Source organism: Canis lupus, chromosome 5, assembly GCF_003254725.2.
Source record: "Canis lupus dingo isolate Sandy chromosome 5, ASM325472v2, whole genome shotgun sequence".
NCBI classification, from domain to species: domain Eukaryota; kingdom Metazoa; phylum Chordata; class Mammalia; order Carnivora; family Canidae; genus Canis; species Canis lupus.
Window position 1 is genome coordinate 56,250,930 of NC_064247.1, and position 120,819 is coordinate 56,371,748.

At 54.2% G+C, this 120,819-nt stretch overlaps 7 protein-coding genes, 1 long non-coding RNA gene and 1 pseudogene across 31 annotated transcripts; 4 read left to right on the plus strand and 5 right to left on the minus strand.

Annotated features, from left to right (window-relative positions):
• The first annotated feature begins 440 nt into the window (after positions 1–440).
• On the plus strand, positions 441–53,780 carry SAMD11 (sterile alpha motif domain containing 11). 11 transcript variants are annotated; one of them, XM_035715907.2, is made up of 19 exons: positions 441–983; positions 1,471–1,573; positions 1,743–1,913; positions 15,546–15,686; positions 28,559–28,733; positions 29,091–29,185; positions 35,170–35,261; positions 39,050–39,231; positions 40,538–40,588; positions 44,556–44,680; positions 47,883–47,972; positions 48,145–48,279; positions 50,163–50,325; positions 51,426–51,541; positions 51,758–51,836; positions 51,961–52,475; positions 52,693–52,817; positions 53,192–53,302; positions 53,409–53,780. In XM_035715907.2, the coding sequence occupies exons 6-19, from the start codon at positions 29,149–29,151 to the stop codon at positions 53,652–53,654; spliced, it is 2,067 nt and encodes a 688-aa protein (XP_035571800.2). In that variant the 5' UTR covers positions 441–983; positions 1,471–1,573; positions 1,743–1,913; positions 15,546–15,686; positions 28,559–28,733; positions 29,091–29,148; the 3' UTR covers positions 53,655–53,780. The 11 variants fall into 11 exon arrangements, with proteins under 11 accessions (XP_035571800.2, XP_035571799.2, XP_035571797.2 ...); XM_035715906.2 differs by having other exon boundaries at positions 1,482–1,573; XM_035715904.2 differs by lacking the exon at positions 1,471–1,573.
• LOC118354691 (uncharacterized) lies at positions 44,571–51,431 on the minus strand. The gene is made up of 4 exons (XR_004815616.2): positions 50,458–51,431; positions 48,718–48,835; positions 46,552–46,753; positions 44,571–44,688 (listed from the first exon to the last, which is right to left on the minus strand). It is a non-coding gene; the product is annotated as an uncharacterized LOC118354691 (long non-coding RNA).
• Positions 53,781–54,302: 522 nt separating the features above from the next.
• On the minus strand, positions 54,303–67,711 carry NOC2L (NOC2 like nucleolar associated transcriptional repressor). The gene is given in 20 exon segments (XM_049110446.1): positions 54,303–54,409; positions 54,715–54,778; positions 55,187–55,345; positions 56,221–56,334; positions 56,445–56,588; positions 57,846–57,947; positions 58,325–58,438; positions 60,066–60,076; positions 60,079–60,176; positions 61,026–61,165; positions 61,434–61,622; positions 62,342–62,455; positions 62,856–62,966; positions 63,095–63,173; positions 63,982–64,072; positions 64,159–64,279; positions 64,955–65,077; positions 65,167–65,341; positions 67,289–67,441; positions 67,592–67,711. Coding segments are annotated over 20 exon segments (2,235 nt in total). The 5' UTR covers positions 67,618–67,711.
• Positions 66,330–66,671, minus strand: LOC112647038 (40S ribosomal protein S29-like; annotated as a pseudogene).
• A 61-nt stretch (positions 67,712–67,772) lies between the features above and the next one.
• KLHL17 (kelch like family member 17) lies at positions 67,773–75,608 on the plus strand. Of its 4 annotated transcripts, none has more exons than XM_025427632.3 (12): positions 67,773–67,963; positions 70,536–70,795; positions 70,883–71,004; positions 71,137–71,358; positions 71,769–71,885; positions 72,310–72,523; positions 72,836–72,980; positions 73,065–73,232; positions 73,657–73,745; positions 73,854–73,927; positions 74,132–74,313; positions 74,691–75,608. In XM_025427632.3, exons 2-12 carry the CDS (start codon positions 70,585–70,587, stop codon positions 74,917–74,919), a joined length of 1,773 nt encoding a protein of 590 aa, XP_025283417.1. In that variant the 5' UTR covers positions 67,773–67,963; positions 70,536–70,584; the 3' UTR covers positions 74,920–75,608. The 4 variants fall into 4 exon arrangements, with proteins under 4 accessions (XP_025283417.1, XP_048966402.1, XP_025283418.1 ...); XM_025427631.3 differs by lacking the exon at positions 67,773–67,963 and adding an exon at positions 69,501–69,742; XM_049110445.1 differs by lacking the exon at positions 70,536–70,795 and having other exon boundaries at positions 67,775–67,963.
• A 145-nt stretch (positions 75,609–75,753) lies between these two features.
• PLEKHN1 (pleckstrin homology domain containing N1) lies at positions 75,754–84,273 on the plus strand. Of its 2 annotated transcripts, none has more exons than XR_003128039.3 (16): positions 75,754–76,614; positions 76,717–76,816; positions 79,543–79,689; positions 79,790–79,870; positions 79,995–80,067; positions 80,355–80,482; positions 80,565–80,696; positions 80,878–80,958; positions 81,636–81,711; positions 81,817–81,965; positions 82,077–82,226; positions 82,423–82,563; positions 82,722–82,862; positions 83,094–83,214; positions 83,495–83,543; positions 83,629–83,722. XR_003128039.3 is itself a non-coding variant. In XM_025427634.3 (16 exons), the coding sequence occupies exons 1-16, from the start codon at positions 76,532–76,534 to the stop codon at positions 83,742–83,744; spliced, it is 1,857 nt and encodes a 618-aa protein (XP_025283419.1). In that variant the 5' UTR covers positions 75,754–76,531; the 3' UTR covers positions 83,745–84,273. The 2 variants fall into 2 exon arrangements, 1 of the variants encoding a protein (XP_025283419.1); XM_025427634.3 differs by having other exon boundaries at positions 83,005–83,214; positions 83,629–84,273.
• PERM1 (PPARGC1 and ESRR induced regulator, muscle 1) lies at positions 84,251–89,590 on the minus strand. Of its 9 annotated transcripts, XM_049110444.1 has the most exons (6): positions 89,343–89,590; positions 88,713–88,882; positions 88,454–88,619; positions 86,229–88,377; positions 85,575–85,700; positions 84,251–85,315 (listed from the first exon to the last, which is right to left on the minus strand). In XM_049110444.1, the coding sequence occupies exons 4-6, from the start codon at positions 88,225–88,227 to the stop codon at positions 85,200–85,202; spliced, it is 2,241 nt and encodes a 746-aa protein (XP_048966401.1). In that variant the 5' UTR covers positions 88,228–88,377; positions 88,454–88,619; positions 88,713–88,882; positions 89,343–89,590; the 3' UTR covers positions 84,251–85,199. The 9 variants fall into 9 exon arrangements, with proteins under 9 accessions (XP_048966401.1, XP_048966400.1, XP_048966399.1 ...); XM_049110443.1 differs by lacking the exon at positions 88,454–88,619 and having other exon boundaries at positions 86,229–88,352; positions 88,713–88,856; XM_049110442.1 differs by lacking the exon at positions 88,454–88,619 and having other exon boundaries at positions 86,229–88,352.
• Positions 89,591–103,441: 13,851 nt separating this feature from the next.
• HES4 (hes family bHLH transcription factor 4) lies at positions 103,442–108,896 on the minus strand. The gene is made up of 5 exons (XM_049110447.1): positions 108,596–108,896; positions 108,414–108,509; positions 108,224–108,311; positions 107,339–108,122; positions 103,442–104,672 (listed from the first exon to the last, which is right to left on the minus strand). The coding sequence occupies exons 1-4, from the start codon at positions 108,701–108,703 to the stop codon at positions 107,737–107,739; spliced, it is 678 nt and encodes a 225-aa protein (XP_048966404.1). The 5' UTR covers positions 108,704–108,896; the 3' UTR covers positions 103,442–104,672; positions 107,339–107,736.
• Positions 108,897–109,295: 399 nt separating this feature from the next.
• Positions 109,296–119,200, plus strand: ISG15 (ISG15 ubiquitin like modifier). 2 transcript variants are annotated; one of them, XM_049110448.1, is made up of 4 exons: positions 109,296–109,594; positions 112,815–112,934; positions 118,011–118,203; positions 118,640–119,200. In XM_049110448.1, exons 3-4 carry the CDS (start codon positions 118,183–118,185, stop codon positions 119,141–119,143), a joined length of 525 nt encoding a protein of 174 aa, XP_048966405.1. In that variant the 5' UTR covers positions 109,296–109,594; positions 112,815–112,934; positions 118,011–118,182; the 3' UTR covers positions 119,144–119,200. The 2 variants fall into 2 exon arrangements, with proteins under 2 accessions (XP_048966405.1, XP_035571806.1); XM_035715913.2 differs by lacking the exon at positions 109,296–109,594 and adding an exon at positions 111,897–112,736.
• The last annotated feature ends 1,619 nt before the right edge of the window (positions 119,201–120,819 follow it).

Sequence of the window (120,819 nt, forward strand, 5' to 3'; positions counted from 1 at the left end):
AAACGACATTTCTGGGGGAGGTTGAAACTGCAATTATATTAGATATCCAGCCCCAGTTTGGTCTAAGTGACACCATTTGGGGCCTGTGGTTTTCTTTTTAACAGTTTCTTAATGGGTTCTCCTCTTCAGCCCTTCCCCCCATAGGCCATTTTAAATACAATAGCCAGAGTCTTCCAGTTAAAACTATATCGCATTTGGGACATATCCAGTTAAAGTGTTTGTTATCTGACTCCTGGGCTGTCTATGCAGCCTAGTAGGCAGCTGGTGAGCAAACGCCGTTGAACCATGAGTGAAATGGTGCACGCAGGCCCTCTGTGGGGTGGTGTCCACGTAGAGGCGGGTGACACGCCAGCCCGTAATTTAGGTGACGGGCACAGTAAATGCTCCCACACTTGGAGATGCACAGACCTAAGAAGGGCGTCTGGCCTACTCTGGGAGACAGGGAGTCCAAACACTTTCCCCCCAACTAGGCGAAGAAGGCAGAAGTCTCTTTCGCGAGTGGGTACATCGTTGGCAAAAGCCAAAAAGCCTTGGTTCCCCAAGGCTCCGCAAAAAAAAACAAAAAAACAAAAAAAAACCTGAGCGTCATGGACTACACCTCCCAGAATGCTCAGCGCCACCGCAGCAAGGACACGAACGACGCGTGAGGCGTGACGTATTCTGGGATTTGTAGTCCGGGGAACCTGCGGGTGTGAGCGACTCCTGGAACAAAGGAAGCGGGATTGTCCTCCTCGGGCGTCCCCTCAGCTTGCAGAGGGTCTCAGAGCCGGTCACCAGGATGGTAGGGGCCGCAGGTGGCGGGAGAAGCGTTCAATAAATACGGCGTTCCTGGCGTGGTCGGTCATAAAGAACAGAGGACAGCCCTGCCCTTCCGAAGCTCGCGCTGCACGGAGGCAGAGGGACAAACGCGAAAGAGAAAGGAAGGCGGGCAGAGGGCGGTCCTTCGGGGTGGGTGGCCCCGCGAGGACGCCCCGAGGGCAGAGGTGAGGCACCTGACGCCGGGGGCGGGGGCGGGGGCGGGGCTGAGGGGAGAGAGTAGTAGAGGGCACCCCGAGCTGACCTGTGGTCCCACCGAGTCCAGGACAGACAGCGGATCGGGCCAAAGCAGCGTGGGCGCGGGCGCGGGGGGCGGGGGGGGGGAGGGCGGAGACGCAGAGGGGGTCAGACTCGCGTAGAGCGGTGAGGGTGTGAGACAAAGGAGTTAGCCATAGGCCAAAAGTTTGCCCTGCGCAATGTAGGACATGAAGATGGAAAACAGATCATGTGTAGAAACCTAGGGTTGAGAATGGATTTTAGGCCGTACTTGCCTGCAAGCAGTGCATGAGGGCGGAGGATCCTAAGAAGGGGGTGGGCCTCTGGACTCGGTCCTTTCCGGGACCTCAGGGAGACCGTAGAACACGCCTCAGATTTGCACACTAGCATGGAGGGCTAGGAGCTTGTGCACTGACCCCCATCCATCTCTGTTGGGAGGCTGTTTCCAGGGCACGAATTCTCTGGCACTTTGGACACGCATATTCCTGTGACCAGAGTAACCCCTGAGTAGAGTGCAGGAGTTTGCAATAAAAAGCCGTAGGTGAGTGTGGAGAAGTGGGTGGGCTTTGACAGCATCTGCTCCCACATCCATGTGGAAGTATGAGCAGAGAGCTGGGCACACAGGTACAAGTCCCTGTGAGAAGGAGGGTGGGAGAGGTGTGCGTGGAGCCACAAGTACATGTATAACCAGATGAGATCATCACTGTCAGGGTGAACAGAGCAGAGATCCAGAGGAGAAAGAAAAGATCGGGAAAAGATACTGAGAAGCCACAACCAGGGAAATAGAAAAACCCAAAGCCTGTGGCATCCTGGAAACACAGTGTAAACCGGTGACTGAAGAAGGCATCAACTCTATGGCATGTTGCATTTACCAATGTGAGGTCAGTAATGACCTTACAGTAACAGCTCTGGGTGATTGGGATGGACAGCCTGACGAGAGGGGGCTCATTCTTTATTCTTTCAATAGCTGCTCTCATTAAAATCACACTAGCAATTTAAACATTGAAATTTGAATGTCAAGAATTGTTGACTAGGATTGCTGGGTAGTGAAAGGCTAAAAGCTCCTGCTGCCTTGGCCCCTCCAAATGCTCCTGCAGCCCAGATTTGTAGTCTCCATGGCCTGACCTCAACTGCCCTCTCTTCTGTGTCAAATGCCTTTTCAAATGACATCAGGTGAGCCTTTGTGACTTAGGCCTCAGAGGTCACATCTGGAAGTTAGTAAGGAGGATGGGGGCAATTCCTGGCCTCAGGTTCCTGAGCTGCCTGCCTAATTAAGTCAATGCCTGTGTGGCACACAGGGCAAACAAGGTCCCCAAGTCTCCTAGGCACAGCAGGAAGGGGCTAAGACCATTTTTCTATGAAAGAAATGCCCCCAGACCACCACAAACAACCATTTCCAGGCCTACAAAGAGCACTCTGTCCACCCTCCCAGACCTGGACTCTCTGGAAAGGGTCCCAGGGAAGAGCTGCCCTTGGAAAACCTGTCCCTTCCCTCTAAGTGTGTGGGGCAAGGAAGAGTCTATGTGAAAGGGGAATCTTCACAGGCAACCCAGGATGGGTCGGGTGAGGTGATGGGAGCATGGGCATGTTGGGGGGGGTAGCTGTATAGACTGTGTGCATAACCTCTGGGTGGGGCAGGGTCTATGTGGACCGAGTGTGGTGGGGCAAGAATGTCTGTGTGTGTGAAGGGATGCCATGTACGCACAGCCATGTATAAGAATGTATTTGTGTGTGCAAGGTCAGCGTGACTGACACTGGGCAGGGCAGTAGGCTATGCAGGTAATTTTATTTACTAAGAAATGACAGTGTGGAGGTGTCCTCGTGTGGCTGGGGGAAGAGTCTTTACATGCTACCCTGAATTGAGGGACTGCCCATGTGTGATGGTTAGGAAGCAGTCTGTGCTTTTCCATAAGAAGGGAGGAGTCTTGGGGTGGTACCAAGTTAACAGAAGCCCCAAGAAAGTGACTTAGTATCTGGGGTACCATGGAGATCAGATGGGAGGAACACTATGGAGCTCTCCTGGCCTGGGGTCCTAAGCTGTAACTGGGCAAAGCCCCTTTAGGGCTCCTGCAGACTGGTCTTCTGCTCACCTTCAGGGTTTCATCCTGCTCCTCAAGCTGTACTACACCGGGAACCATGCTCCTCTGCACGCCCTGTAAGGAGAAGAGAGTGGGCCTCCCAGCGGAGGGAGGAGTGGGTTAGTGGGAGCCAACAACCCCTTCTCGGGTGTCTGGCTGGCTCAGTGGTGGACCATGTGACTCTTGATCTTGGGGTTGTGAGTTCCAGCCCCACACTGGGCATAGATCTTGCAAAGAAGATCAATATGAAGGAAGTGACAAAAGAATAGGAATATTTGACAGATTCTTTTATTGAAGATTTTATTTATTTGAGAGGGAGCACAAGCAGGGGGAGGGTCAGAGGCAATGGGAGAAGTAGGCTCCTCACTGAGAAGGGACCCCGATGCAAGGGCTTGACCCCAGGACCCCGAGATCATGACCTGAGCCAAAAGCAGACCCGTAACTGACTGAGCCACCCAGGCACCCCTATTTGACAGATTCTTACAGTGAAAATAATGTAGGTACACTGATAAAAACAGCTCAATGTACTTGAAACAAAATCATGTTAATCAAGTTTTTAGCCGCTTGAAAGTGAAACATTTGAGGTATTCTCTATACATGAGGAAATATCAACAAAACAAAGATGATGACTAAGATTTATATTATTCAATAAAGTTTGGAAAGTTCTCATCAATGCAATAAAAAAGTTAAAGATTTGGAAAAAAAAAAAAAAAAAAGCAGCAACCCCTTCTCACCTGAGTATGGAAAGTCAGTCAGTTCACCCTTTGAAAGGCAAAGCTGGTTTGCAGGAAATGGTGCTGCATGTGGTTGACTCCAGATGTATATGGGCTGCTGAGTGTTTACTGTATTCATTTGCCAGGCTGCCATCACAAATATCATAGATTATGTGGCTTCAAAAACAAATTTATTTTCTTACAGTTCTAAAGGCTAAGAGTCCATTTCTATTATTCAAATCACCCAGTCTATGGTGTTTTGTTATGGCAGCCCAAGCCACTAAGACAGTGAACATGGGAAAATCAAGAAAGTCACATTTAACCTATGGGCCTCAGAAACACCTGGGTGACTCCATGGTTGAGTGTCTGCCTTAGGCTCAGGGCATGATCCTTTTTTTTTTTTTTTTTTTAAGACTTTTTATTTATTCTTGAGAGACACAAAGAGAGAGAGAGAGGCAGAGACACAGGCAGAGAGAGAAGCAGGCTCCATGCAGGGAGCCCGACTCCGGACTCAATCCCTGGTCTCCAGGATCACACCCTGGGCTGAAGGTGGCGCTAAACCACTGAGCCACCCAGGCTGCCCTCAGGGCTTGATCCTGGTCCAAGGCTTGAGTCCCTCATCAGGCTCCTTACCAGGAGCCTGCTTCTCCCTCTGTCTCTCTCTGTCTCTCTCTCTCTCTCTCTCTCTCTGTGTGTGTGTGTGTGTGTCTCATGACTAAAATAAATAAATAATCTTAAAAAAACAAAAAGGATCCAGCAAGGATGGTGTCTAGAAGGCAGTCCTGTCTGTAGGGAAGAAGAGGTGGGGAGAGAAGTGACCCCTGCAAGAGAGGCTATTTGAACACAGTTTGGGGGCAGCTTCATTTGGGACAGGCCAAGCCTGGGTGTCTCCAGCCTTCAGATGTGGGGCTGGAGATGCAGCCTCGGGAAGGTCAGTGGGGGAGGGATCAGTGTGAGGCCATGTGTGGGCTGTGCAGCACAGTGTCCTGAGGAGCATCCCTCCATGAGCTTGTCCCACAGAAGTCCTGCTGCACTTGCCGACAGGTCCACCTATGCATGTCAGGTCTTGGTGTCTGCCCAGTGTTTGCCAGAACGTCTTAGCTATCGGCACGCTAGACACTTGTTCAAAAGCAAGGAGCTATAACTTGGGAGGAAAGAAGGGAGCAAGGGACAAGACCCATGACAGGTGTGGACCCTCTGGCCACTGCCGCTAACCCCAGGAGAAGAATGGCCATGATTTTGTGAGGCTGTAGCTTCCAATCTCTGGAAAAGCAGACTGATGTCCTGCCAGCCCCAGCAGACGAGCAAGGATACCTCATCTGTTTTCAACAGAAGCCAGGCTGAAGCCCACCCCCTTCTAAAGTCCCTGAGTTCTGAGCCCCCAGTACCCCCTGGGTCGGAGCTCCTAAGGACCCCCTTTCATTCTCTTCCCAACAGCCCTCCCTGAGGTGAGTCATTGAGAGAAGGGGAAGGGAGGAGGGCTTGAAAATGGAAGGAGAGTGTAAACCCCACCCTCCAGGCTATGCTTTGGGCAAGAGGACAGCAGGGTGCTAACTGCTCAGACACTAGCAAATACCTGCACAGCTCAGGGAGCCTGAAGGACACACTGATAAAAAGTAGCAAGTAGGGAAAAGCCCAGGTGAGAAGGGTACCATGGGGGTGAGGGATGCTTAGGCTGGGACACCTGGGGCAGGTACACTGCAGACACCTCCCAAGGGCAGCCAGGCCTAAAGGGGACTGTCCTGCTGGTATTCTGGGGACATGGCTAACTTCAGACTTTCCTGACTCCACAGTGCTGTGCAGGAGCTGAAGACTCAGCCATGAGCATTGTCCTGTAGACTGGGTACCACAGTGACTTTGGGGGCAGGATTGGAGATGAGACAGTTCACCTATATAAGGAAGGGAATGTACTTTTTTTCCAAAGGAGGAAAGGTTAGTTTGGCAGCAGGGGAGCCTGGGGAGAGCAGAGAGGGGACATGGGCATGGAAACAATGGAAGAATGGCCTTGGCATCTACACAGCATGTGACAGTTTTGGAGGGTAAGAAACAGAGGAAGCGGCTTCGTCGAAGTTTTGAGAGCTTCTGGGCACAAGCAGGATGCATCAGTTCTAGGGAATGTAAGCGCCTCATGACTCTGACCTTGATCAGAAGAGCCAAGGCAGCCATCAGCAGTGGTGGCTTTGCCCTGTCACACTGTCAAGATACTGATGGGAATGTAAATTGGAGAGGAGCCCCAAGGGAACCTCCAGGTACACCTGAAGACTTGTAATGGGTGGGACTCAGTCAGTGAAGACTCCCTGCCAGCTAACTCTCCTCCACAAAGCCAGTCTGTTTGATCTCTACCTTCAAGCATTTCAATACAGGAGACTTCCGGTGGCTACTGTGTCCAGGATTGAGAGAGTCCAGTGCCTTTCCACAGCCTGCTTCATGCATCCCTATTCTGGAAGAGTGGCTTCCATTCCCTCACCTCTCCCATCTCTCAACATTGCAGTCAGGATCTTGTATGGTGATTAGCAGCCTCCATGTAGTTAATTCAGGACAATCGTCAGCCTCCTCCTCCCTGACTTCTGGGCAAGGGTCCTGACCTTTACTAACCACACAATCCTTGTGGGATACTCTTCCAAATGTCCCTCTGGTTTTCCTGCTCTGCCCAGGGCCCACTGTCCCCACAGGCAAAAGTTCCCTGGCTACCTTCAGAACTTTGTGTACACACACACATACACACCACTGGAGAATGCTCCCATGGTTTCAAACACTTGTGGCTTCAATTTGCTGATACTTGTCCCCCAAAATGCATCTACATAGCAGACTCCTGTTCAGACTCCAGACATACATATTCAAACTGCCCACTCAACACCTCTACTTGGATGTCCCACCGAGAAACAGAACAGCTTTTAGTGCACATCTTCTCCCCGTAATAAACTGTAACCATGAGCATAGCAGCGTCTCTCAACCTGAGTGCTTCCAGCAAATCATTGAACCTTGGGGTGTTCTTGGTGCCAGACTCTTCATATTACACCTTCCCTGCTCAGAGCCTTCCTCTCTCAACTGGTCCAGTGAAGTTCTCTCTGTGCCATCTCTCTCTCTTTTACTCTACACTCCTGTCACCTTCTCTGTCCTTGAAAAATATCAAGCTTGGTTTGACTCAGGGTCTCTTCCATCAAACCCCTTCCACTTTCCAATGGCTGACTCATTGCCATCTAAGCTTAGTTCGAACATCAATTCCTCACAAAGTCTTTATTGACCTTACAACCTAAATCACCCTACCTCCCAGGCCCTCTTTCCCTCAAGTTATTGGCCAGGATTATGGTCTCATTCTGGAAGCCTGACTTGAAGACTTTTCTTCCAAGCTCAGTCATGTGGTTGTGGTCAGGCCTGGTCCCTTGTCACATGGGATTCTTCATGGGCTTACCTCACAACATGGTAAAGAGCTTGCTCAGAGTGAGCATAGGACCAAGAAGGAAACTATAGTCTTTTTTTTTTAATTGAGGTATAATTGACATAAAATACTATATTAATTTCAGGCATACAGTGTAATGATTTGATATTTGTATGTGTTGTGAAATGATCACCACAACAAGTCTAATTAACACATCACCATACATAGTTAAAATTTTTTTCTTGTGATGAGAACTTTTAAAATCTACTCTCTTAAATCTACTCTCACAAATATGCAATACTGTATTAACTCTGGTCATCATGCATCATGCTGTACATTACATCCCCATGATATGCTTATTTTATAACTGGAAATTTGTACCTTTTTTAAAGATTTTATTTATTTATTCATGAGAGACACACAGAGAGAGAGAGAGAGAGAGAGAGAGAGAGGCAGAGACACAGGCAGAGGGAGGAGCAGGCCCCATGCAGGGAGCCTGATGTGGGACTTGATCCCGGGTCTCCAGGATCACACCCCAGGCTGAAGGCAGCGCTAAACTGCTGGGCCACCAGGGCTGCCCAAATTTGTACCTTTTAACATGCTTCACTCATTTCACCTCTCTCACCCTCTAACTCTGGCAACCACCAATTTGTTCTCTGTATCTATGAGCTCAGGGGTTTCCTGTCTTATTTTCTTTTTGTTTTTAGATTCCAAATATGTGAGATCATACAATATTTGTCTTTCTCTGACTTATTTCACTTAGCATAACTCCCTCAAAGTCCATCCATGTTGTTGCATATCCCTTCATATGGCTGAGTAATATCCCATTGTGTGTGTGTGTGTGTGTGTGTGTGTGTGTGTGTGTGTAATATTCCACATCTTTATCCATTTTTCTGTCTGAGGCTGTTTTCATGTCTTGGCTATTGTAAATAATGTTGCAATGAACATGGGGGTACATATATATTTTCAAATTACTGTTTTGTTTGAGATTAGGGAGTATAATGCCTCCAGCTTTGTTCTATCTCAAGATTGCTTTAGCTATCTAGGGTCTTTTGTGGTTCCATAAAAACTTTAGGGTTGTTTGCTCTATTTCTATGGGAAAATGTCACTAATTTTTTTAAAGATTTTATTTATTTATTCATGACAGACACAGAGAGAGAGAGGGAGAGAGGCAAAGATACAGGCAGAGGGAGAAGCAGGCCCCATGCAGGGAACCCAACATGGGACTCGATCCCAGGTCTGCAAGATCACATCCCAGGCTGAAGGCGGCACTAAACCATTTGGCCACCGGGGCTGCCCTATCACTGTAATTTTGATAGGAATTGTATGAATCTGTAGGTTGCTTTGGGTAATATAGATATTTTAACAATATTAATTATTGGGGCACCTGGGTGGTTCAGTCAGTTAAGTGTCTGCCTTTGGCTTGGGTCATGATCTCAGGGTCCTGGGAGTGAGCCCCATGTTGGAGTCCCTGCTCAGTGAGGAGTCTGCTTCTCTCTCTCCCTCTGTCCCTCCCCCCTCACTCATTCTTTCTTTCTCTCTCTCTCTCTCAAATAAATAAGTAAAATATTTTTAAACATATATTAATTCTTTCAGTTTATGAGCACAAAATATCTTTCCATTTATTTGCATCTTCTTCAATTTCTTTCATTACTGTCTTAGTTTTCACCTTCAAATCCAAAACAGGTTCCATGAGCATGAAATATCTTTCCATTTTTTTGTGGCATCCTCAATATCTTTCATCAGTGTTTTTATAGTTTCACAGTACATATCTTTCACCTCCTTGGTTAAATTTATTCCTAGATATTTTATTCTTTTTGATACAATTATAAATAGGATTGTTTTCTTAGTTTCTCTTTCTGATACTTCATTATTAGTGTACAGAACTGCAACAGATTTTTTGTATTGATTTTGTATACTTCAACTTAACTGAATTCATTATTAGTTATAACAGTTCTTTAGTGGGTTTTCTGTATATAATATGTCATCTGAAAATAGTGAGTTTTACTTCTTCCTTTCCAATCTAGATGCCTTTTACTTCTTTTTATTGCCTAATTGTTCTGGAAAGGACTTCCAATACTGTGTTGAATAAAGGTGAGAGTGGGCATCCTTGTCTTGTTCATGATCTTAGAGGAAAAGCTTTCAGCTTTTCATTGTTGAGTATGATGTTAGTTGTGGGCATGTTGTGTATGGCCTTTATTATGATGAGGTACATTCCCTCTATACCTACTTTGTTGAGAGTTTTTTATCTTAAATACATGTTAGAATTTGTTAGATTCTTTCTCTGCATCTATTGAGATGATCATATAATTTTTATCCTTCATTTTGTTAATATGGTATATCAGATTGATTTGTGGATATTGAACCATCTTTGCATTCCTGGGATAAATACTGCTTGATCATGGTGTATGATCCTTTTAATGTATTATTGAATTCAGTCTGCTAATATTTTGTCTGGGATTTTTGCATGTATTTTCATCAACATATTAGTCTGTAATTTCCTTTTTCTTGTGGCATATTTGTCTACTTGTAGTATCAGGGTAATGCTGGCCTTGTAAAATGAGTTTGGAAGTGTTCCCGCCTCTTCTATTTTTTTGGAAAAGTTTGAGAAGGATTGGTATTAATTCTCCTTTGAATGTTTGTAAGAATTCACCAGTGAAGCCATCTGGTCCTGGATTTTTGTTTGTTGGGAGGTTTTATATTACTGATTAAATCTCCTTACTACTAATTGGTCTGTTCAGATTTTCTATTTCTTCATGATTCAGTCTTTGTAGGTTGTAGGTTTCTAGGAATTTATCCATTTTTCTAGGTTGTCAAATTTGTCAGTTTATAATTGTTCACAGCAGTCTCTCATGATACATCTCTTTCATTTCTGATTTTATTTGAGCCTTCTCTCTTCTTTTTCTTGGTGAGTCTAACTAAGGATTTGTTAATTTTGTCTATCTTTTCAAAGAACCAGCTCTTTGTTACATTGATCTTTTCTGTTGTCTTCTTACTCTCTGTTTCATTTAGTTCCACTCTGATGTTTATCTCCTTCCTTCTAACCTTGGGCTTTGTTTGTTCTTTTTCTAGTTCCTTGAAGTGTAAATTTAGTTTTAGATTTTTCTTGTTTATTTATGTAGGCATTGACCTTCATGTAGTGCTATGGTCTTAGAACTGCTTTTGCTGCATCCCATATGTTTTGGTATGTTATGTTTCCATTTTCATTTGTCTCAAGGTATTTTTGGATATTTTTCTTTGATCCATTGGTTGTTCAGTAGAATGTTTTGTAATCTTCACATATGTGAATAATCGATTTCTAGTTTTGCACCATTGTGTTCCAAAAAGCTTATTACATCTATTAAGACTTGTTTTGAGCCTTATATTTCATCCTGGAGAATGTTTCATGTGCACTTGAGAAAAATGTTATTTTGGAATTGAATGTTTTGTATACACTTGACCCTTGAACAGTGCAGGGATTAGGAGTGCTAACCTACCACAAGTCAAAAATCCATGTATTAACTTTTGAGTCCCCCAGAATTTAACTACTAATAGCCTACTGTTGACCAGAAACTTACTGATAACATACACAGTTGATTAACATGTATTTTTTGTGTTATTTATATTATATACTTTATTCTTACAATAAAGTGAACCAGAGTAAAGAAAATATTATTATAAAAATCATAAGGAAGGGAAATACATTTCTAGTCCTGTATTGTATTTATTAAGAAAATCTACATAAAAGTGGACCCCTGAAGGTCAAACCTGTGTTGTTCAAGGATCAACTATATATCTATTAATTCTGTCTGGTCTTATATGTTAAGACCATTTTTCCTTATTGATTTTCTCCTGAATGATCTATCCATTGATGTAAGTGAGGTATTAAAATCCCCCAACTATTATTATATTGCTAGTTTTCCCTTTAGGTTTGTTAATATTTGCTTCATAAATCTAGATCCTCTTTTGTTGGGCACAGAAATATTTACAAATATTATATCCTTTTCTTGGGTTGATCCTTTTATTATTATGTAAAGTCCCTCATTGTTGCTTATTAGTCTTTGTCTTAAAGTGTGTTTTGGGGGTACCTGGGTGGATCAGTCGCTTAAGCATCAGACTCCTGATTTTGGCTCAGGTCATTATCTCAGAGTTGTGGGATTAAGCCCCATGTCAGGCTCTGTGCTCAGCACAGAGTCTGCTTGTCCCTGTCCCTTTGCTCCTCCCATGTTTTTTTTTTCCTCTTTCTCTCAAATAAATAAAATCTTTTTAATAAAAAAGTGTGTTTTGTCTGCTACAAGCATAGATATCCCAGCTTCCATTTGTGTTCCATTTGCATGGAGCACCTTTGTCCATCTCTTCACTTTCAGAGTATGTGTGCATGTCCTTACATCTAAAGTGAGTCTTGTAGGGGATGCCTGGGTGGCTCAGCGGTTGAGTGTCTGCCTTCAGCTCAAGGAGTGATCCTGGAATCCCCGGATCGAGTCCCACATCAGGCTCCCTGCATGGAGCCTGCTTCTCCCTCTGCCTGTGTCTCTGCCTCTCTCTCTCGCTCTCTGTGTGTCTCTCATAAATAAATAAAATATTTTTTAAAAATTAAAATAAAATAGAGTCTTGTGGACAGCATATAGATGGGTCTTATTTTTTTATATATTTAGTCACTCTATGTCTTTTGACTGGACAATTTAGTCCATTTATATGTTAAGTAATTATCTGATAGGTGTGTACTTATTTCCATTTTATTCTTTCTTTTGTGGCTGTTTTTGTAGTTTCTCTCTGTTCCTTTGTTCTCTTGCTCTCTTCTTTTGTAGTTTGGTGAATTTAATTAGTGCTATGCTTAGATTCATTTCTCTTTATCTTTCGTGTATCTACCATATGTTTTTGAGTTGTCATTACCATGAGGCCTACATATAATAATGTATATTTTAACAGTCTATCTGTTTTAAGTTTGAATGCATTCTAAACTTAAGTTTGAATGCATTCTAAACCTCTACATTTTTAGGGATGCCTGGGTGGCTCAGTCACTTAAGTGTCTAACTCTTGGTTTGGCTCAAGTCACCACCTCATGGGCCGTGAGATGGAGCCCCCAGTGGGATCCATGCTGAACAGGGAATCTGCTTGAAAGATTCTCTCCCTCTGGCCCTCCTCTCACTCTCTCTCTCTCTCTAAAATGCATAATTTTTTAAAAAATAAAGCTTTACATTTTTACTCTCCGACATACAGATTTTATGTTTTCAATGTCACATTTTACAACTTTTTATCCTGTCTGTCCCTTAACTAATTGTTGTAGTTATAGCTATTTTTACCATTTCAGTTTTTTAACCATTATACTAGCTTTATAAACTATCTTTACTCTATGTTACCAATGGCATTTATACTTTCATATGTTTTCTCATTCATACTTTTTTTTTCTCATTCATACTTAACACACTTTTTGTTTTGAGCTTTAAGAACTTCCTTTAACAATTCATGTGATATCAGTCTAGTGGTGATGAACTCCTTTAGATTTTGCTTGTCTGGGAAACTCTGTATCTCTCTTTCAATTCTGAATGATAACTTTGCTAGGTAGAGTATTCTGGGTTGGAAGTTTTTTCTTTCAGTACTTTTTTCAAGGAATTTTATTTTTAGTTTATTTGTTTATTATTTATTATTAATTAACTTATCTATTTGTCTATTTATTTATTTATTTTAGGTAAGCTCTATGCCCAATGTGGGGTTTGAAGTCACAAAACCAAGATCAAGAGTTGCATGCTCCACCAACTGAGCCATCCAGACACCCCTTCAATACTTTAAATATATATCATACTTTAAATATATATGATGCCACTCCCTTCAGGCCTGACAAGTTTCTGCTTAAAAAATCTACCAATATTCTTGTGGAGGTTTCTTTGCATATAACAAGTTGTTTTCTCTTGATGCTTTTACTATTCTCTCCTGTCATCAATTTTTAACAGTTTAATTATAACGTGTCTTGGTGTTGGTGTCTTTGACTTCATCTTATTTAGAATTCTGTTTGCTTCCAGGATCTAAATGTCTGTTTCCTTCCTCAGGTTAGGGAAGTTTTCAGCCATTACTTCAAATAAGCTTCCTGTCACTTTCTTCCTTTTCTTCTCCTTCTGAGAGCCCTCTAACATGTATGTTAGTGCACTTGATATTGTCTCAGAAGTCCCTCAAGCTATCTTTATTTTTGTTTTTCCACTCTTTTTTCTTTTTGCTCCTCTGTTCCAGTGAGTTCCACTGCCCTGTCTTTTTCTTTTCTTTTCTTTTCTTTTTCCGGAGAGAGAGGCGTAGGGGCAGAGGGAGAGGGAGAAAGTGAATCTTAAGCAGACTCCATGCCCAGTATGAAGCCCGATGCAGGGCTTGATCTCACAGCCCTGAAATCATGACCTGAGCCAAAATTAAGTGTCAGAAGCTTAACCAACTGAGCCACCCAGGTACCCCAGGTGCCCTGTCTTTAAAAGGTGTCACTGATCCTTTTTTGTGCTTCATCTAGTCTGCCATTGTACCTCTCTAGTGTATTTTTCAGTTATTATATTCTTCATTTCCATGACTTCTATTTGATAGTTTCGCTTTTTTTTTTTTTGAGGTTCTCACTGTGTCATCTTTTCTGCTTGCCATATTTTCATAACTTAATCTCAGAAGCTCAGAAGTGATGCTCCATCACTTCCTGCCATTACACAGATCATGGGCAACATGAGGGGATCACTGGAGGCAGTTTAGAGGCTTTCAGGGGCTCTCATCTTCCTTCAAGCTCTACTCTGTCTTGCCTCTAAGCCCCACCTCCTATACACACTGGGCACTTAGGAGCTGAAAATAAATGAACACCCCACATCTATGCACTTCTGCCAACATATGTTCATCTCCCCCCTCTAGACTGTTCCTCCCACTCCCACTCCCACATACAGCTCATCAATTCATATTCAAGACCCTCATCAGAGACCCTAGGGCCTGTCATTGGAAAGGAGTCCAGAGACACCAGGGTGGCTCAGGGGTTGGGTGCCTGCCTTTGGCCCAGAGCATGATCCTGGAGTCCCGGGATGTAGTCCTGCAACAGGCTCCCTGCATGGAGCCTGCTTCTCCCCTCTGCCTGTGTCTCTGCCTCTCTCTCTGTCTTTCTCATAAATAAAATCTTTTTAAAAAGAGAGAGAGAGAGAGAGAGAAAGAGGAGTCCACAGGCTGAGCTCAGCCTCCTCTCTAGGCCCTACAGGATTATGTTAATTTATGTAAAAAGACACTATTGTGGAGGATAACTTATAAAGGTGGGAACTTTAGGGATCCCTGGGTGGCGCAGTGGTTTGGCGCCTGCCTTTGGCCCAGGGCGCAATCCTGGAGACCCGGGATCGAATCCCACATCGGGCTCCCGGTGCATGGAGCCTGCTTCTCCCTCTGCCTGTGTCTTTGCCTCTCTCTCTCTCTGTCTTTCATGAATAAATAAATAAAATCTTTAAAAAAATAAAAATAAAAAAATAAAGGTGGGAACTTTAGCTAGAAAAACATTTCTAAAATGCCAAAAACAAGGTTGAATACAAGGCTTGTGCAGGGGGACATGGGAGAGAGTCCAGGCCAGAGAGATCGAAGGAGAGGGATATCGCAAGCCCTTTCCTCTGCTGATGAGGAAAGAACTGACACCAGCAAGCCACATATAGTATGAACAGTGACCAGGCCCAAGAAAGAACTTGGATCTGAGCAAAGGGGACCAGGAATTTAGCCCAAATGAGGGGTCTCTCAGCAGGACAGAGGTGGCTCTGGACTAAACTACTGCAGCCAGAGTTCCCTCTGTCACTGCAATGTTCTCCCAAGCAGTGAGAACGACTATGCAAAGCCACCAGGGTTCATGCACTGAGCACTGTGCCAGCCACACAGGATGGTGCAAGTCCCAGTGTCCCCAGATGCTGGTCTAACAGTTTTGTGATTTGAAGCAAGGCCTTCTAACCCTCAGAGCTTCACTTTCTGTGTCAGCAGGCTCTTCTTGGCAGCCCTGATGAAGTACCAGCAAAAGGGTGTAGGGCCGACACTAGGTCACTACTTCTCCAGAGCCAGAGCCTTGAACATATGAGTGTGGAGGTCCCTCCACACTCAGACCTGTGAGGTCCAAAGAGGCCCCTGCTCCTAGAGTTTGGTGAGGATCCAGGGCCACCTGATACCGCTTCCCATCACCCAAGAAACCAGGATCCCTGGGGCTTGGGGATGCGGGGCCCATGTGCCTGCTCACGCCTGCCTTTCCTCCTCCAGTAGCTGGATGACTGAGAGACTACCCACTCCCACCCTCCTCGCACCCGTGTCTTGTCCCTAGACACCATGGGCGCTTGCCTGCTGTCCCTGAGAGGGCACGGGGTCTCTCATCCATCCGTTGTCTTGATTTCCCAGGGTGGAACTGCTGTGGGTCCTCCGCGAAGGAACACAGCACGGCCACGAGAGGGCGCTGCTCCTCCTTGAAATGCCGCTCCAACCTTCTCTGAACATCCTGCACCCTGCTGAAGAGTTCCAAATAAACGTTTAGAAATGAAGGTGAGCAAAAAGGAAGCTGGGGGTGGGAGTGCATCATAGCAATTTTGGGCCAGGTTCCCAAAATTCTAGTCTTATTCTGGACCCGAAATTGACAAAAAGGGGCTCACATTCCGGAAAGTATCTGCGATAGAAATTTGGTTCTGACATCTAACCATATCCCCCACTTCTGGGTAAACACATGTGGGATTTTGTTGCCAGAGCTTGCAGACTTGGCCATTTGGGCTCACCTGGAGACCAGCCTAATACCTAACACTTACAAGGACAGCAGGGAATAGAGGAGAACCGGACTTTGGAATTCAGCAAGAATCTTCTGATAAGCTGAATGTCCCTGAGCAGGGGACCCAGTCTCTGAGAGACAATTTTGTCACAGAGATAATAGTGCCTCCCAGAAGGGTTGTTAGAACCATCAGAGGCAATGTGTACAGTTCTCCCCCCATCACCAGGCAGCCTGACCCTCTCCCCCACTCTACTGGTAAATCGCTGCCACCTGAAACTGCCATTCGGCTGAGAAAACAAACACATAAATAAACAAGGCACCACTCTACATCCACAGGAATAGATAAAATTAAAAAAAAAAAAAAGAGTACTGGTGAGAGTGTAAAATGATGCAGCCATTGAGGAAAACAATTTGATGGTTCCTCAAAAAGTAAAACACAGAATTGCCGTATGATCCAGCAATTCACTCTTAGGCCTATACTCCCAAAGAATCGAAAACTAGTATCCAAATACCTATACACGTATGTTCACTATTTGTAATGGCCAAAAAGTGGAAACAACCCAAATATCCATCAACTGATGAATACATGAACAAATTGTGGTAGATCCACACAACAGCAATAGGATGGAAGGTGCAGGAGGAGGGATAGAGGGGACACTAGTCCCGAAGCAGGAGACAGGATCCTGTCCAGTTTCCTCCACGGTGACTTTGGCCGCCGTCCTTAGCCTCTCTGGACCTCCGTCTCCTCATCCGCCACCTGGGCAACACGGCGAGGGCGATCGTTGGCTTTCTGATCTGAATGAACAGCACAGTGCCTACCCCGCTAGTAACACTAGTAAGAATAGTCGTCCTTGGTGTGTCGTTCCTGCTATCCCTGTGACGTGGGGAGGAAAGACAGAAGAGCAGATAGGGCTGCAGAGAACTGGGGGGTGGGGGCAGGGCGGAGTATGGGACCGAAGGACGGGAGGTGGCCTCCTCGGGACCGAGACCGAGACCGAGACCGAGACCGCGCTGACCCGCGACCGCCCCGACGCCGCTGGGCGGCTCCTGTACCTGCCGCGTGCCGTGCCGAGGCGCCCACCGGGATCTCTGGGCAGTGCGCCCAGGCCCCGGGGCCACCCCGGGCTCCCACCCCCACCCAGGCTGCATCACCCGGGGTTCCGGCGCGCAGTGCCCCGGCCCGCAGCCCGACCCGGAGGGGGACGGGAAGGGAAGGGTTAAGCTCTCGGCGCGCCGGCTGGGGGTGGGCAGGGGAGCTGCCGCCGCCGGCGAGCCGTCGCGATTGGCTCGGCCGCAGGACCCGGGGGCAGCTGCGGGCGGACGGCCGCCCAGACTTCCCGGACGCGCCTGGCGCCTCCGCTGCGCCGCCGGCGGCCTCCGGGGACGCGCTGCCCGGCTGCCTGGGGACAGCTCTGCTCCTGCGCCAGCCCCCCCCCTCCCCCAAGTCTCCCGCCCCGGGGGGGGGGGGGGGGCGGGGACTGTCTCTCTCGGTGCTCGTCAGCCCGGTGACAGCGAGGTTGTCCGCGCCCTCCGAGGCCGGCCCCTAGGAAGGGCTCCCACCGGCCAGCCCACGATCATGCCCCTCCCCGCGGGCTCCTGCGGGGCTGAGTCTGTCTGTCCCCATGCCTAGCCACGGGCAATCGGCCAGGTCCCATGAAGCTGGGGGTAAGAGCTGATCCTCCGGCTGTTCACACCTAGGAAAAAGCTGGATCTGGATGCTTTCATTCCCCCTCCCAGACCCCAGGAACTTCTCATACCGTACAAATGGGGGGGGTGGGGGGGACTTGTTCCCTGGGCAATCTGAGCCTGCCAGCACCCTCCTGTGGAGCCCTCAGCCACCCACTATGGCCGGAAACCTTGGTGGTGGTTGGGCAGCTCAGCACTCCCCAGCCGACCACCACTGGCAGCCATTCAAACTAGAATCCGAATTGGAGCCAGAAGAAGCTCCAGAAAATCCAAATCTATACGCTCTAAACGCATATGACAAGTGCTGATAGTCTTGGTTGTTATTTTGAACAGTGTAGGTGTGCTCAGCTGCTGAGATGGACACTGGTGAGAAAGGCATCAATTCAGAGAATCTCACTGCAAATAGAAGACAAGGTTCAGAGTAAGAAGAGGAAACGATTATGGAGGTTTTCAGAGAAAAGTTTTCTCTACTTTCTCTGTCTGGACACTGGAGCGACATACCTACCCTCCCCCCGAGTAGGACCCTGTGGGCCTCAGCCCTGAGCAAGATTTGGGGGGAAGACCTGTCCACTTCCTTACTTGGGCCCTGTCTCCTCTTCTTCATGGCGGGGCCTGGACCTTGGTCCTCTGCCTCCTCAACAACCCTCCCACCCCAGCACTGCCAGCCACCCTATCTCAGAGGCTCCTCCATCTTCATCCCCCTCCAAGGCTGCTCTCCCTTTATAAAAGGGCAAGAATCTCCTTCCAGCCTCCCTCTCCAAGGGGAGGGAGGCAGTGAGGCGATCACCTGTCCCACTCCCTCATCTATCACCCTGAACTGTGTTTCACGATAAAATTACTCATCCTCAGCCAGTGATAAATGAAATTGGTCTAGAGGCGACCACACAGAGCGGGGTGGGGGTGCTTCATTCAGGGTTTCTGGGCCTGGGTGAGGGAAACCCTGATGAATTGTCTCTGTGTTAGCACACAGACTGGTGAGGGCCAAGTTAGTAGGTCTGTGTGTCCTAATGTGTACTCTTGGTAAAAAGATCTGTGTGTGTGTTTCTGTGTTTGGGCATGCTGAGCCAGCCTGTTGGCCTTGCAGAGTGACAATAATCGGCGTAGAGGCTGGGGGCTGAGCCTTGAAGCAGCGGGGATTCAGAGTCCAGGCAAGGTCACAGAGAGGAGAGGCTCTATCCCCCAGAGGAAGGGGCTGGAGAAATCAGAAAACTGTGGAGCACAAGAATGGGGTGCTGGGGCAGACAGGAGGAGGGGCTGGGTGTCTATGAGCTTTGTGTGGTGCTGAAAGAAGGAAGCAGGCCGATCCTGAGCGAAAGGCCAGGATGGCCAGTGACCATGCAGCTGCAGGTAAGCATGACAAAGCAGCTTCTAGCAGCTTCAGAAGTCAGATGAGCCCTTGCCCATATTAACTGGAGCCTCTGGACACTAAGGTATCTAGAGGTCAGGCTCTCAGTACCAGCCTTCTTCCCCCCTCCTCCTCGTCTGCCCCGAGCACCCCATTTCGTGGCTCACCACAGTTTTTTTTTAAACAGACTTTATTTTATTTTATTTTTTTTAAGATTTAATTCTAGGGCAGCCCGGGTGGCTCAGCGGTTTAGCGCCGCCTTCAGCCCAGGGCCTGATCCTGGAGACCCAGGATCGAGTCCCACGTCAGGCTCCCTGCATGGGGCCTGCTTCTCCCTCTGCCTGTGTCTCTGCCTCTCTCTCTCTCTGTGTGTCTGTCTCTCATGAATAAATAAATAAATAAAATCTTAAAAAAAAAGATTTAATTCTATTTATTTATTCATGAGAGACAGACACACACAGAGAGAGAGAGGCAGAGACACAAGCAGAGGGAGAAGCAGGCTCCATGCAGGGTCTCCAGGATCACACCCCAGGCTAAAGGCAGCGCTAAACCGCTGAGCCACCGGGGCTGCCTCTCACCGCAGTTTTCTGATCCCTCCAGTCCCTTCCACCAGGTAGCAGAATGATATCCAATGGCTCCTCTGGATTTCTCTGGATCCCTTGCTTTCTTTTGCTTGCAGCCTTGGAATCCATGAGAACTCCTTAGCCGATAACTAAAGGGTTAATTAATAATCAAAATGATGAGCTCGAGGGCAGTCCTTGGGCCAGAGCAGCTGTGGGCTCCTTTGCTAGAGTACAGAAATCCAGAGGACCAGACCTCAATGTTACTCCACCACCTGCCAGCTGTCATGGGTAAAAGGAAGTGGAAAGAGCACCTACCACACAGGTTGCTCTAAGGGCACTTGAGATTATGCTTGTGAAATGCTGAGTCATTGCGACACTTATTTCCAAGGTCTTCAGAGGGCTGGCTGGCCCCCCCAGAGTAGAGAAGAGACCCCTCTTTAGGCTCACAGATCAAGCAGAAATATCGGATTCCTGTGCAAGCCAGAGCCAGAGTCAGAGTTCTGGAAAAGCAGGGAAGTATGCTCAAAAGTTCAAGGGACAATGGACTCATTCGGACCAGAGAGATCCAGGAAGCTTCAAAGGGGAAGCAGCATTTGAAATTGGCATGGAAGGATGAGTAAAATTGGACAGAGGGGACTGGTGCCAAAGTGCTGTTCTGGAATGCGGGTGGTCCAGCCCGTTTCAGGTGGAGGGTTAGAGCTTCCTTTTCTGATTCCCACGCCCAGAAGAGAGGGCCATGTGAACCAGTCACTTTTGTCCATAGTGGGCATGACGCTGTGCCTGACACAGAGGCAGGCTTAGTGCTGACTGAACAAATCAGAGAGAAATAATAAATGTGTGTTCACCTTGCAGGCAGTGGAGCCATGGAGTTAATGAGTCGAGAAATGACAGGTCGAACATTCTGGACAGTATGAGAGAGGCCAGTGGGGAAAGAGTGGGACCCTAGGAGGTCTGCCCACAAGGCCCGGCTCAGGGAAGGCCTAAGATGCTAAAGGGGAGCAAGTGTGGGATAAGAAGGGGGGCTCATCAGACAGCTCAGGGCTTGAAAGGAGAATGCTAGGGCAGAGGGCCTGTGGTGTCCGTGCTATTTGGGCACTGAGCTTTGAAAATCAGTCACTACCTTTGAAGATAGTACCTCATGGGGACAGAGGTCACCTCCCAAGAGTGACACGGACCTCTAAGCTCCCCTGGGGTAGCTGGGGACAGCATCCTCCTGCCATGTAAGCCTCTGACGTGGGATTCCCAGATGTTCTCACTTGATGCTGGCTATGCTGAAGGGGGACATTTTGAATTGAAACCAGGTTCTCTCTCTGAGAAAGAGGTTTACCTGCCACTTAAAGAATGCCTGGCTCATTGGAGCCTTTGGGTCCAACCTGTCCCCCAAATAGAAGAAATAGAGCCCAGTTTAAGAGCAAGACTGGTGGATGGTGCCCTCACTCCCTTTCATTCTGTCCCTCCACCCTGCTCTGGAATATGCCATTCCTGATACTGTTTGCCCATCTATCCACAGTGCTAGGAGCCTAGATCCTGGTTTGCCTGCAGGTCAGATATCCGCCTCCTCCAGGTACCATATCCCAAGGCTGCTTCTTTGGCCAGAGGGCCAGCCCTAAGAGTCCTTCCCTCCAAGCTCCCCATGTCAGAAACACCCTGTCCTTGGAGTCCCTACGCAATGACAGGCCAAGATCTGAACACAACTCTGTTTCAGACGATGTCTACTCCTGCCTGCGTCTTGTGTGTACACATATTAGCAAATGCATGCCCTTGTGTGGCACATGTGTGTGTTTATTATCAAAGCTGCTGTTCCTTCTGTCTACAGAATACACTTCCAGGCAATAAAACAAACCTAGCATCTCTAAAGTTTCTTTCCATTCCCAGGGAATTTTCAAGATTGAATTTCCTCCCCCAGTGGCAGCATCCTAGGGCACTGGTGATGAAGCCCTCCCAGCTAAGAGATGGACCCCCTGGTCCAGGTGGAGTACATTTAGGTCTTGCTACTGTAAAATGGACAAAATTAGCCCCAGGCCAAACACTGCTCTGGTCCTCCCAGCAAAGCTTAAAAGCAAGACCTGAGGGGACCAAACTTTGTCCAAATGACTTCCTGATGTCCAGAGTAAAGTATAAGAATATTTTTGAAAATATTCAGCACCCATCAAAGTACACAATCCTAGTCATCCAATTTAAAATCACCAGGCATGCAAGGAAACAGGAAAAGGTGACCCATGAGAAGGAAAACCAGTCACTTGATGCTGACCCAGAAATTATGGGGATGGCAAGGGAAGAGCACAGGGCACGAAAGGGCCCACTACAACTGTCTCTGGGTGCTCAAGAAGCCAGAGGACAGGCTGAACAAGTTAAGTTAAGTGGGGACCTTCTGGGGCTGCTAAGATGAGGTCAGTTCTGGGAAGGAGGCGGACTGCATAGATGCGGAGAGTAGGATCTCTGCCAGGGGGACTTGGGCTTGGACCCAGACCTGCAGGCGGTTTCCCAGCATGCACAGCTGCTGGGATGAGCCATTTCTATCCCACCCTATGCAGGCTTGGGATGCCTGGCAAACAGCAGGTGCTCGATACATATTAATTGTCTTGTTTAATTCTCATTCCCATTATACAAATTGAGACTCGGAGAGGTTAAAGGTCTTGGCAGCCAAGAACTGGGCATGTAGCCTCAGACACTCTGGGCAGCACACCACCAAACACCAGATCTGTACCAATCTGATGAGTTTGAGGTAGGCTTAGGGTATAACCCCAGTCCCCTAGGAAGTAAGCCAAGACAGGAGGGTTCAGGTCCAATCCCATTAGCTGCCAGGAGGCAGATGTCAGTGCCCAAACCCTGACTCCTTCCACATCCTCCATCGAGGCTATCTGGAGTCTGGAGCCCACCACCCCAATTTCCCAAACTTGCCTTGGCCTCCCCAGTTTGTGGGTGGAGACAGGGAACCACAGCGGACAGGCTGGGAACCCTGCCTGAGGGTGTTCATTTCCGTAATTACCATAATTGCCTTAATCACCACTTGGGCTGGAACACTCTTCTGCAGCCTTTGCATTCAACCCCCACCTCTGCACACCTCAGCAGGTCCACCTGGGGGTACAGATGCACAGCCCAGGGGCACAACATGCTCACCCAGCCACCCCAGCAAGCCCTTCCCTGCTGCAGCTTGGGCACCACCTGCCTCCAACAGCACCCTTGTCTAGACTGTTTGCCCTATGCCTGCGCACCAGACCAAGAGCCCAGTGCTGGACACAGGAAAACAAAATGAGCCAGGAAGTGAATGCCACGCCTGCAGGTGTGCACACTCAGGTCCTGGTGCTTGCTCTGAGTCCCACCCAGGAAGGCACAGACTCACTCCGAGGAGTTGACACAAACCCAGACACAGACCTCTCCTTTCTCCTGACTGGGGATGGGCTAGGTCAGGGAGGGGGGCAGTTTGTGGGCCTCTGTTGTACTGCTCATAATGACCACTGCCCTTTCTGCGCAAGTGCCATGGGCCAGGAGTATGCGGTAGCTTTACCAACCTCCAGTGGTTTGGCTTCACTTACACAAAGGGAGGATCTGAGGCTCCGAGCAGCACAAGAGCAAAAACCCCCAAGCTCCCCCTCACTCCAGAACTGGCCTCAGTGCTAGCTGCAGCCCATAAGCTTGCACTGAGGATCCACGTCCTGCCAGTGAGATTCTGGGGGCGGCGGAGGGGATGACAATGAGGGTCTTCACCCAGAGTCTCCACAACAAACAGCAGCTGAGAATCAGGCCAAGGCAGGCGGTGGGACTGCCGCTGGCTCCTGCCAGGCCCCTGGCAGCATGAGCGATGGCAGGCTGAGCGATAAGAAACTAATAATTTATGTTTCCAGCTCCCGAGGCCCCGGCGCCAAGGGAAGGCTGGGCCACAGCCTCCTCCTCACACTGAGCGGCCGCAATCCTTTATTGCACAAATTATTAACGACCAAAGAATGAATGACTCTGTAATCAGATCAGGGCTGCCAGCACTTTTCATTTCGTTTATTTGTATAAATTCTGAAGTCAGGGTCTAGCCTGAGCCTAGAAAGCCAGTCTCACACTAGACGGGTGCTCAGGCCCCCACCTGGACCGAGCACACCCCTCCCTCACCCTCATCCAGTGCTTCAAGGGGTGCTGAAGACAGAGGGTGTCGAGGAGGGGGTCAGGGAGGTAGGCCCGAACTGGAGGAGTTCATGTGTGCACACTTCAACCTCATTAGGCAACGGGCCCCTGGGCCAGGGTCAGAACTCTGTCCTTCAACCTGCCTCAGGGCCATCTCCTACCTATTTTCAGGGCCAGAGGCTAGCCCAGGGCTTGGTGGAGAGAGAAAGCTCCCTGGTCCCTGCAGGAAAACCTCTGCTCCCTCCCTTTCTTCATCCTTCTCCCCCAGTGCCTGCCCCATCACACTGAACGGCCAAGCCAGCAGCAGCCCCAGCCCGTGGCCCTCTCTGTCTGCTTCTCCTGCCTGCCTCCCACCTCCTTTCCTCTTCTCAGGCTGATCTCTCCCCTGCCCTCCCTTTTCCTGTCCTGCTCCTGGGCTGGGCTGTCTTCCCTTGGGTACAGGGCCACGAGGTTCTTGTGGCAGCGCTGAGGACTGAGCCGCCTGTGGTCCTCTCACAAGCCCACTTTTAATCCCATTGACCTCTCGTTATACTACAGCGCATAAATTCAGATTTGGAGAGCTTATGTTCCATCATAAATTGGGCTGGCAGACTTCCGATCAACAAGATAAAGCTGTCTCCTGTGAGGTGGGTGTTTTATTAGTCTTGGCCTCGATGCTGCAGGCACTGAGATTGGGGGGAGGAGGGGTGAGTCCTCTGTTCTGGAATCCTCCTGTGCTGTTCAGAGCAGCCTGATGGTACCCAGAGATCCAACTGCTTCCTGTCATCACGGGCAGGCACCAGGAACCTAGGCATCCCCTGGACCTGGGCTGTAAATGCCCTAGACCCCCATCCCCCCAGCACCAGACCGAGGGCCCACTCCTCAGTCCTCAGGCTGGACACTCGAGGGTCACAACAGAGGCTCAATGTGCACCTAAGCATGTGTATGTCTGTGCCCTTCCCTCCCTGGTGGACCTTTGAGAGCCTGGCCAGAGGCAGAGTAGGGTTCAGGGATCACGGGCACCTGGATCTGCCTGGAACCCTGGGGGCCAAATGGCTGGAAGTGGGGACCCAGAAGAGGGAAGTCAAGTCCCCAGCTCCAGAGATGTGGTGACCACATCTAGCTCTACTTGCAGGTACAGACACAACCCATCCAGGGACCCCACAGGCAGACATGGGGAGGTCTTGGCAGCTGTGGGCCGCTCTGGGCCTAGGCTCTTGCCACTCACTCAGAATTGGGAGTGATGTCTGCTGGCCTCACCTGCACCCCCCCCCCCCCAGGGGTCAGGTCTGTCTTCAGAATCTCAGTCAACACCACCTCCCTCTGCCCCTGACAGTTCCAGCTTCTGTACCAGCTTGCCAGCATCACTTCTCAGTGAAATCACCCAAATCAGCATTCCCAGGCTCCGCCTGACACCTTTGGGCACCCTTGTCTGCCCAGGGCCTCAGCACCACTCACTGTAGGAAATCTATGGGTCCAAGATATGTGCTGGTGTTCTGGGGGTACAGAGGACCCTGACAGGAAAGGAAGATAATCCAGGGAGGCTTCTTGGAGGAGGGGGTGCTGCTGTGAGTCTTGAAGATAAGTAGGTGGTACCAGGGCCAACATGACCACCATGCGCAGGGAGCATAGAACCTGGACCCTAGTACATTTAGAGACCACAAAAACATTTTACTTTTAATTTCCCTTAAAACCAGAAGGGAAAAAATAATAATGAATATTGAATAATGAATCTATCATGGAATATATTTGTCTTTTTATCAAGAGTTATAAAATATAATTTAAAATTTTTCATGGGATGCCTGGGTGGCTCAGTGGTTGAGCATCTGCGGGGGATCAAGTCTCATACTGGGCTCCCTACGAGGAGCTTGCTTCTCCCTATGTCTATGTCTCTGCCTCTCTGTGTGTATGTGTGTCTCTCATGAATAAATAAATAAAATCTTTAAAAAAATTTTTTTTAATGGAGGAAAGGACTCCCAAATGCAACAGTTGCTACACAACTGTTAATTGGGACCATGGAATTGTGATATGAGGAGTGGTGCTCCTGAGCAGAGGTGACAGCTCAGTGGTGCTCAAACACTGAAGAAACACAGGGAAATAGGAAGCTGAACCCTGGGGCAGAGGTGAGGCCTGCAGGCCAAGGGTTCTGGACTGTTCCCAAAGAAGACCCTGGAGAACCAGTTGGCTAGATGTGCCCATCAGGCCCTAGGTGAATGGGGACAGAGTCTGGGAGTGTCACAGAAATTTCCAAGGTGAGAGGGGCTAAATTAGGTGTTTGGAGAATAGGGATCCGGAAGAGAGCACAGATGGCATTTGCTGCTTGGCCAACAGGAAATATAATGCCTGCTCTGAGTGACTGAGCGAGATGGGGATGTCAGCATGGTGGTGGGAAAGGGACTCAAGGGGCTGTGGGGTGGATGCACCAGGCTACAGACTCTTGAGTGTCTGGATTGAAGCTGGAGATGCAGGGTCATAGTCTGTAACAGAAACCACAGAAGTACTTATGAAAGAGAAGAATGCATAATGTAGAACCCACCCACTTTCACCCATCATCCACTCATTCACCCATCAATCCTTCCCCCATCCATCTACCCTTCAACTCCGCCTATGTATGAGGGGTGGCCTCCAATATGTTGAGGCCAAAACAAGGTATCAAGCAAAAGCTGACAAGTTTGCTGAGGGCCATGTTCCTGGCTGGAAGATGGAATGACCCAGCCCGAGTCCTGGCTCTGTCCCTCTTCAGTCATGAATCATCCTGCCATGTGTCTGAGGTCCCAGGAGCTCAGGAGCCCACGCACACCTGCTGGACCTCAGATACACAGTTACTCCACTGCCAGCATGTGGCAGACTCAGATTTTGGCAAGGCGACCCAGTCTAGAAGAATGGTCGTATGTTCTTGTGGAGGGGGTCTATAGCATGCCAACGTCTGTTAACATCTACATGTGCAAGGAACATTCAGGCTCCTCTGTCCTGAGCAGGGCATGAGGACTCCACATTTGGAAATGGCCACAGTGCTCCATGCAAAGGTAAAACCCCCTCAGACCAGCCCCAGCCTTGCCAGCTGCCTCTCCTGCTCCACTTCCCATGGGCCTCCACATAGCCTGGCCAGTCTGCAGGTAGGAAGCCCCAGAGGGCCAACCTGGGACTTGGTTAAATGTCCTAGAGAAAGTGCCAGGTTGTGCCCTTGGACAGAGCCCTGGAAACTGCCAGGTTGTTGCCCTTCCCCCGCCTGAGGTAGGCGCAGGTCTGGCCTCTGCAGATGGGCTCTGTTTGGGGTCTCAGCCCATACCAAGCTGTGCTCTTCCACCTTCCCACTTCCGACACTGCACCTGGGGCACTGTGCATAACTTCAACAGGTTGGACATCACAGAGTTCCTGCTCTCATGGCACCATGTGCAAGTGAGACCACAGACACCAGTGCAGATGAGACGACCCCATGGAGGACTCAGTTGGCTGCAGTAATAAAGGAACCCTCACAAGGTGCCTGGGTGGGGGCTCAGTCCGACTCTTGGTTTCGGTTCGGGTCATGATCTCAGGGTCATGAGATGGAGTCCAGAGTCTTAGGAAGCTTCTGGGGGTAGGAGGGTATTCAGAGTCCTGCCTAGGCAGAAGCCCAGTGGGCAGGTGCTGGGAGAAGAGGTGAGCAGGCCAAGGAGAACAAGCTGGGCTGAGTGGGCCACACCAGGATGGATCCCTATAAGCAGCCCTCAAATGCTGACATGCTCAAAAACAGTCCTGCTGCTCAAAGGGAGCTCACATTTGGCGGGAAGTCCAACATATAAATTGTCACTTCCAGGGCCAGTCTGGAGTCCCTGTGTAGCCTGGGAGTCTCTCAGAGGTGGGCCTGGGGAGAGCAGCTTGTAGCCAGCCACCCTCCTAGCCTTCCACCAACTGACCCCTCATCTCCAGCTTTCCTCTGCCTCTAGGCTTGCTGTGCTGATGCCCCCACCCGAATGTCTCCTCTTCTCCTTCAACTTCCACCTAGCAGTCCTGGCATAGAGCCCACTGAGCCCACTCCTTCCAGTCATGCTCATCATGCTCAACTCCAAGGCCCCTCCCATATCCAAGCCCATTCCTCCCCCAGCACCCACTCCCCCGGGGAGTTTGCTGCCTATGAGTCTGAGATGACACTATCAGGACTGTGATAGGCTCTAAACACTCACAGGTCTTCCCGGGCCAAGACATGTGACCAGTCCAGTTGGGATTGACCCTCCAGGGCCTACACCCCTACAATGAGGAGCATGGGTCCCTGAGGCCTTTATGTGGGGTCTATGCTCAGTGTGAGCTGACATGCACAGCAGGACTGTGGTCACTGCACAAATAAGCATACAGCATGGACACACATGAGCACATAGGTATCCCTACAATCCTAGGTAAGGATCTCTTCATCCTTCACACTCAGTCCCTGCTGGCACATTCCTGGGACATAGGGGTGTAAGGGGACTGGAGCTGAGTCTGCATGCTGCACCTTAGCTCTGCTACTCCACTCTGGTCATCTCCCTGACTTGACATCTGAAAAAGAGGGTGACTGGTGCTGCAGAGGCTTGTGCCATGAGGGATGAGGACCACGTGGACCACTTTGGCACCCACATCCTCCCAGCAGGGCAACAGCTGCATCCAGGGGTCCTCCCAACCCCATTTCCATCCCAAGCCATGTCCAGGCAGCAGGCCAACAATGTCCGCAGGGAGAGAAAGGGGTGAAACCCGTCCTCATGCCTATTCACTGGGAAGACTTTCTTGTCCCTGGGGGCCCTGGAAGACTCTATTCCTGCCCTTTGCTTGGCCCTACCATGGGGTGAAACCCCTAGCTCCTGCATCCTGGTTCCATTTATGGAGAAAGCATCTAGAGCACGCCAGGCCTACCTCACCGTGCCAACCAGGGCACCTGTAGCCACATCTCACCCTGACTGCTCTCCCCTGTTCCCCCAAAAGGGAACCCACAGATTTTGAGCCCTGATCTCATTTTCAGATGGAGAAACTAAGGTCTGAAGAAGGGCAAAGAAGACTGGGTCATCCAGTGGTTGGCCAGGAGGACCCAAATCTCAGGCTACCGCAGAGTCTGCCCTGCTTACCACCTGTGTCAGCCTAGCACAGCATAACCCAGGCCCAGGAGGGTCCACAGCACCCAGCAGGGCTGCCCTGAAGTAAGTGCTGCTGTCTCTCCCCAGTGATGCCAGCGAGTGGGTGTGTTCATTTCTCCTCCAGAGGGGTCAGGCATGCAGAGCCAGTGGTGGCCAGACTCCCATCCATGTTGCCAGACCAACAACTTCCTCTGTACGGCATCAGAGTGTACCCAGTGCACCCTGTGGTGTATTGAGTTCACTTGTGTCACTGTGCTTTTGCCTGAGGTCATTGTGTGTGTGTGTGTGTGAGGTGTGTGTGTGCCAGCTTATGTGTCACACACCAGGTGTTGCCAATGCTCTGACAGTGTGTGCCCTGTGGGTGCCCCAAGTCTGCACACCCATTGACCATAGGTCCTATCTCTTTGCTCCTTTTAATAGCAAAAATTACAGTCAGTGAACAGACTGGCCCAGAAGCATCTCTACTCCTGAGACAGAGATGGCATGGCCTGCATCCAGCTCATGGCGAGCCAAAGGTAAAACATGTCCTAGCAGGGCAGCCCCTCTGTGTCTGACCTGCAGCTGAGAACAGACACACATTCCTGGAAGCTCTGACCACTCTAGTAGGGAGTCTGAGGGAGGCCCAGCTGATCCCTCGCTCACCTCTGACCTCCCAAGTTAACCCTTCCTAAACCAGACCCTTGCCCAGCCATGCTTTCTTAGCTATGACAGCTCTACCCATCCAGGGCTCATGCTGCAGGCCTGCGTGTCTCTGGATGTTTTCCCACAGGTCTTGGTGGTGTCTTTAATCTTGGCTTATGATGTAAGTCAATACAAATATGGTCTGTGCATGTTTGTGGTCCAGATGTCAGCATCTGTGCATGCCCCTGTCCTGTGTGTGCAGCTTTTTTTTTTTTTTTTTTTTTTCTCCTGTGTGTGCAGCTTGAGGAGCCGCTGTGTGTGAGTACGGAAGTGTATGGACAGTGTGTGCTTTAGAGAATGTACGCCTCTGTTAGTGGCTTTGGGTGCTTGTTTGAACACATGGATATGTACACATGGGTGTGCTTCCTCACAGCTGTGTCGGCTGTGCCCACACCTGTGTGATCTGGGTCTGGCATGTCTGGGCCTGCTCCCCCACCCTGACAGTCACCCTGGATGAGTTCAGGAAGACCAAGGCTGAGAAGGCAGCCCCAACTATGCACCTGTGATCTCAGAGACAGACTGCCCTCCTCTCCATTTCTGTCCTTCCAATCTCACCTCTGGATCTCTCTTCCTGGGGTTCTACATCTGGTGCTCAATAAATGATTGATTGGTGAAGGAATGGATGAAAAGGGGCTCTAAGGGGCACAGTCTGGAGACGGGGGCAGGCAGGCACTCCAGAATGGGAGGGAGGCTTCTGGCAGGAGCGCCAGCTGTGGATGGGGTCGGATAGCTCCAGAGGAGGCGGTCAAGGCTGGCCGAGCCTGGGTTGGGGGCAGCAGGGTCTGCGGGCCGCCCCCGCGCTCCCCGGGGACGTCTCGGGTCAGCGTCTGCACCGCCCGGGCCGCGCCGCCCCGCGGGTTATTTATGACCCCCTCCCCCTCCCTGGCGGCGGCGGCGGCGGCTGCGGCGGCTCCGGCCTCGGCCCAGCGGCGGAGGGCCCCCAGCGGGGGGACCGCGAGCAGCGACGGCGCCGCCGGGGCCTCGGGGGAGGGCGGGGGCGGGGCCTCTGAGGGCCGGAGGAGGGGCTTTGCCGCGGATCCCGCCTGTGTTCCCCAGGGTGCCACCAGACCAGAATGCCAGGCCTGGGGTGACTCTAGAGCCAAAATTCTGTCCCTCTGACCTCCGGCTTCAGTCAGAAATGCAGAGGAGCGCAGGGGCCCCCAGATGCCAAACCGGGACACAGGTGGACAGGAGGGAGGAAGTGAGCAGATCCCTGTGGAAGGCTATAATGTCCAGGAGTAAGGATGCCCAATCCCTGCGGGAAAGTGGCTCTGACCCCGTGGGCAGAGACGTGTGTTCCCCATGAAGAGGGGAAATCAGGTAGGGGTGAACAAATCAGCCAAAGCCCTGGAAAGTCACTGGAAGGGGGCCTTCTGAGAGTCAAGGAGTGGCCCTTGGAGGAGAAGGGGATCCTGCAGGGAACTTTGAACCCAAGCATGGTCTTTTCAGGAAGGCACCTTGGTCCTGCAGAGAGAGGAGCCAGAGAGAGTAGCATGGAGGTTAGGCTGGCTTAGTTTAGCCTCCATACCTTGCCAGCTGAATCCCACTTCCAAAAGCCCATGCTGGGGCCTTCTATGCCCCTCCTTCACCACTGTGGACCTGTGCAGGATGAAAGAGGTCAGGGGTGAGTGAGAGGTGTTCCTGCAGAAGGGAAGGGAGGCCCCCTCCCCCAGGCTACATGGTACCTTCTCAGATCTAAAGATAAACTTCCCTCCCCAAACCTCCTTTAAAGGTCAGGGGTTAGGAGGCCTAAGGGTCTGTGAACAGGTGCAGGCAAGTATGAGAAGAACTGAATGGTGGGGACCATCTTTTGAAAGCAGTGTCAGAGCTGTAGCCAGACAGTTGGCCTCCAGCTGAGCCCAACCAATACCTCTCCACACTGTGCCACAACCACAGATTATTAGCATGATGGCTCCTCTGTGGGCCTTGGCTCTTGGGCAGGAACAGCCTCCTGCATCCATTAACATAGAGGCATCACACCTGAGAGCAAGACATGGGCCACAAAACATGAGTGTGTACCTAGGGTCAGGCATGTGCAAGCATCCAGGCTGCACCTCGGGCAATCAGGCTGAGGGTGGCAAACTAAATAGGATCATTCACATTCACACCCACATTCATACCTGGCCTGTTAAATCCCAACAGGCAGATGTACAAGGAGAAGAGCAGAAGAGGGATGCAGAGGTTTGGGTGCACAGATTCCCAGACACGTTCCTGATCTGAGCCTAGGCCTTGCTCCCCTAAGTCAGTCTTGGGGCTGGCTGGTTCCTCAGCTGTGGATGATTTTGGCAACGTGCATCAGCAAGGGAAAGCAGAGCAGCAGCCAATGGTCAGCCTCATGTCCCAGCTGGTGCTGGTGTCTGGTAGGAGGTGGATAATGATGCTGTGTTCCCTCAGTGCCAGTCCATCTCTTGTGGGCATGCAAGCATGCCTGTGATCCAGCTCAGCCCCCCAGAGCCTGTCAGAGAGATACCCACACGAATGCCCTGCCAAGTGCATCTCAGAGGGGCAGGGGTAGGGGTTTAGGTGCTGAGATGGGATCTGAGGCTACTTTTTAACTTGTGGAGAATAACACATCAGAGAAAGACACACCTGTCTCATCAGTTATTAGTAGGTTTCTCTTCCTAATGCTCCTACAGCAAGGCTGACATGCTGGCCTGCAGGGAGATGGGGGTTGGTTGATCACCAAGGAACAAGCCACCCTCGTTCCAGGCCTGGGCCAAGGCTGACCTGTTTCCTCAGGGCACCAAAGTTGACATGGACTCAGAGGGTTCCTCCTCCCCAGACTGGCTCATAGTAAGGAACGGAAGTATGCAATTTCACATTCATTAGCCCCTTTTCCTCCCCACATCCTCCATTCCTTACCCAGATTGGGTCTAGCCCACCTTCCTGCCCCACACACCACGGCTCAGGTATTGTTTGTCCCGGGGCCAGAGGGCCCAGGATTTAAAATAGCTGTATGACATCAGGGGAGTTACTTGACCTCTCTGTGTCTCACCTTCCTCATCTATAAAATGAGAATAAGGAAAACTCATATTGAGATGATCAAGTGAACTAAAGCAGGTACAGGGCAGAGTAGGGCGGCTAGGGCGGCAATAATTGACAGAATTGTTGTCGTTATTCACAGAACATGAAACCTCCCCAACACATTTGCCAAGGCCACACACCACAAACCCACAACCTCACACCCTGCAGACGCAGAGGAGACCACCCACGCCCGCCGCTGTGCCCACCGCACCCCGCCGCTGCGAAAGCGCTCCTACCCCAGCCGCCGGCTCGCGGGCCGCCCCTAATCACAGACCTCTCCTCCGCAGGGAGCCCCCTGCCCCGCCGGGCCCGCCCCTCCCCACGTGTCCCGCGCTCGCCCCGCGACTCCCTCAACAATGGTGCGTCCGCGCGCGCCGCTTCTCGCTAGCATACGCCCCCCCCCCCACGCCCGGGTCTCCCTTTCTCCTACCCTCGCCCACCCCGGAGTAGGGTAGCGGTGCAGCCCCGTCCCGCCGCCCCCGCCGCCAGCCGTGTGAGCCCAGTCGGCCGTCACGCACCCCCTGCCGGAGCCCGCGCCCGCCCGCCCGCCGCGCCGGGGCCGTTTAAATGGGCCAAGTTGTGGCGGCGGCGGCGGCGGAGGCGGCGGCGGCGGGAGTCTCCCAAGTCCCTGCCCGGCGGGCGCGCGCCAGTGTACGCGGGTGCGCGGCCGGGGCGGCGGGGCGGCGAGGCGGGGCGGGGGCCTGGGACCCCCGGGCGGGGCGGGGCGCGGCGCAGGGCCGGAGACTTCTCGACTCCACTGCCCGGCTGGGCCTGGCCGGCGGACCAGCGAGCGGGGCGCGGGGCCGCCCAGGGGGCGCGGGCGCAGGTGGCCCGGCGCCCAGCGGAGCCCTGGGGCCCCGGAGCTGCGGCGCTCGGCAGGTCGCTAGGGGATCGATAGCAGCTCCCGCAGCACCATGTCTCGGGCAGCCGAGGCCCCGCCAGCCGGCCGGGAAGCGGTCGGAGGTGGCCCGGCGGGCGGCGCGGCAGCAGGTGCCGGGGCGCAGTAGCGGGTAGGGCGGGCGCGCGGCCAGGTGACTCCTGGGCCCCCAACCCTCGAGACCCAACTCCAGCCCAGGCCCGAACAAGTTGCACCGGCGGCGGAGAGCCGGGCTACAGGGCCACTGGCCCGCCATGCCGGCGGTCAAGAAGGAGCTCCCAGGCCGCGAGGACCTGGCCCTGGCTCTGGCCACCTTCCATCCGACCCTGGCCGCACTACCACTGCCGCCGCTCCCGGGCTACCTGACACCACTGCCAGCTGCGGCCGCCCTGCCCCCGGCCGCCTCGCTGCCCGCCGCGACCGCCGGCTACGAGGCGCTGCTGGCTCCACCACTCCGCTCCCCGCGCGCCTACCTGAGCCTGCACGAGGCTGCCCCGCACCTCCACCTGCCCCGGGACCCTCTGGCCCTCGAGCGCTTCTCGGCGACCGCGGCCGCGGCACCGGATTTCCAGCCGCTGCTGGACAACGGCGAGCCGTGCATCGAGGTGGAGTGCGGCGCCAACCGCGCGCTGCTCTACGTGCGCAAACTCTGCCAAGGCAGCAAGGGTCCGTCCATCCGCCACCGCGGGGAGTGGCTCACACCCAACGAGTTCCAGTTCGTCAGCGGCCGAGAGACGGCCAAGGACTGGAAGCGAAGCATCCGCCACAAAGGTGCGGCCGCGGTGGGGGCGCAGGCCGCTACCGTCCCTCCCCTCGGCTCCCCGAGGACCCCTGGGTCCGGACCCCCTCTTCTGCCACCTGGGAGACTCCATCTCCGCCTAGAGAGGGCGCTGCGACTCTGGGGCTGCCGCAGGGACACCCCCCATCCCCCCCGCCCCCAGCACCGTCGCGCTGGTGGACCCCGCAGAGCGCCCTCGGCCTCCACCGTCACCCCCGCTTGAGCCGCGTGCTCTGGGCCCCCGGCTGCACACGAGCCGGCCCCTCCTCCCACTCGGAAGGTCTTTGCGGGATTCCTGGGCTTTGTGGCTCAGGGGAAGTTTACGGGAACTCGGGAGCCTGCGGGAGGCCAGCTGGGCAGGACACACTTCCCTCCTGGGCGGGGGAGCCACCGGGTGCTAGCGGGAGTAGAGCGGCACAGGAGCGGCCAGGGTGCGGGTGCGAGTTGGTGGAGGGAAGGGAAAGGTGCAAGGGGTGTCGCAGGCAGGTGGGGGCCGCGGGGGCGCGCGCGGGGGCGGGGGCGCGCGCGGAGCTGGAGCTGCGGCGGGGCCGGGAGCCGCCTGCTTGGAGCACTCAGGGGTCCTGCTCCGAGGGCGTGAAGTGCGGGCGCCGGAGCAGGCAAGCGGGGGAAGCGCAGTGGGCGCCGGGGGCGTGGGTGGGGGTCGTCAGAAAGTTAGGGACCCAGTCGCGCTGCGCTTTGGGATTCGCTGCTCTGCGGCGGCCTCCTTCCCGCTGCGGGCTCAGGCACAGTCCCGGGTCCCGGCAGCGCCGCTCACCTGCACGCAGGCTGGACCGTCCTGGGCCCTGTTCCCGGTTCCCCGGGACCCGCTTGGAGAGGGTAGAGCGCGGGAGGAAGGACGCAAGGGGCGGGGAGGAGGCTGCCCCTGGTCAGGGGAGGGCGCTTGCCCCCATCCTGAGTTTCGGAGCTCTACAGATCCCCGAGGCGTCCTCCAGGGTGGGGTGGCCGGCAGGGCCAGGTAGCGGGTTCCGAAGTTGAACGGAGGTGGATGTTCGTGCACGTGCCGGGAGGGGGAACCGGCCTTGCCGCTTACTGAGCCCCGAAAGCGTGCCCGCCTGCGCCGGCTCCATCTGTGCCCCAGCCCTGCCCTCTCACCGGTCCTGCCTCGGTTCTCCTCACAGGAAAAAGTCTGAAGACGCTTATGTCCAAGGGGATTCTGCAGGTGCACCCTCCGATCTGCGACTGTCCGGGCTGTCGAATATCCTCCCCGGTGGTGAGATGTGGGAGAAAAGTTGGGGTTTGGGGGGGTTTTCCTTCTCTCCTGTGGAGCTTGTGCCTGTTTTCTAGGGTCCAGAGTCCTAATCTCAACACTGCCAGTAAGCAGGAGTGAGTTCCCCAAGGGCAAATAGGGGAGACTTTGCTCTGGGTGGGAATCCTGGGGAGCCCTCTCCTCTTTGGATGCAGGGCCTGATTATTACCTATCTGGGAGCCTCGAGACTGCATCACCTGAAGTCTTGGGGACAGTCTAGGCTGTGAAGGTCTCCTCCCTGGACAGTGTCATCCAACTGTGGCCTGGGGACCTTGCCCTGTCACAAGTCTGGGGGGGAGGGGCCATTTGTGTCAGCCGGCTCAGCTTGGAAGAGGGGCTGGTCCTAGGGTAAGACTTGTTCTGGGATGTGACACTACTGGATGGCCTGGATGTGCATTCTGGGGTGGTCACAGCTTGGATGTGCGTAACATGTGTCTCTGGGATGCCAAGAATTAGAACGCTGCTGGGCAAGGCCCTGGAGTCCAGGAGAGTCTGAGGATACAATTCAGTCAGGGCCAGAATCTGAGCAGTATGGGCCTTTGGTGTCAAGAACTGGAGATGAAGACTGATGTGGGGCCCCCGACCCGGTGTAGACGTATGTTGACCTCCTCGTTGGCCTAGGGAAGCAGCAGAGATTGGGGTGCCATGCCTGCCCCTGAAGCACTGTCTTCCACATCATATGTCCTCCAGGCAGTAATAGTTGGAGGATTGATCTGAGGAGGAAATTGCATCTTGAGAGGAACCAATTTTGAGCTGCTAGGAGAAAGCCAATTAGGGCCCTGGCTCCTGGTGTTGGTTGGGATTGTGATGCTACTCCTGGCGCCACCAGCAGCACCCTCTCACAGGAAGGGGTGAGACAGGACCCAAGACAGCCACCTTCAGCTTCTTTACTTTGGACTGGAAGGAGGAAGTAGGAAGGGATCTTTTGATTTTCTCGTGGACCCTGGAGGCGGGTAACCTGGGCAGGCTGGGAAGCCAGAGCCACATCTATGAAGACAGACACTAGATCAGACACACAAGTTGGACAGGGGAAGGGGGATGCAGCCATGCCTCACCTGTGTACCTACTCCACCCGCCTGTCTGCCATGGGCTCGTCACTGGAGTATGTGTGCACAGGCAGCCCACCTCCTGCCCACTCCCATGGTACCTGCCTGGGGCAAGAAGATGAGTTCCTTCTCCACTTACCCACCTTTTCAAGCAGCTAGTACTAGAGAAGAGTCTTCTGGGCATCCTCAAGGCTAGTCTGGGCTTCTGTTTGGGTCAGAGGGGCCCAGCCTATTTCAACCCAACCTTTTAGAGGTCTCTCACAGGAGTGTGGGTTACAGATGGCCTGAGCCCAGTATCAATTTTCCAAGGACATGGCTTGGATTGGGGAGGGTGGAGGTCAGACAGGGATGAGGCCACAGTCTAGGACTGCCTTCCTGTCTGCATGAGGGATGCCTCAGACCTGGGCCTGCCTCTCCTGAACCTGGTCCCTCCTAGGCCTATCCCTGTACACTCCCTTAGGAATAAGCTCCACAGACCCCCTTGTCTTTCCAGCCCTCACTTTTGCCATACAGAGATTGTCTTCCTCTATCCCTCATAGCCAAGCCCAAAGGTATGTACACACTTCACAGTCAGATAACCCAGGGCACAGTGTGGATGTGCATAGGGTGCAGGGATCATGCAGCCATGCAAACTGGCTTTCATGTACCCAGCCTTGCACTCTGAGGAGCCAGGGCTTGATGAAGGGCAGGAGCTTGGCACCCAGCTTTCACATCTGTGTGCTGCTGAGAAGGGTGAGCGGTTGAGGTCTTGAGTGTGCATGGGAGGAAAGTATGCTCCCTGTCCTTGGTCAGGATCAGGGCTGCCCATCCTGGTCCATCTTCCTCAGCTCCTCTCCCACAGGAGCACCTCCAGGAGCCACCCCAGGCCAGCATAGCTGCTCTGGCCTCATCTCAAGTGGCAGTCTTACTGCTTTCATTTTCCTCTCCTCCTTCTGGTCCTACAGATGAAAAGCAGAGGGAAATGCATTTCCTTTCCTTCTTAAGATAATGGTTTAACAGGAGAAGAGGCCCTGGTGCTTGGGCCACAGGCTAGAGAAGGGCAGAACTGAGTGGGGTTTCCCAGCAGGGCACATGTCAGACAGGCCAGGGATTGTTGAAGACACTCCCCCTGGAGCCCACTGGCTGGCATAGAGACCAGAGGGACTGTCATACCTGCAGCCTCACCCACTCTCTGATACTGCTTTTAGACCACAGGGCCAAGGCCAGGGTCTCAGAAGGGGCAACAGAGCAGGCCCTTCAGGCCTGCCCTCAGATTCCATTGCCCCCAGACTCCTACCCCACCTGGTCCCAGTGCTGTCCAGTGTATCTCATGGAGGGTGTTCCAAATGGATTCATAAGGGCAAGTATGGAGGAGACTGTGGCTCCTAGCATCTGTGGGGATCTGGGGATGGGGGTAATTGTGGCCCCCAGACCCAACAAGGGGAGAAGACTAAGGCTCCCTGGCCCTGTTGTGGTCACTGCCCAAATCCAGAGCTGCAGTGGGCTCAGAGAAGGACCCTTACTCTGGAGGTCAGGACTGTGGTGGCTGCATAGCTGTCCTTACACTGGTCCAGGGTGAGGTGAGACCCTCCTTCACACTTTCTTCCTCAAGCTCACAGGTGGCATGGTCCTAGGAAGAGGAAAGAGGGTGTCCAAGGGGCCCCTGGTGACTGAAAAGACAAGAGAGAATTAGATAATGTAAAGGTCCCTGGCCACCTTCCTGAAACAGCACCCCCTTATTAAATAAGAAAAAGAGTCCTGCCCACCTGAAAATACTTAAACACCTTTTCTTCTTCCACTGGGGCAGCAGGACCTAAGGACACTGGAGGGAGCCATGGTGTAGAGTGAGCTTGTCTGTCACTCGAGTGAGGGGCGTGTACCGTCTGGTGTGTTCCTGTACTGAACATGGACAAGCTCAGTGTGGAGTGCCCTCCATGTCTGTGCACAGGACATACCTTCCTGCTCTGCTCTCCCAGCACACAGCACACAACATGGGTGCAGGGACGGGAGAAGTAGCTATTGTGGGAGAAACTGAATCTCTGTTTCTGCTCTAGAGGGTGGGCTCACTTGGGGCCCATAGGACAAAGGGTCTAGGCTGGTAAGGACTCCTCACCTGTTGACGTGGGAACCCCAGACCTGCAGTTTGCCACGGGGTCAGCAGGACCAGGCCCCAGGGTCAGGCTTTAGACCACCCTGAACTGGCCCCTGGATGGCACTAGCAGAACAGAAAAAGGACTTGGCCCAGGAGCTATGTGGGGTTGTCCAGCAGACACATATACACAGCCGTAACTGCGTGTTGGATCAGGGGCAGAGAGCAGATGTGCTGTGTTGTGGGGGCACACATGGCCCCGTGGGGCTCCCTGGAGCTGGGAAAGCTGGGGTCTGCTGACAGCGTGGGGTGGGAGCTAGGCTGGAGTGTGCAGTCTGGACAAGGTCTATAGCCCTTCACTCCACCGCCCTCCAGGGTGGCAGTCCCAGGCCTCATGTCTCTGCTCTTGTCTTCACCTCCAGCCATTGGAACTTATGTAAGCCTTGGGCCTTGGGCCTGTCCTGCAGGCTGAAAGCCCGTTAGCAGGGCCAGTGATGGTGCCCGTTTGGTCATAGAGGCTGCTCTGAGGGTTTCTCTCACCTGGGCCCTTGCCTGAGGGTTGGGCCTGGGGTGCAAGCCTCCCAGGAGCCTGAGGGTCCTGGCTCAGCCTAACCTTCCTCTCTTCCCTCCCTGCCCAGAACCGGGGGCGACTGGCAGACAAGAGGACAGTTGCCCTCCCCACTGCGAGGGTCCTAAAGAAGGAGCTGACCCCCAGCTTCTCAGCCAGTGATGGTGACAGCGATGGGAGTGGTCCAGCCTGTGGGCGGCGCCCAGGCTTGAAACAGGAGGACACCCCACATGTCCGTATCATGAAGAGAAGGTACTTTTACTGGGGACCTGGATGGGGAGGGCACACAGGCTCCGGCCGGCACCTCAAGGCTGGTGTCTCCAGGCAGCTGAAGGCCAGGCCAGGCTAGTGTGAGGGCCGTCTGTCCTGGAGACAGGCCCAAGTTTAGCTTGTCGCGTCTGAACCCCTCCATGCCACAAGACTGTAGGGAGAACCTGCCCTGCCCCCCCTCGGAGGGAGGGGGCCGACATGATTCCATGTTGTGAAGGAGGGATGTTGGGCCAGGGGCTCTGGGAGGAGGGCAGTCAGGGAGACCCAGGAGGAGAGGGCCTGACACCACCACAGCCAAGTAGAGAGACAGGAGCTGAGCAGACCCCCCGGGAGCAGCCCTTAAAACACTCGTGCTCATTCTCCTTGGCATGCAGCAGCAGTCCTGACTCCCCACTGTCCCTCCCAGGCTTGGGGCCTGCTTTTTCTGTTTTCCCTCCATCTTTTCTTCTGGCAGAGACACCTCCCTCTGTCCACTCTCCTCTTCATCCCTTCATCCGTCTGTCCATCTAGCACATGTTACTTACCGCCCCCCACCCCGAGTTTCTAGGCCTTTTTCTCTTCTCACCTAGTTTTTCAATATGTTCCAGTTTCTCCTACGCTAAAATAACCCTCCCAAACCCCCAACATCCCCACTTCCTAGCCCTCATACCCACACTTGCTGAGATGACACACCGCAGGCTTCCACCTGCCGTCCGTCAGCCTGAGGGTCTTTCTGGGTGAGGGGACAGAGATAGCGCAGAGCCTCTCGTTCTGGCATCCCTCCTACCTACAGCGTGTGGTGGTCATTTTCAGGAGGCAGACTGCTAGCAGCTTGGGCCTAGAGAGCTCCACACACCTGGGTGGACACTGGACCATTGGTGTCAGCAACAGCCGTGGTGCTTGCTCCCTGACATGGTTCCAGCCTGGCTGAGCGGTTCTAACACCAAGGGGTTTGGTTCAGTAGCTTGGCTGATGGGCAGAAGAGGCTGCAGCTCCCACCCTTAGCACAATGGGGCAGCTCTTCTGGGTTTCTTGCAACTGGAAGGACGGTTATGGCAGCCTGATTCTGTCTATCTCAAGTCCTTTGTCTGGTGAGACCAGGAGCTGACTCCTGCCCCATGGTTCTATCCTGGTGGCAGCCACTGGCTGGTTGAGCTGGTACCAGATAGCACTGGAGACAAATGTGAGCCGGCCCTGCTCCCTTGGGGCCAGCATTCCAGGGCAGATGAGGGCTATGCCATACACCCACCCCGTTGTTTGGGTACTAGGTCCTGGAGGCCACTTTGACCCTCTGCTTCTCTCCCTGCAGAGTCCACACCCACTGGGATGTGAACATCTCCTTCCGAGAGACGTCCTGCAGGTAGGGTCTGGGCCTGGGCTGGGCTTATCCCCGCACGCTGTGCATGGGCAGGCTGGAGCCTTGTTGCCCCTCTGCTTCTCAGTCTCCCCAGCCTCCCTCCCTTCCTCCCCGCCCTATTCTGTAGTCTTTCAGTTTGTGCTTAGGCCTTCACAGCAGCATGGGTGTGGGTTCTGAGCAGCCCAACCCTAGAGCTAGAGTGCACTCTGCCTCCCACATGGGACTAGCCATTTGAGTCAAACTGCCCAAAGATGAGCCATGACTTCTCCCTCCCACCCACTCACCCACCCACCCATCTACCTACCAGGAGGTAAAAATGGTCTCATAGGGACAGAGGAGGTCTGCAAAGATGTGGAAGAACAAGGGAAGGGGATGTCGGTGGGGGGAGGGATGAGGGAGGGCCAGCAGATCTGGCCTCATCGAATGCTAAAGGACTTTGGGTGCTGAGCCTGTAGGACAGGGTCCTCCAGGCAGTGAGGAGCCACCAAAAATTCCTGAGCAGAGGGGTGACAGAGTGTGTTTCAGTGGGGTCTTTCTGGAGGCCCTGCCCAGGAGGTTTGAGGTTTACTCGGTCTATGGTGGTTTAGCTGCAGGAGCACTGATGGAGAGCAGGGGGGACCTGATGAGGAGGTGGGTGGTGCACTGGAAAGACCCAGGTTCTGGATTCCAGGAGAGCAGAGGATGGTCAGTCTGTGGCTGGAGCCCAGGCTGTGGTTTCAAGGGAGGGAACAGGAAGGGCCCAGCCCAGGAGGCAGTGGGCACCGAGCATAGGCCCAGCTGCTTCTGTCAAAGCTGAGATGGCAGCCCTGGAGGGTGGGAGCTTGTCCTCCCCACTTCCAGCCTGGCTCTGTGCTGTGTATATTATTATTTATGCTTCTGAAAATACCTGGATCCTAGAGCTAAATTACAATGAAAACATCTTTAAACTTATTTCCACCTCATTTTGAAGTTGCCCACTCAACTGATCATTTTTATGAACCGTTATGAACATTGATGACATTTTATGAGCCTTTTACTTGGGAAGCTACAGGCTGAATTTGTCAGCAAAGCTTATAGCGAACCCAAGGGAGGCTCCTCCATTCCTAGAACGACTCCTCCTGCCTCCTGTGGCATCCCCTCCTCACCTACCCCTCGCCTTGTACAGTGAGAGAAGATCCCAGGTGTCCAGATGGAGGGTGCCCGTGGTATGGGGCCAAATCCATGTGCATGTGGGCTCTTTTGGTCCTGCACAGACACTAGGGGTGGCTGGATGATTTTCTGGAATTTTACCAGAGGGGAGACTGCAGTGGGCTGTGGGGCAGGGGTGTAGCATGGCCAAGAGGACTTACAGCCTATCTGCCCCCCACCTGCTGATGTGGCACCTCAGCATCCGGCCCAGGAGGGCTGCCTCATGCTGCCCCCCACCCCATGTCTATCTTGTCTCTTCCTGGCTCCTCTTGGCCCTGTCCATCTGTCTTTCATCTGTAATGTCCTGTCGTTCTTTAGGCTCTGTGTGTTTATCTCTCTGCCATTCCCATCCTTTCTGTCTCTGTCTGCATCCATCCATTCAGTAATGCCTATTTGTTCACCTGTCATCGTCTCTCACTGTCCATTCATCCCTCTCCCTCTATCCATTGGTCTTCATCCATCTGTCCATCCATCCATCCATCTGTCCATGAGTTCCATCTACTGGCCCACCTGCCTGCTTGGAGCTCCTGCTTCAGCACCCGTGGCACCCCACGCTGCTGGCAGGAGATGTGGTCCCTGCCCTCTGGAGGCCCCTGAGCTGGCCAGGAGATGGGCAAACACTGCCAGTATGACAGTTGGCTGCGGAAGCCTGGAGAAGCCCAAGGAGCCCCTCAGGCAGAGTTGGGGTGCAAGGGGCCAGATCCTTCTCCCTCAGCCTCCCAGCACACGCCCTCCTCCGTGTAGCTCCTTCTGCCACTCAAGTTCTTGCCTCTCACCTCCTGATACACAGTCACACCCCCACAGTGGAACAGAGAGCCTCCCAAACCCCTTATGCACAGCAGGATGCAGAGAGTGTTTTCATGGCTGCGGGGACCTCATACTTGGGGTGCCAAATGCAGAGTTTATATGCTTTCAGCCTGGTGTTTCTTTGTAGTTCTTTATACAAAAGCTTCCATAATTTGTTCAGTGAGTGACAAAAACAGGTTTTCCAGAATCAGGCCAGGCTGCCTGTGGAGTGAACCCCCAAGGCAGAGAGCAGGGGTATAGTGGGCAGTGGTGTCCAGATGCCCCCCTGGGCCTCACCTCCATGGTGCCACAACACCACCTGAGTGCCTGAATGACCCAAGAGTGAAAGGGCTGATGGCCACAGTGGTAGTGGTGAGGTAAGGGGTATGGTCCCCAGGTCCCAGTGTGGGCATGGGACCATGGCTTCATGGGTAACAAATTAAGGTGGCTTTTCCTTGCCGACTCAGTCTCTGGGGAGTTGATCTACTTCCTGTAGGGGTCCTGGGGATCAGGACCCCTACAGCATTGGATCCCCACAGGGGAGAACTCCCTGGAGGACTCTAGCCACCCCCCATCCCCTCCTTCATGCTGAGGACAGCACTTCTGTCCTAAACATCCTCGCATTGATGAGGATGATAGAGGGATGAGAGTTGCTGCCAATTAATCTCATAAAGTACTTAGTCCCACCTGCCCTCCTCTTTGTGTGTGTTTGGGGGGGGGAGGTGCCTTCTCTCCTTCTGGGAGGGGGGTGGGTGTGGGGAGAGATCTGGCATCTGGGTCTCCCAGAAGGCTCTAGAGCCCAGCCCTGGAGTCTTTGGGGCTGAAACTGATCTGCTTAGGGGCCAGCCTGGATTAGCCTGCTCCAGCCACCCAGGCCAGGGGGGCTGGGGGCTATTTAATGAGGTTTAGGGTCGGTTCCCAGGTCATTCCGTGGAGGCCTCCTTGCAGCGGCCCAGCTGGGAGGCTGCTCTATTACAGGTGGGCCAGGGAGCAAGGGTATTGGGGAGGGTGGGGTGCCCAGGCCCTCGCTGCTCCTCTTCTGTACTGTCTTGACCTCCTGTTGCTCCAGGCTGCATCTGAACGGTGGCAGGTGACCCTTCTCTATGCTAAGAACACAAGGAACAATGGGGTTGGGGGTTGTTCACACACAATCACACTAACGTTTCCTCTGGGACCCTGTGCTGTAGGATTGAGTTGATTTACCAAAAAGAGAAATGAGGGAATAAAGGGAATAGAAGAGTTAAATACTTGTTTATTCCTGGTGGCTGAGATTCTTAGCAGGGGGCCTTGGGGAGACCGGTGTCATGGGCACATGGCGGGGGAGGAGGGAGGGTTATGTGTATGTGCAAATGTAGGTGCATGCTCTTGCCCTTGCATGAGCCTGCACGTGCCCGTGTGTACGTCCCTATTGTGCACACATCTCATTGCCTGCAGGACTTTGGTCTGAATTTCAGTTTCCTTTCCTTATTTGAAGAAATTGAGGGTCTGTGGGTAGTTGCAGGTTTTAGTTGGAAGAGTAAATGCAACTTTCTTAATGAAGCAGCTGGCGCAGGAGTAGGTGCATGTGTGACAGTGCGTGTCCTCTCTGGTCACTGTTCCTCATGAGCAGACACCCCCTTGCCTGGTGTTTGCTCTGGTCACTATGGGGAGAGCATGGCAAGACTGAGCTGGGCTCCCATGCTCTGCATACACCTCCCTGGGAGCTGCGGTGGGGCCAGAGCGTAAGGGCCCCAGGCCTGACAGAGGCCTGGCAGACACCTGGTAGGTCCTAATGGGCCTGGGTGAGACCTGGGTAGGTCACACCCACCAGAGGTTTCCCTTGGGACCTGCTCTGGGGATGCCCACATGTGTGCTGTCACAGACTCACACAGAGGTATGCAGGAGGCATTGCACATTTACAGACTGTCCTCTGGCACTATGCATGCCCACACTCGAGCTTTTTCAGGCACTTGCTGTGCCCAGGGCTGGGTGCACTGGCCTTTTGGGATCTCACCTTCATTGTATTGCTTCGCTGCAGCCAGGACAGCGACTTGCCTACCCTTATATCCAGTGTCCACCGCAGCCGCCACCTCGTTATGCCCGAGCATCAGAGCCGCTGTGAATTCCAGAGAGGTGGTGTGGAGATAGGCCTGGGAGCTGCAGGTGAGGAGCTGGGGGGGGAGAACAGGGCTGCCAGGGCCACTGCAGCTCAGCCTGAGGACAATCTGCCCTGCCACCCTTCCAGTGTCTCTGCTTAGCGGCTCTGGATGCCGCCACCCCTAGCAGCCTTGGCTGGCAGCCAGGGAGGCCAGTGGAGGCGGGAGGTGGCAAGGCTGGCTGTCCCCTGGGGCTCCGTGTGATGGTAATTGTGTTAATCCCGGCCAGCCGGGCAGACAGGAGGCAGGGGCTGTGGCTCCACCATGGCTGCTCCTGGGGTGGGCTCGGAGTGGTCAAGGCCATTGCCACCCCCTTCTCATAGGGGCAGAAGCAGGGAGGACAGTCAGGGATGTGCAGGCCTCAGAGAGGCCCAGAAATGCACATCCTGAATGCCTCCTTTGAGGGCAGGGACATGCTCTGCATGCATGAGAGTGCCCACCAACCCCATGGGCAAAGGCTCCTAGAGGAAAGAGGTTCATTGCCTAAGAGATGGGGGGGCTGGAGCCTGAACCTCTGCAGGGGTGGGAAGGGAGAGTGCTGGCCCAAGAGCTCCTGAGGTCATCTCAGAGGGACAGCTCCTGGAGGCAGCAGGAGCTCAGGAGGAGGGGGCAGTTGGGGGACCTAGGCCCTCCTCAGAGGAACAGGCCAGAGGGGACTTGGCCATGAGGCTCTGCTGCAGAGAATGGGTGGTGGCTGAGCTTTCACTGAAAGAGGGGAGGTCAAAGTTGCTGGCAGGGGGCCCTTGCTGCCCTCTGGGCCCTGGGCAGGGAAGTTTCCAGCAGTGGTTAACAGCTCTGAGAATGGCTGGGTAGGAGGTAGTCATCCCCCTCGTGCTCCCAGGCATGCCTGTGCCTGGGAAGGCCTTTGCGGGCTGGGTGTGAGGGGGCCGCTTCTGCAGCCTTGTTGGAGGTGGCTGAGCAGGCAGCTGATAAAATCTAATTGCCCCATCGATCGGCAGAGCCATGGGAGCCCCCGGTGATTGAGATATTCTGAACCGGCAGGCCCTCCCCCGGCTGCCTGCACACACGGAGACCTCACAGTCCACGGGCACCGATGTGCATGTGTGGCCTGCTCTCCGATAGGGCTGTGTGCTTGGGGCCCTGGTATGGCCCAGACACCCCAGCTCACGGTCTGTGTGTGGGTATCACCATGCCACACACCTGCGTCCTCGCTCTCACTTTATGCTGAGGTGCAGGCAAGCACTCCAGGGCTCAGGTGCTCTGCGTAAAGTGTCACATCTGTGCTGTGTCCAGGTCTTGTGAGAATTTGCCCTCTTCTTGGGGCTCTAGTCTCCTATTGGCTTCCACTTGTTCCTGTTGGCCCTTGGCTGGGGACATTTGCGTGTCCTTGCCTCTTGCTTCCCCAGGAGCACATGTCAGCTCTATTCCTACAGCCCCGGCCCTGGTCCCTCCCTGGACCCTGGATAGGAAGGGCCGTGGGTGAGGGGCTCAGCTGCCATCTTACGACTGTTGCCCTCATCAGGGACTCATGAACCCTCAGATCTCCATGGCAGGACATTACTGCAGCCATGGGCCTGGGTCTCCCCATGGGTCCTTCTTCTACCTTCAGCAGCTCCTCCCCCAGATAGAGAGGAGCCCGATCCCCCAACAGGAAGGGGAGGGGGAAGTTTCCACTGTGGGAAATGGGAGAAGAACTCAGGGAAGTGAGAGGGCTGGGTTATTCCCTAAACCCAAGAGGAAAAGGTATATGTGTAGGATGGGGCCTGAGCAGCAGGTGTGGACCAAGCCCAGGCCCGCCTCCAGGCCTGGCACAGCTGGATATTATGGCCCTCCTGCCAGCTGGGCCCTGATGCCCCAAGGCTGTTGGGGGCCAGCTTTGGCCTCCTCAAGGTGCCCTCAGGCTGGTTGTGCTCCTACCTGTCCTGACAGATCCCTGAGGTAGGGACCCTTCAGTCAAGCGGTGAAGGACCTCGTCCCTCTCTGGGTAGGGCCTGGGGTTGGGCTGCTGAGCCCAGACCGGTGGCAGTGAGGTGGCTGAGATCAATAAGTTATTAGCACCATTCTGTCAGCTGTAAAGTGGAGATTGATCGGCCTCTCACTGCTGCCGCACTTCCCCAGCCTGATAAAAATGACAGATTAAGGGAATAAGAGAAAGGAATTAGGCTCTGGGAATTAGGCTCTGGGAAGCCTGCCTTGCTGAGGTGTCACGGCAAGTCTGGTTCACAGAGCAGATAGCCCTCACCCCACCCACCCAGGCAGCCTTGTCAGGTTGGAGAGGGGGCAAGAGCAAGGGCCCTGGCCCACAGGCCAGCACTGGGGTGGGCCCGGGAGACCAGGACATCTGCCTAGCCATTCATCAAAGATGCTATCCCAGGCCCTGAGCCCAGGAAGGAAGGACCAGGGGCTGGGATGGAGAGGGACGAACTTGGAAAGACAGAGGAGTATGGTTTGGATGTAGGACCTGAGAGGGCTTTGGGAGATGGGTGGGGCTGGGTCCCCCTGCTACTATGGCCAGACTATGTACAGCAGGTGTGACTGTTCAGGGGTGCCCTCAAGAGCTCAGAGCCCAGCTGAGCAGGTGAGCGTGTATGTGACAGGCAAGGCCAGGGTGCTGGCTCAGGCCTTCTGAGGGCAGCAAAGGGTGTGGCCTCGGTGGAGGTGCCCAGAGTGGATGTGGCAGGTGTGCCTGACCTTTGGGGCCTGTTGCCTAGTGACTTCCCTGAGCCATAGAGGCTAGGCTCCTCAACCGAGGGGAGATGGCTTCCAATCTAAACCAAAGCCTTCAGTTCTTCAGCAGAATGACCCGGAGGAAAAAAAAAAAAAAAAAAAAAAAAAAAAAACAAAAAAAGAATGACCCGGAGGGCCCGTTAATTTACACAGGAGTACTAGTCTGGCTGGGTAGGGGCACCAGGGCACCTGTGCAGTCCTGAGCTGCCACCTGAGTCTGCTACCACCAATTTCCCATCACATACACACATACTCTAAAATCCAGGATCAGAACTGTCCCTTGACCTGCCCAGACCTTGGCAAGATGTCCTCTGGCTGAAGGCCTGGGACCTTGGACTGGAAAAGTCTTTGATGTGGCCAGGACCCAAAGGCACCTGAGCAGTGTTGGATTTGGTTCTGGGCTGAGATGGAGCTGGTAGGGGCCGAGGCCTGGGCTGGATCCCTCCCTACCCCGGCCCTCCCAGACTCTGTCCCCTCCAAGCCCAGAGACACATGATGGGGCTCACTCTGCCCTCCCCTAGGTGACCTGTTGGGCAAGAGGCTAGGCCGCTCCCCCCACATCAGCAGTGACTGCCCACTGGAGAAGAAGGCACGAAGCAAGTCACCCCAAGGTGGGAGCTCAACTAGGAGGTGGAGGGACAGGTCACAAGGAGGGAGGGGGATAACTTTGATCCTGCACAGGGCAGAATTAGCCCAGCAGCCGGTTCTAAGAGGGAGAGGTCCTGCCCTTCTCCTGGGGCAGTATCTGAAGGAAGATACCCTCACCATTGCTCCCCTCAACAGAGACTCTGTTGCTGCCAGAATTTGGGCCCAGCATGGCCCCTGAGGATCACTACCGCCGGCTTGTGTCTGCCCTGAGTGAGGCCAGCACCTTTGAGGACCCCCAGCGCCTGTACCACCTGGGCCTCCCCAGCCACGGTATGTGCTCCCATCCCGTGACACCATCCCTCACCAAGTGTCTACCTGTGTGTGCTGGGTTTCCATTGTCCCTGCAGGCCTCTGCTTACCCTGGAAAGAAGCCCTGGGATCTTTGGCTGCTGACACCAAGGCTGGGTTTGGATGCAGATCTGTAGGCCCCTCACCCCCCTTTTAGGTGGGCATTGCTGTGACTCTCCTCCCTCTGCCCAGGCAGCCACTTGTTTGGGTAGTTCTGGGAGATCCCCCACCTGCATATCCGTACAGTCCACCCCTACCATCATCTCCCATAGACTCTCCAGCAGGGCCACCCCTTACCTGTGGCATGCAAGCACTGTCATTCACAGGTGAGGAAACTGAGTCTGGGATGAGCCGCAGTGAGAGTGGGAGGTGGGGACAGAACCAGAGACAGAACCTGCCCCTCTCCAGTAGTACACACACCTTATCGTTGCCTGATCTGTATGCTGCAGTCCTTCTTACTGTAGCGCCATCAGGGCAGTGTGGGAGATTGTGCTGAACACCTTGCCTGGGGTCTGCCTGGGTCTCTACATGGAAGGGGCTGGGAGGAGGGGAGCAGTCAGGTTAGGACATCCAGAAGGCAGATCGGGTGGCAGTTAGGATATGGCCACCAGGACCTACTTCCCTGGTGCTCAGGAGAAGCGCTCAGCAGCACAGTCCCTGCCCCACCAGGCTCCCCACCCTGTGCTCGTCCATCTGTCCTTCCTGCCTCTTATGGACACCCCTCACTCACCCACCATCTGGCACCCTGACCAGCTGCACCGTAGCCCAGCAGACCCCAGCTCAAGGGCGCTGCCCCTAGCTTGGCTTCTCTGGCTGGAGGTGGGTGAGGGGTGCTGGGAAGAGGGCAGGATTTCTTCTCCTTACACAAGGCACTGTCCCCCAGGGCAGTCAGGCACCGAGAGCCTGAATAATTCACCAAATGTTAATAATTTAAAAATCTTCCTTTTTAATTGCTTTCCCTGCCCTGCCTGGGGCCCGCTCCGCTGGCCTGCGCGGGGGAGGGGGCGCCGGCCACCGGGGAGCAGCGCTGGGAGCCGGGCTGTCAATCATGGCCCTGCGCCGCCGCCCCCGCCGCGGAGCCGACTGTAAATAACCGAGGCCGCCGGGCGGGCGCGGGGGCGAGGGGCCCCGCTGGGATCGATGCAGGCGGCCGCGCCGGCTGGGCTCTGCGGGCTGGCACCCGGCCCGGGCAGGACCCACCTCCGCTTTTCGGGTAATTAATTTATAAACAGGCGGCGGCGGCGATGTCGGCGGAGCCTGCACACATGGGGGGTTGCGGGGGGTACTCAGAGGCCCGGCCCTGAGCAGGATGGAGGAACCTGGATGGGGAGCAGAGTGCTAGGCGCCCTGGGGGGCGCTGCATTGTTATCTAGAAGGGGGCACCTGGGCAGCGTTAGTCTGGGGTTGGAAGCCCATTCCCATCCTCCAGGAGCAGGCCTGCGCCCTCACTTTTGGGTCTTTGCACAACCCATCTCCAGAACCTCTGAACTCCTGTCCGTATCAGCATGCCCGCACTACAGAATCCCATCTGCCGGCTCTTTCCCTCCCTCCCACTGCATTTTGGTTTCTGACCTCCCCATATCCATTTCAAATGCTTACCAGCTCCCCTCCCAATACAAGTGGGTGCCTCCCAACCCCCATTCCTGGCACCATGAAGCTAGTTGCACTGTAATGATTTGGGTCTCCTCTGTCCTGTGGCCTTCTGTTTGTCTTTCTCTGTGACCAACCAGCAAGGTTATTTTAAGGATGTACTCTGACCAGCTTTTGATCTCCTTGGTGTCATTCACTCACCAGGGTTGAGGTAGCGAGAGTCCTGGGCAGAGCCTGGCCTCTAGGTCACCACTGACCACTTTCCCCACTCCCAGATCTCCTAAGGGTCCGGCAGGAGGTGGCAGCAGCAGCTGTGAGGAGTCCCAGTGCCCTGGAAGTCCACCTGCCCTCATCCACTGCAGGTCAACGTCGAAAGCAGGGCCTGGCTCAGCACCGAGAGGGCACCGTGTCAGCTGGCACCCCATCCTTCTCAGAGAGGTACTGGGTGCTCACACAGGAGAGGTCCCCATTTTCTCTTGGCTTATTTCTTGGATACAAAGCTGGGGTGGGCCTATCAGAAACCTAGTACCTGGTTTCTGCAGGTCACGTCCACAGCCTGCATCTCCTTACCTTGTCACCTGCCTTCAATCGAGTACCTCCCCCATCACAGCCACACGAGGCCGTGTTGGGACGGAGTGTGCCAGGCATTGTGCTGGCCCTAGGTTCATGGTCTGCAGAAGGGTCCTGACACCCGCTGAGCTGGTCAGAGGCCCAGAACACTCTGGAGTAGAATGCGTGGGGGTGACCACCCCTCTGGGCAGGGTGTTAAGGGTGACTGCCGTTTCTGTTGAGCAACTGTTGGGACTCGCTGAATCCAGGTGCCCCAGAGACAGCTGAGGGCTTTGTCCCCCCAACAGGTAGGTGAAGGGCTGGAGGCAGACTGGGGAAGTCCGTGGAGAGAGGGGTGTGGAGGGAGGGCAGAGGGCAGAACGGGGCGGGGGGAGGGGGGAGCAGCGCGAAGTCTGGAAGCCTTGAAGTCGGAGAGCTGGAGCGGGGGGCACCCCCACCTCCGCGCGCCGGGCTGGTCCACCTGCAGAGGCCAAGGGGTGAGCGAGCTAGGGGGCGTTAAGCGGCTGGGCAGCTCTCCGCGGTCTCCCGCCGGGCGCCAGGGTACGCCCCCCAGCAACGCCGCGCCCCCCGCCCTCCTACCGCGAGCGCTATTTGCAGCTGCCTCCCCCACCTCCTGGATTGCAGCTAATTGCGCCCCCCACCCGCCCAGCCGCCCAGGGTCCACTGCTGGCGGAGAGGCGGGGGCCCGGCGCTCCCCGCGCGGTAATTACCGCTGCAGTCGCCGCCGCCCGCCGGGTCAGCGCCTCCGCGCCGCCGCCGAGATTAATTGGCGCCGCCAGGCGGGGGCGGGGGCGGGGGCGGCGCGCGACCCGGAGCCATAACGAGCAGCGCATCGACCGCCCGCGGGGCCGGCAATTAGTAGAGGCGGCGGCCGGAGGGGCGGGCGGCGCGAGGCAGTTACAGGAATGGAGGGGGCGCGCGGGGCGAGGGCCTGCGGCTCGCCCCGTTTACCGCCCTGTCGTCCACAGGGAGCTGTCGCAGCCGCCTCCCTTGCTGTCGCCCCAGAATGCCCCCCACATCGCCCTGGGCCCCCACCTCAGGCCTCCCTTTTTGGGGGTGCCCTCGGCCCTGTGCCAGACCCCAGGTGAGGAGTGGGCGGGTGTGCGAGCTCTTGGTGTCTGAAGGGGCTGGTGAGTGGGCGCCACGAGGCTGTCCGTGCGGGTGCATCCGGGTTTGCTGGTGCCCGGCCGCGTTCGGAGCACCCCGCCCCTCCCCGTTGAAGCCAAGGACAGACAGGTGGGCATGGGTGGCCCTAGATCACTCGGCCACCTGGCCTCGTGGTCTGTCCCCTTCCCACCAGGTTACGGGTTCCTGCCCCCTGCCCAGGCGGAGATGCTTGCCCGGCAGCAGGAGCTCCTGCGGAAGCAAAACCTGGCCCGGTAAGCGCCTAAGCGCCGTGGCGGCGAGGTAGGGGGTGGAAGAAGGGGGAGAGGGGGAGGTGGCGGCCGCGGCGTCACTGCCCAACTACCTGACCCCCGCTACTGTCTGCTCTTCCTGGTCCAGGCTGGAGATGTCGGCAGAGCTGCTGCGTCAGAAGGAGCTGGAGAGCGCGCACCGCCCGCAGCTGCTGGCGCCCGAAGCCGCCCTGCGCCCGTCCGATGGCGCCGAGGAGTTGCAGCGGCGCGGGGCCATGCTGGTGCTGAGACACAGCTCTGCGCCGCTGCTGGCCCTGCCCCCCCAGGGACCCCCAGGCCCCGGCCCCCCGACCCCTCCCCGGGAGCCTGTCCGCCGAGCCCCTCGGAAGGGGGGCCCCAGCCCTGCCTCAGCCCACTCCAGTGAGTCCAAGGAGACCACGGGGGCTGGGCTCTGGGCACAAGATGGCTCTGAGGATGAGCCCCCCAAGGATTCAGAAGGAGAGGACTCTGAGATGGTGGCTGCTGGGGGCCAGGGCCCCAACCTGGGCCAAGCCCCAACTGGAAGGGCCAGCCCTGAAGGGAAGGGGCTTCTCTCAGGGTCCATGCTGCCCCCTCCACTGCCCCTGGGCTTACCCTACGCCGTCAGCCCCTACTTCCACACAGGTGGGCATACCCCCCTCCATGCTTTAGATCTCCATGGGGTGGAAGGAAACCCAGTCCCACCACCGCCTGGGGTCTTAGGGAGGGTGTCCATGGGGAGAAAAAAAAAACCCTTTTATCAGTTCATCTCTGAACAATTTGGGCAAAAGGCCAACCAACAGGGGTGGGTGCGTAGGAAAGAGCTGGCCATAGCCCTAGTAATACCAACCCCCCAAACCAGGCACCATGGGGGGACTCTTCATGGATGGGGAGGAGGCCACAGCCCCTGAAGACCTCAGCAAGTGGACAGTGGACGATGTCTGCAGCTTTGTGGGGGGCCTGTCTGGCTGCGGAGAATATGCACCGGTGAGGGAGCAGGAGTGGACACACCTTTTTTGAGATGGCTCTGAGTTCTCCATTCCCCAATGCCTCTTCCCACCCAAAATCTCCCTTCCTCAAAAGCAGTGTGTAGGGAGGGAGAAGGATGCTTTGCATGTTCTCCCTGCACTCCATGTCAATGCTTCTGCCTCCAACAATGGTATGTGCCCAAGACAAAGGTCTTCCTTTCATTTACAAGTTTTTCTAGCAAACTAGCTTCTCTTGGCCCTGTTCTCTCTGGAAAACCTTGGGCCAACCCCAGGCATTTAGCCCTTGGTGGGCTGGAGGGACCCAGCATGGTGGGCAGGCGCTGGTCCCAGCACTCAGGCCCTGATATTCCCCCCCCCCCCCCCGTCCCTCAGGTCTTCAGAGAACAAGGAATTGATGGGGAGACCTTGCCCCTGCTGACAGAGGAGCACCTCCTGACCACCATGGGGCTGAAGCTAGGGCCTGCTCTCAAGATCCGGGCCCAGGTGAGTCTCATCTGGGACCAGTTGTTTCCAGACAATGGTGGGTCAGCACAAAGGCTCTTTATGGCTGCAAGCCAACAGGCCCCCACCCAGGCCCATCTCTCCACAGGTGGCCAAGCGCCTAGGCCGAGTCTTCTACATGGCCAGCTTCCCTGTGGCTTTGCCGCTGCAGCCACCAACACTGCGGGCCCCAGAGCGGGAGCTCACCTCTGGGGAGCAGTCCCTGTCCCCAACGATGGCCCCCTCCCCCTATGCAGGTGGCCACCCCCCTGCTGGCCGAGCCTCACCTAAGCAAGAGAATGGAACTGTGGCTCTGCTCCCAGGGCCTGCAGACCCTCCCCAGCCTCTGTGCTGAACTGGTGGGTGAGCCACCTTGATCCTGAAGCCCTTCAGTGCCAGCAGCTCTGATGCAAAACACCCACCCTACTGCATAATTTTGTTTTGGCTTTGGATGCAAAAACACAAGTTTTTAAACGGAAAATGTGACTTAAGAGGAAAAATTTCTAGAACTTTCTAGGGGTGGCAGTAGAGCCAGGTACAGAGAGCCCGGGGACTCTGCATCCTGGGTACCTGCAGACAAAAACCAAAGAATGACAAAGGAAGGAGAGGAGGCATGTCAGGCCACCCTGGCCTTGGCCTTGCCTATTAGCTCTGTCTGGGACTGGGACTGCTCTTCTCCAGGGTTTCAGCAGCCTGCCATTGGGTGAGAGGTTAGGGCAGGGTCCCACTCCAGCTTCTCTCAACTGTGGGGTGCAGTGGTAGACAGATTCTACAGTGCTGGTTTCTATCCCCATAGCCACCCCTCCAGGGATCTGCACAGGGTTCAGTACTTTCTGGTCTTTCATGTTGTAAAAACAGCCCCATCCACCATCTACTGCCCTTACCCCATGGCACGCGTCCTGCCTGACCTCTGGGCCAGCCAAGAAGCCACATTCCCCCCCGACTGCCTGATGAGGTAGGAACACTGCACAGCAGTTCCCACAGGTCCCCAGGCTGGCACCCCTCAGTCCTCCTCAGACAGCTGGAGATCCTGCAACTCATCCTCTGGTCCCTGGGCCAGCCGCCACAGCTCCTGGTCATCCAGGCCCACCTCTGTGTCTGGGCTTCCATCTGCAGGAAAAGACCGAGGCTACATAAATTCTGCTTTATCGGGAAGAAGCCAGCCTTAGAGATTACTCATCACTAATTAATCACAGTCCTAATTAATTTATTGGTGCTGCTGTTACTGGCTGCCAGAGCCAGTGGGAACAGAGCAGCTGGCCTGGCATCCCCAAGGAGGGGTGTGGGCCCAGCCTAGAGCCATACTCCCACCCAATGGCCCTGCCTATCCACTCACCTAAGCCCATGACAGCCTTGGGCTCCTGGAAAGATTCAAAGGGCCACAGCACCACTCCTCACCTCCAGGAAACACTCACCTTTTGAACTGCTGACTTCTTGGCTGCTACAGCTGCCATCTTCTTCATCTTCCTCATCTTCTTCCTCTTCTCCTCCTCCTCCTCCTTTACCCTCTGCCAAGCTCCTGGGGACCCAGGCTTCCCTGGGGACCAAGGAAAAAGAGCCCATGGGAGTAGACCCACCAGCTAATGCATACTAGGTGCAGCTAATGCGGGAGGGTGGGGCAAGCTCACAACCCCACACCCACCCATCTTCTCCTCAGGCCACCTTTGGGCAGGTGGAGAGGATTCACAAGTTCCCAGCAAGGAGTGGGAGCAAGGGAACAAGGTCTGGGGACACATGTCCTAATTCCAGGAGGCCCTCACCCCAAGACAAGCAGAATTGGTGGTAGGAGGGGCATAGCAAAAGTGAGCAGTGAGGTGGGAGCCAGCGCCCGCTCTCCTGGTTCCAGGAGGTGTGCAAGGAAGCCTTCTAAGTCCGCCTTCCCCTTACCCAGAAAGAGCTCAGGACCCTACCTCTCTCTGAGAAGTCCACAGTACTATCTTCCTCATCACTGTGCAGATCAAAGAGGTCTTTAAATTCCACTCTGTCTTCATTCTTACGGTCTCCCACCTTCCGCCGCTTTATCACTGGCAAGTTCAAATCTTCCAGCTGGAAGGATCCAGAACCAGAGCAGGAGATGAGGGTGGTCAAGGTGGCTCTGAGAGCCTACGCTAGCCCAGTCCCCAACTTGTCCTGTCTTAGCCCTAGGCCTGACCTCCATCTTAAGGCTTAGCCCACAACCACAGCAAGAACCCTGACCACAACTACGGTCTTCCTCTCCCTCACATTCCCAAAGACCAACTCTATCCAAACCCACCGTCCCATTCCCTTGTTCCCTTTAAGCCTTGCCTCCCAACCGGTCCTCCACTTTTTATAGCCAACTCTTGGTCGGCATCACCAGGTAGGACTCCTGGACAGCTGTCCTGCTAGGCAGGTGAGGAGGCTCCAGCCACACACTGGCTGAAGACCAGCTGCAATCCCTCCCTTTTCTAGCTCCCAGAAATAGCAAACATCAGCACAAGGACACAGTCACAGGCATGCCACTCAGCATGAAGCTGTTCCCTCAAGTCACACTGTCCCACACAGGCCAGGCCCAGACTTATAGAGGCATAGCCCCTCCTACACCTCCTTTCCCACCCTCCTGTTGTCCACGGGCTGGCCTGGGTAACAGGGTCAGTCCAGCCACTCCCACCCCCCAAGTCCCTAGCCAGTCCAGCCTCCAGTGACCTCCTGCTGAAGGCCCTAAGAGAAGCCCCCCGATTACTCTGCTCGGCACAACATCTGTCCCTTCAGAGCAGCCACAGGACAGGCTGCAGCTGGGAACAGGCCCCAACCATCAGCTGACCTCATCCCTGGCACTGTCCCTTCCCACAAGCCGCCTTCCCCAGTCTGGTCTTAAAGATACAGCCAGAGAGCTAGATCTTTATCTTCAAACAAACCAGTGGTGATGCCCACCCCCCAGCAAACATTCCCTGCAGACATACCCGCTCTTTGCCACTGATCTCCAGCTGGATCTCTCGCTCCCTCAGCTTCCGCCACTGGTTGTAGTATTTGGTGAGAGGGGTTCCCTCCTCTCGGGTCTGCTTCTCCCAGGTATCCTGTGGGGAGAGGATCAGGATCATGTCCCATTCTGCACAAACCTCCAAAGCCCAGCTCTGTGCTGACTGGTGCCCTCAGGCAATGCCGCCTTCCCCAGCTCCCAACTCACCACTGCATGCAGGTCAGCCACACTGAAGGAGGCCCCCTGGCGGCGGCTGCAGATGTACTCCGCATTTTCCTGCACCTTCTCCAGCAGCTGGCGCAGCTGCCTGCAGTAGTTGGCCACCTTGCACTCACGGAGGAAGGATTTCAGCTGCAGAAGGGAGGGAGGGCTCAGTCAAGGTCCAGATGCAGGGATGCTCTGCACCACACCATCTGCCAGGGTCACACAGGACCCCAAGGAGATAATGGAGAAGCAGGAAACATGGGTTCGTGTGTCTCACGGCCCTAGTGCACATGTCCTGGCACCCTAGCCAGGAGTGCTAGTGCACACACCTGGGGAGTGAGGCCCAAGTGCACACACCAGAATGTGAGAGGCAGGGGCCACATGAGCTCTGTTGCCTGGGCCTGTGATAGCTGGAGAGCAGATGGCCCATCCCACAGGCCATGCAGAGGCATGGGTGGCAGCAGTGGGGCAGCATGGGTCTACACTCCAGGTCAAATCCCACCTTTGGCCTGTCTCTGTAAATAAAGTTGTATTTGTACATGTCCATACTCATTTACTTACGTGTTTCTGTGGGGGTTTTGTATATCAACGGGGAGACCTGAGCAGTTACGAGAAATCAAGTGACTGTAAAGTCTTGAATACTTATCATTTGACTCTACCAAAACAGTTTGCTGAGCCTTGTTCCAGACTATGATCCCTGGACCTAGAGTCCAGAAATAAAGCCTTGCACTCAGCCACACCCATGTCTGGATGGGGCTCTGAGCCAGGTGAGCAGCCCCACCCCTACTCACTAAGCAGACCTACAATTGTGGGGGCTGGTTCTGCCCACCAGGGTCAGACAGGGACAGGCTGTGCCACCTGACCCGTCCTATGACAGGCACCTGCCCTTTAAGATGGGAAACATCTGGTCTAAAAGCAAATGGACACTCCCAGAGAGGCCCAGAAGGGACTTCTGAGAGAAGGGACGCCTACTCCACTCTTGTATCACCTGAAGGAAAGTTGAGACAGGGTCTGTGATGGGGCTGACTGGGCTTCCACCCAGGGCCACCTGGGAAAGCCTAGAGTCAGGAAACCAGTCTGACTCGGCCCACTCCAGCCCAACTACCCCTAGGGTAGACCTCTTAGCCAGTCTGGTCCCTGGACTATGGCAGACCTGGGGTGGAGCTGGCAAGTCCTAGGGCCCCTGCTGACTTACCTGGGCCAGCCCCACCCCTAAAGATCCACACCCCTATGTTCGTACTTCCCATGTTGAGGCAGTGCCAACATGGAGGCCTCAGGTTAGACTCTGCTCCTGGCCCCTTACGTAAATGGGGAGCCGAGCCCACTAAGACAGTCTAGCCTGCTAACAAAGCAGGCCATCTAGTGATCTGGGCAGGGAAGGGGGAACCAGACAGTGGTACACACCTGCAGCACGGCAGGCAGTGCTAGTTCAGGGAATGCAATGCTGTGGGCCTGGCTGTGCAGGTACTCCAGGATGAGGTCATACAGCTGCTCCACCAGGCCATCCTGAGACAGCAGGGAAGAAAGGGGAATGTCAGGGGAGACGGAAGCTCAGTGACCTTCCAAAGCAGGCCAGTATGTCAGCTCACTCTCCAGGGTGGAAATCAGAGGATGTGACTCCACAGCCTCCCCACAAGCCACACTCACACTGAGTGTGTGAGCCACTGAGTGTGGCTGAGGCCAGGGAACACTGCTTTCTCCACCCCAAGACACCCATGAAGATCCACACAAATTCTGGAGGGCAGTGAGCTCCCTCGTGTCCACACACCTCTAACTGCTGTCACCCCATACACAGACCCTAATGCCCTATGACATCTACCTGTGACCTCTACCCAAGGCATTTCTCCAAGCCCCTCCACAGAAGGCCTGGAGGCTGGCCTCACCCGGTATGCCTTCTCCTGCAGGTTGACTTTGGACAGCTTCAGGATCACCATGAAGTTGATGGGCTTGGAGCTCATGCGCCCTGGCCTCCTGTTGAAGTCGACCTGCTGGAAAACCTGTCCCAAGGCCACATCAGCTTGGCCTGCTGTAGCTCATGCCCCACTATACCGCACACTCCACCCATACACTGGTTCCTTAGGGACCCATTTTGGAACCAGGGACAAGCAGCCATATGCAGCGCCAGTCCTGTGGCCCCACAGACTCCCTGCCTTCCAGAGCTCTGGCCTCCAAGGGAATCACTTCATTCCACAGTGGAGTTCTCTGGAATGAAGTGGGACCGATGGGGGCAGGAATAGGAGCACACACACCCTGACTCTCTCCTAAAACTAAACCAAGAAACTTTAAGCATCAGTGTCAGGAGATCATTCCTGTACACACAGCCACTGTCACTACAACATCCTCATCCATGACTGCATCCCTGAGGTCTGGTGCCAACCCCAGGGCTGCATCCCTGGGAGTAACACACCAACGGACAGGGGGTCTCCGATAAAGCCCTAAAGAGCTTCCACTCCCTCACCCTCAAGAGACCACAAGCTGCATTCACCGACCTCCGCCCTTGGAGAAGCCCACCCTCAGGTCCAAAGGCTGAAGGCTGCCCTGTGGCAGCAGAGTGGGAGCCATACCTGGCCCCTCCTCACCACCCTCTCACAGGGGTGATCCAGGATGTTGTTCTGAGGGGGAACAGGTAGCTGATGCTGAAGATACCAGAGCCGGGATGAGGTTTCCCAGCTGGGCTCAGCACAACCCCGGACAGAAAGCACTGTAACTGTTGTAACAACAAAGTGTTTTCCTAGGGGGGGCACTGCCCTTTCTCTATTTCTCTAGCCTGACTGCTCTCAACCCCCTTTCCACCCACCCAGGAAGGGAAAGGCAGAAATTCCCTGGAGGCAGAGAGCTTTGCTTCAGCCTCTGTAACTTGTTTTCTCTGGAAAGGAGAGGCCTACATGCCTGGGGGTCAAAAGGACATGCCAAGTAGGGCTGAGGCACACAGAGGCCGGGATCAGTACAAAAGCCAAGTAAAATTAAAAGAAGAAATCAGAATAGGAACCCTCTGGAGACTGCTTTCTCTCCCCTACCTGGTAAGGAGACACAAAGAACAGCCCTGGCTACACTGAGCCCACCCCTATCCAGCCCATGTGGTGAACAGGGACACTAACACCTCTCTAGGTCTAGAGTGGGCTGGGGCCTAACCCCTAGTGGATTTCTGGGCTTTAGTCCACAACCTTTCCCTACCTGAGCTATATGCACGTGTGGGCATACAAGGACACACTCACATGTGTGTACACGCAGATCAACGCATACACACAGATGCACACAGGAGTGTGCAGGAAAAGAAATACAGCTTTGGAATCATTTCTAGGCTTCTGGCCGAGCTCTCCTGCTCACTGTTACAGACCAGAAAGACCCAAGCAGTGTTAAAACCAGCACCCTCAGGCCAGCCCTGCAGAGCAGCCTGTTCTCCCTGCCACTCTGGCCTACCAACACACAGCACCAGCTTGGGCAGGTAGCAAGGCACTGCACTCAACAATGTCCTGACAAAACCTGCTCTACAAATGCAAAAAGCAGCACTCTGGAAGGTTACATGCATCTCAGAACAGATGGTCTCCATACAGCAAGAAGTGCCTCCAAGAACAGCACAGAGGCATTGTACCACCCCACCCCAGGTGACAGGCACCCTCTCACCTCCAGTATGAAGGCAGCACTGGGATGAAGGTGCCAGTGCTCTCCGAGAGCAACGTCAGAGCGCGTACACAGTGCATGCGCAGGGGATAGAAGCGGGCAGTGGGGACCAGCCTGGGGGCACGTGGGAAAGCAGAGGTGAGCAGAGGCCTGGGCCTCAGAGACCCCACAAATCAGCCTCACCCTCCTGACCTGGCTGCCCATGACTCATTCCAACCCTTGGGGTTCTAATCTTAGGAAGGGGCCCTCTTGTCAATTTCTCTCAGAGTCAGAGGGACACCTGCCCTTTCTGATTCCTCTAGACACAACAAAGCAGAACAAAAGGCCCTGACTGAAATTCTAGTCTTAAGGCCCTGCCTCCTCACTATTTCACCGGGATGAGGAAACACCCCAACTGACTTTTCACTTCATTTTAATACAGGATGGTGGCAAAGGGAGATGGTTCGTTCATTCAAGGCTTGCTTTCTTCCCTGCCCCTACTTTCAAAGTCCCCCCTTCAGGAGCTCAGGGGCAATCCCTCCCAGCCAACAAAGGCAGCCACCCAACCACAGGCAGCTCCTCCAATCTCTGTCCCCACTGACCACAGCTTAGTAGTCACAACTGAAATGTGGCACATCATACCAGATATGCTCTGTCCAAGAACCCCATGGTAATAAACCCAAGTTCCTTTCAAATTGCACAGTCTTTCCTACCCAGCATCACCCAGAATGCATGAGTCTGGGGCATTCTCCCATGCAGGGCACTGGGCCACAGACACCACCACCCCCTGTCCTTCCTCAGGCACTGTCAAATAGCAGATCCCAGGGCCCAGGGATTGGCCAGACACTCCTGGGGACTTAGCTCTGCCTGGCCCTCCAGAATGCCTCCCTGCATAGCCCTGACTCTGACCCCCACAACTGCCCGGGTAGCCCTGGCCCTGGCCTCCTCTGGCCCTCAGTGCAGCCCTGCCCACCCCTGACTCACTTGATGCAGCCAATTACCACTTGGGAGAGGGGATAGATCAAGGGCTGGAGAGCTTCACTCGGGCAGACAGTGCTGAGAGCGCGGCACCAGAGGTAGAGGCAGTGCACGAATTGCCAGTTGTACACGGACTGGTAGGTCTCCTGGGCACAGAGGGAAGTCCATCTCCAAATCAGCTCAGGGGTCCTGGAGAGGCCCAGCCCTTCCTCACCCACCCTGTGCACAGGGTCCCAGGTAGCAGCAACACTGTGCCCACCTACCCAAACTCCCCACCCCCCACCCTCAGAGACGTCCCCACCTTCCATCTGTTGCCAAAGCCCCCACCAGCAAGGGCCCTGACCCCACCAGGGTGCTGGGTTGTCTCTCCTAAGAGATGGGAGGCTTCCTCCCCCAACAAGCCCAATCACACACCTTCTTGCGTGTGGTCATGGCATTACGCAGATGGATGGCAAGCTGGCGGATATAGAGGAAGGCGTGCTGATAGGCAATGCCAGTGTCCAGGGCAAGCAGCTCGATCAGGGTCCGCTGCATGAAGTTGATGAAGGGCAGGGTGCTGGGGGAGGTGAATTTGCAGTTCCTCACGTATGTGATGTACATTTGCTGCCAGAAAAGTTGCAGTCAGAGCCACCAGAGCTCCCAGGGCCATATGTACCCACCACTCAGCTCAAAGCCACCACCAGATACTTGGGCCTTTCCCTCAGAGCTACTGCAGGAACCACAGTCTGGCCATGGCCATGTCTGCTGAGACCCCCTCCTCCTATAGCACCTGTTCCTAGGGCCCCCTGCTGCTGCTACTCAGCCTCCACAGGTGTCCACTCACCAATCTCATGTACTAAGTCTGCAGTCCTATAGGGAAGGTGGAGTGTCAAGGAAGCTGCAGCATGAATAACTGCAGGAAGAGGCCAGGACACCACAGAGGGACTGGGGATGAGGGTGGTAAAAAAAGCTCTAGCTATGTGCCAGGCCTATCTGGGAATTTCTAGAGGGACTCCATGTGGGACAGGCCACCCCAGGCTTGCAGGCAGGCAGCAAGGTCCCCATCCCTCTACACACCTGATGTCCTCAGCCACTGAGGAGAGAGCTACGCAGAGCAGTCCATGTGCAGCTCCTGGGGGCCAAGAGTTCCCATCCCTGTCACTGTTCCCAACTTCTCAGGGAGGAAACTATGATGATGGTGTGGGTCATCCCAGGGCCGTGGTGCCAACAAGGGGCGCTGACCACAAAAGCAGCTCCCCAGCCCTCAGGCCAAGACTTTCCACCAGACCCTGATGGACACAGACTCGGAGGCACTGGAGGCAAGAGCCTTGGGCCTGCGTTACCTTGAGGATGGGACTCAGGAAGACTTCCTTCTTGTGCCGGCAGACCCTGACGAGGACCAGGAAGGCCAGTACACGCAATGTCTCTTCACCTGTACTCCACAGGACCACCATCCTCTGCAAAAGGTGTGACATCACTGCCTGCCCCAGCCTCCCCAAGGCTGTCAGAGGCCCCGGTGGTCAAGGCTAGGAGACAGCCCTTCCCAAAGCACCTCAGTAGAGAACCAGTCAGAGCTCAAATAGGGAGTAACAAAAATGTAGAACAGAGCACACTCTTTCCCCACAGCAGTACCACAAAAACATGTTACACACAGATCCAGGAACATACGTTATAAAGAAGAGCATGTCTCACTGCAGTTCTCAGCAGAAACATCAGAAAGCTGCCACCTTACGTGACTGGTCTTGCAACCCCAAGAATAGAGAGCTGATAGAGGCGGAGGCCAAGCAAGGGGCAAGGTGGGGATGGGCGCCGATGCCACCTCCACCCTAACACCAACACGGGAAGGGAACTGCACACCTTGAGCAGCATGCGGCACTGCTTCGGAAAGGTCAAGTAGTACAGCACAGAGCTGCTGATGTGCTGGAGCACAGCTGCCGCTACCGTCGTCTCCGTTATGCAGGCCACCAGCTGGGGAAGCAGAAGAGGTCTATGAGGCCCAACACCCAGTCACATCTGGGCAACAAGGAAGGACCGGACCACCAGATGTGGCCAGGCCTTGTGGGACCCAGCAGGCCCTCTCCCCATTGTAACTGCACCTGTATAACTGAGCTCAGGTAAACCCTGATGTCCAGCCGGAGCTTCCCCCACAGTAGGCTGCTGGACGGCTGCAGCACCCTGCAGAGAGACCAAACCCACCCCATCTGAGTGAACCCTGTTCTCCCAGTGCAACGGTCCCCTTCACACAAAAGCCCATGCCTGGCCAATGCCAGCACCACCTTCCCAAGGTCTGTCAGTTTCCCTGCCCCTTTCAAACAGGGCTACCTCCACCAAGCCATACCCTCCTGATCACTAGTCCAACTCTGGCAGCTTCCACCAAACACAGATCCTCGTGTCCCCAGTTGTGCCACTGCCTCCTGCCTCCCTTACAGGTGGTAACAGCAGGACCCTTCCCTGGTGTCTAGCGCAATCTGACCTTTTGTGCCCTTACTACCTCCTAGTCATGTGGCTCTATGACCCTCCCAGGCAAATATCCCTCCCATTTTACCCATCTGCTGCTCTTCTCTCCCCTCTGAAGACTTTCCATAGCCTCTTCTCAAATTCACCTACTTACAAGCACACACAATGCCCAGAGCAAACAGAAGGAAGTGAACAAAACATTCATTTAAAGAGAGAAAAATAGCAAAGAAAACAGCATCCTGATCTATAAAAGTAGTGGTGCAAAGTCAAGCACACACTCTGGGCCCCAGAAGAATTATGGGTAAGGAATTTACCTTCTCACAAAGAAAAGGAAAAAAAAGACAAAACCACCCAATTGGCCATGAGTGCCCACCCTCTCCCAGGAACTCTGCAAAGGGCCTGGCTCCATCTTCAACATCCTTCCATCCTGGCTGGGTCTAGAGAGGGCCACTATATCACAAAGCCTCTGCCTTCCCTAATGTGGGGGGCCTGACCATGCCCCTCTACCTCCCCTCTTCCCTCTCACCTACTACTGTCCTTGGTGGCTTTTCCAAACAGCAACTTCTGGAGATAGCCAAAGAGATCTCTGATGCAGAAGGTGACCAGGGCGTTGAACACTGCAACAAGGAAACTACAGATGCTATTCACAGGACAAAAGGTAGAACAAAAAGCCACTATCCCACATCCCCTTGCCCCAACTCACCAGCACTGTCCGTGACCTGGAATCTGCTGGCTTCAGCACCTTCCTGGTCTCCTTGGGTGGTGACCACAGCAGCTCGGAATGCCTGCACAACTTCGTGGAACAGCTTTGGAGTGAGGTGCTGCTAAAGGGGTTAAGAGGACCCAGAATGTTGGGGGAGCAACCAGCTGTGTCAGACAGAGTGAGAGGCAACCAGAGTTCCAGAAACCTGCTCTATGAGAGAAAAGCATCCCTTGCCCACATTCTGAGACATAGAGCAGAGGTGGAGGCAGTGTTACGGAGCCACAAGCAAGGAAGAGAAAAAGGAGTCCAGAATCTTCTTGGAAGGGCAGGGAGCCTGGCTCAGGGCCACAGGGGAAAGGCTAAGGGTTCCAGATCTTCATGGTGGCCTGTGACAAGTAGTACCTAGGATTCTCCCTTCCGTCCTTTCCTTTTCTTGCAAAACCAATGCAGAACCCTTCAAAGAAGGGCTCTGGCTCCACTAAGACACAGAAACTATGTTCTGCCCACGATGGCACTCAGGTAACAGGGAGCCTGAGAGAGAAACCGAGAGAGAGAGAGAGCAAGAGCCCCTAGGATCTCTAAACAAAGGAGAGCATGTAATCCTGGAGCCTCTCAGCATAAAGAAAGAACTATGTGAGATTCCCTGGTGCTCAATAGGAGTCCAGCGCCCGTGCTCAGAGACGGGCTCCTCCCACCTACCTCCTCGCAACTGCACAGATCCAAGCGTCTGAAATGAGCCCAGGGCAGATTCCTAAAGTGGGGGGAGTCCAGCTGCCCACCCCATGCCACTTCTCACCTTTGCTGCCTGCTTCCACCTCTCAACCATTGCAAGGGTCACGGGAACAGAATCCCTTTTCTTCCCCTTCAGCCCTCCAGGGACTCCATCCTCATCTGCATCTTCCTCCTCCACACTTGCTTCCTGCACCAGATACAGAGGGCTGGGCTGAAGCAGGATGAAAAGGCCCTAAGTGTGCCCTTGCCCCCACCCAACTCTGCCTAGGCCCTCACTTCCAGCGTGTCTGGCAGAGAGTGGAGCTGTTCTTCTTCATCCTCAGTGGTGTCTGAATCACTAAAGTTCAGCAGGCTCTGGTCGTTCTCCTGCAGGAACTTGTAGAACTCAGGGTCTTTGTCCTTCAGCCGTGAGAGCTGGTCCTTATGCTCAGATGCTTGACCTTTCCGCCGGCTGAGAAAGTGAGTGTCGTCAAAGTACAACAGACAGGCACAGCTCACAGAGATGGGGGAAGTGGGGTGAGGCTTCCTGTCCTCCACACTTAAGCCTCCCAGGCTCCACAGAGAAGCTACGGGGCTTGATCTGCTTGCTCCACAACAACTATCAACAACCAAGGCAGGGGGATTTCCAGGGATAAGTTTTCAGCAGATCCCCCACTCCCCTAAACTCCAGACTTATATACTCAACAGTCTCTCTATATACATTTCAACACCTGTGTTTTTTATTTATTTATTTTATTTATTTATTTATTTACGATAGTCACACACACACACAGAGAGGCAGAGACATAGGCAGAAGGAGAAGCAGGCTCCATGCACCGGGAGCCTGACGTGGGATTCGATCCTGGGTCTCCAGGATCGCGCCCTGGGCCAAAGGCAGGCGCTAAACCGCTGCGCCACCCAGGGATCCCAACACCTGTGTTTCAACCCCATCACATCCAACACCAAACTTGTGGTTCTCCCAAACTTGCTCTGCCAGCACCCTGCTCCATCTCAGGTGCTGGTAATCTTGCCTTTCCAGGGACTCAAGGGAAGACAAGCTCTATCTTTCATACCCAGCATGCAAAGTGCCACGATATCTCATCAGTAAAAAAAAAAAATCCTTCAAATTCCCTCATGTTTCCTCCTAAACCAGCACCATCTCTCAAGTGTCCCAATTACCATAGTTTCTGTCTCCCTATCTCGGTACTGACCATCTCCAACCTATTCTCAAAACACCCCTTTGTGTTGTGTCCTGTGACATCACTTCACAGGTTTAAACCCTGAGATAACTTCCCATTTTACCTGCACGTCTTACAGATGACCTGCGAGATCTGACTCGATCACCATCTCTCCAGGTTCCTCTTCTACTACTCTTCCTCCCACTTCTCAGACACACACTTCTGTGCAGACCTACCCCCACCTTAGGAGCTTGGCTGTTCCTTTTTTTTTTTTTTTTTTTGCATAATTGGAGTGTTTTTATTTTATGTACAATGAGTCGGCATCAAAGTAGGTATCTTGGACATCTGCAGTTAAGGTAGGTATCTTGGATGACCCATTCAAGGAAGTTCACTTAATCCAACTTAATGAAGCCTATATCCTTGGCATACTGACGGAAACACTGGCGGCACATGTTGAGGCTGTATTTCCGGATCAGACCGTGCCAGTCCGAACAGACGGCAAGAACGAGAGCCCTGGCCTAACTTCCTCGGGTGGCTCCAGTAGAGCTGCTGGTGACCCATCTTGCTCTTTCGGATGCAACGAGGCAAAAGCAGCTTGGCCGTTCCTGATCCGTGAAACACCAAAGCATTCTTCCCCTGTGTGGCTTCCAAAACCCCTCAGGATTCTGTTCAGTGAGCATCTCCTCCAAGGGCCGCCTCCACCAAACACAACAGGCGCCCCCAACGTGCTCCCTACTCACCTAACCCCTCGTGTTATTCTTCGCTGTTTGCCACACTTATCTCTTCTAACCTACGATACCTATGATTCACCCGAATCATAGGTGAATGCCTGAGCTCTTCCAAACATTGCTATTCACTAACACATGCCCACCACCTAAAATAAGGTTTGCCGGGCGCCCGGGGAGGCTCAGTTAAGTCTCCGACTCTTGCCTTCGACTCGGATGGTGCTCTCAGGGTAGATAGAGGGCTCGGCGCTCTCAAGCAGGGAGTCGACCTGAGAGTCTCTCTTCCTCTCCCTCCGCGCCGCCTCCCGCCCCCCCCCCCCGCGCTCTCTCAATTTTTTAAAAAAGTAACAAAAAACGCTCGTCCGCGAACAAGACCTCAGCAAACGCTGGATGAGGGAATGAATAAGCCCAAGGGTCTGGGCTGGGGGAGGGGGTCGGAGGTCAACATTCATGCGATGGGGTGGGCCAGGAGAAGGGCTTGCTTTACGGACGTGCCACCGGAGCCGCTCCCCTCACCTGGACCAGGGGCTCCCGCCCAGCCCATCCAGGCTCCGGTCGGCTCCACACGCGGCCCGCGTCTCTACTTCTGGGGCTCCTTCGGGCTCCGACTCAGACTCAGAATCAAAGCCCGAAGCCAAGAACTCGTCCACCGTCAGTTCTGCCAGGCGCCTGCAGGTTACAACGCCGGTGTCAGGACTCCCCGCCATCCCGGTTTGCCCCAGCCTTGCTGCCCCAGGAACACGGAGACGCTCAATCAGAGCCTCTTTGGATATAAGCACCCACCGGAAGGCCGAATTGGTCCTCAGACCCCCAGCTTACCGCTTTCTACCCCGCGCCGCCGCCATTACTGCAAGCCCGCAGCGTGGGCCCCACTTCCGGCCCCAGAATGCTGTGCGTTAGCCGCACTTCCTCCGGGCCGGCCCCGCCCCCGGCCCCGCCCCACCGCGCCCCACTGGTGGCTCTAAGTTTCTCCAATCGTGACTCGGGCGGCATCCAGGCGGGAGGGCGCATTCACAACCCTATGCCGTGGGCTCCCAGAATGGCAGGCCGGATGCGGGCTAACTGCGCAGGCCTAGTGCAGTTACGGCTCCCGCACACATCGCTGAGTGCCGAGCTGTAGATCTCGAATATCGGGCAAGACTGCATAGGATGGAATCCTGACCTGGTGCTCACAAATCTGTGTCCTTCCCGGTAAGAGACGGGAAGATGAGGCCCAGGACCTGGGCACCCTCTCCTTGCCCACAGCCTCCCCAGAGCTCCAAAGCACGTGCCTGTGAGGGGGTCAGTGCATTGACAACCGACAAGGTGCATCCAGGTGAAAACATTTGACAGGACTTCTATGCAAAGAGCTCTTACAAATCAATAAGAAAGAGCCAATAAGGGGAGCCCCCGTGGTCCAGCGGTTTAGCACTGCCTTCGGCCCGGGGTGTGATCCTGGAGACCCGGGATGGGTTCCCACGTCCGGCTCCCTGCATGGAGTCTGCTTCTCCCTCTGCCTGTGTCTCTGCCTCTGTGTGTGTGTGTGTGTGTGTGTGTGTGTCTGTCATGAATAAATAAAATCTTAGGAAAGGAAAGGAAAGGAAAGGAAAGGAAAGGAAAGGAAAGGAAAGGAAAGGAAAGGAAAGGAAGAAAGAAAAAGAAAGAAAAGAGCCAACAACCCAGCAGGAAAAGCAGTCTAGTAGAATAGGCAATGCCATAGGTGGGCAGTGTGACAAAAAAAGAGAGAGAGAGAGAGAGAGAGAGACTCTGATGGCCAGGCCGGTCTCATGTGAATGGAATGAAGAGAGTCATTTCTACTTCACTGGACAGTCCACACCAAGGAGTGGGGGTGGGGGGGCAGTGAACAGATCACAGAGCTGTTATTTATTGTTTTGGGGTTTTTTTGAAGATTTTATTTGTTTATTCATGAGAGACACAGTGAGGGAGAAGCAGAGACGCAGGCAGAGGGAGAAGCAGGCTCCATGCAGGAAGCCCGACGTGGGACTGGATCCCGGGTCTCCAGGATCAGGCCCTGGGCCACCCGGGCTGTCCCCAGAGCTGTTATTGAAGCCCGTTTGGCCAAACCTTCCTGAAAGTACTGCTCCTGATACTTGAGTCCATGGAGTCCTCTGCTGGCAATTTGCCCAAGCCCACAGCGTGGGGCTGGGCAGGAAAGGCTACTTTTCTTTTGCCCAGTCTGTGGGAAGGGCGGGTTCCAAGGCCCAGAAGCTGGAAGGTTGTGTTGCTAGGAGAAAGGAGGCAGGAAAGCCACTGATGCACTCCTTCCCTGCCCCCACCACCTAAGGGCAAGGGTTGGTGGGTCTGGACCCCCTGACCCCACAGCCGCCCTGGGAGCAGGCGTGGCTCCTGGCAGTTCCCCCAGGCTACCTCCACCCACGCCACTCTGTCCCCCGCAGACGGTGTCCAGTTCAAGGCCTGGTACTTGCAGGGGTTCGTGGAGCGAACCAGTAAAGGCCAGATGGGCCGAGCGGTCCGCCTGGGGTCACAAAAGGCAAGCAGGATGTGGGCCAGGGCTGCCTCGGGTCCCCGGGGCAGCAGGGCCTTCCAAGCTGCGGGCCCAGGGTGCTTACGGGGGCAGGGCTTCTTCTTAAATGAATTGGCGGGGATGGACGGTCCCGGGGTCTTCCTGGAGGAGACGGCCGGGGTGCCCGGTCATTACTGACTGGGGGAGGTTCAGTCCTCGAAGACTCGCGGAGCGCGGGCGGCGGGGCGGGCGGCGCCGAGAAACAGCGGCTGCGGGCAGGCGGCGGGAGCGAGGGACGCGGAGAGGGCCGCCACCGCCTAGCAGCCCTCCAGCACTCCGGGCGTCCGTTCGCCAGTGCGTTCTCCGCGGGTCGCGGCGGGTCCGGCAGCCGAGCCCATGCAGCCGCGCAGCGAGCGCCCGGCGGGCAGGACGCAAAGCCCGGAGCACGGCAGCCCGGGGCCCGGGCCGGAGGCGCCGCCGCCACCGCCGCCGCCGCAGCCGCCAGCGTGAGTGGGCCGAGGGGCTGGGGGCCCGGAAGCCAGAGCAGGGGCCGAGTGGGTCCGGGAAGGACACCGGGAGGGGGTGCACCGAGCCTGGCTGGCTGCCCGGAGGAGGCAGCCTCGGCCGCCCCGCGGAGGGTACGACTACCCCTGTGTATCGCGCACACGGTGGCGTGGGACAGGGCGTCCAGAGGTGGCCGCTTCCCGGAGCCTCTGTCCTCTCCCGCCGCCCTTGAATTCCGGCCGCGCCGCTCAGACTTAGACAGCTCGCCTGCAGGATGGGGGCAAGCCGCTCCAGAGGGTCAAGCGAGGTCAGGCCTGCTGGGGGGCACAGGGGTCTCAGAGCTGTCCTACACCTGGCACGCGTCCTTCGCGCCCAGCCCGTGCTAAGGACACTGACTCTGTTGGGTAGTGGGAAGGGTGGCCAGTGACAGATGGAGAAGAGTCACAGGCACAGAAGTCCCGTTCTTATGGGGGCACCTGGGCAGAGGGGTGTGTGGTGCCAGGAGAGGTCCTGGCAGAGGAAGCTGGATATGTTCAGCCTTGGCATCAGGTGTGTGACTGGACCCCATGCAAGGAGCAGGGGTGGAGCAGTTTTGCTGGACTCCAAGGAAGGCTCCCTTGTATGAGGGACAAGAGTTAGGGGGAGGGGATAGCGGTTGGTCCTTGATGGAACCCAGGTATGGGCTGCCGGAGAGAGGGGTGGCCTTCCGAGGTGCTCCAGCCCTGCCTTAGGTGTTAGGGGTGGGCGAGCAGCTCCCTGCAGAGCGCACCCTGACCTGGCACTGCCCGTCCGCAGCCCGGAGGCAGAGCGTGCACGTCCTCGGCAGGCCCGGCCCACAGCCCCAATGGAGGGTGCAATGCAGCTGCTGAGCCGTGAGGGCCACACTGTGTCCCACAATTCCAAACGGCACTACCATGATGCCTTCGTGGCCATGAGCCGCATGCGGCAGCGTGGCCTCCTGTGTGACATCGTCCTGCACGTGGCAGCCAAGGAGATCCGAGCACACAAGGTGGTGCTGGCTTCTTGCAGCCCCTACTTCCACGCCATGTTCACAAGCAAGTACCGCCACATCCAGTCTGGGCACACGGGGGGCTCCGCCGATCTCCTAGGGCAGGGACCGGCCTGACCTGCTGTCCCCACAGATGAGATGAGTGAAAGCCGCCAGACGCATGTGACTCTGCACGACATCGACCCTCAGGCCTTGGACCAGCTGGTGCAGTTTGCGTACACTGCTGAGATTGTGGTGGGCGAAGGAAACGTGCAGGTGAGGCTGCCTCATTGCACATCGCACACCTTTGCCCAGCCCAGCACCTCAGCTCCCAGTGTCCCCTCGATTCTTCACATCCCGTTTCCCTGTCCCTGCTCCTGTGGCGCTCTCTCTCCTCTCACCCCACAGACTCTGCTCCCAGCGGCCAGTCTCCTGCAGCTGAATGGCGTCCGTGACGCCTGCTGCAAGTTCCTGCTGAGTCAGCTCGACCCCTCCAACTGTCTGGGCATCCGGGGCTTTGCTGACACGCACTCATGCAGCGACCTGCTCAAGGCAGCACACAGGTATGTGCTGCAGCACTTCGTGGATGTGGCCAAGACTGAGGAGTTCATGCTGTTGCCACTAAAGCAGGTAACATGACAGCTGGGGCATGGCCTTGACCCTGGACCCCAGACCCAGCCCTTGAACTCCTTTCATTTTAACTCTAAAGACCTGACCATTTGCCCCCCAACCGTTATTTCCAGCCTCATTACACATCCCCTGCCCTCCCCAACCCCCACACCCCTGCCTCATCCCCTTTTCCTGACTTACCTAAGCCCTCAGCTTTTGACTTTGATCCTATCCTGACCACATCCCTGCCTACAATCTCCAGTCCCTGGTTCTACATCCCCAAGAACCGAATCTGTAGCTCCTGACCCCACTTGGCCCCTTCTCATAGGAACACTGGGCTCCCATTGGACTCTCCCTCCTGGGCACCTTCAGGGCTCCATGGGCCCCCAAGAGCCTCCCCAGATCTCAGATCTGAGGATCCCCACCCCCAGGTGCTGGAACTGGTCTCTAGCGACAGCCTGAACGTGCCTTCAGAGGAAGATGTCTACCGTGCCGTCCTGAGCTGGGTCAAACATGACGTGGATGCTCGGAGGCAGCATGTCCCGAGGGTGAGGCTAGTACCTAGGGAGGCCTGCTGTGCTTAGGAGGGGATACACAGTAGCTGAGGGCCTGGGTGCACCTGGGCTCAGTCCAGAGACCCCCTCACAGGAGTGATGCAGACACGTGTTTCAAGAAGGGTCCAGGGTGAGGGATCCCTGGGTGGCGCAGCGGTTTGGCGCCTGCCTTTGACCCAGGGCGCGATCCTGGAGACCCGGGATCGAATCCCACATCGGGCTCCTGGTGCGTGGAGCCTGCTTCTCCCTCTGCCTATGTCTCTGCCTCTCTCTCTCTCTCTCTCTCTCTCTCTCTCTGTGTGTGTGTGACTATCATAAATTAAAAAAAAAAAAAAAAAAAAAAAGAAGGGTCCAGGGTGTCTGAGGGGGATCTCCTCACTGGAGCCTGCCGCCTGACCATGGCACCCCTGCACCCCAGCTGATGAAGTGTGTGCGCCTGCCCCTGCTGAGCCGGGACTTCCTGCTGGGCCACGTGGATGCGGAGAGCCTGGTGAGGCACCATCCTGACTGCAAGGACCTGCTTATTGAGGCCCTCAAGTTCCACCTGCTACCAGAGCAGAGGGGCGTTCTGGGCACCAGCCGTACACGGCCCCGGCGCTGTGAGGGAGCTGGCCCGGTACTCTTTGCTGTGGGTATGTTCACCTGTTATGTTGTCTCTTGTCTCATGTCTGGGCCCCCCAACATACCCTACCTCTCCCCTCCCATCCCTGGCCTGAGCCCCACCTGAGGCTACATCACACTTTGCTGGTCATACTCTGTACCCACTCCACACCTGTTCCTCTGTTGGCCCATGGAGGACCCCGTGTGGTGTGACCCACTAACCAGTCCCCATTTCTGCCCACCCTTGGAGCCCATAATCACTCTTGACCTTAAGCTATGCTAGAGACCCACAGCCATTGCCTCCCTGGGTCCTTTGTCCTGCCCCGTCACCTCCCTGTTCCTAGGTGGTGGGAGCCTATTCGCCATCCATGGGGACTGTGAAGCCTACGACACACGCACTGACCGCTGGCACGTGGTGGCCTCCATGTCCACGCGCCGGGCCCGAGTGGGTGTGGCAGCAGTTGGGAACCGGCTGTATGCTGTGGGTGGGTAAGTGTGGAGGCTGGTTTTGGGTCAGGGGCTTAGCATGTGCCCACTGGACCAGTCCTGACCGGCAGCGGACCCCTCCCCTAGTTACGATGGGACTTCAGACCTGGCCACCGTAGAGTCGTACGACCCTGTGACCAACACCTGGCAGCCTGAGGTGTCCATGGGCACGAGGCGCAGCTGCCTGGGTGTGGCTGCCCTGCACGGGCTCCTGTATGCAGCTGGTGGCTACGATGGGGCCTCCTGCCTCAACAGGTAGTGGCCGGGGTCAGGGCCGGGTGGCCTCTTGGGGTTGGTTTGGCTGCAGGTGTGCCTGCATCAGGACTGCAGAGATCATGCCTGAGGGGAGTGAAGAGGGATCCCACCTGACTCAAGTCACCAGGGTGCCCTGCTTCTTTGTGTGCATCAGCCCAGCTGCCCCTTCTTTAACTCTCAAGGTCTTTCCACCAGCCCAGGGGCTGGGGACCATGTGGACGCTTGCCCAGGATCATGCAGGGAGCCAGCTAGTGGCCTGTGTCTCCACCCAGAGGGTCTGCTTCTTGCTCCAGTGGGATTCTGGGGTCAGTCTCTGTGACTGCCCAGCTTGGGATTTTAATATTCCATGGGGGAGGGCAGGTCCTGGGACCAGGGCAGCCTTTCTGCCACTGCTCAAGGTCAGCAGCAGGCCTGGTATCCACAGTGCTGAGCGCTACGACCCTCTGACGGGAACATGGACATCCATCGCTGCCATGAGCACCCGGAGGCGATATGTACGTGTGGCCATGCTTGGTAGGTGACAGGCCTGCTTTGTGTAATGTCTACCCTACTCCCACCTGCCCCCACCCTGGGGGACCCCGCATGTAGCAGGCATACCACGGGCATGTTGACTCTCCACAGATGGGAACCTATATGCTGTGGGTGGTTATGACAGCTCATCACACCTGGCAACTGTGGAGAAGTATGAGCCCCAGGTATGAAACACCCCAATCATGTGAATTTCCCTTCCTAAGCGCTGCTTGAGGTCATCACCCTAGTCACCCACACCACCCAGAGGATCAGCCCTGTACGTCCCACCTCTGTCCCACAGATAGCCTATTCTGGAGTAGGGATCTCCCCCGCGGAGGAGGAGGGAGGCTGCTGATGGGTCTGCCCCCAGCTGGTCCCCTTCACTGCAGGTAAACGCATGGACCCCCGTGGCCTCCATGTTGAGCCGACGAAGTTCAGCAGGGGTGGCGGTGCTGGAGGGGGCCCTCTACGTGGCCGGCGGCAATGATGGCACCAGCTGCCTCAATTCTGTGGAAAGATACAGCCCCAAGGCCGGTGCCTGGGAGAGCGTGGCACCCATGAACATCCGAAGGTGCGCCCCTGTCACTACCACCCACCAGGGACTGAAATAGAGGTCTTAAGGCCTCAGGCCTGGCTTGCGTGGTATGCCCTTGCTTCGCATCCGCACCGCCCGCAGCAGGTCTCCACCCGGCCCCTGAAGCTCTTCTTGCAGTCTCCGCCCCCAGAGCTCACTCCCCCGCCCCGCCCTCCCCAGGAGGCTCCGCCCAAGGCCCCCCATGGCTCGCCCCCACCCCGGAGGCTCTTCTTAGAGTCCCGCCCCCACCGCTCACCCCGCCTCGCCCCGGGAGGCTCCTCCCACGGCACCACCCCTACGGCTCACTCCCCCCTCCTGCCCCAGGAGGCTCCTCCCGCGGCCCTGCCCCCACGGCTCACCTCCTCCACCCCCAGGAGTACACACGACTTGGTGGCCATGGACGGCTGGCTGTATGCCGTGGGAGGCAACGACGGCAGCTCTAGCCTCAACTCCATCGAGAAGTACAACCCAAGGACCAACAAGTGGGTGGCCGCGTCCTGCATGTTCACGCGGCGCAGCAGCGTGGGCGTGGCCGTGCTCGAGCTGCTCAACTTCCCACCGCCCTCCTCGCCCACGCTGTCCGTGTCGTCCACCAGCCTCTGACCCGCGGCGCGGACTGCACTGAGGCCCGGCCCCCCGGCCTCCCACATGCCTTAAGCCCCACAGGGCGGGCCCCAGCGCCTTGTGTGTCGGGGGCAGGATGCTCGGCCCCCCCACCAGGAAAGTCTTGCCCTGTCTGTCCTTGTCTCTCTGCGTCGAGGCTGTCCATGTCTGTGTTCGTTTTTCAGTGTTTGTTTACGTGTGTGCCATTTATTTACTTACTGGTTTATTTATTTATTATTTATTGGTCGATGAGCCCGTGCAGCACCTACTAGTTTACATGTTTCCCCTTGAAGTGTCCTGTGTCTCTGGGACCAAGCTGCCTTTCCAGGTGTCCTCCTGTCCCCCTGGGGGCATCAAGAAGCAATGGGTGTGGACACTTGAATCTCGCATGGGTCAGGGGTGAACTCCAACTCTGTAGACCTGGAGGGACTGAGGGGACAGGTGCAGAGCAGCAGGCCAGGGTTAGTGGGGTGGAGGTTTTCTGAGCAGGTGCAGACCCTTCTAGCCTGGGCTTAGCATAGCACCCCTACCTTGCCCAGCCAGGCACGCTCCCAAGAAGGGCATGAAGCAAGCTTCCTTCTTGTGGGCATGGTGTCTCTTCTGGATCCTGCACTGAGCTGAGCACAAGCGTGCCACAGATCCCACACAGCAATATGAGCCAACTTGAACAATAAACATGTTTCTTGGGCTCTGTGGGCTTGAGGCTGAGTGTACATCTCCACCCTTTGGGGTCTTGTCTGCGGTGACCAGGAGGGCCTGGAGACAAGTGTGCAGCTGGGCTGAGGCTCTGCTTTGGCATCTGGGGGCTTTGAGGCAGCATCATCATGTCCGGGTGGGTCAGGGCTGTGATGTTGTGGACGAGCACCCAGCCAGGAATGTGATTTGCTGTTACCCTGGTCCTGAGAGGCCCTCGTGGTCCCATCTCATTCCGGGCTCTGGAGAGCAGGGTATGTGCACAGTACTATCCCTGCTTCACCATGATGGTTCTGAGTGCACCCGGGACATTTGTGGCCTCCTTGGACTTTGGCCTGGGGTGAGGTTTGGGCTGAAGCTGGATAGGTTGGGGGAGGTCCTGGCTTCCCCTTCCCCAAAGTTGCAAACTTCTATTTCAGCAGCTGAGAGCAAGCACACATCTCCTTACAGTCAGTGGTGACTCAGCCTGTGGCATTTAGGTGGAAACAGGATGTGTGTTCTCCGTGGGGAGGGGTGGTATTAGGGGGAGGGATCCCTGGACTCATGGAGCTCCAGCCCCAGGCAATTCCAGCCTGAGTACAGGCAGGCCAACTACTTCCAAACCTGGACTTTGAGGCTCCTCCCACACAGATTGGAGACTGAGATGGGTGCTCTTGGCTGGACCAGGGGAGAAGATTTCCCCCTAACGCCGCACCCTGACTCCAGCCTGGCCTGCATGTGTGCAGGACCCAGGTCTGAACTGAAAGGCTTGGGCCCAGGTAAGGGCCAGGTCCCTCCCAGGAAGGCTCCACCCCCGTCCAACCCTTAGGGAAAGGGCAGGACTTCTAGAGCTCCGCCTGGGAGGCAGGACCAGAGGCTCAGTACAGAGGGACCCAGACCCGGCGACCTGCTCCACTTGGGCCCGCTGCCACCGCCACCCATGGGAAACAGCCACTGCGTCCCTCAGGCCCCTAGGAGGCTCCGGGCTTCCTTCTCCAGAAAGCCTTCGCTGAAGGGAAATAGGTGAGGGGAGGGCGGGGCGCAGCCTCCGTCACTAGGTCACGGGACGTCCTTCAGTCTGCCTTGGGGGCCAGGCTGTGAGCCCCCCCCTTCCCTTGTCCCCAGAGAGGATGGCACAAGGAAGCTGGCTGGCCTGTTTGGCATCGAGGCCGGTCCTGACCAGGACGCCACTGCTGACAAGATCTTCTACTACATCCCTGGGACGGTGAGCAGGCGGGTGGGCGTGTCCCAGCTCACAGGGGTGCGGTGGCGGTGGTCTCTGTGTGATTGTGTGTACCTGTCCTATCTTCACCCAGCCTGGCTGGGGGGAATCCGATCCAGAATGAAGTGAGGAAGTAGACACTGCCCCGCCCTGGGGAGCTCATCTGGCCGAAAGTCTGAGCAGAGAGCGAAACTGAGACACACTGAGTCAGTGGGGTGAGGAGCACCCAGCAGGGGCGGGCCACAGGCGGGGCCTGCAGGAGCCCTGTGCTACGCTGGAGGGGGCACCATGGCCAGGCTTTCCACTCATAGCCGTATCCGGGTGTCTGCCTGCATGTCCAGGCACATTTGAGATGGACCAAGCACTTATATCCGTGTTGCTGTGTGGGGATGGCTGTTGTGTTGATAGTGTGGCTGTGAACCTCTACCTGCTGCCATCACTCAGTAAAGGGTTTCAGGTGAACAGTGAGCCAGACTCTCACCCACTCCAGGCCTTGGTTTGTCCCCCCGGGGTGTCTGGGCCTCCACCACTGCCTCATTCCACTGTAAGGAGCCCACTGTCTCCCCCTCCCCCTGCCCTCTACAAAAGCCACACAGCAAGGACATGGCTCCCACATGCTAGGCCACCTCTGAGCTGAATGCTGCTTCCTCTCACCCTGCCCAGCTCCTGAGAGGCTGAGGGTCAGCTAAAAGGAGAGGGACACCCATCCCTTTTCCCTAACCTGGAGAGCATTGGGTTGGGGTGAGGTTCTGCTATGTGCAGAAGCCCTAGAATGTGAGGGAAATGATATACCAATATCTAACCTCAAGCCAGAGAAGGAGGAACATTTGTCACTCTGGGCCAGGGCTCCCACCCTGCACTCTCATCCTCACACTGTTTCTTTGAGGCCAAGCAGCCTGCAGAGCCCACCTTTCCAACTTGTTTCCATCAGGCTGGGAAGCCCAGGCTTGACTCCTTTCCTGCCCGCTGAGGTCCCAGGGCTCCCTGCAGGCAAGGGCTGGCATGAGGAAGTATGCTGCCTCAGAGAAGTAGACAGGGCACTTCTGTCCAGGGTCTGGCTGGGCTGCAGTGGGATCCCTCCATGTGACTGCATCTCAGACCCCAACTCTCTCTGTCCAAGCCCAGGACATATCGTGTAAACCGGGTGGAATCACATGAGATGTTGTGGCCCTGGTGGTCCTCTCTGGCACAAACATAGTACCAGAAGAGGGGACCAGGCACATTGGAAGCTGGGAGGTGGGGCTGGGGGAGAAGCCACTTCTTAGGCCCTGCCCTGTGGTGCGTTCTGCGTATACAAATGAACTAGCATTGCCAAGGCTCCTAGCTGCCTCCTCCCTGGGCCCTAAGGCTGAGCCTGGGCCACAGGGACAGCCTCATGGCCCTTCCTGCTCCATGGCCTATTTTTCGTGGGTCTCATCCCTGACTTGTTTGCCACACTGGGTGTGGGTACAGGAGGCCCCACCCAGAGACAGGAAGGTCTCACATTCCTGGGCTTGCCCAAGGGGCAGCTTAGCTTGGCCAGGGCTCAACAGCCCTCAAAGCAGCCCCTGCCAGCACCCAAATGGAGCATGGCCCCTCCCCAACTCACCCCTGAGCCCCTAGACCTCAGCTCTTCCAGCTAGGGTGTCAGGTCATCACCCATCCCCGTCTGACTTCCCGTCTGATGATCGAGTCCCTGATTAGAGAGGATCTTTTGAGTGCCAGGATTGGCTACATGTTTGTAGGCACCAATAGTCCCTCCCCTCAGCAGGCAAGCATTGAACCCCCAGCGCATCCCAGACCCAGCCTACCTCTGGGGGTACGCCAGTGGGCAAGATAGACAAAGGCCCTGTTCTCTTGGTGTTCCCATCTCCATGACAGAACCAGGTGATAAGTAAAAGATATGAGAAGCCAGATGTGGTGAGTCTTGAGAAAGATAAAGGAGGAAAGGTATGCAGAGGGGTCAGGAAGGCTGGAATGTTAGGTTACTCAGACAGGTCCTCATGGAGAAGGTGGGTTGTGAGCAGTGTCCTGATGGGTGAGAAGAGAGTTAGGCTGAGTGGTCTGGTCAGAGGGAATAGCCAGTACAAAGGTCCCAAGGCACCTATGGCTGATATGAGAAAATGAGTAGGGAAGGGGCAGATCCGAGAGGACCCCTTGGGCCATTGCTGGGACTTTGGCCTTCTCCATGGGTAAGATGAGGGGCCTGCTGCCGTGTGCTAATGCAGTCAGCACGGGTGCTCGAGAGCTGATAGCTGGTCCTGGTAGCTTTAAATGGGTCCTGGTGGGAGTGTTTACATGGAAATTGCCCCCCACCCCCAGAGACCCAGGTGTTAAACACTTATAGCCAACCTGAGAGGCATGGGAGAGTTTGGAGCATTGTCTCCCTCAGACACCCCTCAGACACCCCTCAGACATCCTCTGACCCACAAGTCTTGGGAGGCTGAGTAATCAAAAAGAAGGTATTACAAGTTAGGAAATATCAAAAATAAGAGTTGAATGTCCGTTGAGTTCAGGCTTCACCATCTCTGCTCTAGACTGTGCAGTTTTATGACTAACAGACAGTGAGCTCACGCGTATAGGCTGCCACTATCTCCACATTAGAGGCTGGGAGCGTGTATGAGGCTGCCGTAGCTACGAATGATGCTGTGTGTATGTTCCTAACCTTTGGGTCATAGAACTGTGGCTATATGTATGGGTGGGCAGCCGGCCCAGCTCAGGCCCCCTCCCCTGAGCTCTGCTCCCCACAGGACATCCGGGGCCTGGAGAGCCCGCGAGAAAACCTGGAACAGCCATTCCTGAGTGTGTTCAAGAAGGGGCGGCGGAGGGTACCTGTGAGGAATCTGGGCAAGGTTATACACTACGCCAAGGTCCAGCTACGATTCCAACATAGCCAGGTGGGGCCAGGCTGGGCCAAGTGGGGGGTGCTCGGGTACCAGCCTGGGGCTTGCCCCCCGCCCCCCAGCCCCTCAGACCGGCAGCCCTACTCTCCCCCAGGACGTCAGCGACTGCTACCTGGAGTTGTTCCCCTCCTACCTCCACTTCCAGGCCCATGGTTCCAAAGGACTCACCTTCCAGGTGAGGGGAAATAGGCAAAAGGAGGAGGCTAGGGGTAGAGGGAGAGAGCAGCCTCCTGGGAGGTGGGTATCCAAGTCCCACTAGGGGTCCCCCAGCCCTCCCCTCCCCGCATGTGCTCTGGCAGGGGCTGTTACCACTGATGGAGCTGAGTGTCTGCCCGCTTGAGGGGTCCAGAGAGCATGCCTTCCAGATCACAGGTGTGTGGGGGGCGTGAGGGCTGCTCAGTGACTTTGGACTCTGGCTGGGCTTCAGAACACTGGAGGGACCCTGCATGCACTGAGGGATCCAGGCTTTTCCTCCAGTGGGTGCATGAGCATTTACCAAGCTGGGTGGGGTGCAGGGCAGCGGGCAGGAGACCTCCAGAGCTGTGAATGTGGCCCTGTTAGTGGCTGTTGGTCCTGGCCCCGGGGTGCGCACAGAGCCCTTGGGTGGGGCCTTTCCTGTGGGCTGCTGGCCCCAGCCCACTCCACCCCTCTACCCCCAGGCCCGCTGCCTGCTCCCCTTCATGTGCTCTGCCCCAGCCAGACTGAGCTAGGCCGCTGGCTGTTCCACCTGGAAAAGCAGATAGCCCTCGTGGGAGGGTTGCAGCGCTGCCACTTGGCACCCCCTCAGGTCAGTGCTGGGAACCCCCATGCCCTTTTCCTATCTCCCCTGTGCCAACACCCTCTGCCTGCCCCTGATCCCCCTTCTCCAGGGTGCCCCTGAGGATGAGCTGCCCTGGACTCTGCAGCACAGTCTGACCCAGCTACGGATGGAATCAGGGCATCAAATGGTGGGCAGTGCCATCTGTGCCTCGAGGGTCAAGCTGCAGCATCTGCCCTCACAGGTGCGTGGCCAGGTGGGAGTGGGGCAGTACCCAGGGGTGGGAGGAGATGGGGGCACAGGGTAGGTGGGAAGACATGGGGGAGGGCACAGAAAATGGGGAGGAGTTTAGGAGGCAAGTGGGGTCAGGCCCTCACACACACTGGTTGGTTGAGGCCCCATTCTGCCCTTTGACCCCTTCACAGGAGCAATGGGACCGGCTCCTGGTCCTGTACCCAACATCTCTGGCTATCTTTTCCGAAGAAGCAGATGGCCTTTGCTTTAAGGTGGGTCCCTCCCCACTGTGGACCCACCCCAGGGAGACGCCCTGTGTGTGGGGGTGGGAGAGGGCAGCGGCTTAGGAGGAACCTGTATTTCGGGGCCTGTTGGGACAGAGTTTGCTGGCCCCACCCCCACCCCCAGCCTGCTGTCCTGGTCAGTCTGGTCTCAGCTGTGATGTGGCCAAGGAAGGGTCTGTGCTTCAGCACCCATTATCATCCTAAAGGGTCCACCACCACCAGCAGGACTATCACGTGGGGAGGTGGCATGGGGGCAGAACCACTCCTGGGAGGTACTCTTGTGCTGGGCCCCAGTATCCCTGAGAGGGGCCTATACTTTTGAGTGGACATTTTCCTGGTGCCTGAGGGGTGTGTGCATGCACGGGCGTGTGTGTGTGTGTGTGTGTGTGTGTGTGTGTGTATGCATGTATGTTTATGAGAGTCCTTCTGGGGCTGGAGTGAAGCCTCCACTTGTGCCTGCCATTGGCTGATGAAGGCCCCACCCAGAGTCCAGGGGTAAAGGGATCCCTCAGGACAGACAGGGAGCCCTGGCCTCCCTCGGGGATGTCAGCCTTAGCCCTGCCTTGCCCTCTGCCTGCCATCTGAGGGCCCAGCCCAGCTCTGGAGGGTGAGACAGAAGTATGGGCCCAGGCTAAGGCTCCATCTTTCATCACTGCCTGGCACAGGCGGAACTCCCACTCAGCGCCATCCACATCAACCTGGAAGAGAAGGAGAAGCAGATCCGCTCTTTCCTGATTGAAGGTGGGCAGAGGCCCAGCCTGGGAGGGAGGGCATGAGCCAGCTCTTCAGTGAGGCCGTGCAGGGAGCTTTCTGCTTGCCAGGCCCCTCACAGTGTCTGTGTCCTAGGCCGCTTCATCAACACTATCCGAGTGGTGTGCGCCAGCTACGAGGACTACAGCCACTGGCTGCTCTGCCTGCAGACTGTCTCCCACAGGGATGGAGTCCCCCTACTGCTGGGCCCTGAGCGCTTCCCGGGGCTGCGGGTGTCTACACAGGTGAGGCATCAACAGGGGGAGAGGCTGCCCCCCTATCTCACATCCTGGGCAGAAGGGTAGGCCCCGCTCTCTGATGTCTCACCTCCCTGCTCCCTGCCCCCTGCTGTCCAGGCCATGGGTGGCGGCCGGGGCTCACTCTCCTCAGATGGACGAACCAGCTGGGACTCGGGGTGCCCAGCACCCCCCTCCACCCACACCAGCCACTCTCTCCCTGAGTCCTCAGTGACATCCACAGCAGGCTGCCCTGCCCAGCTTATACCTGTGAGTACCTGGGGGTGGGGAGGAATCAGCAGAAGGAAAGGGTAGGGGGTCATGAGGACAGTTTGTGTTAGGGAAACTGGGTCCCATGGCACTCTATCGCAAGCAGAACCCGGAGGGAACTTTGTGCAGCCTCAGAGTATTGAGTGGGCCAGGGCCCTAGGGAAGCTTCTAGAAGGAAGGTTTTTGGTCCCCACAGGACCAGGCCAACCCTGGCTGCACCGGCATCAGCAGGCAGAGGGCAGAGCTGAGACGGAGCAGCAGCAGCCGGTCACCCAGGAGCAAGGCCCGGGGTGAGGGACGCAGCCTGGCCACTTCATTGTACTTGGACCTGACCAAGGTGGGCCCAGCACACTGACCCAGTTCTCCCTCCAGCCCCCACCCGGGCCTCCATCTCTCAGGTCCTGGAGCCACCTAGGGGCCTTCTTCCATAGAGAAGGGAGGACTCAGGCCACCTCCAGCTCCAGGAAACTTGTCTCTTGTGTCTCTTGCCTGCAGCTGAGCAAGCAGAGCCTAGAGGACCACCCTGAGGCCCCAGACGACCCTATGAGGACCCCACACTCCCCACTCTATGCTGATCCCTACACACCACCTGCTAACTCCCAGCACAAGATCACAGACGTCCAGGGCCTGGATGAGGTCAGTTCCCTGTGGGTGACAGAAAGGGCTGGATGTGTCCACAGCCTGAAGTCTGCTCAGGTCAGGATTCTGGGGGCAAGGGTCCTTCAGCTCCATGGAGGTTCCAGTTCAGGACCTCAGGTCAGCACCCATTTCCTGGCAGTTCCTCAGCGCAGTGCAGAGCTCACTAGGACCTGAGTCCTCGAGCCCATTCCCCTCCATCTCTGTGTCCGTGCCCGTCTCCGACTCCAGCTCCGGACCCTCCGGTCCCCACTTGCTCTCCAAGAAGGGAGCCCCACAGCCTAGAGCCTCCCAGAGGCACCGAGGCTCCGTCAAGGGCCGGAGGCCACCACACCTGGGCTCCCCTCAGCATGTGAGTAGCCGCCTCTGCCCCTGCCAGGCAAGAGGTTCTGTGGGTGGGTGGGAAATAGTGTTGGGCCTCAGTGACCCTGGGGGAGCAGGAGAGATGCAAACAGGAAGACAAGGCCAGCTGAGACCAAGGACAGGAGGCAGTGCAGGGGGGGATGGAGGCAGGAATGGACAATGTACAACCAGGAGGAAAATGTAGGGCTGGGATCTGCCAGATTCATGGGCTGGTCTTCAAGTCTCCTCCCCCAGGGCTCAGCTCTCAGACTCGTGGTTGGGGTTCTCAGGTCTCCCCTCAGAGGGACGTCTCACCCGACCCCCCGCTGCCTCCCTCAGGTGAGTGAGGGCCCTTGCCTCTTTCTGAGGGGAGCTCTGGGTGCTGCTTCCTTGAAGACACATGCATCTCTGTCCTCCCCACCAGGTGGCCATCCCCCCACAAGCTATGACAACATCTTGGACAAAGCTTCATCTCTCTCCCACCAGCGGTGGCCCCGAGGAGAACCTGAGGCTGGAGGGGGGCTCATCCAGTGGATCTGATGGCCTCTGGGCAGCTGGTTCTCAGAACCACCTGCCAGCATGGATCCTGGAGTGGGGGTCTACAGCAGAGCACAGAGCCTGGCTCTTTCTTTGTAGGGCCACAGGCTGGCCGGCATCCAATACGACTGCCATTCAATGCTGAGTCAGTGTCTGATCCCAGCAGGGTGAAGGGGTCTCCAGAACTATGAGTTTTCCTGGGCTCTGGAGAGGCCAGGGGACAGCCTCATACTGAAGATGGCCTGGCGACAGGGCTGTACCCACATCAGACCAGACTTCCACCTTTCCTCCAGGAAAGGACTGAATGAGGCCACTAGATGCTGGCTTTACCTTGCCGGGGGAGAACGGTGCAGGTGTGAAGGTCAGAGGGCTGAACAGTCAAGTTAGTGAGGGTCAGAGAGCACAAGGGCAGGTGGTCAGCAAAGCCTGAGACATGACCGAGACAGAAGGGTATTCAGGGTGAGTGTCGGTGGGCTGAGTCTGGTTGGAGAAACTGACAAGAGACCGAACAAGAAAGAAAGAGAAGATTTTATTTGTGCTGTGTGTCCATGCATTTTCCTCTCAGCAGTCAGGCGTCCCCCATCCTGGGGGCCCTGTACACATGCTCACCCGGCACCCAGCCTGGTGGCCTCCACTGCTCTGCTACCACCATCCTCCCACCCACCTTCTTGCCCCATCTCCTCAAAGCCCTGGGACAATCCCAAATGTCCAATCCCTTTATCTGATACCACCATATTTCTGTTGCTGCACCTCATCTGGGGTTCCCCAGAGGAGGGGCTCCAGCTTCTGCCCTATAGACCCCCACCCTGCAGGGGCCACTGGGGCCACCCTACCTGTTCACTGTCTTAGGCAGGAGCCAAGGAGGCCTTAGAGGCTTTCACTACCCCAGCCCATTTGTCAACAGGGCAGAGTCCCTGGGACACCCCCCTCCAAGCCCGAAGGCCATTCAGTCTCCTCACTCTTGTCCCCTGCCCAGATTTCCAGCTGGCCTTGCTGCTTCTCTGATACCTTCTAGTTCCAACGCCCTATCCTGCCTCTGCCCCCTAACTAAATGACCCAATAAAATTTAGGGCACCCAGTTAAGTTTGATTTCAGATAAACCACACATAATTTAGTACAAATACATCTCAAATACTGCATGTTTGAAATTCTAGTTTCATTGGCACCCTATGTTTTTATTAGCTAATCTGGACACTTTACTGACCAGCTCCTTGCTTAGCACCTACCCACCCAGCCTTTGGGAATCTCCTTCCTTCCACATGTGGAGCATAGCCTTCACCTTAGCTTCTGGCTAGAACTTTGGGTGGAATCCAAGGGAGCAGGACCAAGGACACTGGCTCCTTCCTAGATGCCATAGAACACAGGGGTCAAAGGGCAAGACCTGAGGGCAGCATCTCGTCCTCAGCACCTGTGGCCATTTCTTTGTCCTGTGTTTTCCTGGACGGAGCCTACTATGTTCTAAGAGCTGGGGCTGGGGCTGCGGCTGCGGCTGCGGCTGCGGCTGCGGCGAACCTGCCCCACCTGCCGGCGGAAGTAGTGGATAGCAGAGATGGTACCGATGTTGGCCAACAAGACTGCAAGAGAAACACAAAGCTTTGTAAGTGCCTAGCTCCATTCTGGCCTGGTCACCACCCTTCCTGCATATGGCCTGGCCCTCAAAGGGTGAGAGCAGGCCAGCCAGGTGAAGAGTGGGTCAGCAATGAGAGGAGCAGGGTCAGAGGGACATCTGCCTCTTCATGCACCCCTCATCCCTGCTGGCCCAGCAGGTGAGGCTGGAACCACTGGCCCCCCTGGGCTGGGCACCAGCCCGCTCCTCCCTCAGGGCCCCCAAACCTGTTTTCCAGGCATCTGGGGTGTGGAGATCTGATGTTCTCACAGCCCAGGTAGCAAAGGCTACAAACACCAAGCACATGTCATTCTGGCTGAAGGTGAATGAGGTGAGAAGATCTCGGGGTTCCCCTAGGAGAGAAAAGCATGCTCTGTGCTCTGGCCGCTCCACTCAGACCCCTGTATCCTAGACATGCTGTCTAAGTCACATCTTCCCTAGGACACCTCCGTCCCAAGACACAGAATAGCGTGTGGCAGGGTTGGGTCAAGCTGATTTGAGCGAGTTGCCTCTGGGGTACCTTTTCCTGGTTTGTAAAATATCTTCCAGGGGGACTGTGTCTGACCTGGCCAGCAGCAAGGCCTGAGTGGAAGCTGTCCCTGTGTCTACCACGCTAGAGGCTAGAGACCAGGGCTCTGCTTTCATCTGGGCCTGAACACAGAATGATGGTCCATGTGGGCACAAATCTGAGTGGCTGCAGCGTCTGGCCTAGTCTGCCCGACGTAGGCTAGTCCATCCTTCCCAGATCATCCCCAAGCCCCCTCCCCCGGCTCATGACTCGGGGTCCTAGCCTGCCTCTCCCCAACGGCCCTCCTGGCTGAACTCCCTGGACAGTATGTTCCCAGGCCCTGGACAGCCCATGGGGCCCACGCGACACGCACCTGCTTGCTTGACTGCCAGACTGAGCTGCTCTGCTGTGGCTGGGCTGGGCTCTGGTAGGGTGCCAGGCCCCACTCCCCAGGGGACCAAGCTGGCGTGCTCGGTGGCCGGCCGCTGGAGAAAGGCAGCCAGCTCCAGCCGGCCCCCTGAAGAGTCCTCTCCAAGGAAGTGTTCGTAGGCCTCGGGGATGGAGATGGGCACAGGGTCTCCAGGGGGAGGGGCAGGCACAGGCTCTGCTGGTGGGGGCTGGGCCACAGAGTGGCTCCCCTGGGGCCCGGATCTCTGGGCTTGGCAGTCCTGGAAGAAGAACTCACACGTGTCTGGCCACTGTACTTCAGCCAAGGCCTGGCCAGCTTCTGCCTCCTCCTCAGCCTGTTCATCCTCCTCCTCAATAGTGTCACAGAACAAGAACTCATAGGCTTCCGGGAGGGTCACTGCAAAGCTGTTCCTGGGCCTGGACCCCACTGAAGCAGAGGGCGAAGGGGGAGGCAGGTGTTTGAGGATCCGAGGCTGCGGAGACCGGGGCCCCACAGCCATGGCGTCCCAGGCTCCAGGCCCCCCTCGGGCCCCCACTGTGGTCCTGGGGGATGAGGGCTGGGCTGTGGCTGGTGAAGGTGGTGAGGTGTCCCCTGAACCTGGCTCCTCAGGACTGGGCACAGCCATGGAAAATCGTACTTTCTTCTTCTTGGGTGCTTGGACAGGGCCTAGTGGGGGCTCCCCTGAGTGATATCCAGGGGTACCTGCTGAAGCCTCCTCCTCTCTGGGCTTCTCTTGGGGTCCTCCTGGAGACACAACAGGGCTCAAACACAACTTGGCCATTGGGGCAACCTCCACTTTCACCTCGTCTGGCCCAGCCTGGGGAATGGGAGTGGGTGTAGACACACCCACATCAGGTTGGGCCTTGGAAACAAGGTGAGGCGAAGCAAGTGTAGATGAATCCACCTCCAGCTTAACCACTGGGCCTAGCATAGGCAGATCCATGTCCAGTCTAGATTTGGAGGTAGGTGTAGACAGAGGCGTGTCAGGTTGAAGCTTGGAGGCATGTGTAGACAGAGCCACATCTGACTTAGCCATTGAGATATCTGCATGAGTCTCCTGGGGAGGTGTGGACATGGTATGTAGCTTAGCTGTAGGGGTCATTCTGAGTAGGTCTGTACCTTGTTCGGTCGTAGGGACAGGTGTAGACAGATCCAGATCTGTTCCTTGCCTGGTCACCTGTGCAGGGGCTCCTGCAGAGTCTGGACCCAGTTCATCCTGCCCGGTTCCTGCTGTCTGCTCTGCTGTCTCAGCCGAGAGACCCTTCCCCCTGGACCCAGCCAGGCCAAGATCCTCCTTGGGCTTGACATCAGCAAACAGCAGGGAACCCAGCTGGGTGGGAGCAGAGTCTGGGGTGCTCAAGCACCTGCCTCCCTTGGCTCCAGCAGAGCGCCTCTTCTTTCGGCTCGGGCTGCATGGTAGGGCTCCTGGGCTACCAGGGGGCTTCTGGGGAGCACTGCTGCAGCCGGGAGACTCAGAGCTCTGAGGAGGCTCGCCAGAGGGACTAGGGGCAGGGCCCTGGGAGGCCGGCCCCTGCAGAAGCTTCTGCATCTTGTCTCTGGAAGACACTGGCCCTAGAAGGGACGAGCTCTGGCCTGGAGGGGCGGCATCAGATCCGAGGGACAGCAAAGCTTCTGACAGTGTGGACGTGCTGGGCATCTGCTGATCGGCCCCCAGGGCCAAGCCAGGTTCATGCCAAGACCTGCTGACCAGTGGCCGGGTGGCTGCCTTGTCCTCCTTCTTGAAGCTGGGCCAGCCCCTCCCCTGAGAGCCCGGCTGTCCTTCGAGAAGGGGTGGAGGCCCAAGGGGACTGCTGCCACTCCTGTCCCCTTGGTCAATGTCACTGGACAAGAGTTCATCCCCAGATGCCAAGCTGGCCTGGAGGAGGCCACACTCCTCAGCTGTGGCTGAAAACTCAGCCCAATCCTGGTCACTCAGCTGAATGCTGTACTGGAAGTTTTCCATCTCAGATCAGCAGAGCACCAGGCCAGGCGGGGTCTTCGTGGATGCAGGTCCCAGGCACCTGACCAGCATACACTCGTGGGGGGCCCCTACCTCCTTGGCTTAGGGCCCAGCACTCCATCTGCGTTCTGAAGGAAAGCAAAACAGGGAATCCTGAGGGAAGCTGAGCTGCTCCCAAGCTGAGCCTCCTCCAGATTAGAAACCTGCAGCTCCCACGGTCCATACTCACCCCCCGGGATAACCTTGTGGCGATGTATCATTACATTCCAGAATCACAGAAGGCTTAGATTAGTGAAGTACACTGAGAACATAGGATTCCTTGTGGGTGAATTTTTGTCTGCAGAAGTGGTCTTTGAGCATTTTCTATCCCACCGGGTCAGCTCCGCTTCTTCAAACTTCCTCGGGAGTTGCAGGGACCAAAGTAAACTTCACACAGCTAAGCCCACTTCAAGGGTCACTCACTGGGAGTCTCAGCACTGGTCACTCACCTGAATGATGGTCAGCCCTGGTCTGTCCCAGGATGCCTCAGGTGGCAGCTGGCCATGGAGGAGGGGCCACAGTGTCCATCAGGTGACCAGTCTCTGGTGATGACCTTCCACCAGCCTTGGCTGGGACAGGCTTCTGGGCATCCACTGAGATCATCAAGGTCACACTAGTGCTGGCCAGAGCCCACCCAGGGTCATCAGGGAGCGCCCGGTTCTGCCCCCTGCCTAGCCAAGAGGTCTCAGAACAGAAACGAGCCTCCTAAGTCCCAGTGGACCATTAGGGCCATCCTCAAAGCCTGTGCCCCTGACCTAGACCTGCCCAGTTGGCAGAGCTCCCTCCTTCTGCCTCAGCTCAGGGAACAAAGGTGACCCTAACTTCTGGAGAGCCCCTAATGTCTCAGCCTCCTACAGGAAGTGCTCTTTGGCCTTTGGTCAGTTACCACCACACCCAGGGAGGTGGGAGGTCCCTCTGGCCAGGCCAGAGTTGAGATGAAGATGCCTTGAGACCAGAGCACTGTGGCTTCCTGACCTCTGAAATTTACCCTCCTTGCCGGCCCTTGGGGAAGCCCCTCTGGGGCTGTCTGACTTTAGGACTTCTGGGGGGGGGGGGTTGAGAAACCAACGATGTCATACCTGGGCCCCTGTGGCCAGCCAGGGCAGTGGAGCTGGGCGTCTGAGCTGCCTGTCCCAGAGCAGCATGGTGCTGGGCTCACCACGCAGGCCCCACCCCCACGACCAAAAATACTCCATCCCTGAGGTCACATGTCTCCTGCCAGCCCTCAGGGTCCAGGCCACAAATAGATGGCATTTGAGGCGCTTCCAGCTCTGTGAGGGACGCCTTCCTAGTCAGGTCAGATACCGGCCAGAGAATGCTGACCTGCAACCAGTCCTGCACGGGCCTCCCGTTTCCAAGCTGAAGGCCACTCTGCATTTCATCTCTTGGCCCAGGCTGACCTTTCCTCTTAAAGTAGCCCCACCTGCTATGAGACCTCAGGCCCTCCGCCAGCAGCTCCATCTTCTCTCTCTCCACCAACCCAGGCCCTTCTGGGTCTTAGGGCTTTTCCCTGTTACCTGTGAGGATTGCAGAGTGATAAGTGAAAAATCACCATTCCAGAACATTCCTAAAGGTGTTGCTGACTAGGGGTGGAGCAAGGCTTGCACCTCTGGCCTCTGGTCTCAAGAGGCTCCTTGGCCCCTCCTCCAGCAGCATCACTGAAACTGCCAGTGAGGCTCAAGGGATCAGTGGGATCATTGAGGGCTCTTGGTTGCAGGAAGCCCAAGGAGTATGGGCCTTGGGCCTCTAGAGAGGGTTAGGAGGATTCAGGGGTGGAAAGTGGGGTTATTCCCCACCAGCTTCTCTCCTGACTTAGGCTCCTATAAAAGGGCCCAAGAAAGAGGTAGTAGCACAGAGTCTAATCCTCCAAGAAAGGGAGTCTGATGTTGTGCCACCCTCCCAACCCCTCCTATACCCCACTCTGCCCCCACCCACCCCCCGCGCCCAGGGTGAACCAGCCACTAAGAGTAGAGCCACCAAGTGTGTCAGGGACTCAGAGATGGGCCTCTGGAATATTACCTCCTCTTCCAGGCCCTCATGAGCACTTTTCCTAAAACTTGTCTATCCTGAGAGGGGTCACAAGAAGGACTCTTTTTTCACAGTTGAGCTTGGTGGGGCACACAGAGGGCGAGAGACTTGCACACGACCACACAGCTGGGAAATGGCAGAGCTGGGTTGCAAAGCCCCTACTCTCAGCCATTCTCTAAGCCATCCTGATCTTGGGGCTGATGTTGGCCATCCCCACGCAGGTCCCTGTGACACGCACACTTGTGGATTCCAGTCTAGGAGACATCTAAACAAATAGGTAAATGAGACCATTTCTGACAGCAACATAATGTAAGAAGGAAGCCCTGAGGAGAGAATAGGTGCCCTGGAGGGACTGGAGACTTCTCTGCAGAGACGGCTTTCAAGGGCCAGAAGGACAAGCTTCAATGGGTGGGAGATGGCAATGGCCAAGGCTGCGAGGGTGATGATGGAGGGATCAACTTTACACACAGGATGAGAGAGGCTGGAGTGCTTTGATTCCAGGAAACTAGGTGGCATATCCCACGTGCAGGAAGTGTGCAAATGATGAGCGCAGGGGTAGCTGCTGCCAAATCCACCCAGGAGGGGCGCCACCTGTTGGTATCTGCCCCCTGGCCACCCTGCACCTCTGGCCAGCCTGGCCTGTAATGAACTTTATACAAGTGGAATTGTACCCTAAGAACTGTTCTGTGTCTGTGGAAAAAGAAAACCCAGTTTCCTTCTTATATTGTTCTCCTCCGAGTCTCCAGCACTACCCACACAAATGCTTCCCTTCTGTCTCTCTGATACCAACCTGGTGTCCTATAGTTGAACGTGGTTCTGACCCCCTCTACCTGGAGACAGACCCCACAGGTGAAGGGCTCAGCCTCCTTCAGATGCCAGTGACAAGCAGCAGGTCCTTAGGACATCCACAACTTCTGAACAACTTGGCTACTAACCAGAGTTCCCCATGAGCCCTCCCCCTTGGATTCGATTAATTCACTACAGCGGCTCTCAGAAGTCAGGGAAACATTGACTTAGGTTTATCAGTTTATTGTATGAGGATACGATAAAGGGTAGAGGTGAACAGCCAGATAGAAGAGATGGATAGGGTGAGGTATGTGGGAAGGGCATGGAGCTTCCGTCCCCTGTCCAGGGGGCTGCTCTCCACATGTTCACCAACCTGGAAGCTCTCTGAACCCCATACTGTTGGGATTTTATGGAGGCTTCTTTTTTTAAGATTTTATTTATTTATTCATGAGAGACACACATAGAGAGAGAGGCAGAGACATAGGCAGAAGGAGAAGCAGGCTCCCTACAGGGAGCGCGATGTGGGATTCGATCCCAGAACTCCAAGATCATGCCCTGGGCCGAAGGCAGGAGCTCAACCCTTGAGCCACCCAGGTGTCCCTGGAGGCTTCTTCACATAGGCATGATGGCTCATTAACTCCATTTCCAGCCCCTCTCCCCTCTCTGGAAGATGGGGGGCTGGTCTTTCTGATGACCATTCCTATCTGAGAGCCCACCTGGAATTGCCTCATTAGAACAAAAGATGGTCCTGGTACTCTTGTCACTTACAAATTTATAAGGTTTCAATAGCTCTGTACCGGGAATGGAGAGCAGAAACCAATATGTATATTTTCTATGATCTCATAGTTGGCCTCCTTTGAGCCTCACCATCTTTGGAGTGAGGCATGTCAGGAGTTGTGCTGTCAGCTTCACCCCCAAGAGTGGAGCACGTGTGAATGTACATGTCTCTGCATCATGTCTCCATGGATAGAAATTTGGGTTGTTTCCACTTTGCAGCTATTAAAAATAATGATGCTACAGACAATCCAGAACATTTCTTTTGGAAAACTTGTGTTCGTGGTTTTGGAGAGGTCAGAGGGCTGGGCCAGAGGGTGTGCAGTGTTCAGCCTCAGACGACACTCCCCAGCAGTTTTCCTGAATGGCTGTATACTTGCTCCGACCTCAGGACACACTCGGACAGTCTGTGTGCTACACGTCTGCTGCACGTCTTGGTCACCTTGGCACTCTAGAGGCTCCATGCCAGCCACATGGCAGTGTTAATTCACATGTCTTTTTCTGTGAAGGTATGTCTTGATGCTTTTGCCATTTTATGTGCTTTTTCCTTATTGATCTGTAGGGCTTGAGCATCTGGACATAAACTGTGGGCTGACTCTGTGTTATCAATATCTTCTCCCTCAGGTTTGTCTTGTCACTCTGTTCACAGTGCCTTTTGATAAACAGAAATCTTTTTTAAAAGATTTTATTTATTTACTCATAAGAAACAGAGAGAGAGGCAGAGACACAGGCAGAGGGAGCGGCAGGCTCCATGCAGAGAGCCCGACATGGGACTCAATCCCAGGTCCCCAGGATCACGCCCTGGGCCGAAGGCAGACGCTCAACCGCTGAACCACCCAGGTGGCACTTTTCTGTTCTTTGAAAAACCCTTTGCCTGCCCCAAAGTCAAAGATTTCACGAAGAGACCCTTGCATATTGGTTTAAAGCTTTGTTGCTTTGCCTTTCACATTGGATCAACAATCCACTTGGTGTTAATTTTTGTGGATGGTAGGTGATGGGGTCGTGTCATACCTTTTTGTTTCCGTGTGGACACCTAGTTGGCCCAGTCCATGTCAAGGCCCAGGTCGCACACATGTATGGATCTGTCTACAGAGGCACAGCTCCACAGCCCCACAGCCCCACATGGTATTGGAGCCCTACAAGATGAGGGGGTTTGGAGGGTTTGGGGCAGGGCTTTTCAATAATTGCCCAGCTGACCTAGAAGAAGATAATACAGAGCCTGAAGGGAGGGAGGCAGGGAGGCTGGCTCTGAGGCTGTGAGGAGGGAGAAGGTGGACTAGGGTGATGGAGAGAAGGATCTCACCTGGGAGGACATGTGAGGACTGAGCTCAACTCTGAGGCTCCCCTTTCTTCCTTCCCCATCCAATCATGGAGGACTCCCTTGTTGGGGGCAGTTGAGGGATGTCTGGTGTAGACCTGGACCAGGGGTAACAAGTGGATGGACGATGGGCAGTTGGGCACACATGCCATAAAGCGGGGAGCAAGAACAGAGCAGGAAGACGGGCCTCAGGAGACTGAGGTTACAGGGAAGGCAGCCTGCTGTACCCCTTGGGGCCACATGAGGGCACCAGGACTCCACTGGAAGCAGACAGAGCTCAGCCCTTCCCACCCTTACCCTGGTCTGGGGGGGATGGATACTTAGGGGAGGCCTGGAGCCTCCTCTCCTGAAGCTGTGTGGCCCCCTGTGAGCCCTTGACCTTGCGACAGTAAGCACTGAAAAATAAGAGCCAACTTTCAATGAGAAGCTGTTACGTGCCAATCTTCAATGTTTTACACAAATAATGGGGCTTTTAACGTTTGTAAAAATAATTTTATTGAGGTACAATTTATATATGATAAACTGCACATATTTGACTGTAAAATTTGCTTAGTTTTGACATTTGTGATGCCCAGGGAGCAATCACCACAATCCAGAGAGTGAATATGCCCATCACCCCTAATGGCTCCTGTACCATTGGCAATGCCTTCTTCCCTACTGCCAAGCTGACCATCAATCTGCAATAGTTAGATGACGGTGTCTAGAACTTTAAGTAAATTGGATTATAAAGTATGTACTTTGTACAGTGTGTCTAAGTTCTGTCACTCAGCATAATTTGAAATTCATCCATTATATATAACAATATAACAGTTCTTTTTTTTAAAAGACTTTATTTAATTATTTTAGAGAGCACGAGTGGGGAGAGGGGATCTCAAGCAGACTCCAGCCCAGCACAGAGCCTGACATAGGGCTGCATCTCACTTAGAGTGTGACCTGAGCCAAAACCAGGAGTCAGATGCTCAACTGACTGAGCTACACAGGCGCCTCTCTTTTTTTTATGTATTAACATGGAGTATTTCATTGTTGGATATACCTTAACTTATTAATCCATTCACCTGCTGATGAACATTTTGTTTTGTTTTTTTAAGATTTTATTTATTTATTCATAGAGACAGAGAGAGAGAGAGAGAGAGAGGCAGAGACACAGGCAGAGGGAGAAGCAGGCTCCATGTAGGGAGCCCGACGTGGGACTCGATCCAGGGCCTCCAGGATCACACCCTGGGCTGTAGGCAGCGCTAAACTGCTGCGCCACCGGGGCTGCCTGCTGATGAACATTTTGAATGTTCTTCATGATGAGTATTTTGGAGCTATTATATATAAAGCTTTTGTGAATGTTTGTGTTTAAGTCTGTGTGGACATGTGCTTTCATTTTTCTTGGGTAAACACTTAGGGTGGAGGGGCTAGGTTATATGATAGGTGTGTGTTTAACTTTTAAGAAACTGCCAAACTATTTTTTAGTGTGGGTACGAGTTTTTGTTCCCATTAGAAATGTATGAACGGGGCAGCCCCGGTGGCTCAGTGGTATAGCACTGCTTTCAGCCTAAAATGTGATCCTGGAGACCAGGATTGAGTCCCGCGTCGGGCTCTCTGCATGGAGCCTGTTTCTCCCTGTGTCTGTGCCTCTCTCTCTCTCTCTGTCTCTCATGAATAAATAAATAAAATCTAAAAAAAAAAAATTCTTAGAAATATATGAACGTTCCAGTTGCCCCACATCCTTGTCAACACTTGGTATGGTCGGTCTTTTTAACTTTAATTATTCTAATAGATATACAGTGGCATCTCTGTGGTTTTTTTTTTTAATTTTAAAACATTTATTTATTCATGACACAGAGAAAGAGGCAGGGACATGGGCAGAGGAGAAGCAGGCTCCCTGCGGGGAGCCTGATGTGGGACCCAATTCCAGGACCCCAGGATCATGCCCTGAGCTGAAGGTGCTCAACCTCTGAGCCACCAGGCGTCCCTCTCATAGTGGTTTTAATTTTAATTTCCTTAATGATAAGTGATGTTGAGCATGTTTTCATGTGTTTGTCATCCATAGATCTTCGTCTATGAAATAACTGATTAAATCTTTTGCCCTTTTTTTTTAAAGATTTATTTATTTATTCATGAGAGACACAGACTGAGTGAGAGGCAGAGACAAGTAGAGGGAGAAGCAGGCTCCTCACAGGGAGCCAGATGTGGGACTTGATCCCAGATCCTGGGATCACAATCTGAGCCAAAGGCAGGCGCCCAACCACTGAGCCACCCAGGTGTCCCTTGCCCATTTTCTTAACATGGTTATTTGTTTTCCTATTATTGAGTCTTCAGAATTCTTTATATGTTCTGCATATAGGTTCTTTATTAGATATGTGATTTGAAAATATTTTCTCCTAGTCTATGGTTCATCTTTTTGTTTTCTTTACAATATCTCTTGAAGAGCAGAGGTTTTTAATTTTCATGAATTCCAATTTACCCATTTGTCTTTCATGGAAATTTTTTCTTTTTCTTTTTCTTTTTCTTTTTTTTTAGATGTTGCAGCTAAGAAATCTTTGCCTAACCGAAGTTCACAAAGATTTCCTAAGTTTTCCCCAAAAAGTTTTAGATTTTGTCTTTAGGTCTATAATCCATTTTGAGTTAATTTGTGTATATGGTGTGAGGTAGAGATCCAAGTTATTTAATTTGCACTTAGATGTCCCATCCTGTTGTTCCCACACTATTTGTTGAAAAGCCTCCTTTCTCTCCTAAATTGTCTTTGCAACTTTGTTGAAAATCAACTGACCATATAGGCATGGGTGAGTCTTGGTTAATAGTTTTGACTTTTAGTATTTTAAACATGTTGTTCCAGTTTCCTTGCATGCCTTGTTTCTTTTTCTTTTTTTTTTTTTTAAACTTTATTTATTTATTTGAGAGAGAGAAAGAGCACAGAGGAAGAGGAAGAAGCAGACTTGCCACTGAGCCAGAAGTCTGACCACAGGGCTGGATCCCAGGACCCTGAGATCATGACCTGAATCAATTGAGCCACCCAGGCACCCCTGTATTTTTTTAATTTTTAATTTATTATATTTTTTAAAAAATATTTTATTTATTGACTTATTCATGAGAGACACAGAGAGAGAGAGAGGCAGAGACACAGGCAGAGGGAGAAGCAGGTTCCATGCAGGGAGCCCGACGACGTGGGACTCGATTCTGGGTCTCCTGTATCACGCCCTGGGCTGAAGGCGGCGCTAAACCACTGAGCCACTGGGGCTGCCTTATTTTTTATTATTTTTAAAGTAATCTCTACACCGAATGTGGGGATCAAACTCATAACCCTGAGAGATCAAGAGCCACATGCTCCACCAACTGAGTCAGCCAGGTGCCCCTCTGTCTTTTTCATTGTAGTTATCCAAGTGAGTGGGAAGTGGTATCTCACTGTGGTTTTGGATTAAATTTCCATGATGGCTAATGATGTTGAGTATCTTTTCAGGTGCTTGTTGGTCACTTATATATCTTTTTTTTTTTCCACTTATATATCTTTAGAGAAATGTCCATTCAGGTTTCTCACCCAATTTTTAGTTGAGTTATTTGTATTTTTATTATTGAGTTGAGAGTTATTATATATTATATATATATATATATATATATATAAAATACCTATCAATATGTATTTGTATATTATATATAAAGAAAATACCGGGCAGCCCGGTATATATATATATAACATAACATATGTTATGTTATATATAACATGTATATAACATAACATATGTATATAATATATATGTTATGCAATGTTTTTTCCTGTCTTTTACTGTTTTTGGATAATGTCCTTTGAGGTATTTTTACATTTTTATTAAGTTCAATTTATTTTTCTTTTTTTTTTAAGATTTTATTTATTTATTAATGAGAGACACAGAGAGAGACAGAGAGACAGAGACACAGGCAGAGGGAGAAGCAGGCTCCACGCAGGGAGCCCAACGTGGGACTCAATCCCAGGACTCCAGGATCACGCCCTGGGCCCAAGGCAGGTGCTAAACCGCTGAGCCACCCAGGGATCCCCCAGTTCAATTTATTTTTCTTTTGTCATTATGCTTTAATATCATACCTGGGGGGGGATCCCTGGGTGGCCCAGCGGTTTAGCGCCTGCCTTCAGCCCAGGATGCAATCCTGGAGTTCTGGAATCGAGTCCCACATCGGGCTCCCTGCGTGGAGCCTGCTTCTCCCTCTGCCTGTGTCTCTACCTCTCTCTCTCTCTCTCTCTCTCTCTCTGTGTCTTTCATGAATAAATAAATAAATAAAATCTTAAAAAATATATATCATACCTGGAAAGGCTTTGCCTAAGGTCCTTTATCAACCAAGATCATTTTCTTCTAAAAATTTTATAAAAGTGTTAGCTCATTCATTTATGTGTAGCATCTATTTTGAGCTAATTTTTGTGTATGGTGTGAGGAAAGATGTGGATAATGAGATGTCCCAACATTTGTTGAAATGACTGGTCTTTCCCCTATTGGATGGTCCTGGCATTCTTGCAGAAAATCAACTGACAGTAAATATGATGGCCTATTTTTGAACTCTCATTTCTCAATCACTATGTCTAACCTCAATCTCATACTAGTACCAAACTATCTTAATTACTGTAGTTTTATAATAAGTTTTGCAATTAGAAGGTTGAGTCTTACAGCTTTGCTCTTCTTTATCAAGACCATTTTAGATATTCTGAGTTGCTTGAATTTCCATATGAATTTTAGAGGCAGCTTGTCAATTTCTGAAAAAATCTTAGCTGGAATTTTTTTTTTTTTTTTTTTTTTTTTTAGATTGTATCTATTTATTCATGAGAGACACAGAGAGAGAGGCAGAGGGAGAAGCAGGCTCCTTGAGGGAAGCCTGATGTGGGCCTCAATCCCAGGACCCTGGGATCCCATCCTGAACCAAAGGCAGATATCTGCTCAACCACTGAGCCACCCAGGTGTCCCTCCTAGCTGGAATTTTGATAGTGATTACGTTGAATCTAAAAGTCAATTTGGAAAGTATTGGTTAATGATATTAATGAAAGTAAGAATTAATGATATTTAACCTTCTGATCCATGAATATGGGATAGCTTTTCATTTATTTAGGACTTATTTAATATCTTTGAATAGTGCTGTGTTGATTTCAATGTGTGAGTTATGCACTTCTTTCATTAAATATATTCCTAAGTATTTTATTCTTTTTGATGTTATTGTAAATGGAACAGATTTCTTTTTCTTTCTTTCTTTCTTTCTTTCTTTCTTTCTTTCTTTCTTTCTTTCTTTCTTTCTGATAGTCACAGAGAGAGAGAGAGAGAGAGGCAGAGACACAGGCAGAGGGAGAAGCAGGCTCCATGCACCGGGAGCCCGACTTGGGATTCGATCCAGGGTCTCCAGGATCGCGCCCTGGGCCAAAGGCAAGCGCCAAACCGCTGCGCCACCCAGGGATCCCTGGAACAGATTTCTTAATTTGATTTTCTTTTTTCTGCAATGAGCATTTTTATTTTTTTTTTAAAGATTTTATTTATTTATTCACAAGAGACACACACAGAGAGAGAGGCAGAGACACAGGAAGAGGGAGAAGCAGGCTCCATGTAGGAGCCAGATGTGGGACTTGATCCTGGGACTCCAGGATCACACCCTGAGCCGAAGACAGATGCTTAACAGCTGAGCCACCCAGGTGTCCCAGGAATGAGCATTTTTAAAAGTCAACTTTTTGTTGTTAAAATATTTATTTGTTTGAGAGAGGGAGAGAATGAGTGGTGGGGAGGGACAGAAGGAGAGAGAGAAGACGACTTCCTGCTGAGCAAGGAACCAGATTCAGGACTTGACCCCAGGATCCTAAGATCACGACCGGAGTTGAAAGCAGATGTTTCGCTGACTGAGCCACCCAGGTGCCCCGACATTTTATTTTTTAATTTAGATTCAATTAATCAACATACAGTGTATTATTAACTTCAGATGTAGAGTTCAGTGATCCATCAGCCTTATATAACACCCAGTGCTCACTGTATCCCATGCCCTCCTAATGTCTATCACCCAGTTAGCCCATCCCCCATTCCTTAATTTCATTTTCAAATTATTACCAGTGTGTAGAAATACTGTTGATCTTTATTTTTATTTATTTTTTTAAAGAGATTTTATTTATTTATTCATGAGAGACACACAGAGAGAGAGGCAGAGACACAGGCAGAGGGAGAAGCAGGCTCCATGCAGGGACTCCAGGATCATGCCCCGGGCCAAAGGGGCAGGCGCTAAACTGCTGAGCCACCCAGGGATCCCTGAAATACTGTTGATTTTTAAAATATCAATCTTGTACCCTGCAACCTTGCTTAATTCATTTATTAGTTTTAATTGTTTTCTTAGTGGATTTCTTGGATTTCTTACATATAAGGTCATGTCATTTGAGCATATTACTTTTTCCATTCCAATCTGGGTGCCTTTTATTTCATTTCCTTACCTAACTGGCCTAGCTAGAACTTCCTACACTGCTGGACAGAAGTGGCACCAGCAGACACCATTGTTTTATTCCTGTATCATAGCAATTTGATTATGTGATTCCTTGATGTAGTTTTCTTCAAACTTCTTAGGCTTGAGTTTTCTTGAGCTTCTTGGATCTGTGGGTTTTCTAAATTTACATCAAGACTGGAAAAATTCTAGTCATTATTTCTTTCAGTGTTTTCTATCTCTTCCTCTTGGCTGTTCTCTTGTCTCTAGCATCTCCAGCTGTACTGGTTCCCCACCCCCACCCAGGGTCAGGAAGTCTGCTGAACTGCCGGGCTCCCGGCTCCCTGCAGTGGAGGCCTGAACCTTCTTCTAAACCTTCAGCTGGAACAATACAGGGCTCACTTCATTTGTTGCCCACTTCTCAGGGACCACTGTCTTTCAAGCTTGTTAGTTCATATATTTTGTCCACGTTTTAGTTGTTTTAGTCAGGAGGATAAATCTGGTCCCTGCTCCTCCACCTTTGGTGGAGGCAATTGTCATTATGCAGATTGTTTCTTTTATTTAATTCCTTCAATCACACAGTGCTAGAGGTTAGTATTACTAATCCTATACATTTGAGATTTTGTGACTTGCCCAAGGTCACACAACTAAGGGACAGCAGAAATAAAATTTAATCCCAGTCTGTGGGATTAAGAAGCCTTCCCTGAACCACCATGCTGACAAGACCTTGAGGGGTGCCCAACACAAGAGCCCCACGCGGAGATTGTGGATGTAGGGCACATACACGTCTGCAGCCTTCCCAACACAGAACAGGCTGAAGGAAATTCAGCACATGGGAGAGAAGGTCTGAGTCTGTACGTCTTTGTGGGAAAGGCCCTGGCTGCCTCTGAGGGGGTTCTCTGTACCCAATGCAGCCTCTATCTCTGACCAAGGGATTGTGTGTCTCTGACTCAGCATGTTTGTCCTCCTCAATCCAAGTGGAACAGGTTCTAGGTGGGAAGACCTCCAGAAGAAGCCCAGCAGCAGGTGCTGTTCTGGGAAGAGCTGGTTACTGCTTCCCTCCCAATTCCCTTCTCCAAACTTCCCCCAATGCCACATCACAGGCCTGAGGGGACTGTGCACCCCAGACTGCAGTGGATGGCAGCCAAGAACCCCACAACCTGGTCACATACACACACACATACACACACAGAGTTGCAGCCACAGGACCTGTTGTTACAGCTGCCTGCTCTAAGTACTTCTTGGGGACTGGAACATTCCAGCACTATCTCATTCACTCCACACAACCCTTCCAAGCTCCAGGCTGAGGTGGACCAGAATATTCCCCAGTGTTCTGGGCTGCCTTGGGCAAGAGGTCAAATTTCAGGCTGAGGCTCACCATGGGGTTCATCTGGGGAAGGTCCCCTCTGTACCCTCGTGCCAGGGAGCAACAACATACACAAAGGAGCATCAGCCCAGACACCTGAAGCTGTTTCTGCCCTCCGGAGGAGCAGTCATTTGCCCTGTGACTTCCAGAAAGTTAACTGCCTCCTGTCACCAATCTACTTGGAAACAGTAAGTTCTGGTATTTTAGGGGCTACCAGATTGGGTAGCTTATCAACAACAGAAACATACGCTGGCCCTCACAGTTCTGGAGGCCGAAGTCCGAGATCAGGGTGCCAACAGGCTGATTTTGTGAGGGCCCCTTCATAGTTGTGGATTGCTGCCCTCTGTTTCGTTACCTGGCAGAGTGAGTGCGAGCTCCCATGCCCTCAATCCACTGGACCTTTTATATGGACCTCAATCTACTCTCCTTACTGAGGGCTCTACCCTTGTGAGCAGTTCACCTCCAAAACGCTCCATTTCCTAATGCCATCACCTTGGGGGGAGCTGGTCAGTCTAGGGCACCTGGCCTTTGCTCAGGAAAAGTCTGACCAAATATCACCAGCTCTAAGTGAGCAGACTAGTCAGCTCAGATTCTGGGATGGGACTCATACCTCTCAATTTTGCAAACCAAATCTCTAGAGACACATTCACGGAACTCTTTTCCTAAAGCTGAACTGGAGAAGGAAATTGCTTGCTCACACCACTGGATGATGGCCTGTTCCACCAGAGCTAGTCTTTGTGGGTTTTTTTGTTTTGTTTTGTTTTTAAAGATTTTTATTTATTTATTTATTTATTTATTTTTAATTTTTATTTTTAATTTTTATTTATTTATGATAGTCACACAGAGAGAGAGAGGCAGAGACATAGGCAGATGGAGAAGCAGGCTCCATGCACCGGGAGCCCGACGTGGGATTCGATCCCAGATCTCCAGGATCATGCCCTGGGCCAAAGGCAGGCGCTAAACCGCTGCACCACCCAGGGATCCCAAAGATTTTATTTATTTATTCATGAGAGACAGAGAGAGAGAGAGAGAGGCAGAGACACAGGCAGAGGGAGGAGCAGGCTCCATGCAGGGACTCCAGGATCCTGGGTCTCCAGGATCACGCCCCGGACTGAAGGTGGCACTAAACTGCTGAACCACGGGGGCTGCCCAGAGCCAGTCTTTGAATGTGCAGAAAGCAGCTCAGCTGGAGCTCATATAACACTTTCCTGACCCCAGGCTGGCAGGAGAGCTGAGGTCAGTGGCATCACAGGGCCTGGGGCCTTGAACAATGAGAGGGGAGGGTCAGGAGCCAAATCAGCCCCCAGCCCTCTGGGTGTGACTGTTTAGTGCAGGCAGCGGTCAGGTCAGCATTCAGGTCAGGTCAGCTCTCAGGTCAGCTCGGAAGTTGGGAGGTGAGAGTGGGATGGTGTCCCCTCCCTATACCCAGGGGCTGCTGACCTCTCTCCCTCACTGTGCTAAATTGGCAAGGGGTGCTGGGGGACCTTCAGTGAGGGGAGGGGTAGGGCTGGAGAGGCCCTGCTCTCCACCAGCCTCTGGCTGGGACAAGCAGCTCCAGGAAGGCTCCCCCTGCCAGTCCACTAGGTGGGTAAGGATGGGAGGGAAAGAGGTGGGATGGCCCTGCTGGCTCAGGTGTGTGCACCTCCCTCACAGTCAGGTCAGGGGTTGATGAGGGCCAAGCTTAGGGCTTTGAGCTGCCAACACTAACCATCTCCTCGTGCTGAGCCCCTACCTCCCCACACAGGCATTGGGACTCCTCACTCCACACTGTAGAGGCCCAGGTGTTGAACCCAAAACCCTCAGGTGGATGTTGGGGTCTGGTGGGACACCAGGAGGAGACACCTTTGAGGTAGCAGCAGACATGTACTTTTTGATAAGCATGGTTACCAGGCTGCATTAAGAGTTGATGCACCCCATCAGGGAGCAGGGCAGTGTGGCCCAGGAGTTTCAGTGTCTCTGCTATGGATGACAGGGCCAGGTGAGGCCAGGCCCACCCACAGTAGTGGTACTATGGCTCTCGGCAGGAAGCTTCTCTCACACCTGTTCTTGTTGGAAACCTGGAGCCCGTGACTCCACAACCCCATGCTCTGATCCAGGGTGCCCTATCAGTTACTGCCACAGAAATGACCCCTGGCTCTGCCTGGGTCCCTCAGGGGTGGACCTGGACTGTGACTGGTCAGCACCATGGCAGGGCCCTAGACTAGGGTCTGTAGTCCCTGCAACTATTATCATAAACAGAGAGTGGATGGGCCTGACTTTGACCTGGAAGCAGTTTCCTAGCAAGCCCCAAGAGTCCAGTCCTACCCCCACCCAACCTCTTCTACAACCCCGTTGTTAGGTGGGCAGGTGGGGGTGACTGTTGGGTGACTGTGGGTACACAGTTGTTTATTGCTATTGTTATTTAAGTTTTACATACAACTTATTTATTGCTGCATAGCAAATTAATCTACAGTTTAGCAGCTTAAAATGACAAGCATTTATCATCTCACACAGTTTCTTTTTTTTTTAATTTTTATTTATTTATGATAGTCACATGAGAGAGAGAGAGAGAGAGAGAGAGGCAGAGGGAGAAGCAGGCTCCATGCACCGGGAGCCTGACGTGGGATTCGATCCCAGGTCTCCAGGATCACCCCCTGGGCCAAAGGCAGGCGCTAAACCACTGCGCCACCCAGGGATCCCCCATCTCACACAGTTTCTGAGAGAGAAATTCAGGAGCTGCTCAGCTGGGTGGTTCTGGCTCGATTTCTCCTGAAGTTGCTGTCAAGATGTTGACAGTGGCTGGGGTCTCCTCCAAAGGCTCAAGGAGTTGGAGAATCTACTTCTAAACTCACTCTCACTCAGGTCCACACTCAGTTGGCCTCTTCATAGTCAAGGACAGCTGGCCTCCCCCAGAGTGAATGATGTGACAGAAAGAGACAGAATAAGATGGACTTGCAAACTAACATTAAAGAGACATCACATGGCTTCTGCAGGGCCCTATTGATCATGTGAGTCAACCTCTCAACACATCCACAAGCCTACAAACCAGGAGGGGGATTGCTGGTGGCCTTCTAGGAAGCTGCCAACCCCAGGGCCTATTTTCTTGCCCATAGTACATCCCAGGATAGATCTAGTCCCTAGGGCTCTAGGAAGCTGAGACAGAGCAGCCAGGCACAGCTGTGGGATCCTGTAGGCTCAACTTCCTGCCCTGGAAAGCTTGCCAGGTGATGGGAAGAGGCTGCTGGGGCCTGGAGATAATCAGGGGACCACTGATTTGGTGGGGGGAACTAAGGCCTCACCTCTCAGAAGCCAGGGCTCAAACAGCCCTGCCCCTCCACCACTCCAAATTTCCAACTGACTGCAGTTTCATGGGCCAACTTCTGTCACCACAGAGACTGATTCTTTCTCTAAATTTCAAACCCCCATGATTTGCTGTCATTGTTTGGTCCCAAGCCCTGGCCCCACAGGCAGATGGGACCCAGACACACAAGGCTCCCACACCCACAGAGGCAGGCAGTACTGCTGACCATGCACATGAATTTAGCAAACATTTACCCACTCTCCGACTGCCAGGAACTGGGCTGGAAGGAGACCCCACGTATTGAATGAGACTCCACCTACTGGTGGAGGGGAAATGATGGGCAGGCCTTCTAGCCTTCTTCTCCTCAGGAGGAGGTCCTGATTCCTCCCCCACCCCCACTACAGAGCCTGGGGAAGGTGCTTCATTTATTATTCAGCAGGAAATGTCTGCAAGACAAAAGCCAAGATAAAAATAGCTGGGTGGGTGGGTGGGTGGGAGGTCAGGGATAGGGGAGTAACCAGAAGCCCATCTAGGGGCAGTGAAGGGGGTAGGTGGGTAGGAAATGGGTGGAAGAGCGGGAGGGTAGAAAGGAGAACCCCTGGTGTGAGGGCAATTACTCTACATATTAGGCCCTAACTCCCCCCACTGAGGCCTGTACAAAAGCACTTGAGGAGGTCTGCTGGATTGGGCAGGTGTCCAGGCTGAGTGTGGGTCAGGGTGGGGGCCCTTCCACAGCTGGAGGCAAGAAGTGGCCTGGGGAGGAAGCCAGCTTCAGCTTGAGCTGTGTGTCCTTAGACCTCTCTGATGGAAGCAAGATCGACACCGTTCTCAGTCTTAAAAAAGAAGGAAATCTTGCCATTTATAACAACATGGATAGACCTAGAAGATATTACACTAAGTGAAATAATAATTCAGACGGAAAAAGATAAATACTGTATGTTTTTACTTAATATGTGGAATCTATAAAACAAGACAAATGAACAAACAAAAAATAGAGTCTTGGGGTGCGTGGCTGACTTAGTCGGTTGAGCATACAATCCCTGATCTTGGAGTTGTGAGCTCAAGCCCCATGCTGGATGTAGAGTTTACTTAAAAATAAAATCTTTAAAAAAATACTCCTAAATACAGAAAACAAACTGGTGGTTCTCAGAGGAAAGGTGAAGGGGGGGTGGTGGTGGTGGGTGAAACAGGCAAAAGGGAATTAGGAGGTAGAAACTTCCTGGTATATAATAAATAAGTCACAAAGATGAGAAATAGGGTATATGGTCAGTAATACAATAACTTTGTGCCCTAACAGATGGTGACTACTCATGGTGATGAGCACTGTCTAATGTACGCAACGGTCGAATCACTACCTTGTACACCTGAAATCAATACAACACTGTATGTCAACTATACTTCAAAAACTCTCCCAAACCTCCAGACTCTGACTTTCATTTAATCAATCAGGTCACTATGAACTTAAGTGTCCCAAGCAGGTGCTAGGAACAAAGGGAGTGACACAGATACGGCCTTAGCCTCTGGAGCCCACAGTGGCTGCCTCCAGGGGGAGAGTAAGGAGACAGCACCAGCAGGGAGGCTGATTCAAAAGGACAGAGCACCGGGGAGCTTGCCTGTCTGTGGGACTGTGTGTGGTCCCCCACAGAGCCTGAGAGGTCCTTGAGGGTCCTCATGGCACAGCTCCCTTTGGCCACAGTGTTGAGAGGATCAGAAGTAGGAAGTAAGAGGTATGGGTGGGTGGGGGCCAGGAGGCCAAGTTCCTGCTGCCCTCTCATGGGAGTAATGAGAGCATGATGGCCCAAGTTCCAGGTGATTTCCCCAGGTGGCCACACAGGTAGGAAGATCCCTCTTTTTCCTGCAGGATGTGAGGGGCCCACTTTGTACAGACCCTAACCACCCCCCTAATCACCCATCAGGCTTCACATCCCAAAGTGCCACACCCCTCCCCCAAGCTTCTGCCCTGAGACCCTCAGCAGCTCTCCTCCCTCAACCAAACTGAGCTTCCAGCTTCAGCAATGGACCCTGTGCTGGTCTCCTGCCCAAGAGAGCTTTCTAGGCCTAATCAACTATTCCTCCTGGACAGTCCTGCTAGTGCCACAGCTCTGAAGAAGGAGAGACTACTCTGAAGCTCCCCTAGGGCCAGGATCACTGAGTGTATAAAAGTCCAAGGATATAGTACCTGGCCCAGCAACTGCCACCATTTAGGACCACTGACCAAGGCCCTGGACTCTTGGGAAGATGGGCAAGGAGATCAGAGGGCCAAGAGTGATGGCTTGGCAGGGACCTGGAGATCTCTGCCAGGTGAGCATGGCTAAATGCGGGAGGGCCCAGGTGAATCCTGCCTCTAACACAACCATGGAAGCCACTGGAGGAGAAGCTAACCTCTAGCAGTGACTCACCCTCTTTCTCCTTGATGGGCCCTGGCCAGGTAGGCAGCAGGCTACCATCTGATGAACTTAGCTGCAGTAGGGAAATGAATCTTGGCTCAACCTCTGATGGGCTCAGGGTGAGACACTCCAGTCTGAACTTGTATGACTCAGATCACCCCCTCATTGCAACTGGAGCATAGCTCCCAGCAGCAGCTGAGGGAGACCTGTGATCTGGGACAGTGACTCCAGGGCTGATGTCCAATGCTGCCCAGCACTACTGCCCGGGACTGTAGGGCTGACACACAGCAGGTGCTCAGGACAGAGGCATGCGCAGGACCACCCTCCAGTCTTTTCCCACTATCAAGGAGACCTCCCCTCCCAGGGTACACAGCAGGACTGGACTCTGGTGGGACAGTACCCCCACACACAAGCCCTGACATTAAGTGCTCTTGGCCAGTCTTGCCCCAGTTCCCTGTCCTCAGGACTCAGCCAGTCTCTCCTGCTGGCTTTTCCGTGCACATTGGCCTGGGGCAGGCTCAGTCCAGGCAGCTTTTTGTTGAACCATAAGAACAAAGTAGGAAGTGGACCAAGCCAGAACCAGTGCACCAAGCCAGAAGCTTCAGGCCGTGATCACCTCTCCCCACAGCTCAGCAGCCCAGAACAAGAAGTGACAATGTTTCCACCTTCTAAGGTCCACAGGAGTGAGAGTAGGGTAAAGTACTTTAAAACACAAACAAACCAACCTTGCCCAATGATGCCGCCAAGACTGCTTTCTGACATTGGGATACATTCCAGAAAATGTGATGACTAGTTGTCGTTTTCCTGGGCCTCCTCAGTGGCTTCTCACATTCCTAGTGCTTCCAGGAGGGTCGCTGGCTCCTCCACAGAGGCAGGCACATCGGCCAAGCCTTGGGGTAGAGGAAAGGCAGGGTACAGAGCCTGGGGGAAGGGCCACCCGCAGTCCTGCCCCAGAAGTCTGGCGCAAAGTAACCAGCAGAGCCCCAGAACTAAGGGCTGAAAGAAACGCCAGCCTAGAGTCTTCACAAAGAAAAGATCAAAGCTCCCTCCACGCGGCCTCTGGAAACAAATATTCTCAGGCACGCTCTCAGCAAGGGCCACGGCCCCAGAACCGTGTGCAGCCTCAGCGCAGCCAAGGCCTCCAGGGCGCGCCCCGGTTCTGCAGCCCCGCCCTAGGGACGGTGGGGGGCGTCCCGGTCAGGCCCGGCGGGAGCCGCAGCGCGAAGGCGTACCCGGGGCGCAGCAGGGGGAAGGGGCCGTCGAAAGCCGGGAGCGGCGGGCAAGCCGTGTAGACCTCGGGCGCGCGGGCCTCTGCAGCGGGGGGTGCCGGGGCGGGGCGGCGCGAGGGCCCCAACTGGCCCAGGCAGGCCGCCAGGTGGCCGAGCAGGCGAGAGCGCACTTCGGCCGGGACGCCCTCGCAGCCGGCCAAGAAGCGATTCACCTCCGCGAGACACTCGTTGAAGCCGGCGCGGTACTTGCCCAGGACCGCGGGGTCGGCGCTGAGCGCGGCTGCGGGGCGGCAGGGGACAGGCGGTCGGTTCCCGCCGCGGCGGTCCGGGGGGCGCCTCCCGGCCACCTCCTCCCACACGCCGCTGCTGCCCGCGCCTCACCTGTCACCTGCACTCGCCGCAGGCTCTGCAAGTGCCTCACGGTCATCTCCAGGATGTCTGCTTTCTCCAGCTTCGAATGGCGGGAGCTCTGGGGGGAGGGCGGTGGTGGGCGGCTTGCAAGCCAGTAGAGCGCCAAGACTTGCGGGTCCGCACCTCCGCCCCTCGACCTCCCCTCCCGACCCCGACTTACATCCTTCCTGAAAGCGTCCAGGATGAGGGTCTTGAGCTGCGCGAGGCTTTCGTTGATGCGCGCTCGGCGCCGCTTCTCCATGACCGGCTTGGAGGACTGTGGATCGGGCTGTGGCTGAGTCCCGCGTCCATCCGCCCCACCCCACGCCCCCACCCCCCCGCCCCGCCCCGCCGGGTCCCCACCTTTCGGTGCTCCGCCGCACTCCGGGGCTTATTCGGGGTTCGGCTAGCGCTGGCCGGCGCTCCTGCCAGCGGCGAGGCCCTCGGCTTCCCTGGGGTGTCCGCAGGCATGGTGCGCCTCCGGGGCCGGGCGGGGTGCGCCGCCGGCGGCGGCGGGCGGGCGCGCGGCGTCCCACGCTCCCCTCGCTCGGGTCTCAGGCTGCAGGCCCGCGCGCACACTTGCCAGCCGCTCGGCTATTTAAGGCAGCGCGGCCGCCGGCTGTGTGAACCGGGCTCGGCATTCTTTCCCACACTCTCACCAGCCAATGAGAGGCTGCGCTCCACCCGCCTGCCGCCCCCCCCGCCCCGGCCGCCGCCCCCGCCCAATGTCAGCCCCGCCCCGGCTCCCAGCCCAGCGATCCAGCGCGCGACAAAAGCCTCCAGCTGCGCGGGGATGAAGCGGGAAAATCGCCGCGCCCCCTCCTCCGCTGCCGCCGCTCGACCTGGGCGCCCGGACCGGGCCCCTTCCGACCGCTCCGGGCAGCGGACCTCCCTGGCGGGGCGGAGTCGCGAGGCGCTCCTTCAGGCCGAGCGAGGCCCGGGATGGGAGGAGGGCGCGGAGTTCGCGGAGGGCGGCGCGGGAAATCTGAAAGGAGAACGCGCCAGGGGAGGTGGGCCAGGCCCCGGAGGAGTAGGCGAGCCTCGGCCCACGCGCCTCTTCCGTTCTCCCTCGCCATCCCGGGTTCCCGTCCGGGGCCGAGGGGCTCTGAACAGCCTCACGGGACCCCCACTGCCTGCACACCTACCCCAGGCGTGTGACATGGTGAACGTGGCACACCGGACCCGGGGCAGGAGAGAGACCGGCTGGCTACAGTCTTGAGGCAGCCAGGGAGTCGCAGGACAAGTGCGTTATGGCATAGAACCGTTGAGGGTGATATTGCTGGACAGGTTGGAGTGATGTCACCAATCAGGCTGGAAGATGTCACTGGCCACCAGATAATGAGGCGATATCTCAGGCTGAAGGTCAGTGATCACACAAGCCAGATGAGGTAATGTCACCGGGCTGGTAATGTCACACTCTTTTAGATTACTCAACAGTAGGCTAAGCACCAGCGAAGGAGGGCTCACAAAAAAATGAGGAGCAACTCTTTTTTTTTTTTAATATATTTTTTCAATTTTTATTTATTTATGATAGTCACAGAGAGAAAGAGAGGCAGAGACACAGGCCGAGGGAGAAGCAGGCTCCATGCACCGGGAGCCCAATGTGGGATTCGATCCCGGGTCTCCAGGATCGCGCCCTGGGCCAAAGGCAGGCGCCAAACCGCTGCGCCACCCAGGGATCCCGAGGAGCAACTCTTAATATCTGTTTCTTTCAAAGTGGCACAGTGAGAGAAACAGGACTATGTTATTTTCCTGTTCGATATTGTTTTCATTTTGAATTAGGTTGCAGGGCCATAGTCTTTGCATACTAACAGTCCACAGTCCACTGTCGCCTGGCAGCAGTGTGGTTTCCCATAGACGTTTCCGGAGTCCCACAGTGGGGCTGGCCAGGTGCTGGGGCTTCTAATCTGGTGCTGGAGGAATTGCCGAGCAAAATAATCATTCCGTTGTAAGCGATGGAAAGAAATGGATCGGCTGCTGGGAGAGAGGAAACCCTTCTTTTGACTGGGTGGTGGGGAAGTCTCCTCTGAGATGGAATCCTCTAGGGAGACGGCAGCTCTGCAGAGCCTCAGGGGGAGGGCATGGCGCCCCCAGGATGGGGAAGGGACCCCAGGGGCTGAGGGAGGAGGGGAAGGGACAGGCAGAGGCACGGGGACCTGGAGGCTTTGGGCCCCGGGAGGGCTGTGGGAGAGCCTGGGGCGGGGGGAGCTTTTCTGAGCAATGGAGTGAGCCGATGGCGAGCCTGGAAGGGTCAGGTCAGGTCAGCTCGACTGCTGTGGGTCTCCATAGTGAGTGTCCACGGCTGGCCCTTGCCCCAACACCCATTTCCGGGTCCCACTCTGGGCCCCCATCCAGAAGCCACTTTTCCTTTCCGAGGGTGACTGTAGTCTAGGGTCAAGCAAAGTCCTTGCCTGCCCTCCACCGATGCCCTCGCCCTGCCCCGCTCCGCTGCCTGCCTGCGATCGCTTCTGCACAGGCACCTAGATGAGGCTACCGGTTCCCCTTTCCCGCCCAGAGGAGCGTACGGGAGTGGAGGGGGCGTTGGAAAGCCGTTGGGGTCAGGCAGGAATCTGAAGAGCTGCCACCGGAGCCCAAAAAGCCCTGGGAGCGCTTTTCGGCGGGGCGCAAGCTGGAACCAGTCCTGCAGTCTAGGAGGTCGCAGGGATTGCAGAGGCCGGGAGCCCGCGAGCGCCCCCAGTGGCCACCGGCGCCTCCTCCTCCTCTTGGGAGTGGTCGGGGCGCAGCCGCTTGGCCAGGTGGGTTCTGGCAGGCGGCCAGACTGGAAGGAGAGGCCTGGCAGCGACGTTCTTGCCCATTCTTTCCCTCACTAGTTGTTAGATGGGCTGATTTACCTTCCTGTACCTGCTTCCTCATCTGTAAAATGGGTCACCTTTCTATTTATCCTAGGATTATTGGTAAGATAAATGAGAGCCTACTTTAAAGGTACCCAGCATGCAGTGAGAAAGGGGGATGTGTCAGCTGCCCTGCAACTGCCCCAGAGAAGCAGGTGGGAACAGAGGGAAGATATGCCTCCCAATGCTCTCCACACTCTGAGCACCTCCTCGGCTCATCCTCAGAGGCCTGCCAGAGAAGGAAAGAAGCCCTCCACCCAGGGTGTCCAGGGGCCTGTATCTTGGCCTTCCCAGCAAGGAGCCCTCTCTAGGCCAGAGCATGGTATGCTTTCCCAATGTCCTCATCACCTACATCCCCATTATCTGTCTGGTCATGACCCTCTAGGCCCTTGTCCCACAGACTGCCTCTGTAAGGAAGCACCAGCTGGCCTCATGGACTGGCCACAAGGAGAGGTCCCATGGAAAGGCCTTGTGTAGGTGTCACAGCCAGCAGCCCAGTGGTCAGTCTCAGCTGCCAAACACATGAGCGAAATACCTCCAAATGATCCCAACCTGAAGTTGCCATGCCACCTATTTCACATCTGATCAGCTGCCCCTGTGTGCTCTGTTCCAATTCTTGGTTCCCAGAGTAGGACAGTTGTTTACTATGACATTTCAGGGTCAGTTGTTTCAGAGCAGTAGTAACTGGACTACCTGGGATGAACCAAGGCCTAAACCCAGGACAGTGGCTTTTTCCACCCACTCCTCCTTCCCTGTCCTTATTCCTTATTTTCTCCTGCATTTACAGGGCCTTTGAACCCTGGCTTTCTGTCTGATGAATGCTTCTTGGAAGCCATCAAAGGCCAGCTGTCTGTTTTCCTGGACCCAGGCCTGAGTGGGCCACACCCCAGATGGCTGATGGTTCAGGGGACGTCCGCAGGGCCCACTGATGGCCAGAGGGTGGGGAGCAAAGCAGGAAAGTCAGTGGGGGAGTTTGTGAGGAAAGATGGAGATATCTTCTAGGCCAGACAGGGGGCTCTAGCCTTATGGGGGAGGAGGTCTCACATCGGCCACCATAACAGCATTCCCTATGACAACATTCAGCCAGTGTCACTTGAGAGCCTGTAAAATGCTGTTTGTGTGCATCCTGCCTCCCAACCTCTGACAGGAAGATGGCACCTGCATTTACACCCTGCCCCTCACATTCCTTTGGCACATGGATTCCAGAACATAGGAGATACCATAGGCCACCATCTGCTCCTGTCTTCCCATGTACCCTCCTTAGAGTCTGCTACCTCCTCTCCTGCCAAGAGGCAGCAGCCCATCGACTCAGGCAACTGGGGCCAGAGCTGTCAAGTGACTAAGCTAGGACTGTTGTTGGTTCTCTGCTGCAAAGTGGGAGCTGGGGGCTGAGTCACTGTTTGCCAGAATCCAGCAAGTGACAAAGGTCAGGGCTGATGGATCCAGGATGCAAGATATCAACGAGGGAAACAAATACCCAGGACCCAGGCAGAGGCCAGGAGCACAGCTTGCTGATGATGAGGTTTCAGGTTCCAGGATGGTCCTCATCTTCTTGGCCAAAGGGGCATCTTCCACCCTTACAGGCCATGGAACTGACACACTTTCCCTCAGCTACCTGAAGAGTGGGCAGGGCACCCCCCGCCCAACACATGGTGAGTGATAGCATCTTCCCCATGGTCTGGGCGTTATTAATATCTTTCTCCAAAATCTGAGTGTTGACACCTTTCCAGATCCGGGAAGTCATATCTCTCCACCTTGGGAAGCGGTGAAATTTCTCCCAACCCCTGTCTGTGTGGGATGGCTCCTAGGGGTGCTGCTCCCTCTTCTTGGACCACTACACCTGGAGAGAGGTGAGCTTCCTTGCCCTTCCTCTGTGTAACTTCCAGACCACTCTCTTCTCTACCACAAAAGCCCCAGCTGTCAACCTTGTATCATCACATCTCACCTTGCTGAAGTTGTCTCTGCCCCTGGGGCTTCTCTCAATCCCTTTGTGTTTTGTTTCGTTTTGTTTTGTTTTTTTAAGATTCTGTTTATTTATTCATGGAGACACAGAGAGGCAGAGACACAGGCAGAGGGAGAAGCAGTCTCCGCTCAGGGAACCTGATGCAGGACTCGATCCTGGGACTCCAGGATCACGCCCTGGACCAAGGGCAGGCGTTCAACCGCTGAGGCACCCAGGTGTCCCCCCTATGTGTTTTATTCCCGATCCTCTGTCACTTTCCCCAAGCACTCCTGCCACGGTTCTTGGTAATTTCAAAATCCACAAAGATGATTCTCCAACCTTCTGGACGTCCTCCCCTTCAGCAGTCCTTTTACCTCCCCACTTGGCCCCTCACTTCCCTGGCCAGGGTCCTTCTCCTGAATGCAACCCTTCCCCGGGCTAACCTCAAGCATCACATTCCCTGCTGACTTCACAGCCTCACAGTTCGTGTCTCCCACTCTCCTTCAGCCCTGCTAAGATTGGCAGTCCCTGGATAAGACCCAGGCTGGTGCTTCCTCATCCCCTGACATCCTTTCCCCTCTGTATCAAGAGAACCTTATCTGGCCAGCCATGGGGCCTGCTCCCTAACCCTTGCTCCCTCCTGCTTCATCATATTCTTTAGGCCAAACCACCGCCTGGGTTAAATCCCAGCTATCTTTGTGGCTTCATAGTCCTCTGCCTGTTCCTTTGCACAGTTGTAGGATCTGGGTGGTGCTGTGGCTTCCTTGGGGCCTTCCTCATGCACCTGCTGTCAGTTGTCCACTGGCCTGCCAGGAGGGAAGTGGCACCACATATGGACACTAGAGTTGCGGTCTCCGGACTTCTGGCTCTCTGCCACGTGGCCCCATCCTGCCCAAGCTGGACCAGCTTCCTCATCTGGCTTGGTTAACATTTCAGAAGGGTGAAGTGGACACTCGGGGTCTCTTGAGGCCTGAGCTCCAGAACTCACACAGTGAAACTTCTGAGACATTGCATCAGCTGAAACAAGACCAGCCAGATTCAAGAATAACATGCCGTGGCCATGTTTCTCTGTCAGTCACATGAACCTTCTGACATCCTGCAGCTGCATGTGGCCAGAGATGCTCCAAACCACTGATCATCCTTGCCTTGCATTCTGGACCATGAGCCTCAGGTGGCCCTGATGCTGCCCAGGCACCTCACATCCCCTGGCCACTCCCCAATGTGCTCTTAGCACACTGGTGGTCCTCCTTGGGCCCACAGTGCCTCTCCCCTATCCTGGTCTCACCTGACATGAAGCCAAGGATGTAGAGGCCTGCAGAACATAATGTCCCCTGGTTGAGCCCCTGTGCTCTGCACTAGGCAGGTAGCTGGCACCCTCCCCTCTCTCTGCATCCTCAGTTTCTCCCTGTGAGTCTGTTCCCATTATGCCGCTTATGTTAGAAAAGCACAACACAACACCAACTTATCAGGTCCCCACTTCACTCTCCACCTACTGCTGCTTCTCTATGGCGAAGCTCCTGGGACAACCATCTACCGTGTGAATCCAGTTCCTCTCCTCTGCTTTCTCAAACTCTCTCAGTCTGCCCCAAGACTGTGGAGACCAAGCTCGGCAAGGTCACCAGGATGTCCCTGCGGCTGATCCAGTAGTGACTAGGGTGGCTACACATCCCTCTCTGGCTTCTTAGCCATATCAACCCCTGATTGCCCTCCGCCTCACTGCCACTCCTTCTGCCTTTCTGATTTCTGCATGACTCCTTACCCTCTCTGTACCCACTCCCTTGCATGCCTCACACAGTCTCCTGCTAATGACATCCCAAATGGTAACCCCAGCCTGGACTTATCCATGAACCGCAGGCCATATCCCTCACCGGATTTTAAATCTAACAGACATTTCAGGTGCAATATGTCTATAACCAAGTTCCTGAGTCCTATAGTATTGGGTTTTGACTGTGGATCTCAGTTTCACACCCACCCTGGAGTCTTCCCCTCCCTCCCACCACCAGGAGGTCCTGACCACAGAGGCATGAGTAGGGTTGGCCAACCTCCCTCTGGACCACTTTTGTCCCACCTCTACCCTCTATAGCCCTAGCCTCTTCTCTGCTGCCCAACCTCCTGCCCCACTGTAGTGTCCCCATGTTCTCCTATGACTTTCCCCCCTCTGACACCTGGTGAACAAGTTGTTATACTAACTTTTCTGTTTAGACAAATGGGGCAGTCTCTGCCTGGTGTCTGGGCCTGACTGAAGCCCCTTGCCTCCCCTACATCTTTCTTGGACTCCTCAGACCAGCATTCTGCTGCCACCCTTGACACTAGGAGTCCACTCTCCACCCTGGCCTATCAGGCCCTACTACAGCTCTAGCTCCCTGATATATCCAATACCTCTCCTGCCACTGACTCCACACCAACACCACATTTTCTCTGGATTTTCAGAGAAACTCCTAATTGATCTCCAGCTCCCTTCCTGACCTGAGGTCTTCTACTTCATGCAACTGTCCTGATGATCCTGTTAGGCCTGAGCAAAATCAGGTCAGCCCCTCCTGGGGGAATGCATAGTGTCTCCAGTGGCCATCTCCATGCCCTGCTTCTCTGCATCCACTCATCAGCCTTACTGCCTCCCGCATGTGTAGACACACTCCTGCCCCAGGGTTTTGCAGCACCCTGGCCTCTGCCTGGGATTCTTTAGGACTTACATCCCCCTTTTCTGCTCTTTTCTTCTTTGTACTTATCCCTGGCAACATATGCCTTTCTTTTTTTTTTTTTTTTTGGTTTAGACTTTATTTTTAAGTAATCTTTATACCCAACATGGGGCTCAAACTTACAACCCTGAGATTGAGAGTTGCACGCTATACCAATTGAGCCAGCTGGGCACCCTGCAACACATGACTTCTGTACCTACTTATACCACCCAATGTCTGTCCACTACACTAGAATGTGAACTCCATTTTGTCCAGGAGTAGTACCTGGCACAAAGTGTGTACTCTGTAAAGACATGTTAGCCAAATGAATGAATAACAAAGATGGCACCTCTCCAATATCCAGATAATGATACCATCTTTTCCCAAAATCAATGGTGACAGCATCCTACCAAGATCTGAGCAATGGAGGCATATATTCCAATATCTCATATCAAAATATGATTTTCAAGGCAAAAAAACATGACTTCCAAAAAAATGCAGAGTGAGCACATGTCGAGTGTTTTGTTTAGCTCACCAATGGGAAAACCAGCAGGTTCCAAGAGGCTTTGAGGGAGTACAGGTCAGATGCCATATGAGGCAGCAAGATCATGTTTCTCCAGGATAGAAGTCCTCTACGTCTGGTAGGATGGAGGTATGTTTATGATATACTGTTTTGAATGAAGCAGGTTACAAAATGGTAAGAGTAGGATGAGTTAATTTCTTTGGCTTTGTTTTTATTGAGGTAAAATTCATATAACAAAAATTTAACCATTTTAAAGTACATAACTCAGAGTCAGTATATTTACAACATTGTGCAACCATTACCTCTATCTAGTTCTAAGACATTGTATCACCCTCAAAGGAGGCCTCATATTCATAAAGCAATCATTCCCTGGCAATCAATACTGGACTCTATGGGTTTGCCTATTGTGGATATCTCATATAAATAGAATCATATGATATATGTGGCCTTTTGTGTCTGGCTTATTTCACTTAACATAATGTTTTCAGGATTCATTCATGTGGTAGCAGGTATTAGTACTTCATCCCTTTTTATGGCTCAATAATATTCCATCATAAGAGTGTATCATATTTTGTTTATGCATCCATCTGTTGATGGACTTGGTTGTTTCCACAATTTCTATTTTTTTTCTGTTGTAAATAGTGCTGCTATGAACATTTGGGTACAAGTACTTCTCTGAACACCTGTGTTCAATTCTTTTCAACATATACCCAGGAATGGAATTGCTGGGTCATGTGAAAATCCTGTTTAACTTTTTGAGGAGTGACTACACTGTTTTCCACAGTAGCTGCACCATTTTTACATTACCATCAGCAATGTATGAAGGTTCCAATTTCTTTACATCCTCATCAACACTCGTTATTGTTTTTTTTGAATTATTATTTTATATTATACTAATATATTATTATAGTCATGCTATAATAATAAGTGTGACATAGTATCTCATTGTGATTTTGATCTAAGTTTCTCTAATGACATTTCCCTAAGGACTAATGATGTTGAGCATCTTTTCATGTGTATTTATGTATTTTCTACAGAGAAAGATCTATTCAAACACTCGCCCAATTAAAAAAAAAAAGATTTATTTATCTGTTTATTTGAGAGAAAGAGAGAGCAGGGGAGAGGCAGAGAGAAACCTGAGCAGACTCCAGGCTGAGTGCAAAGCCTGACATGGGGCTCAATCTCACAACCCTGAGATCATGACCTGAGCCAAAACAGAGTTGGCCACTTAACCAACTCTGCCACCCAGGTGCCCCCATTTGCCCAATTTTTTATTGAATTGTTTATATTTTTTATAGTTCAGTTCTAAGAGTTCTTTATATGTTATGGACACCAGATCCTTATCTGACTTATGATTTGCAAATATTTTCTTCCATTTTGAGAAAAGCCTTTTCACTTTCTGGATAGTGTTCATGAATTCATTTTTATAGAAAATAAGAGATATATTTCTTTCATTAAACCAACAAACAAAAAACAATCTGAAGAAATACCATCCTAAACCAATGGTGATAATCTCTGGGTAGTTTGGATTGTCACTTGTTTGTTATTTCTGAATTAATTGCAGCAATGTTTTCCAAACTTACTAATTTTGCAAATTGGTAAATGGAAAGTGAATGTTTCCAGTCATTAGTTTCTGTTATGACTTCCGTGTAGCTTGTAAAGAACCTGAAGTGCTAGACACTTACGGGGGTTTCTGAATGAACACAGGGTGAGAGCATTGTCCTGAGTCTCTGGGCAGGTGGGTAATCCCAGGTCTTTATTACTGTTTTGTTTCTGCTACTCACAGGAGCATTCCCTGGGAAAAGGAAACTGAAACCGAAGCTAAATTCAGCCAATGGTCAGGCTCTCTCCCCAACACTGCCCTCTGACGTGAACAGCTCAGGTTCATAAAAGGGCTGAACAGGAGAGTAGCTGCAAGCTGAGAGGCAGCCAATCCATCTGTGCCCCTGGAGGACTTGATGCTGGAGCCTACAGCCATGGTAAGGGGTGTTTGACAGGCGGGGGGCAGGTGGGCTCTGTACCAGGCTCTTTTCCTATCTTACTGCTAGGGTCTTCCAAGGGTGGAGCCAGGCAAGTGGAGGTGCTCAGAGCTCCCCCAGGTCCCTAAGCATGAGGGGAGGGGCAGGGCCGCTTCTGAGATTGAGGTCTGGGTCTGGGAAAATGTGTTTTGCCAGTGTTGAATTCTGAGATCCCTTGGCATTGGCACAGGAAGGCATCTTAGTGGGCTGAGGAGGTGAGGTGATGGTCCTGGGGGATGGGCCTTTCTTCTGGAAATGCTCCCTGCTTCCCTCTAGTGCCTGGGGTTCCTTTCCTGGTGGGTGGGGAGGAGAGCACAGCTTTCCCTGTGGCCAATGATCTGCATGTAGAGGCTCCAGGACTGATGGTGAGGTTTATGAGTCTGTGTGATGCCCACAGGCTGGGAACCTGACTGTGAAGATGCTGGGAGGTGAGGAGTTCCTGGTGCCCCTGAGGGACTCTATGCTGGCATCAGAGCTGAAGCAGCAGATAGCCCTGAAAACTGGCGTGCCTGCGTTCCAACAGCGCCTAGCTACCCACCCGGCTGGCACAGTGCTGCAGGATGGGATCTCCCTCATCAGGCAGGGCCTGTGTCCTGGCAGCACAGTCCTGCTGGTGGTGAAGAACTGTAATGACCCCCTGAGCATCCTGGTGAGAAACAATAAGGGTCGCAGTATCGCCTACGAGGTCTGGCTGACACAGACTGTGGCTGAGCTCAAGCAGCAAGTGTGCCAGCAGGAGCACGTGCAGGCTGACCTGTTCTGGCTGACTTTTGAAGGGAAGCCCATGGAGGACAAGCACCAGCTGGGGGAGTATGGTCTCACACCCCAGTGCACTGTGTTCATGAATTTACGCCTGCGGGGTGGTGGTGGGAATTGGGCAGGACCAGGAGGGCAGTGCTGAGAGCCACCCACCCAAGTCCTTGACCAAGTATGGGTAATAAAAGTTGACAAAATTAAATGGCTCCTTCTGCTTGGTCCTTCCCCCAGCATCCCTCACTTCTGCATCCCTGCTGATGTGGACAGGGAGGGACAGAGGAGGAAGTGGGATAAGGAGACCCAGGGACGCTGGGTGGTCAGTAGGCTGGGGTTGCCAAGTTAAGGGACAAGACTAGTGAGATCAAAATAGAGATCTACTCCCATCCACACCTTGGACAAATTGAAGATGTCCCCACACCTTCGGGAAGTTAACTTCTAGAGAAAGAAAAGAGACACATCTGCTGGAGCCCACCTCTATCTCCAGATTGAGCCAGAATCAGCCTTTGCACAACTGGTTCCCATTCCCTACATCTGGGTCAGCAGACAGTATGGTGGGGTGGGGGGAGGTGTGGTCAGGTTCCTGCTGGGACCAGCACCCCTGGAAATGGTGAGAGGGTGAGGCCCCAGAGCCTGCCTCGGTGGGCTGTGAAGCAGGCTCCTCCAAACCAGCCAGGGCCCTGGGGCCTCATGGCCCTCCAGGATCCATCAGCCTGCCCTGTCCAGTCTGCATTGGTTTAGGGAGGGGTACGGGCAGGGCCTTGAACACACACATCACTGTCCCACAAACTGCTAAACGGAGACTATTCTCCAGCAGATACACCTTCCTTCAGGGCTTTACTTAATGGAGAGGCCATGGCCAGCAGGAGAGGGGCCTCCCGGGATGAGGGGTTCCTCTAGTTCATACGGAAGAGCTTGTCCTAGGTGGGGGGCACCTATTTCCACATAGGTGGAAACACACCTGCTTCCACATAGAATGGTTCTTTCTATACCAATTCCCCAAGAACTCTACAGGAGCCAGATGGTGTCAGCCTTGGACACAGGCAAGATGGGGAGTGTGTGTGTGTGTGTGTGGGGGGGTGGACGCTCAGAACATACTTCTCTGAGGACACTCAGACTTCAGCTTTCAGACTGCAAGGGTAATTTGGCTGGAGGCCCAGAAGCCCCTTTCTGGTCTGTGGGGGTCTGTATCTAGGCCAAGGGACTTCTAGGTCTGGCTTATCTGTGACCAATATGTGTAGACAGGCAGCTGTGTGTGTGGGGGGGTGGGGTGCTCCCCTGATTCCAGTTTCATTTCCTGGGTCCCTACCCTCCCTTCTTTGTCATAAGACAAATTAGCCAGTGTGAGCATACACCCTTGGTGGCACCCTCCCACCAGGGCCTGGGGAGGTAGGGTCCTCCTCCAGAGGGGGGCTCTTCTGCCACTTACCCTCCATTGCTTCAGCGATCTGTGGCTGGCTCGGAGTTGAGGAGGTGTGCCGGCGACCCGGCCCTGGCGGGACAGAAGCGGTAGCCTCTCCCTTCCCTCCATCTCCAGCTAAGCTAGGCTCTCATTTGTACCCCCTGGATCTCGGTTTACCCGGGTTATCCAGGCCGGCAGGCTGGAGAGGCGCTCATCTCGGGGCTGAAGAGGGGGCGTGGCTGTCCGTGCGCCGCCGGCCCCACGTTGTCACCGCTGGCCTGTAGAGGGAGCCCTCCGCTCTGCAGTGAGGCCCCAGCTCGCCCGGGAACGGGAGGTGGGCGGGTCTGCGCTCCGTCCTGGCCAATCACCACGGCCCCCAGCCCACATTGGTCCTAGCCCGCCGGGGGCGCGGCCTGCGGGGG

Bases quoted from the DNA above. Each gene is read 5' to 3' on its own strand.
- SAMD11 (XM_025427611.3), top strand. From the start codon at position 33,507: ATGCCGGCGGTCAAGAAGGAGCTCCCAGGCCGCGAGGACCTGGCCCTG. The intron at 51,837-51,960 runs GTAAGCGCCTAA...TTCCTGGTCCAG, and splicing joins CGGAAGCAAAACCTGGCCCG to GCTGGAGATGTCGGCAGAGC. The intron at 52,818-53,191 runs GTGAGGGAGCAG...CCCGTCCCTCAG, and splicing joins GCTGCGGAGAATATGCACCG to GTCTTCAGAGAACAAGGAAT.
- KLHL17 (XM_025427631.3), top strand. From the start codon at position 69,633: ATGCAGCCGCGCAGCGAGCGCCCGGCGGGCAGGACGCAAAGCCCGGAG. The intron at 71,359-71,768 runs GTAACATGACAG...CCCCACCCCCAG, and splicing joins TGCTGTTGCCACTAAAGCAG to GTGCTGGAACTGGTCTCTAG. The intron at 73,233-73,656 runs GTAGTGGCCGGG...TGGTATCCACAG, and splicing joins GGGGCCTCCTGCCTCAACAG to TGCTGAGCGCTACGACCCTC.
- PLEKHN1 (XM_025427634.3), top strand. From the start codon at position 76,532: ATGGGAAACAGCCACTGCGTCCCTCAGGCCCCTAGGAGGCTCCGGGCT. The intron at 79,871-79,994 runs GTGAGGGGAAAT...GTGCTCTGGCAG, and splicing joins CCAAAGGACTCACCTTCCAG to GGGCTGTTACCACTGATGGA. The intron at 81,966-82,076 runs GTGAGGCATCAA...CCTGCTGTCCAG, and splicing joins GGCTGCGGGTGTCTACACAG to GCCATGGGTGGCGGCCGGGG.
- PERM1 (XM_025427630.3), bottom strand. From the start codon at position 88,227: ATGGAAAACTTCCAGTACAGCATTCAGCTGAGTGACCAGGATTGGGCT. The intron at 85,701-86,228 runs GTGCGTGTCGCG...TTTCTCTCCTAG, and splicing joins TCTGGCAGTCAAGCAAGCAG to GGGAACCCCGAGATCTTCTC. The intron at 85,316-85,574 runs GTTTGGGGGCCC...TTTCTCTTGCAG, and splicing joins CCCAGATGCCTGGAAAACAG to TCTTGTTGGCCAACATCGGT.
- HES4 (XM_049110447.1), bottom strand. From the start codon at position 108,703: ATGCCTGCGGACACCCCAGGGAAGCCGAGGGCCTCGCCGCTGGCAGGA. The intron at 108,510-108,595 runs GTGGGGACCCGG...CCCGATCCACAG, and splicing joins GTGCGGCGGAGCACCGAAAG to TCCTCCAAGCCGGTCATGGA. The intron at 108,312-108,413 runs GTAAGTCGGGGT...CCCTCCCCCCAG, and splicing joins TGGACGCTTTCAGGAAGGAT to AGCTCCCGCCATTCGAAGCT.
- ISG15 (XM_049110448.1), top strand. From the start codon at position 118,183: ATGCTGGAGCCTACAGCCATG. The intron at 118,204-118,639 runs GTAAGGGGTGTT...TGATGCCCACAG, and splicing joins TGCTGGAGCCTACAGCCATG to GCTGGGAACCTGACTGTGAA.